At 36.7% G+C, this 120893-nt stretch overlaps 4 protein-coding genes across 7 annotated transcripts; 1 reads left to right on the top strand and 3 right to left on the bottom strand.

Annotated features, from left to right (window-relative positions):
- Positions 1-1706: 1706 nt before the first annotated feature.
- LOC113235281 (neprilysin-4-like) lies at positions 1707-88896 on the top strand. 2 transcript variants are annotated; one of them, XM_026470935.1, is made up of 17 exons: positions 1707-1919; positions 32284-32351; positions 66948-67090; positions 73806-74051; positions 74573-74775; positions 80135-80311; positions 80430-80537; positions 80617-80761; positions 80898-81112; positions 81836-82012; positions 82929-83032; positions 83806-83864; positions 85252-85300; positions 85373-85440; positions 85559-85692; positions 86710-86880; positions 88431-88896. In XM_026470935.1, the coding sequence occupies exons 1-17, from the start codon at positions 1908-1910 to the stop codon at positions 88605-88607; spliced, it is 2256 nt and encodes a 751-aa protein (XP_026326720.1). In that variant the 5' UTR covers positions 1707-1907; the 3' UTR covers positions 88608-88896. The 2 variants fall into 2 exon arrangements, with proteins under 2 accessions (XP_026326720.1, XP_026326721.1); XM_026470936.1 differs by lacking the exons at positions 1707-1919; positions 32284-32351 and adding an exon at positions 66343-66362.
- Positions 88897-89001: 105 nt separating this feature from the next.
- LOC113235276 (probable U3 small nucleolar RNA-associated protein 11) lies at positions 89002-94756 on the bottom strand. Its single transcript, XM_026470928.1, has 4 exons — positions 94313-94756; positions 93329-93454; positions 89643-89834; positions 89002-89217 (listed from the first exon to the last, which is right to left on the bottom strand). The coding sequence occupies exons 1-4, from the start codon at positions 94541-94543 to the stop codon at positions 89002-89004; spliced, it is 765 nt and encodes a 254-aa protein (XP_026326713.1). The 5' UTR covers positions 94544-94756.
- Positions 94757-97393: 2637 nt separating this feature from the next.
- On the bottom strand, positions 97394-102375 carry LOC113235487 (sodium channel protein Nach-like). 3 transcript variants are annotated; one of them, XM_026471192.1, is made up of 7 exons: positions 102250-102375; positions 102038-102143; positions 101455-101628; positions 100180-100300; positions 98546-98651; positions 98245-98351; positions 97394-97594 (listed from the first exon to the last, which is right to left on the bottom strand). In XM_026471192.1, the coding sequence occupies exons 1-7, from the start codon at positions 102366-102368 to the stop codon at positions 97407-97409; spliced, it is 921 nt and encodes a 306-aa protein (XP_026326977.1). In that variant the 5' UTR covers positions 102369-102375; the 3' UTR covers positions 97394-97406. The 3 variants fall into 3 exon arrangements, with proteins under 3 accessions (XP_026326977.1, XP_026326978.1, XP_026326976.1); XM_026471193.1 differs by having other exon boundaries at positions 97394-97551; positions 100168-100300; XM_026471191.1 differs by having other exon boundaries at positions 100168-100300.
- A 7-nt stretch (positions 102376-102382) lies between these two features.
- On the bottom strand, positions 102383-106104 carry LOC113235312. The gene is made up of 4 exons (XM_026470972.1): positions 105906-106104; positions 103459-103647; positions 102421-102540; positions 102383-102389 (listed from the first exon to the last, which is right to left on the bottom strand). The coding sequence occupies exons 1-4, from the start codon at positions 105998-106000 to the stop codon at positions 102383-102385; spliced, it is 411 nt and encodes a 136-aa protein (XP_026326757.1). The 5' UTR covers positions 106001-106104.
- Positions 106105-120893: the final 14789 nt, after the last annotated feature.

The raw sequence follows: 120893 nt of genomic DNA on the forward strand, positions 1-120893 counted from the left end.
ATCTTGGATTTAGAAATGAGTGCCATATTCGTAATGAGCATCCCCAAATACCTCGAAAAGGATACCCATATAGCATATTTTGAAAAATCGTGTCCGCCATCTTGGATTTACAAATAAGTGCTATATTCGTTTTTCATCGACAAAACCGAGCACATCTGTAGGCACCTGATCGACAATGTCGGGCAAATCTGTAGGCACCTTTAACTTAATGATGAGTTAAGCAAGATACAATTTCCCCACTTTTGAGGGAAAGGTTATTCCATGGCATCATTATTTGTATATTTGTGTGCGTGCCGACGAGCGTAGTTACAAGTTGCTTACGCCTACATGAATTTGGTTTTTGCCTCACTTGTGACAGTTCGTTTGATATGAAACTATCATTCTATGCGTTATCATTCTAAGGTATTTAATTAATAACTATTGTAACTATAGTGAAAAAATAGGGTGGTTTGCATTAATATTAGACATAACTGGTTGAAGACTGTACCACCTCAGTCAACTGTGACCATGGGACCTGTAAAGGGCCCGAAAAGTCGGTTTGTTTGAAAAAACAAATATACGCGATTTAAATCCGGAAAAATAGTTTCATTTCCTATATGTAACAATCGCGAAAACCTAAGAACTCGATAAATATCTACTTACTTAATATAATAACAGTACACCGTGTTGAAAATGTAAAAGTAAATTAAGTAACAAAATCGCGCTTCTAACATTAGTGTTTGAAGCGGTTTTGTCCAAGATACGCGTGGCGTGACTTTTTGTTAATGAAATCTTTGAATAGTATAGAATACAAATAATTCATTACTACGCCACAACACACATACACAGTAAAAAAGTTGAAAAAAGATAAAATTAAATTAAAACCAAAAAATTTAATAAAATAACAAAAAAAAAATTAAATAAAAATAAAATCATACACAACAACAAAGCCAATATTAATAAATTCAACTCAATAATAATTGAAGTGAATGTCATGTGTGTGCGGCTGTGGCGTATGTAAAGGATCCACACAGCTATTGTCACCGCTCGCGCCGAGAAAGGCTGTGCCGCTGATTTTCAGTGGACCCTAAAATGCTTTGCTATATGATCATGTTAAAAAATATATTATGGTTTGTCATTTCCAGAAATCTTTAGTTGCCCGAATAGGTCTATGCCTTGTCTATGTTATGTCTGTACCAATACATGCTTCAACAAGGTCTGCGTTCGGTAAGATTGATCTCTACCCTCTTCGTGAAAGTTCAACCACCTTTAAGATAATAATATCGTAATAAATTGCGCTTTTAACCAATAGTTGAATTCCTTATTGTTGCCTAGATTTGTTCTTTTTTCGCGTATCCTTGATACGATTTAGTTTTTTTGTAAGCATGAATTATACGCGTAAATATTAATTGTATGATAAACTTGGGTATAATGTTTACGTTGTCCATTCTGTGTAAGTATACTTAATTGTTGGATTGAGCTTACTTAGCTCTTTACTGAAATTAGGAAATCTTGCAGGGGGTCTGCAGCAGTAAGTAGTCGGTAACTAAGCTGAATTAGTGAAATTTCCTCAGCAGTGTCCGGAGCATACTAATCGGATTTCGACATCAGTTTCGTACTTCACCTTAGCTTACCTTCACCTTCATCTGTTGCTGCTACTGCCTTTTAGTTGTCGTCGCAGGCGGTCGTTGCACCGCTAGTTACGCGGGAAGCAAAACCGGCGAGCCGGCTGCAGCAGCGCCATTACCGCGCGCCGACACAACACGCATGCGCGGTTGCCTCGCGATTCCGCGCCAAATTTCGGATGACAATTTATATCCTTCGTAAATAAAAAAGCTTTTTCAAATAAAATTAATGTTACCAAATAGTTTTTTAAGTTAGTTGTGTTGTGCTTTATACTTTAAAAAAAGGAGTTTGGAAATAGCAAAATGAAGTACAAGGTAAGCATACTATTTTTAAATTTAACATATCCAATTTACATAGTTATAGTTAAAACTAAATTGGAGATAATTATTTATGTAATATTGTGAAAAATATATCTCTAATCATAAATCAACAAACAGCAAGTGTATTTATTTCGACATTCAAATACTTTCTGTATGTTCGTAGGTAATTGACGAATAATATTTTATTGTAGTAAACCTTAAATACCCACTTTCAATGAAAGCAAAATATTTTATCTAGCGTGTCATTTTAAACACCAATTTTAAATATTTTCATGTTCTTACACGGTATATTGAAGAAATAAAATTCATTATGTTATTTGAAAAAAATATTATTTATGAAAATTTCTGTGAAATCTCGTGTTTTATTCTGGAGCAGTTTAATTATAGGCGAATAATAAGACGAGCCTTGATGCTTCCGATCGTCAGTGTCGTCGGTCGCTGCAGCGAGTACGATAATCACGCAATTGCTGACTAGGATAACCTCCATGCAATATTTTGCGCTAAAAATGTTTATTGTCGATTTAAAAACACTGCTGTCGAGGCTGTATAATATATGATCGTAGCATGCGTATTTTTAATAAAAAAAACTCGATGTTCCTATTAAAATTTATATTTTATTTTACTATTAATTTGGTGTTTATAAACAATAAAAAAAATATAAAATTGTTAAACAAAAGTATCTTTTGTTAGTAACCATAACACATGGTATTATATAGTATAATAGAATGATGCCATGCTTGTTATTTCTTCGAAGACATAAAATTAGGTCAAAAACACGGCAACAAGATTCCATTGCTGAATGTAGGATTCCAGTAGAATGTCACGGTATACGGATACTAAAACCTACTTTTTTAAAAGATTTTATTTTTATTCATAATGTCAAATGTGAAGTAAGCATTTACAATCACTGTGCTACAACACGCATGTTTGAAAAGAATTAGAGACAGTTTTAGATTTTTACAAATTGGCACAATTAGCATCATTACGCGAGGTTTAACTATTTATATTGAGTCACGACAGAGATCGGCTTAGGTAGACTGTATTTACCTAAACTTGAAAGAAAAAAAACCACATGGAGTGGATAATACCTCCCTCTAAAATTCCGCAATTATTGAATTGTATTCTATATTTTTGATGTGTAATTAACAATTATTATTTTTCATAAGTTTTGAAATATTTTGTAATTCTTAGTTTGATTTTTTGCCTTTTATTCCGAGATTACAACCATGAAATCATTCCGGGCATTCTGAAGTAGGTATTATTTACTCTTTGTGTATCATATGAAGTTTAGGTATGTAATTTAGCAATTACATAATGCATTTTTTTTTAATAATATCGCATGCACTCAATGTAACCCCGCACAAGGGAAACCCTGTGCGGCGGGTGCCATGGACACATAGACAACCACAAATTACACCCAAACTCACGAGAGAAGTCAATGTAGGCCATACAAATATTTCTCCCGGCCCGGGAACCGAACCTGGGACATCTGCGTGGCAGTCCGGCATGGTAACCGTTTGGCCACGGAGGCAGTTAAAGTAAACGCATACAACCTATCTAATTAACAATACTTCGCTACCTTTTAACCTCCCATTAGTTCTGCTGCGTGAAACGGAAGACAGAGACATCTACGGAAGTACTGCATAGATTAGGTACACCTACTCTTTTTATTCTAAACATGAGAAAATGACAAGACTTTTATAATCATTTCGACACAGGCGTGAAGCGTTATGCTATTTTTTAAAATAGCTTTTAAATGAATAGTATTTTATCTGTAGAAGTGAACAAAATTAAATGTGGTTAACACATAAAAAAAACGTTTCACAAAGTTGAATGCCTAGTACACAAAATACAACAATTAATTAATTACCTATATACATATATGGCTCAGTACAACAAGTGTTAACTAAATAACTACCAACATGTCATTGTAAAAACCTATGCAATGCAAAAAAGTGCCTATCTCAGTCTATATCTTATAAGCCACAGACATACACTTTTTTTATTTATAATACCAAGTGACGGGGCAATCGTGCCCCTTTTGGTAAGTGATACGTTAGTGGTAGGCGATACGCCTATCCATAACAGTTGCAGTGCCACTCGGAGCTTTAAATCGCAGAGATCTTCGAGTCACTGCCACTGCACCCGTCACCCTGAGACATAAGTTGACAAGTGACATGTGCCCGTAATTTCACCAGCACCCTTACTCTTTCAAACCGGAACGCAGTAATGCTCAAATTACTGCTTGGCGGCAGAATTAGGTGAGGTAATACTTACTTACGTAATGTTTATTTATTTCCATAGCTGAGTGATGTTGGCGGGTTCGATTTCCAGTAGAATCAATTTGGAAAAACTTTTTTTGTTGGTTCTGACCTGTATTGTGGGTAATGCTCCAGAGTGAATTCCGTTACTCCTGTACTCACAGTACAGGGAATTCTCTGGTTTGAGACCAGTTAATTGGCATGGTTGTCTTCTTTCTTCTTCTTCTTAAAATGCCTCTCCACAATTGAAAGTTGGCCGTCAATATTGCAAGTTTGTCTCTGGTACAACAAGTAACTAAATAACTAACCATCCTGTAAATGGTTGCCTAGCACTTTATTACTATTTATTTTAAACAAATTTCACGTAATATTTGGTTAATAATAAACATGTACTAGTTACTATTATATGTTTCAGAATTAAATTACACAAAGAACGGATTGCTTACTTAAATTCAATGAAACTAATTTGTAGTTCGTCAAAATATTATTTTCACTTCTCATGCACTTAAAATTCGTATTTATGCTGGGTGTAGTCTGCATAAAACAGGATTTTATGCTCTAGTGCATAAAATAGGATTTTATGCTCTAGTACATAAAATAAAAAAACCATCACATTAAATATGTTTAATTGTTGTAATTTTACATTCAATTTTAATTAAATAATCGTTTATTTGTAATATTGCTATTTAATTTCCTCGCAATCGAAGTGAAAAGCAGAGTGAGAAACTCATTCATAAAACCCATTTTATGTATACTCGTCTCGGGTAAAATGACACGTTTTATGCACTTGTTGTACAATCTACTATTTTAATTCTCATGTGAATAATATCAAAATGCCAATAGATATAGGCATTATAATGATGCATAATAAATAATAATGCATGTGAAAAAAAAAACATTTTTATTTATTTACAAACCGTGAAGTATCACACGAGTAGTATCATAATGTACATAAAAAAGGAAGTCTAATTCTCACGGTGACAATACGAGCAAGGAAAGTCCACCTCCATCAGACAATGGCTGAAATATAAGGTATTGATATCACACGTCTTTGTTAATTATAACCGTATTTTATAATCAAACTCATATTACATTGATGCTCATTGTTTTATTAAAAACATTTTGCTGAAAAATTAATAGATACAAAAATTCCGGAGGGATATATCGTCAAAAAAGTTGTCATGCATAAAAAGACAAAAAACGTTATTCATTGAAATTGGGAAAGTTTTGCCATTAATTAACTAAATTTACTACGGCATGAGAAACTAAAACATAGGATTAATAAATATGCTGTGCTACAGTTGTATCACTAGCCATGGTAGAATTAGAATACAGTTAACTATTTTAACACTAAAACCTATGGTTTAAAGAAACTTGTATCAAATTTAGTTAGCTATTTAATCGATTTCTTTTTAAGGTGATACTTTTAAAATTGTGCCTACTTTTTAATCGGAACTTATTCCTTGTAATTAAGTAGGAAAATTGTAACTTGTGAAAAGAGTAGAAATTAAAATAAACTACTCCCACCCATACGTAATAAGGACACATTTACAAAATAACAACTTTTCAGGCGAGAGGGTTAAAGATTCAAGGAACAAAATCAGTGGATATGTTTTATTTATATAGGAGAGTTATAAAATTTCGTACATAATTTTTCATGTAATTCGTATTATTTTTTATGACGTTCATATGATTTCATGTGATAAAAGCACTTTGATTTAAGATCGATGTGGCTTTATTATACCAAGTACTATTATCCTGTTAATCGAATTTGAGTCTCGTAATAATTTTGAGCAAATGAAAAGATCATCAAGTTTTACCTAAATAAATATTTATACACGAAGCTTTTTGACAGAATTTTCAAGTCTTTGGTTAAGAGTAACCTACCTCAAATGTCTTTGGTTGATTCCGCATAACAGTAAAAGTGTTAAATCAACAACTTTGGAAAAAATATACAGTATAATTGAAGATAACATCTACAGATATGAAACACACGACACAGATATATAGAAAACACGATTCCTAAAAATTTTCACTATAGAAAAAAACATTTCTTTTTTTTAATAATATTTTTTTTTAATGTCGTACGGGAAAAATTTAAATTCGAGCTGAGGTAGTATCGACTCTTAATTTGTTAAATTTAAATATTGAAATATAAATTTTTTCGACCATTTTTTGTATTCAGGATATTTTATTAATATACTCGTGAACATAAAAAGGATTAAGTATTATAACAAAAGATAACAATGTTCATAATAAGGACGACTGGCGATATATACCAGAACGTGTAATCGAAATCAAAAGACGATTAAAGCAGTTCTTTTTTCAAATTAACTGTTAAGGTATATGTGGCTAACGATTCACACACACATTGTTATGATAATTTAATCTTTATTAACGTTCCTTTAATGATTTAATGATGTACGAGATAAAACAAATATTTTTAATTACTGATATTGTTAATGTAGCGATATCTGTAGCCTCTGGCAGCGACTTTCCAATACCCAAGCACCTAAAAATGAACAAATCGTTCCTTACAGCAGTCACGGTCATAAGTTATACATAACTTACGAATTTGACCAAAATTAATTACTTACGTCACAAGTTGTTTTTACTTGCTTAAAAAAAAGTCTTTTTCCGGCCACAAGTTAGTAGTTCTAACTAGCTAAGTTAGTTAGTAGTTCTAGCTCAGAACTACTTTTGTTCGGAAGAAGAAGATTCGTCGAACTTGTTAAAATGAGAAATAAACATTTACTAAATATATTGAATTCATATTCATTTTGTTTCGAGAATTGAAGTTTTTGTTACGTGCCTATTCAGAGCCCCAAGAAAATTTGTTAAAAATATTGTAGTTTTTTCCGATAGTCGTGTTCACTTTGATAAGAAATAAGTATGTAAATAAATTTCGATAAAAAGCCTTATTATAAATTTAACAATTGTTATATTGGGTTGCACTTTTTCCACGCTTTAGTGTTATAAAATAATCTGGATGATTGTGAGGAGGTTGTTTCGCGCTACTTATAGAAGCATAAAGCTCGAGATTCTATTCTCGACCATTCGTAACCGTAGAGTCAATACAATTCGTATAAACGAGTGACATTTTTAACTTTAAAAAATGTGACAATTATTATTCTATGCTTCTAAACACCGTTACATCTAAGACATGACAATTTCATTGTCATCGTATAAAAAAAAACAAAAGATCGATGACCTTACGAACAATGGATCGAAATACAGTTACGAGTGTACATAATATATGGTAACATACATAACCTACTTATTCATACATGACAAGATGGTCAAGATAAAATTTGTATGCATTGATTTTTTGCTGACATACTTTGTTAACAATGTATTAAAATGATTGTTGGATGAACTGTGAATGGATGATAAATATTCAAGATCTTTAATAACTGGTTCTCGTGCGAATTCATTAAATTGGAACATGACAGGAACATGAAAAAAGGTTGAATTATGATAACAGTACGACTATTTTTGTACGTATTTTACTGCACAGTTTGTGATTTTTTAATTTATAATATTCTTTTATCGTTAAGCTGTTTCTTAATTGTATTTTTCTGTCAGAAATAAATAATGAGTCGCATTTTGCCACTTTGGGTTAAATAGACTTTTGTCGTATGTAGGTACTTTATTGATATTCATTTTGTGGCTTCAAATGTAAACGATATCAAATGTCTCTCTTTTTGGACTTTTCTGCATCACTATGTAGAATAATCGAAAATATCAATAAAGCGAGTTCACTATACATTTCTTTTTCGAATGAATATCGAACATGCAATGTTGTTTTTGCCAACTAAGTCTCCTGTCTTTATTTAAAGTCCTATTGGCTACGAATAGGCTTGTGGTTTCGCTGCTGGCGTTAGATCAATACTCGTATTTTATAAAAGAATCCTATGTCCAAACAGTTTGGCGTCAGCTATAATATGGTGAACGACGCATTACTATAATGTGATTTCTTAATACTATATTGATTGTAGACTATATCTTGTCACAACATGTACGATTGTTCTCATCTTGTTACTAATTAATTATATTGCAGATGTTATTGTAACTGTAATTGGATATGTAACAATTTTGTACTTGTTAGGCAAGCATTGGATTCAACTACGTTTCAACTATGACATAAAACTGCGTCTGTGGCCGAACGGTTACCATGACGGACTGCCACGCAGAGGTCCCGGGTTCGATTCCCATGCTGGGAATAATATTTGTATGGTCTACATTTATTTCTTTCGAGAGTTTGGGTGTAATTTGTGGTTGTCTAAGTGTGAGTCCATGTCATCCGCGATAGCAGGGTTTCCCCTGTGCGGGGCTATGAGTGTGTGCGCGTAATTGTTATAATGCATTGAAATTCCTAATTAACTATATTACCTTTACTCTGATAAATTCAATGTTGCACCGTTACCCTTCGTTCACACGGCATTGTACGGCACGTTTTTTTGCAGAATAGATCTTACCGAATAAACAGTGGCGCATACATTAGTTATCGAACCGTTCACACGGTGTCTGTCCTACAAAATAACGCACATAGCTCTTATACGTTTAGCGAATACGCAACGGACTTGTCAAGCAAATCGAATGAACTTTAACGTATTCGATGTGCAGTGGCGCATAGTATTAATGCATCTCTTTTTCACAGCGCGAAGTTATACGTTTTTTATCGAATAGTCACCGAACAAGCGGCGTCTAGTATTGAAGTATCTTGTGGAAGGAGGGTACGCATAATTTTATTAATACAAAATGACCGACGAGTCTTCTGTGCACAACGATTTATTGATATCTTTAGTGGAATAAAGGCCCATTATTTTATCATCATTTCTCAGATTTTCGTACAATTTTTCAAATGTATTTGTATGCACTGCTTTTTAATTCGTTGGACGAATCCAATTCCTACTATTCTTCCGGCGACAAAGCCGTTGGCGTCTTCTATGCTAATATAAAAGTGCAACAAAGCGTGGATCCATCACAGATGTGTTCTCAGGGCGATTACTGTTTGAATACTGCGACTATCCGTCTTTTAAACGCATGAAAATATATCGTGTAAACACCCCGCTGTCTATCCGTTTATAATCGAATCAGTTACAAAAACGTGCAGGACAATATCGTGTGAACTGCTACTTTTCTGGTGAAAGGTTTAAAAAAGATTCTACGAGCGAAATTAGTCGATATCTTTTTATATTTAAATAGAAGAGTTACAAAATTTTACACATGCTCCTATACACATAATTTATTTCATATACTTGGTATTATTTCTATGACTTTCATATAACCACTTTTGACGTATGATCATTTGTAGCTTTATCGAGTTCTTGGGTTTTCGCGATTGTTAAATTATAGGAAATGAAAGTATTTTTGGTCACCGTTTTGTTTAATGACAAACCATCGTTGTGAAAATCAATGATCATCTCATTATAGAAAATATTTGGAAACTTATTTCTAAAACGGAATAATTGTTGTAAGTGTTGTGTATACATTGCCATTTCAAAGGTTGTTAACCAGCATAACTACGAATGATAATTGAATCACTGCGTTACAAAGGCTTCAACAAATGCCTATTGCATGGGCAGGGCGTGCTCGGTGCAAAGCAATCTGCAATAAAAGCTCGCGGCCTTGCATAACGGATGCGCGTGCGTGCGTTGCTTCTGGGAAGGGATTGTCATATGGCTATTTTTCAAATGTGAAAAATTTTAACTGCACCAAACGCATTCAATACTTTAAACTTCGTGGCTTTACTGCTGGCGGGAGTAATAAATTGAAAGTAGGTAAAGGGGCAAAATTGGTAAAATTGAAAAAAACTTGCATTAAAATATTTGTTTCTAGTTCACTTGAAATACAATGGGAAAATAATGCACTACATTTCAAGGATCTTATTAAAACTAAATTGTAAATTTATTTTGAAACTCCTATGCGTAGTTACCTCCACAAACTCAATTGAACACAATTTAAGAAATAACATTACTTAAATTTATCATAATACTTTGTTTAATTCGTTTTCTTTTTTATAAATATATCGTTCCGTGTCAAAAAGCAGTTTTAAACTGAATCACAACGCAAGTTTTGACAAAAAATTGTACACGATTATACCAGTATGCAACAAAACCTATCTAGGTAGTTTCTTTCCACAAGGCATCTTAAACTTACAAAGTCACATAATATTGCAATTATAATTAACGCCTAATTTATTTTTGTAAAAATACGCTATAACATTTTGCAACTCGCCCACGTCACACGCCAACATAAGTGAAGGGTGCGTATATTAAACTACATAGGTATATTGAAATACTGAGAGCATCTATTTAATTTTTCAATCATAAGTTTTGATTAGCAACTTTTTGCGTTAATTTTACATATAAGTACTAACCATGAAAACTAACCCTCAAAATGTATGCCAGATATAATGAACAGTTTGGACTTGAAACCAAATACTGTCGTAACTCATAATCGTGGAATTGAGAAAACAAGTTGTGAATATTATATGCTAGATGTGGATATAACTAGAATTCGCATGAAGCGTTTCGCTTCCACATTTATATGGCGAACAGCTATGGAGTGGAATTCCCTGCCACTGCTGACTTGTTCCCTAACATTATAACTTGGACGTTTTCAAGGCTAGAGTGAATAGGCATTATTTAGATGTGCATGCTCCATCGTCACTTTCCATCAGGCGAGATGGAAGTCATATGCGCACTTATTTTTATAATAAAAAAATACACCAAGTGGATCCTATTGCGAATAATGTAATTATTTTCATTTATGCATAATATTTGCTTATCCATTTATAAACGAGAATATATATTTATTGATTTCATTCAGCAATTTTTGAACTTTCAAATTGTGTTATCTCATTTCTACAATGTTGAGTTACAACAGTATTTGGTTGGGCGTACTTGGATGGACTTTTGAACCATCTTATTGTGAGTGCCGTAGAGTAGAATTATTAAATCATCAATGCAAATAGAGACGTGCCGTTGTTGTGCGTAATATACCACTAAAACCTACCATCATCGTAAATAACTGCGTTTGTAATAAAATAACGTAACTGATAACACTTTTCTTTATATAATTCTTTTATCATGTACACTTAAGTATAAAATTATTATTGTATTTTGCTTGACGTTCTTTCTTGCATTCCTAATTGCTTGGTCATGCTAGAACTTTTTCATGGCATTGTAAGTAAAGTAATTTTCCCTTATTATATTTAATAGGTACTCGTTCGGAAACATGTTCGTAATGCAATTGTTATAATGAAGTCATATTACGTGAAAATTAAAAGCACAATGAATTTCAATTATTTATTAGTGAAATTTATATAATGATTAAAAAGATAATTGATTCTAGAAACTTTTTAAATTTTCCAAGCTAACAATTGTAGTCTTCCAACTAGCTACCACATTATCTATTTTCATGTAGGTTCCTATAAGGTGATGGAGAGCATCGAGAAAAATAAATGCGAATTGGAAAAACTCTGAAGTAATTTCAAGTTAGTAGCAATAGAGCTCTTTGTGAAAGAGTTCGTACAGCCACCTTGTCTATTTTTGCCGCCAAACAATACTCACAATATGAGCATTACTGCGTTTCGGTTTTGAAGGGTATGGGTACTCGTGAATTACAGGCACATGAGACTTGTCAACTTATGTCTCAGGGTGACGGGCGCAATGGCAGTGCCTCTCAGATCTTTGCGATAGCTCGGAGCTGCACTGCAGCTGTTATGGACAGACGTGTCGCTTACCACCAACGCACGACTTGTTCGTCCCATCACTAGGCATCATAAAAAAAAATTGTGCTCTTCTTGTGTTTGGTATCATGATTATCTGATTGGAAACCTATACACATAAGACGAACATAAGAATTACTGGTAATTAATTTCTTAATCGATCCAAACAAAAGGTTATTTAACATTAAATCGCAAATCACCTATAAGGAACAAACGTTAGCAGAATCTGCAATCAAGCTATTATCAAGTAGTTATTTCCTTAACGGGTTAATCTGATTAATGAGTGTAATTAATACTGATGCTACTAACTGCGTGTTTAATACTGCTACCTATGTATAGTGCATTGTACATCCTTACTCATTATACACATTGTTTGTTTATATTTCGAGAATGCTTATTTTGCACTTGCGTATACTTAGTTATCATCCTCAAAATAATCTTTCATTGCATGAATAAATGTGTTATATACACACCTCAAAGAACATACCATAAACTCTTTAAATATAGTATATACGTATATTATATGTGTATATAATAAACAGTGCCACTAAAAGCTTAAACCACAAAGATCTGAGGAGTACTGCCACTACGCCGTCACACTGAGACATTAGTTGACAAGTCCCAAGTGCCTGTAATTTCATCAGCATTGTTGCCCTTCAAAACCGAAATACAAATGATGCTATATACAATAACCGAAACACATTACTGCTTGGCGGCAGAAATAGGTAAGGTGGCAGTACATCTCTGGACGAATTCATTCACAACAAGGAACTCTACTGCTACTTAATCATAGTTAAAAGGTTTATACACTCAGCTGTAATAATTTATTTGTGGGTGCTATAATTCTATGACAAACATGTTTTTTATGATCAATTTTTCAGAAAAAAATCTGATTAAATAGCAAATTTTACCTAAACATCTAAAAGGTCGTTTCACTAATAACCTTTTCCAATAAAAACTTTTAACACTGTTCTTCCACTATTCTTCAAGTTAGTCTAAACGTCTAAACTATAAAAAAAGACGAGCAAAACTTCATAATTTGAATTGAATAAAAATAGAACATTTTAATAAGCTACTGAAGTTCAAGGGAAGCAAAGACTAGCGCTTGAAGGAAAAGCATCCTCTATTAGTAGATACATTACCTAATTGTTTTCTTCTCTATCTAGACATAATGTGAAGTCATTGATCGACATAAACCTGACATCTAGTATTCGAGTATAGTATCGTGACATATTAAATAACATTTCAGGATACCACACTCGAATAATAATACTTAATGGTAATATTCTAGAACATTTAAGTAATAAAAACTAGAGAAGACTTGCCTGAAAATTACCCATCTATATCTGTGGTAGGTATGTCGAAATATACAATCTAAAAAATAAACCATGAAGAGTTCTGATGTTAGTAAGTATATCCTTTGACTTTTCCCACGCGATAATGAACATAACACTCGTCGTAGATGTCTGCCGATTAAGATGCGCAGGGAGATGTAAAAGTATTATGATACTATCAAATACAGTGAGTGGCTTGTGAGTTAACATGTGTTTTTGTTTTCATTTCAAATCAGTATAATTACAGACACCACTGTTTGTACCACAGGTGGAAGCTTCACTCTTTTTTTTTATCTTGGGGGTTAAGCTTCTCCATGTTGTTAATATTCTCAAGAGTTCCTATTACAAAAAATAAATTTATATTAAAGAATTATCAATACGCCAGTAGCAGTAAAGCTCCTTGTGAAAGAGTTCGTCCAGGTAAGTACTGCCACCTTACCTATTTCTGCCGCTAAGCAGTAATGTGAGCATTACTGCGCTTCGGTTTTGGAGGGTAAGGCTCAGCTCACTCTGGCGCAGAGTCGAAGCGTTGCGACGCGTCATGTTTTTCGCCTATAGCACATTCATCTCTATTTTCCCATCATTAAGGTACAAATTTGTGTTATGCAAATATGCATATTTTAATCTGTTAAATGTGAATGTTTAAAAGTATCTGAACTGGTTCATTGCGTTGTGATACGGGCGCGCTAATGCAAACGACGACGCGCGTCGCTATGCGTTGTAGTTGAAAAACAGGACGCGACGCGACTTCGACTCTGCGCCAGTGTGAGTTAAGTCTAAGGGTGCTGGTGAAATTATAGGCACATGAGATTTTACTAGTCTATAGCCTATAACGGACGGTGACGGGCACAATGGCAGTGCTCCTCAAATCTTTGCGATTCAAAGATCTGTGTGGCTCAGACTGCCAACTCTCGGAAATGTGTGAAGATCCCAACACGGATTAGGCAGCGTGGCGGATTGTGGCCCTTATCTGAGAGTAGACACATACCCAGCACTGGGACGTATAATTGGGTTGACGATGATGTTTCATTGCAACTGTTTTAAGGACAAGCGTGTCGGTGACCACTAAAAAAACGTGATAAGAAATTCTAAATACTTTACTTTTTTTTGGGATCCATAACTTGATTAATTTTCTAAACTCCCATTGAAAATTGAACCTTAAGTCATTTGTACTAGATTTTACATATTATATTTTATATATTGTAGGGAAATTTCATTGATTAATTTTCAATAAATTTAAAGATTAGTATTTTGAGAACTAACGAATCTCCATCAATTTATATACATACGAGCACCGACGCAAAAGAGTTCGTCTAATTATACATTACGCCGATATTTTTTTTAACTTTATTTATTTCTTTGAAAATAGGCATTAGCAACAAACAAGTAATACAATGTAGTACTCCATTAAAAGGGTCACTTTTTATTACCACAAATTAGATATCCTGGATATATTACTGTATCATCATCTTATTTAAGGGTCAGACTACATACATATGTACATACTGTAATGCGGAACCCTCCAAAAGAGTGAAAAGACTCGTAATCACAATTTATGCGTAATGAATGAATGTGTGAATGAAAATATTCTTTATTGCACATAAAATTACAATTAAAATACAATACAATAGCTTAAGTATAATAGTAGTAGTAGTAAGTCAATGTGCAACGGGCGGCCTTACTGCTATGTAACAATTTCTTCCAGGCAACCTTAGGATAGACATTTCGGATATGCAAATGGGGTGCAACCAAAGAATATCATCATAAGTACACTACATAATAAGTAATAATAAAAATATATACATATCCATAGATAGATATATTATATACATACAAATAACAATAATATTATTAATACATACATAACAATAAATACACAATAATATTAAATGCTTATATACTTTTAACAGAAAAAGAAAAATGAAGTACAAATGTAGGAAATAAATGAAAGGATATTAGAGGACAGACGAAATTTAGGAGTTGAGGAAGTGATCCTTGACACGTTGTTTGAACGAATCAAGAGAAGGGGATCGTCGAATCGATTTAGGGAGAGAATTCCACAATCTGATCGCAGAAATGGTAAAAGAGTTGGAATAAAAGTTAGAGGTATGAGAGGGCAGGTTAAGTAAGAGAGTATCAGAGGAGCGAAGGGGACGACAGAGTGTAGAAGAGTGGAAAGTAAAGCGATCTTTAAGATAAGAAGGCGTAAAGGGATAGAACAGAATTGAATAGAGAAGTGAAAGAATATGAAGAGCTCTACGCCGATGGATGGGCAGCCATTTAATTTGTGCGCGAAATTGGGAGACATGGTCAAATTTGCGTAGTCCGAAGATGAACCTAACACACATATTTTGAAGCCGTTCCAATTTATTGAGCAGAGTTACTGACAAATCTGGGTAGCAAACATCTGCATAGTTCAATATCGGGTGGAGAATGCTTTGGGCCAGAGTAATTTTGGTTTTAGTCGGCAAAAAGTTTTTAAGCCTTCTCAGAGAGAAATGCGCACCAAACACCTTCCTGCTAACCTCAGCAACTTGCGGCTTCCAAGTCAGACATTTATCAAAAATTACCCCCAAATTCGTGACTGTATCCAAATAAGGAATACAGACACCATCGAAAATACAGGGGGTAAGGAGTCTAGATTTAGACGAGAATTGAACCAAGTGCTACCTATAATAATTGATTGTGTTTTGGATGGATTAACTTTAAGGCCAAAGGACTGACTACATTGACGAATGGATTCAAGGTCCACATTGGTAGTATTAATGGCACGTAGTAAGTCTTGAATAGACGACTGGGTGTAAATCTGGAGGTCATCAGCATAAAGATGATAAGAAGAACTGAGGGATTGTGTGATAGAGTTAATAAACAAAGAAAATAAGAGAGGAGAAAGGACGCCACCTTGCGGGACTCCGGCGGAAATATCGCACCACGTAGAGAAAGAATTCTCATTGCGTACACACTACCGTCGTCCACAGAGGTAGCTTCCAAACCAATCAATAACTCCTGAAGATATGTTAAGAGTGCGCAATGCCTCCAATAATAGGTCAAAGTCTTAATTTTAATTTAATTAATGTGATTTTCAATGAAAGAATTCCCTAACAAGTCGGTATGCATACAAATTCCCAAACTTGCCTTCTTAACATATATATTGACGTTTTCATTTTCTCAAAACTTAAAAAATAAACTTTGTTATCGTCATTGGACATGAAACTTTTTAGAGATGCATCGGAATCGCGAATATTTGTTTTTTTCAAACATACCAACGTTTCAGGCTGTACAGAGATCGCGAAAACCTAAGGACTCTATTTTTTTTCAGTTTACATATAACCTAATAACACATACAATAATATAACCTATGTACATGGTTAGGTATGTAACAAACAAATATTCTATAAGTACTATGAGATCAATAATTATTACAAGAATGCATCTTCTGATCTCATCCTCGTACAATGTTAGTAAATAAATTGATTGTCAATAAGTAAATAAATAGTATATTTTAAATATCATATCGAGTGTGCCATAAGTTGTACAAATGTACTAAGTCTTGCAAACTAATATATTCCAAAAGTTACTTTTCGTGTGCATTTGTAAAGTTAAATTTTCGATATGGATTGTACCTAGATCGCAAGGGTCGTGATAAAAACGAGTAATTATTGTAGTAAATAAGTTAGTCAGTAATTATTATTATAACTTAGAAAATGTTTAAAAAAATGAAATTTATTAAACAGCGGCAGCGGTCCTGCTTTATACGGCACGTACTGTTGGCTGGTTTTTGAACCTGAGTCCTTGACTCCCGCCAACTGAGCCATTGCCGGGATATAGCCTTTCCCATTTAAAAATTTAAATTAAAAAATTCAATTTTTTTTTATAAAAAATAAGTGCGCATTTGACCTCCATCTCACCTGATGGAAAGTGATGGTGAGGTTGACGATGTAGCATGCACACCTAAATAATGCCTATTCTATCTCACCTTGAAAAGATCCAAGTTATAGCTTTCGGGGAACAAGTCCGCAGGCAGGGAATTCCACTATCTAGCCGCTCGCCATATAAATGTCGAAGCAAAACGCTTCGTGCGAATCCTGGGAATATTCACGACATAGGGGTGGAATCCCACCCCACTTCTAGTCCCCCGATGATGGAAAGGAGAATCAAATTATGCAATTCCATGGCACACTCTCCGTGATATATCCTGCAGAAGACCGATAAGCAGGCAACTTTACTTCGGTGTTGAAGTCTCTGCAGCTTCGCCTCTACTAATTTCGAGTCACTTAGAAGCCTCTTTTCACGCTTGTCTATTAAATCCAAGGTGGCCAGTTGGTATTTAGCAAAGCCATCCCATAAGTGGCAACAGTACTCCATACACGACCGGACTTGTGCTTGATACAGCCGAAACAACTGTCCCAGTGTGATGTAACGCCTCACCTTGGAAAGGATGGGAGAGTCTAAAATAGAACAATAACAAATACATGATATAGAAGACAAGCAAATAAAAAAATAAAAAACAATTTTTTTATGAACAGGTGGACTCGCATTCGTTCTTCTCGCAAAACATCATTGAAATATCTTGTTTCGAATCCGGCCGGATCGAAGGAATTTTTTCTAAGTGTTCGATCTTTGTATTAATAATTATAACAAACCAGTGGAGTAATTTCGCAAAAAAATATTGAATATCATGGTGGTAAAACATTTTGACATTTAATAAAAATTTAATTGTAGAATTATTTAAGATACATTATTTATAACCGCTTCTAACTATTTAAACTTTTGGTTAATGTACTCCTTAAAATATGAAATATATAAATTCTGAAGTTTACAATTGCTTTTGAAAATCTATAGGATTTCATATTTTATTTAAACTTCAGATAAAGGGCAGGCACATATAGTTTTTTTTTTGTACAAAGCAAGAGTTAACATCTAGCTACTATATCTACATAAAATTCATGTACCTTCTTACTTGCTCAGTCAGTTATGAAAATTTCTCCAATACCGCAAACTTGGTAAAATTTGTCCATTGAGCGAAGCGATGGTCTGCGCCCATTAACCAGCTTGAATCGCAGTCGCAAACAAGTTTTCCATTCTCAAATTCAAGCTAAAACTGGTAGTATGTACTAAATTGATACTTACGTGTAATACCGAAATACTGATAGTTAAATTTGCAAATGCTATACGAATTTAAAAATGGAGATGAGATGAGATCTACTTCCACTGAGATTGGAAGTAGGCTGTTCTAAAAACAAATTGCACCAATTTAACAAGCCATACAATCCGCGTGGTAGAATAAACAAGATGAATTTGCCACTCTCTAACCTTAGAATTTCCATTCAAACTACTCAATAAAACCAAGTTACATTTACAGTCGTCAAATGCGAATACTGGAAAATTTCGAACATATTGAGGCTGATTAAAGATGAATACAACTGCAAAGTTAAATATGTTGCATTCTGTTGGCGGAAGTTTATGCAACAGGCTCGTACTAAGTTGGCGACTCGACTATGGAGCGAAAGCGAACGTGCTTATTTTCAAATAAAATTGTGAGAGCTCTTCTTAGAGTATAGCACTGACACCACACAACCCCTTTAGCACGAATGGAGTCACAATATTCATGGGAACTATTTACATCTGAATGAAATTTTAGAGTTTCATTGTAGCAACGTAATAATCTATTGTCATCAAAATTGTAAGATCGTAATGTATCATATCGATTAATCACTAGAGAATGGCAAACTGCGACGTAAATAATAGATACAATAGATATAATATTATTGGATCCTCAAACATATATATTGATCTATTGTAAATGTGCACTTTTTTAGACAAACGATATTTTTTTTATGTTTGAGATAATATATATACATATATCAATTGTTTCATCTATATTGAGTATTTGATCTACGGATAAATTATAAACGAACTACATTTAAGGTAACACTATCATTATGTTTAAGCATACTAAATTAGTATTTGTTATTGAAAAATAACATTCGATCCTCTTTTTTATTATTGGTATTTTCTTTTAACGATTGATATCATTTATAACCAGTATATCTTTTGATATTCATCTTCGAATGAATATTGGTTGTTTCGTTGCGCCCTCCATTTAGTACGTTAGTTTAGGTCAACATTTGAAAAAGCAGAATCCAATTTGTTTGCGTTTCCGAACATGTTTTCAGCTCAAATTATATTATAATTAATATAATATTAGTATACAAATATAATCAACAATTACTTCGTTTTAAAAATAAGTATCTAAATTTTATTTTTAATGGTCATTTATCTTTAGTTTTGAGGCCCAACATAATACTATCAAAGTTAATTTATACAAATCAACCATTGTTTGCGTAGCTCAGGACAGATTTAAATATGCATTGGTTTCATTTATTTAATGTCTCAGAGAAAAAGGATCAATCATTCAAAAAGATGACCGTTTAGACTTAAATACATGCCAATAGATATTCCTTTGATGAGTTACAAAACAGTTATGACCATTAAATACATATTTCGATGGCCTCGGTGACCCTCGGTGGCTCGGATTTGAACTGAAGGCGCTGGGTGAGGAGGTCCCGGATTCGATTACCGGTAGAAACCCCTTGTAAATACCTCGTATCGTAGTGCCTCGGAGTGAATTTCTTTGCCCTGGTAGTACAATACAGGGAATTGCCAACTTTAAAACCAAGTAATTAGTATGATAGTCTGATTCATTTCATTATCGAGTTCTTAGGTTTTCGTGATTGTTACACATAGGAAATTGAAACTATTTTTCCGGATTTTAATCGCGTATGTTTGTTTTTTCAAACAATCCGACAGGTCACATAGTCACGGTTGACCTTTTAATTTCATTTTAATTTTAAGTTTAATTTTAAATTTTCGGAATGAATAAGAAAAAAGTAATATAAATGTTTTGAAAAGTTAATGCTTTTTTTCGTACGAATGAACCAATTTTGAAAACATTTATGCCACTCCTCCGCGACAATCTCTGACACATATTTTTCATACTCTTCGACAGCCTCTTCAGGTGATGAAAATCGTTGTACCGTGTAATTGGTTCTTGATTTTTGGAAATAAATAAAAGTCACAAGGTACCAGGTCGGAACTGTACGAAATGACTCATAAGGTCAACGTTGTTCACCTTCAAAAATTCATTTGTCTGTCTGGCCGTGTGAGAACTGACATTATCGTGGTCCAAGATGATACGGCGTTTACACAGTTATTTTTACGAAATTTGTCAATAACTTCCGGCAAACAAATGGTCGTGTACCAATCAATATATATATATATATATATATCATCAGTGGCCACGTGTCCAGTTTTATTAAAAAAAGAAGCAATCATCCGCTCAGAGGCACTTTGCACGCGCGCCACTTTGGTTGGTTTCGGCTCTTCTCGAAAGACCCACGCGCTCGATTGCTACTTTGTTTTGGGATCGTAACTATAAATCCATATTTCGTCACCTGTCACTATGCCCCACACCAAGTTTGACGCCCCTTCGTTGAATCCAGTAAGCATGGCATTGTACTAAGTGACGTGATCCGTTTTTTGAGCCTCAGTCAAATTGTGTGGGATCCACCGAAAGCACAGCTTTTTCACACCCAAATGTTTGTGTAGTATTCATTGTATTTGACTCATGCCTATGCCTAAAGATGCCCGAATCTCATGGTATGTCACATGCCTGTCTGTTTTGATCATACGGCGCACAGCATCGATGTTTTTGTTGTTCACAGCAGTGGACGGGCGACCATCACGAAATTCGTCACTGAGAAATCTCTCTCTCTCAATCTGAGAAAGTGACGAATTTCGTGTCAATACGCAACCGCGTTTGAATTCTGCAACCTAGCTATAAATAGTAGTCTTACATGGTGCTTCATCGCCAAAAGCAGTTTGAAATTGAAGCTCCGCTGTGCTGTTATATTACTCTTAAAGTCATAGAAATCATCAACGAAAATTTTCACGAGTTAAATCCATGGTAATGTAGACAACTAATTTTTAAAATGACGCCACAATGTAAAAACAAGTGACAGTCAGATAAAACAAACTGTATTCTACAGCCAAAGAGTTCCATTTTCAATTGTTGTAATTACGTTTTAAATATTGTTTATGTAAGTTGCCAGTTCCGGAAACTTATAGTGCGCCCTATGTATATTTGGTGGTGGGTATGGTGTGCTATTGTTTTGCTTGACGTGGTAATCCGTGTCCAAAACCTTACGCACATTATGAAATTGAAACTGAAACTTAAGTCGTTGGCCTAATGGACACTCTTCCTTTTACTAAAAGGCGGAACAGGCGGATTCCGTATTTAAAACGAGTACGTATATAAGGTTACATATAGAATATAATATGTAGAGATGACGACACCAATTACCAACTCACAACTTTCATGAATAAATATATTTAGTAGCAGAAGAGCTCCTTGTGAAACAGTTCGTCCAGGGAAGTACTGCCACATTACCTATTTCGGCCGCCAAGCAGTAATGTTAGCATTACTGTGTTCCGGGTTTGAAGGGTAAGGGTGCTGGTGAAATTACAGGCATATGGGACTTGTCAACTTATGTCTCAGGGTGACATGCGCAGTGGCAGTGCCCTCAGATCTTTGCGATTTAAAGCTCTGAGTGGCACTGCAACTGTTATGGACAGGCATGTAGCTTACGATTAGGCGCACGACTTGTTCGTTCCGTCACTTGATATAATAAAAAAAAATATACTGTAATAATGTAATGTAATATACATTGCAAAATAAAGCCACAAGGCGGGTTATAGTGCCATCTTCCACGGCAACTCTAAACGGGGAAAGTTCTATAACAACACAATGAAATCCAAATTACTATAATAGCTATCAAATACACGCACATTTTGATGATTTGTGGATCTGACTGAAGACTGGAGGGGAATAGACGACTGTGTTCTGGTAATTTGAATTTTGGGTAGCTATAGAATATAGATAAACCGTAGCCACTTGTTCATATCCATGGGCGATGGCACAATCATGATGCAAATTTCAATTACAAGACAACACTAAAAAGTTGTCAGTCAAGTTGAAGTAGAGTTGGTGCCGTAGGCACATGTACCTGTTTAGATAATATACAGTATACCTATGAGTACAATTTGCATCTATTAAGACAAATTTAATAACATGCACCATTTACGCTAATGTAAGTTATGTACCTGTTGTCTCAAACATAAACCCAAATATTTTTTTAGCTTAGATTTTATAGAAATGCCCTTTCAGTTGTGTTACTTACGCCAGTACTGTACAGTATCTATTACGGTTTGGAAAGGTCCATGTTCCTTAAATAAGTGGTAAAATATACCTACAAATCAATAAAAAAGGAATGCATCAGAAGAATAATCTGGCAACAATGTTAATAGCAGATTCTAAAATACTCTCTAGAAACCTAAACATTGAATCAAATTTCTTTTGGAGATGAACGAAAGGAACATGTTGCCAGCGTAATGCCTTCGTGATACATGTCCCCATTTGTGATTACGCGACACACTTGCCATGTTATGCTATGTTACAGTCGAAGATGCGATCAAATAGGCCTTTCGAATCAAGCGCCTGCGCCGACTGACGCTAGCGGTGAGTGGGAAAAAAGTAAAAGAATCCAAATATGTTCTCTAGTGAGGGTTCTATAATGGTATTAAAAGATTATTGTAAAATATAAAGCGAAGTTTTAAAAAATATGTCACCTAAATCTCCATCTAATTAATACTGTATAATATATTTCAAATGTTTCTCATTCAATCATGTAAGCGGGAATTACTTGAGTAGTATAAACTCAATTAATGGGATTGTTTAGAAAACCAGTTCGATTTTGGTTCATACGTCTTGATTGCAAGACGTTGTATATTACTTTGTTTCCCAATTAGTATGTTTTCCATTGCAATAGAAAATAAATAGCTGAGATTTGGATCTGCTATTATCAAGGGGACCCTATAAACTAGTAAGTAGGACAAAACAGAAGTTGGGTTGTAGGGTATGACATAACACAAATGCAACCACCAAATGTTGATATTGCACTCGTTTCGACATGATGCGTCTGTGGTAAGTTGACCAACAATGTACCAGTTGCGCTACAAAATGGCAGACCGAACGAAATTTGTGCTAAAAGAAACTACTCCCATTTTTTTTATTTCATGGAGTTATAAGTTTAAAGCCTGTGTCTGTGTACCGGTGCATCTGTCTGTCTGTGACATCGTAGCTCCCAAACGGCTGGACTGATCTTAAAGCGGTTTTTAAAGCTAATTTTATCGGGAAATTTCTTATGCTATGTTTGATGAACATCTGTTCAGCTGCTTGAAGACCAAAAACTCTTTTCAGTTATTATAGGCATCTGTCATAACATTAATATTTATTTTAATTTCATTAACCGATCGACTACAAATTTGATATACTATTGAAATCCGATGACTTTACAATATAATTTGAGGGCCTCCGTGGTCGAGTGGCTTGCACTTGAAAACCGGTTTCATGGTGCCGCCATCTCTGAGGTCCCGGGTTCGATCCCCGGCCGGGTCAGCGTAGAAACTAACTTTTCTATATTGTCTTGAGTCTGCGGGTCGTATTCTAGAACTCTACTCAATGCTCATGTCAGGATTTGAGTATGGTTTAAAGCATTCGAAATCATACTCAAGTCCCTACCATTAGGGTCGTATTTCCAGTGCTTGTGTTTTAATTGCAATCCTGACTTGAGCATTGAGTAGAGTTCTAGAATACGACCCTGAGTGTTTGTGGTACCGTCGTTGTTTCCGATTCCCATAACACAAGTACTATAGCTACATACCTTGTTATTTTTTTCTATGGTAGCATTGGTCTGATGCTGCAACCAGGACAATCTGCAGAATACAAAACTCCTCAACTACCTGCAGAAAAATAGTGTTTGTGCTCTTTAAATTTGTCTCGACTAGTATTTGAATTGAGTAGATATGACGACTGTTTGGAGTACTTTGTTTTACGTCGATGATTTTTAACCGACTTCAAAAAAGGAGAAGGTTCTCAATTCGACTGTAAGTTTTTTTATGTATGTTACTCGATAACTCCGGTATTTGTGAACCGATTTTCATGATTATTTTTTTGTTTTAAAGAGGGTACCTCCATAGTGGTCCCATTTAATTTTGAAGAATCATCCACCTCTAATAGTGGCTGTTCACACATGAAGATTCATTTTTATAAATAGCGCCTAAATTATATTCCTTCTCCTAAAGCATTTTTCTCTCTCAATTTGAGTAGTGACAACCGATTTTTATTATCTGCTGTGTCAAGTCCCGTATAGTGGCGAACTAGGATTTGCGCATTTTCCGGTAACCGATTTCAATAAAACTTGGTAATTATATGTAATTCCACTTACTTTTGAGGTCGGTTTTTTAATACTCTGTACTAAGATTATGTTATTCTCTTATTACATTTAAATTTAATTAGTTACTTATGAATAATATTTTTTCAACGCGGTCTGTTAGTTTAGGTTACCTGAAAATATACAGATGTATAATTAATGTGTACGCGTGCGCTTGTGTGGAGTTAATGTACTACTAAACTGCCCTGTGGCCGAACGGTTACCATGCCGGACTGCCACGCCGAGGTCCCAGACTCGATTCCCTGGCCGGGAGAAATATTTGTATGGCCCACATTTATTTCTCTCTTGAGTTTGGATGTAATTTGTGGTTGTCTATGTGTGAGTCCATGGCACCAGCGACACAGGGTTTCCCTAGTGGGAGCTATGTTGAGTGTGTGCGTTATTTTTATAAAGTCACAAGGACTATGACACAAAGCGAAACTTAAGTGGCATTTATTTAGGGTATGTTTATCGAAATTTTTATAGGGTTATGACTTGAAAACATATTGAATTAATATTAAATAGCTTCGTTTTGTGTTTGTTCTAAAAGCTGAATATTAATTTCGCTACTTTTGTGCATAATAATGCTCGTGACTGTACGTGCTTATCGAATTGCACGACAATGGTTTCGGGAGATGCTGTTTGTTTTCACAGTAATTAGTGAAATTTGTATTAGTTGTAACACCAGTTATATATAGTAGATATTAAGGTAGTCTGTTTCATCATCTTAAAATTATATAAGAGCAAGATTACTATTAATATTATACAAGTGCGATGTTTCCTAACACAGGCCCTAACAAGCCTGAATGGAAACATCTGCCCCTGTACTATTTAAAATGAACGAGTAAAACATTTTATTTATTTTATTTCAATTTATTTAATTTTATTATATTTTTACAGCTCATACACAAGTACTATTGTACTATGGATCTAATGGCTCCTAAATGATCTGTTTTTCTTTTTATTTGTTAACAATTACATTTATTGTTAGTTTTACTGCAATGTTACGTAAAAAAAATTTTTAGGCAGGTCTTCAATCTATTTAAATTTTCTTTTCTTTTTGCTCATTATTTGATTTTAGATCGTCATGGTTCAACTCGTCTGTTGTCACGAAGTAGGCAAGTTTTTGTTCATCTGTCATTTAAATTTTATTATCTATTGTACGGTTTAAATTTGTTTTAAGGAGTTAATTGGTTTAGGTTATTTTGCTGTGGAGTTTCCTAGATGAAAAAGTCAATATCGAGGTTTGCTAAAGTATGTTGATAATTTTTGTACGGAGGTGTAAATTATCACAAATATTCAGTATACTGAATTCTGTTTCATACTCAGTTCTTTTTCCTACAACAGAAGTTGTTGTAAGCATGTGCTTTTGAAATGTTACAGATAAATAAATTAAAAACAATCATTGTTTTTTATTTATTTATCTGTACATTTAATAACACAAAAAATGTAAATTGAAATTATTGCTAAACTTGCTTGGTTTCAAAAATCTTTTAGATGGTTTGTGTGAATGGAAAACGCATCGCAAATAAAATTAACTGACCACTTTTCTAAGCCAATGAGTGCTTTTATTAAATCGTTTTTGTATTTCTCAATATCCATGGGTTCGAATCTGAATGGGCTCCAGGTTCTCAGAATTTATGTGCGAAATATAATTTGAAATTTACCCTGGTTTTTCGGTTCGGTATATATACCGACATTGCAAGCTTTTGAGCTTTTTGTTTATCAAAACGCAGATTAAAAATTAAAGATATAAAACAGAAATACGATAGTATGATGCATCCTTTAACTCTTACACCAAGTTCGGTAGATTGTAATTTGGTGTTCTGTATTACATGAAAGATAATTGTCACTTCAAATCGTATAAGTAATTATAGTAATATTGGCATATAAATAATGTTGTGTGTATACCACTGGCAGTCCAAGTAAGAAGATATCTAGATTATAATTACCTGCTTAATTCTCGAGTAAAATGGATCGGTAGAGTTTTATTATCTACTCCTTTAAATCAACATGTGCAAAAGTGACTGCGATAGTAACCTGACGACAGCTCTTTACAAAATTTTTATGTTTACTTTCACTGTACTTCGAACCATTCTATTGGATTAATTATCCTTACTCAACATTTTGTAATTTGCAGTTATTGCAAACATTTTGTAACGAGGCAGTCCAATAGGTTTACTCATTACGCACATAATATTGCAACATTTACTTTTGAGGAGTTCTTAGCGTTACGTCTTAAACTTATGTATTTTTATGAACGAAGCTTGGATTCGAGGATTACGATGTGATAACATAAATATTGTCTAAAGATTACTTACAATAAAGTGCAAATAATTAATCGACAATATTTCATTATTTCAAATTGTCAACCCTGTCCATATACTGTGGTGTTACTATATCTTCTCTTGTTCAACCATAATAATGTTTTTTCAGTAAAAAATCGATTTTTGACTTTCGCTGTATTCGTTGCCGCATCCTCCTGTCCTGTGACAATTGAAGCGCAGATGGAAATTGTCGTCATAATATGAGCCCAAATACAAGGTAGCTGCTTTAATACACCGTGGAGGCATTCCTCTCATCAGTCTGACATTTTTAATAGTAGTAGAGCTCCTTGTGAAAGAGTTCGTCCAGGGAAGTACTGCCACTACAGACATTTTGTGACAGCCACGTTAAATATCCTGCCGCCAATCGATGGGTTTTAATGTGAGCTTTATCGCGTTCCGGTTTTGAAGGGTAAGGAGGCGGGTAAAATTACAGGCACATTGAGACATTCAACTTATGTCTCAGTTTAATGTGTGCTATTGCAGTGCCCCAGAGTGGCAAAATCCATTATCCAGATCAGCTCTAGGATATCCTTTCGGTATTTTATTTCGCAGGTCACCAAGTCAATATTTTATTGTCATTGGAATGACACATATGTGCCATGTTTTATTAAAATTTCCAATTATCCAGAGAAGCACTGCCATCTTACCTATTTCTGCCGCCAAGCAGTGATGTGGGCATTACTGAGATCCAATTTTGAAGAGTAAGAGTGCTGGTGAAATTACAGACACATGGGACTTGTCAACTTACGTCTCAGGTTAGGTGTCACTTACGTGACAGGTGTAGTGGCAGTGCCCCTCAGATCATTGCGATTTGAAGCTCTGAGTGACACTGCAACTGTTATGGACAGGCGTATAGCTTACCATCTGGCACACGACTTGTTCGTCGAAAAAAAAGGTACTATAAAAAAATCCCGCTTTCCAACCAAAAAGAACCATCGAAATCGGTTCGCAAATGTCGGAGTAATCGCATAACACACACACACACACACACAAAATACAATCGAATTGAGAACCCCCTTCTCTTTAGAAGTCTGTTCAAAACTCTAAATACCTACTTCTCGATCGCTAATAAACTATAGCCCGATTTCCTATCACTAATATTTTATTACACACATCATAGTGAGGAAGGCATCACAAAAAAGTGGATTTCCTTCGGATTTTTAGATTATATCTCGCGCATAATTACCAGATATGAAAGTAAGTTAACACTTGTAATTTACATTCCCGTAATATGAGTCGGAACAGTCGCGATAGGTAATTCATTTCAGCAATTACCTCAATATCGCATCCATTCGAAATGTAGTTTCCTTAAATGTAAATTACACCCGTTTGGTCAGATAATAATAGGGGTTAAAGTATGAAATTGCCGATTTGTACTGAAAATCTAAATTGTTTATTATTTAAATTTTTAACAAATTTATTTAATCAAAATAGTTGCCATTATTATCTATACATTGCTGCCATCTAATGGGAAGGTTATTAATGCCTTTGCGATAGAACTCCGACGATCTAGACTGCACAAACTGTGTGAAAGCATTTTGTACTGCCTCCTGGGAAGAAAACTTCTTGTCACGTAGATAATTGTCCAAATCACGAAAAAAATGGTAGTCCGTTGGAGCAAGGTCTGGTGAATACGGAGGATGACGAATGGTTTCTAACTGCAGTTCCTGAAGGGTCAAAATGGTTTCTCGTGCTGTGTGAGGTCTCGCGTTGTCGTGGAGCAATAATGGTGAAGATCGATTCATGAGTCGGGGCTGTTTTACTGCTAGTTTTGTCAACATGGTTCGGAGTTCGGCACAATAGACATCTGCCGTTATTGCTTGACCAGATCGGAGAAAACTATAGTGAATAACACCATGCAGAGACCACCAAACAGTTACCATTACCTTTTTATTGGTAAGTTTTGCTTTAGGACACTGTTTTGGCATTTGACCTGAGGGCAGGCATTGCATTTTTCTTTTCCGGTTATCATAAAGAATCCACTTATCATCACATGTTACAATTCGATCCAATATTCCTTCATTTCTGTACCGATTCAACAAGGCAACACAAGTTTCAACACGCGTTTCTTTCTGCAGATCAGTCAAATCATGAGGCACCCATTTTTCGTTTTTTTTTATTTTATTGATTTGACGCAAGTGAGTCAATATTGTGGGTAAGGTAACGTTAAACCATGCCGCTAATTCCTGGGTAGTTTGACTAGGATCGGCTTCCACTATCTCTCTTAATTCATCGTTATTCACCTGTGTGGGCGGTCTTCCTCGTGGCTCGTTCTTTAAATCGAAATTTCCATCACGAAAGCGTTTAAACCAAAATCGCACGGTGCGTTCATTAGTAGACCCCTCTCCAAACGCAGCATTGATATTGCGGGCTGTTTCTGCCGCGTTAGTTCCGCGTCGGAACTGGTATTCAAAAATCACTCGAATTTTCGCAGTCCATCTTTCTTGTCTAAATTGAATAACAAAAACAATTGAAAGTCGATATTCAAATGTTTCAAATTTAAAAAAAAAAATCACAGAAACCATTTGAAAAAAGTTTCATTCGAAAACCTCAAACCATGAAGATTCTATGAAAATTCAAAGAACCTATTGCAATAAAACGGCAATTTCATACTTTAACCCCTAATAATTTAGAGAGTAGATTATCATGTAAAAATCTTTTGAGATTTACTTCACTTAGTGCCTACTCTAGTATTTAGCTTTCGACACTATTTATAACAAATTAAATACATATGTTATTGTATATATTAAGAGTCGATACTACCTCAGCTCGAATTCATTTTTTTCCCGTACTGAATCGATTCTATTGCGCGAGTGGAGCTTCAGAGATACTGGCTTTATTTCAGAATTTATTTTTTTACAAACGAAATGAAAGCCAGTTGAAAAATGTAGGTATATCGTTTATTATACATAAGTGTTCTACTTATTTCATTCAATTGATATAAAAAAATCATTGGTATATGTAAAATACCTATTGAATAAGTACTGCGGTTTTCTTGCGAAATTGGTTTTTATTTTCTATCGTGAAAATTTTTAGGAATCGTGTTTTCACACCGTATAATAGTAATCAGTATATCTGTAGATGTATATCCTCAAATTTATACTATATCTTTTTTCCACAGTGATTGATTCGACACTAGTGTTATGCGGAATCGACTCTAAACTATTTTAAAGCATTTTTAGCTAACTACAAAGAGATATGAGGATCGTTGGGACTTGCTAAACTAAACTTATTGTTAATACAGCTAAATGATGAACCTGGAATGGAATTCCTTGCCTGCAAACTTCTTGTCGGAACTCTTTAACTTGGGCCTTTTCAAGGCGGGAGTGAATAGGCATTATTTAGGTGTGCATGGCTCATCATCGACCTCATCGTCACTTTCTATTGGGTGAAATATAGGTCAAATGCGCGCAAAATTTTTATCAAAAAAAAAACCATCAAGTCTCAAACAAAAAGTTCATAACTCCCTTTTTTCTGCCAAAAGTTAAAGGTAAGAGGTAACAAGGTCAAGAGTCAAAATTCAACTGTATACCGCCTACGATAAGAATTGTAAGTGCCGAGTTTGACGTGCTCTTGACTGTAAACTGCAAAGACTGCCGTTATTCCAATTACTACGTACAGTCAACAGCTCATCAAGCTATACGTACACTTTTGTTTGAATATCGCTTCCAGTGCAAAACGGAACAAGATCCTTAATATGTAGCGTTATGTGTTCCCATCTGTACCTGCTATAAAACTAGACTAAAGTATACTAAAAATAATAATAATAATAATAAAGTATAAAACCGCAGATTCCTGCGTCATTCAAAGAAAAATTGCACTTGCATATTTTCTTTCACAGGTGGTAATTTGCGTAGATACTGCAATATATTAATTTACGGTAAAAGTAAACAACAAAAGGTGCTTGTACCGTTGAAATTATGAAGTTACGTTGAATATAGCTTCCTCTTTCATGAAATTGACTCATCAATGGTCTACCAAAAAAAAAAACAACAACAATTTTGCATGTATTTACTTATGTATTTCTTAATGCGCGAAAATACAGTAAGTAAGTATACCTTTATATAAAAAATTATACCTTATGACTGTGGTGAGAAAAAGACATCAAAGATTCATGGTTGTATTCGTTACGTGACCTATCTTACGTGTATAAGGAGGAGGTATTACAATGAATCATGACTAGAATAAACAATATAGAACTGGATAACGGAACTACGTATCTACTCGTAACAACTTTATTATCGCATTATTACCTACTTTATTTATATTCCGCAAGTAAGGTAGGTTATTTCAGTGTTCGCATTTATTCGAGAAATACCAACATCTGATTGCATTATTACAATTTTAATAACGTAAGCTAGGAACATCTTCAAACTAAAATACCATATATATAATAATAAAATAAGGTAAATACCACTTGCAATTAGTAAAAAAACTTTAAAATTAGCAACATGATTTAACATCAAGTAAAAGGCAAAAATTACCAACAATTAATAACAACAGCAACAACCAAAAGTGTAAAATAAAAATGTATTCAAACATTGGGTTTACTACAAAAAATACACAAGTATAAAAGTATTTGCTGAATAAATTAACTAATTGTAACAAAAAAAGGGAAATAAAACATTCATATATTTTTTTAATTCATTGGGAGTCATTATAACGGAACGTATCCTGCTAGATGAGTCACTGTGAATATCAAGTCAGTCACTATGTTCATCTACCAATTTGCATAGTATTGAGATGGGAGAATACAATCCAAAAACAGTTTTTCGTAGCGTAGTTCGATGGAAAGAGAGGAGAGAGTTGCTTTATTCCGAGGGAATACTCCCATTAAATTTATTTAGTAACTTTATTTGTATACAATTATAACTTTCTTATTTTAAAAAAGTTTGCTTATCCTCTTTAGCTTTATTCGTCACAAATTTTGTTGAAATCGGATAACGGAAAGTAGGTAAAATCCAATAAACCCGATTCATCCCCTGCCATCTTTAGAGGCGAAAATATTTTCTTAAAATTAGAATAGGTCCACTACTGAAGTGAGCTTTCCAATAATAAAGAATCATCGAAATCGGTTTACAAATGTCGGATTAATCGCGTAACATACACAAAAAAAAAATACAGTCAAACTTCCTCCTTTTTTAAGTCAGTTAAAAAGTCAAGCTTATAATTCTTTAGGTTCGATAAGTTTTTATTATATGTATTTTTCATTTATTGCCCAAGAATCACTGCAAATAGTATTATCCACATCACTGCGCTATATCCAAATTGCTAACAGAAGGCCGACGTTTTGTAGACGAAGTAGACGTTATCCGATTAACTAAATAAAACGGTGAAACTGTTTGTAACGTTGTCGTTTCCTTGTTTTCAGGTCAAGGACATCGATTCAGAGAGCCAACACTCCGCCGGCATACCAGATAATAAACTCGAAGAGAAACTGTAAGTAATTAGGTTTATATTGACATTGACAATAAGTAGCAGACGAAAATAGTTTCCGACTTCCCTCAGTTCATAGGCGGTATTGATCAATTAAGATGTCTCTATTAGAGTTGCAATGAATATTCTGTTACCATTCGGTATTTGGCCTCTTCGACCGAGTTTTTGCTATTCAGCCAAATACCTAATATTTAATCACTATTAGGCCGAGTACCGAATACCTGAAAACAGAGGAAAGAAATAAAAAATAAACATATTATGCTGGAAGTTTATTGATGGTGAACACACATTTTTTTTAAGTTCGACAAAGCGCAATTTTTCGCTTATTAATCTAAGCGATCAAAGGAAATAAACAAAGATACTATTTTTGTAAGACATTAAAAAAAAGGTACTTAACAACTAGGAAAAAGGTTTCATTTCCTACGTGTAACAATCGCGAAAACCTAAGTACTGGAAAAGGTAACAATTCAAATGAAAACTAGTCCAGAATTAACGCCTTTAGCGAAGTGTAGTGACTGTCACCATTAAGAGAGCAGACTGCGCGATCTTTGCCATAAAAAGGTTTTGCGAGTCAATTTTTGTACGCATATACGTTAATCCGGCTGAATATTCGGCAGTTCGACCACGCTCCTGTCCGTACATTCGGTATTCGGCTAGAGGTCGAATGTACTATTCGTAGCAACATTAGCCTCCATATTTTATCTAATAACTAAACTAGCGCGATATATCCTGAATACTAATTTCAATTATATGTATGTATACATATGAATATATCTAGCAGAAAAGAGTAAAATTGATATTTCAGAAAAAAAATTGACTCTCATTGTTAAAACCACCGGTGGACCAAATATATTTTATTTTAATTACTATTGATACAAAGATCGAATATTAAGAAAAAATCCTCAGCATACGGTGTCTGACGCTCTCCTAAATGAGCTACAGAACGTACCAGCAGACCTTACGAATTTTTCTATGTGCTTGTTGCAGGTCTTTGTTTTTATATATATTTTATAAAAAAAATATACTTTTTTGTTTATATATATATTTTATTTGTTAACACGAGTACGGCGACCAACTGAAATATGCTTCTACTACTATTTGGAAATTTAGTAGGTACCATTTTTGTGGAATTGTGGAAATTTTATTGTTGAACTGAGTTTACAGGTGTCTTTAGCCATCCTGAAAAATATTTAACAATTTTGTGTAAAAATTGTCACGAGGTCACTAGTAACAATTATGTCATTGCAAAATCCAAAGTGTAGGCACTGGTTTTTCTATGGTTTTTCTATCATGAGTTTACGTTTTAATAGTATTGTAAAAATATTTGTACAGAATGTTTTGTGACTGCGGCGCGGGTAGTGCTCCACAATTTTCCATACCATGTCACTACCGACTATAAATCCTGTAAACTCAAAGATACTTGTGCTGAAAAGGTATAGGTGCGCTTGGGAAAAGTTGCACTTAAAAAGAAAAAACGTAAAGATACCATAGACGACGGTACCGGCAAAACGGCGTAGTTGTATTGCGATAAAATAATATACCCAACTACAACAAAACGTAATGCGCGGTTGTGACGACGCATTAGAAATGTATTACTATGTATGTGTATTATGTATGTATAATATGTAAATGTATTAATATGTAAATGTATAACTGCCTCTGTGGCCGAACGGTTACCATGCCGGACTGCCACGCAGAGGTCCCAGGTTCGATTCCCGGGCCGGGAGAAATATTTGTATGGCCTACATTTATTTCTCTCGTGAGTTTGGGTGTAATTTGTGGTTGTCTATGTGTGTCCATGGCACCCGCGACACAGGGTTTCCCTAGTGCGGGGCTATGTTGAGTGTGTGCGTTATTATTATATTATTACAGAGCTCACCCTTCTAATACAGTCCCTTGGCGACTGTAAACCATTGAAGATATGGTTTGGTATCGCAGAGATTTACTAGACGGGACTCTAGTTAAAAAACGAAAATAAAATACTTGTATGAAAAAATATTTTATTTTCGAATTATTATATTAACCTATTTTGTGAAGGAAAGTTGAATAATTTTTTTTCATCATTCTTGTTCATAAGTAGTAATATAATGTGCAGCTAAAGTAGGCGGTATTTTTAATATTTTTATCATGCGGGTCTAGGGTATGGTATGGTATGGTGTGGTATGGTATGGTATGGTGTGGTATGGTATAACGGGCCGTTGTCCGAAACTCGACGTCCAAGCACCTATTTTGCGTGTAGTGGGTGCAGGGTGCAGGGTTGTGCCACCCAAGATCATCCAAAAATCTTAGCACCCTTCTGGGTTTTTCAAAGACTTCTCAGAAGAAGGAGCGACCTCGGCACTCCAAGGTATTTTGCCCTGTTGTTGGCCACGCCGGAGCATTGCAGTAGGATGTGCGCGGCGGTTTCCTTACCCTCCACGCATGCTCTGCATAGAGGGCTGTCCGTGATACCAAGATTGAAAAGGTGTTTATTATGTGGACCATGACCCGTCAGAGCGGCAGTTAGAATGCGAAGCTCTTTCCTTTTGAGTTAAGAAATTTACGAGATAGACTGGCGTTAAGCAAGGGGAGTGCTTCCCTAGCCTGTCTGCAAACCGTATGGATTGTCAGGTGTTATTATGAATAGTTTTTGTACCTTTGTTTATAGTTGCTCTTGACCATTGGTAGGGACACTACATGTTCTGGTCCTATAGCGTCCATCTCCGATCCTCTTCTGGCCAGTTCATCTGCTACGTCATTGCCACGTAAGCCGCTGTATCCTTTTATACACTGTAGTGTTACACAGTAGTACGTACATACCTCCGTGAGTGCTTGGTGACATTCATGAATAAGTCCTGAAGTTATGTCATAGCTGCCCAGTGCTTGAAGTACTGACATGCTGTCGGAAAGTATACGAATTGAGTGGTTCTGTACTCTTCTAGCTATGATTGCTTCTGCTGCCAACTTGATACCCATACATTCAGTCTGGAATACTGTGTTATGGTTGCCAAGCGGTGTTGAAATCCTGATATTGAGGTCTTCTGAAAATGCCCCAGTACCTGTTCCTGCATTTGTTTTGAACCCGTCAGTAAAGATGCGAACCTCTTTGGGGCAGGTTCAGCATCGCCTCGAGGGCCGCAGTCGGAGTCGTCCTCATGTAGCCAGTCGTCGCCATGCATGCTAGATTTTGGAATTTGTCCAGAATGTCTGCTGCGGTTGTCAGTTTGGTTCGTGGCAACCATACTACCGCGCCGTAGCTGATTGTACGTCTTATCACCGCTTTGTAGAGCCATAGAGTTATTTTGGGTGAAAGTCCCCATTGCTTATCTATCATTCCATAACACCTCTAGAAGGTGATTGTAGCTTTCTTGATTTTGTTGTCCAAGTGCTTGTTCCAGTTTCGCTTGTTGTCAAGTGTTATTCCTAAATACTTGACTTCCGTCGATATTTTGGTTCTGTGCAGAAGAGCTTGGGTAGTAGGTAGTTGCCCAGTATTCTCTAGTTTGTAAACATGACTAGTTCTGTTTTTGTTGAGTTTATCGATACTGCACCAACTTTCCACAATTCGGAGTGCAGCTTGTGTGATATCGCAGAGTGTATTCTAAGTATTCTGTTAGGCTTTTACCTCTGCCATTTGCGAGTTCCATGCCCCACTGAGGATGGTGGGCATTGGAGTCCGTAGCCACGATGATGTGCTGACCGATGCGCTAGCAGTGGTTGATTAGCCGTACCATTTCCTGCGGTTGTGGCACATCAGCCTCAGCCACGTAGACAGAGGCGAGCACCACTTCAGGCAGGCCCGTGGCCGAGTCAGCAAGGAGCTTTATGGCACACAGGTCTCTGGAACAGAATTCTGTTAGTGGCTGTACATGTAAATTATTAAAGTAGTAGATGCATGTTCGTGGTTTATCAGAGCTAGTGGTATATAATAGCTTACCTTTCAGATGTGAGAGTCTATTTATTTGACCGCGGGCACTGATCCACGGTTCCTGGATCAGCGCCACGGCTGTATTGTTTACCTCCAACCACTTCCGGAGCTGAACCGTTGCGACCTGGCTGTGGTGGACGTTGTTCTGGACGACTTGCAGTTTATTGAGCGAGGGGGAGACCGTCATCACCAGACAGCAGCTCCATGTCATCGTCCTCGCTCAATCGGATGTCTCCCATCCCTAACACATACTCGTCGTCACTAATGGACACCGCTGGGCATTCGTCGGTGTCCACAGGGTAGGGGGTCGGGGAGAGTCCTTTTTCTTCACTGGCTATCGCCAGAGGAGGTAGAGGGCTTCGGGAAAACGTCCATTCGTCCCGTGTCCTGTATTGTTGACGCCATATTCTCTGATGGTGCGTCAGTGTAAAGGCCCCTTCTCGACCTGAATCTGAGGTAGACCGTGCCCAACTGAAAGGTGAAGCGCCGGCCATGCCCCAGGATAGTGGGGACCAGATCTTCGGGGAGGCTCACCACCACGAAGGGGCATACCTACGTTGCTCAATCGGCTTGTGGACTAGCCCACTTGTTCTGCCACTTGAGGATGCGACCGATTCGGCGTGCATCCTCTCATTTGTCGGGGATTAGTAGTCCACAGACCATCCTTCGGGGAGCCACCATCCCATTTTTCAATGAGAGGAGCTCCTCGGACGGCAGCCTGATGATGCTGACGGCGTCCTCTGGCCACTTTCCAGTGGCCTTATCGTGGCACCACAGTTTCAAGGCCCCATCGCTATAGACGGAATTTCCTCGAAACTGTGGGCCGACGTCATCCTCGCCACATTCCTCAGCTCCCTAAGCGAGGCGCTCATATATAGCATCCTGTATAGCATCGGCATCGGTGCCCCATATTAATCCGGTTTTGGCCGCGGTAGTAACCGCCATGAGTTCGGGGTTTCGGTGTATGATTTGGTCTGGGCGGTCCTTTCAACTTTCTGCCGCTTGTGCTCGCCTCTTGGAGAGATTGTCTCATCGAGTCGGGCACGTTTGGCATTGGTCGAGGACCTCTGCGCCTTGTGCGCCAGTTTACTCTTAGGTGGGAGGGAAACCCTTCCAGGGGGTTGCGAGTCTGGAGGCCTCACTTCTCCCCCTTCTGCTGGGTGTTGCTCGCGTTTTGAAGACGCTCGCGCTCTCGGAGTCGACCCCGTTTGTTCCCGGAGCTGGAGGTGGTCACTTGTCCTGGCCACTTTCCCCTTCCATGCGTATGGGTGCCGTGGTTTTGGGCTTGCGACTCACCAGAGTCTACCCTGCCTCAAGGGCTGTATGCGTTGGGTTCTGCGATGCAGAGCCGGGTGTCTCAGCGGGGACCACAGAGCATAAGGCTCGGGCCACTGCCGCTAGCGTTGTGCTAGCACCGGCATCGGTACGCGGTTGGCCTTGGGGTTTCCCCTTTGGCCTACCACTCACTGTAGGGCGCTGTTGTGTGTTTAAATGTGTGCTTGATGGGGCACTTTTGGGTTTCCCCTCCAGTACCACCAGTTTTGGGTGATTGATTAATTTTAGTTGATCTGCAGAGTCCATGTCACAGTATTCTTGTGTTCACTCTCCTGATTTCCCACCCACCACAGAGCACCACCGCATTTTTGGGGATGTCCCATTCGGAACACCACGATTATCAGGAGAGTATAGGTGCAGAGGTTAGGAGCTCACTGCGTGACATCAGGGGCTCAAAATGTGCGGCTGGCTGACCCGATCAAAGTCATCCAGGTGTTCCGCACATACTCACCCCGACAGCATTGCCGAGTCCATCCCCCCAGCACCTCGCCTGTGGCCCTCTGACGGGACACGTTGGGGTTTCCCTGTGTTGGCTAGTAACAGGGCTACCGTTTAGCAGGAAATCAGGGCCGAAGAGGGTGTATTGCTTGCCGGGGTCCCGACCTCGCTCGGGCTCAGCCCCCCAGGATTCCTTCATCCCTGCGTACGGCGTTCAACTGCGTAGGCATGAACGCAAGAGGGTGTAGATTAAAATCGCCCACCACTTGCCATGGTAAACCCCCATAAACGCAAGGCCGGGCCGTGTTGATCGCTTTGCGCCCTCACTGGTAACACTTAGTCTGAAGCTGAGAGTTGTCAGTGTTGGCCCCAGGGCTACATCCTTGGGCATTCTGTGACAACATGCCATCACAGTTTGCTCAAGAACTTCGCACGCGTGTAGGTGGAACAACTAACACACCCCGGCTCTAGGGTAGGTGGGTTTTTGTTTTAGTTCTGTTCTCCCGCTGCTCGCGCGCAGACCTCGTGCCTAATTCGCACCGAGACCCCAAATTGCATACATGCAATATATGCAATCGGCTTTAAATTCAATATTCTGGCTAATTGTATCTAATAAAGTTTTGCACAATAGTCTCGAAGTTGTATGTACCACGCAAGGGCAGTGAACCCGCCACCCGCTTCACCGAGCGATACGTAATCTTTCTCGATCGCTTATTTACCTATTTTATTCATTATGGTTATGTACTAGTATTGTTATAATCTACTATTTATTTACATTCATTAGAAAAGTTAACTGAAAAAAGTTTTTTGGTACTTACCAACCTTAGGTTACATGAAAGTATTGCCAAACCAAACGTTTCACATCATGCCTCAAGAATAGACACGCATTTGCACTTGATGAATTACCATGCAGGGTCTGCTGAACCTGGTAGCGGTCTTTTTTGCACTACTAACTCTTGTTTACATACCAAACCACGTGGCATTTCGTGATAGACTAGAATAGAATTATATGGGATGTCAGCGTGACGTAGACACAGTATGGGAAGCAAGGTCGACTGATCTACCAATCGCGCACTCGATACAACACTTCTCCGCCGTTGCTACGCACCGCCACATAATCAAATTTGTTTACCGCGTATTAAATAAAAACAAGGAATTTACGAATTTTTTTTCGATTTATTTTTTTAGTGATTTGGGTTCAGCTTCAGTATATCCGAAGCTGAAGAATGACCTCTGTAAATATGGCGAGAATGCAAATCAACATATTGTATAATTAATACATTTTTAATGTTATTAAATCTAATTTTCCATTTTTTTTATTTCTTCGCAAGTGTGATGCAAAATGTTGACACGGGCGGAACAGCCTTTGTAATTACAAACGTTCGAGACATTTAATTTAATTCATTTGAATGTCCCTCTGTTCGTAATTGCCTACTTACCGCTCTAATGATATAATACTATATCTAGGTCGTAGGAGTTGTCTTATTTCGCTGTATGCAGAACTAGTGGCCAACCTTTTCTAGGTGTAGTGGCACTACAAGAAGAAGAAGAATATACGTAATATATTATTTCACTCCACAATTAAAAAAAGTGGCTCCTAGCAACATTTTAATAGGTTTATTCTCCGGTCAATGGATTAAACAGATCAGGCGTGAAGTTGTATTGACACACTAAGCTCACCGAACAAGTTGGTTATTACGATTACGACATTCTTTAGTCGTTAAATTAAGTTGTTGCATCGAGGAACTTAGAGAAATATAATCTTTAGACAATTGCGTGTTTCAACAGTCAATGGTATTTCTATAATATTTTTAAAAAACTTTAAAAAAGAGGAGGTTCTCAATTCGACTGTACTTTTTTGTGTATGCTACGCGATTACTCCGACATTTGTGAACAGATCTCGATGATGTTGTCTATTATTAATTTATTTAAACGTTCCACTGCTGGCACGGGTCTTCTCTCAGGAGAGGGATTAGGCCACAGTCCGCCACGTTGGCGCTATGCGTGTTCGAGAACTGAATGGCATCAGCGGGACAAGGTTTCCCTAGTGCGTTGCCATGTAGAATGTGTGCGTTATTATTATTATTATTATTATTCACTTTCGCCTTGAAAAGGTCTAAGATTATAGCTTTTAGGGGACAAATATGTAGACAGGGATTTCCACGCCAATGCCGTACCCCATATAAATGTGCAAGCGTAACGCTTCGTGAGAAGCTTCGTAACGAATCTTGAATATATCCACAAAACGTAAGGGTGGAATCCCCAGTCTATGTCTAGTCCCCCATGGTAGAAAGAGTCCGTGATATATCCTGTAAAATACTTATAAACAGGCAACTTTACGGCGGTATTTAAGAATTGTATCTTGACCTCTACTAAATCCGAGTCACCGATAAGTCTCTTGATACATACTCAATGGAATCTAAGAAGCCCAGTCGGCACATCGAAAATCCATCCCATAGATTACAGCAGTACTCCACTCACGATCAGACTAGCGCTTAGTATAGTTGCAGCAACTGTCATGGTGTGAAGTAACACCTCACCTTAGAAAGGATACATTCATTATATTGATTCATTGTATCTGGCGAAGTTCAAACTGTACGACAGGTATGTTCCAAGTAGCTGGAGATGATCAGCTATCGGTAGGGATATGTCACGAAAAGGCGAAGTCAAGTGAAAGGGACTCCGTTTTGTGGAGAAAACACACCTTGCGGTTTGGTAGCGTTAAATTTGACAAGGTTGGCATCGCCCTAATCGGAGACTGCTTAAGTGCCAAATCTAAACGACTAACCATGGACTTTCGACAAGATTAACTCTTAAACTCGTTAACACAGTCTCTACTCCAACTCATTAATTACAACGGAACAATTTCCGTATCATAAAAAAAATACAGAATTACGGACTCCGCTGTAACTGCACTACTAAGCTCAGTTAGAAGTTAACCAGGTCATAATATTACCTAGTAATAGTTATACAACATCTTTTAATCCTGGTGTAATAAGTTACATGATAAGTCAGTTGAACACGTGAGCTGTTTTTTTTTATTTATGAATATTCAACGAGACAGATTGAACAAATAGTTTGAGGAAAAGCATAGATAAAAAAACATAGATAGGGTAGATACGCTGCTGGTACATAGATATCGTTGGGTAGACACGACAATGTCGTCACTGTAACTCACGAATGAATGACATAACATTATAAAATGTATACCTATATAATAATAATAATAATAACATACCTAAAAAAAGTTGCAAAAGATATGTTTTCGCTAAGAAATAATCCACTTATTAGAGCAAATTTTGTATGTAACTCTATAAGTATATAAACCATAATTGCGTGCAGTGAACACGTGAACGTTTTTTTGTGCTGTTTCCTACAGAGATAAGGTGCATGCAATAACTAGGACAGGCTGACTACTAATTCATGCATTTATCTAAGTGAATTGCCTGTAGGTTTCTCTTTGTATACTTCTTCCTTATATATTACAACATAAAATCTATGTTAAAACTTTATTCAAGAAAACAGTAATTAAAAAAAGATCATAAATTTACAGTCCAAAGATCAGGATTAGGCTTCGTCAATAGGTATTAATATACAAAAATTGGGATTTACTACAGCACACATGAACGTAGGCAGCATAGCCTCGCTGGATGGTAATGGACACCCGTTGAACCACCTTGGGTGTCTATTTCAGCCGCCAAGCAGCAATGTGAGCACTAGGTACTGCGTTCCGGTTTTATGAAAAAGTAAGGGAACTGGTGAATCTACAGATACATGGAACTTGTCAACTTTATATCTCAGGGTAGCGAGCACAGTGAGAGTGCCCGTAGATTTTTAGGATTTAAAGCTCTGAGTGGCACTGCAACTGTTATGAGTAGGCGTATCACATACAACCAGGCGCACGTTCGTGCTGTCACTTGCTATTATGAAATAAAATAACAAAGAAAAACCAACCACAACTCAGATGTTATATTAAGTAATATTAATACTTTTACATGGCTTTATTTTTGTTTTGTGTATTCCCAACTGCATAAAATATCAACCAAATTTGTATATATCGACAGAGATGTCGTGAGTGATGTGTCCAAGACTTGGTCTTCATTATTGTTTACTTGTGCGAGTTGTTAGAAAAACTCGCACGGTTAGAAGATGTTGACTCCCGCCTCTTCAGTACCTATAAGACCTGGACGTTGCAATACGTCCGAAACGTCGAGGTAATTAAAATATGTTTTATACATGATTAAGAGTCGTATTCCAGATCTCTACTCAATGCTCAAGTCAGGATTTGAGCAGACTTGAGTATGATTTCAAGCATTGGAATCATACTCAAATCCTGACTTGAGCCTTGAGTAGAGTTCTAGAATACGACCCTTAGAGTCGTATTCCAGAGCTGTACTCAATGCTCAAGTCAGGATTTGAGTATGATTCAAAGCACTACTAACTACTAAAAATCATACTCAAGTCCTCGCCATTAGGGCCGTATTAACAGTGCTTATGTTTCCAGTGCAATCCTGACTTGAGCATTGAGTAGAGTTCTAGAATACGACACTGAATCCCGAACTAAAAATCAAATAATATCGACTGAGAGACAAAAAACATAGAGAATCAGATGTTATTAGTAGGTGAAAGTAACGCTTATTTTATTGAAAAGGATAAGATACAAAAAAATTCGGTGGTCATCTATGGTCTCGAAAACTGGATGGGTCCAGCAATAATGAGATCTATTACCTTAGACATAATCGCAATAATAACGGCAGATGCACACGTTTTCTGCATAACGAAAATAAACACGTCTAGAATATAAAAAATATACATCCTGTTTTGCTAAATTGATAAAATTGTGTTAGTCGCTTTTTTTTACAGTCATATAAGTAGTAAATATATTACGCGATAAAACAAAAGCAATTCCACACAATTATCCTCACGTACAATAGGCATATAATATCTTTAAGCGCGGAAATCTGCAGGTATAATGAAATATATATAACATGAAGGTTTACTTTTTACTGACTTCAAAAAAGGAGGATGTTCTCAATTCGACTGTATTTTTTGTGTATGTTACGCGATTACTCCGACATTTGTGAACCGATTTCGTTGATTCTCTTTTGTTAGAAAGAAGGACCCATTCAAATTTAAAGTAAACATTCCATCTTTAATGTTGGCAAATTAGGAGATGAATCCGGTTTATTAAATTTCATCCACTTTCCGTTAAACGATTTTAATAAAACTTGACAAATGGATAATAATAATCATAACGCACACACTCAACATAGCCCCGTACTAGGGAAACCCTGTGTCGCGGGTGCCATGGACACCCATGTCGACAACCACAATTACACCCAAACTCACGAGAGAAATAAATGTAGGCCATACAAATATTTCTCCCGGCCCGGGAATCGAACCTGGAACCTCTGCGTGGCAGTCCGGCATGGTAACCGTTCGGCCACGGAGACAGATGTAATTCGACAAACTTTTGGGGTTGGTTTCTTATAAACAAATTATAATTGTAAAATTTATTTAATCCTTTGAAAACGGAACATATTATGCTGGATCTTCTTACCCTTCTCTTTGCAGTTGCAATAGATATAAATAATTGTAAAAATGCAGTGTTAACGAAGCAGTATTTTTATTATTTCTAAAATATACACAAGCCCTAGATATATCGATTTATTTAATGCTCGCGGAAAATTACTTGAACGACTGAGTGATGTGTGTTCTAAATATCATGGCATTGGCGGTCAGTTGAATAGTTTATGCCTGTGCAGTTGGATCATATAGATTAATTATTGCAATCTTCAATTATCAATCAATAATGTTAAGTAAGACTGCCCTGTCGTCATAAATGTGTCTCCTTTATAATAATAATAATGCACACACTCATAGCCCCGCACTAGGGAAACCCTGTATCACCTGAGTGCGATGGACACACATATAGACAACCACAAATTACACCCAAACTCAAGAGAGAAATAAATGTAGGCCACACAAATATTTCGCCCGGTCCTGGAATCGAACCCAGGACTTCTGCTTGGCCGACCAACATTGTAAACGTCTATAAAGCCTCCTTTTTTATAAAATGGCGATACAAGTTATATTACACGTATTCATTGTAGTGTGTTCAAAATTAAATGTTATACACGAATAAGGTCGCAAGTAAGGCGCTATAATGCATTTTATTTGTGAATAAGGATCTATGCATGGCCAACCACTAAACTATCATATACTTTTCATTATCGGAAATTTAGACCATACGGCAACGAATTAAGATTTAATTGTCAATGGGAAATAGTTAAAATGTATACATCTAGCTGTGGCCCACCGCACAATTAACATTTAGAGATAGTAGCTGCTGCCTAAGAGTGACGATTGTGCATTTCTGTATAGGACAAAGGTTAAATTGTCCCCGTTTCGAGTGTATGTACATATCGCAACGATTTATCTTAACTTATTGTTATGACCTCTTTTATTGCACAAGTAACTTTAGGTTACGCTATATTTTATTTTGAAAGGATAGTGAAGTTTTACTTTATTTTGTGGCGTTATATAAGTTGATAAATGTTCTAGAATAAAACGCTATATTTTAACACAATCTTCTGTACTTACTTAACCCTGCGTCGGTCGCAACTGTGCAAAAAATGCACTCCCAAAGTTTTTCGGTTGGCAATACTGTTTAAACACGGCGGGGAATTCCCTCATCTCAGTACCTTCCTCCCTCGCGGGGGGCTTTCGAACGCCTCACAGCAGTAGACGTCACACTTTCACTGCGAGCGGTGCTAGACGATAGTGCAAAAATTACACATTGCGACCGAACTCGTGACACTTTTTGAGGTAAGAATTTGAGCTTTTTTAACCTTGCATCCTTCTCTGTATGATACGTATAATCAGTTTATGTGGTCAGTTTATTGCATTTTTGAAAAATAATGTGTTTTATGAGGTGTGCATAATTTGCACATTGCGACCGAACTCGTTGTGGCGAAAATAATTTATTCAAATAATTTTTCATTTGATATTTTGTTTTAGATTTTCCGATAAAATGGCGAAGAGGAGACTCGATTTAAGCAACGACTCGGATATCGAGGAAATAAGAAACCTTTTGGCAGTCAAAGATGATGATGATCCGGCACAAACAGAAGATTTGGGCGAAGAAAGCGACGTTGCTTCGGAAGACGGAATTGAAGAGAACGAGGGTGACACGGTAACTGAACAGGAGTGTTCTGATAAATCTGAAGATGAAGAGGATTATGACACTGAAGAAGAAGGTGCTCCTTTTGTATTAGGGAAAGATAAGACGACCAAGTGGACCAGGAAGCCACCGAATATTGTCAAACGCAGGGGGCCTGAAAATATCATAACCCGCCTTCCTGGTGTCATACAGGCAGCCAGACAGGCCAGAACTCCAGTTGAGTGTTGGAGTAACTTGTTTAGTTACTCCGTACTTGAAATGCTTGTCAAACACACCAATAAATATATCGACAGTGTCAAAGATAAATTTTCTCGATCAAGGGACATTAGGGAAACTGATTTGATTGAAATCAAGGCGTTTCTTGGTTTATTGTATCTTGCAGGGGCTTTCAAAGGAAATCGTCAAAACTTGGAAGAGCTCTGGGGTCGTGAAAACGATGGCATTGAAAAATTTAGCCTCGTCATGAGCCTCCGACGCTTCAAAACCTTGATCAGGTGCCTTCGGTTTGACGATCGTGACACCAGAACTCAAAGGAAACAGTTTGACCGCCTCTGTCCAATCCGTGAATTATTTGAAATGTTTGTGGAGAATTGTCAGAAGAGCTATTGCTTGGGAGAGAACGTCACCATAGACGAAATGCTGCCAGGTTTCAGAGGACGCTGCCCTTTCCGGCAGTATATCCCTTCAAAACCGAACAAGTACGGGATCAAACTTTTCGCTCTTGTAGATTCAAAAATGACCTACACCTACAACCTGGAAGTTTATGCTGGCCTACAGCCTGAAGGGCCTTTCAGAATAAGCAATAAACCACCTGATGTGGTGAAACGAATGGTTCAGCCGTTACGAGGATCTGGGCGAAACATCACAGCCGACAACTGGTTTACCGACTTGCAGCTTGTTGATTGGCTCAAAAAGGAAAAGCTAACATATGTTGGCACTATAAGGAAGAACAAGAGACAGTTGCCTCCAACATTTGTGTCTGTTATAGGAAGGAAGCAGTACTCCAGCATGTTTGGGTTCAGTGACGGGAAAACTCTGGTCTCATACATTCCCAAAGAGCGAAAAAATGTAATGCTCATTTCTACACTTCATAATGACCACGCCCTTGATCCCTCATCTGGACAGTCAAACAAGCCTGAAATAATTACATACTACAACTCCACAAAAGGTGGAGTGGATACTGCAGATCAAATGTGCTCAACTTATGATGTATCCCGAAACAACAAGCGTTGGCCCATGGTAATATTTTACGCGATGATGAATGTAGCCGGAATCAACTCCCTCATCATCTATCTTGGCAATGAGCTTGAGCCAATGCGTAGGAGGGTATTCCTCAAAAAGTTGGCCCATGAGCTTACACTCCCAGAGCTGCAGAGAAGGAGCCAGAAAACGCTTGGAATTCCCAACAGCCTCCAGATCCGTCTCCGGAAGTTTAACCCCAACAAAGCATCTGCTGCTGATGCTGATGCGGATGCCCCGCTTCTAAAGAGGCGTAGATGTGAACCCTGTACACTTGAGGTGGGTTTTAGGAGGATGACTGTGTCGAGATGTGTGCGTTGCTCGAAGGCCATCTGTACTAAACACTCTAAACAGATCTGCGAAGAGTGCAAACTTGTTGTAGTCCAAACTTCTTCTGAGGTCCCCCAATCCAGCGATTCTGAGGATTAATTTGTGTAATAGGATGTCTAAAAAAAGACTTAGTGATTTTTAGTGCTTAATTTTAAGGTTAAGGCCACCATTTACTTTATATGCTGAAAGATCTTTGGTGGAGAGTAAAAAAACGGTTATGTTATACATACCGTGTTTATGTTGATTAAAAAACTTTTTTTTTCAATATTTAAGTTATTATCCCTTAGTCTAAATCCTAGTGAAGGTTGGGGTGGAGTGGGGTTGCAGAGATTTAAAGGAGAAGGGAGCTATGCCAATTTGAATTTATGTGCATATTTTCCACATTGCGACCGAACCAAGGTCCAAAAAGGTTGCGACTGACGTAGGGTTAATTGCAGCTCAAATCTGCGCCTGAAACCTAGTACCTAACGAGGTTGGTCAAACAGTCCAATAAAGATATAAACATAAATATGTAATATCGCTGTACATAATACTAATTCCAACCATGTTTCTACCGAATTGTAATTCCATTCTAACAGTGACAACCTTTATCAAAAATTTACATATAAGTAAACCATACATTATTGTCAGAATATGGTCGTGGTTCCGCCGAGACGACGGTGCTGGATAAGTTCTTGTTTTTATTATCTTCTTGGAGTACTGCTTCTTGTGATGGTTCTCCCCATGTTCTCCCCCTCTGAAAGTTAGTGACTGGACTAAACTTTCTTGTCACTGTTTTGATAAACTTGCCCAGGGAGAAAAGTCGAGACTCGGTGCGGTCTCGAAAAGCCCGTGAAAAACGAGATTAAAGATTATTTCAAAAGTAAGTTTCCATATTTACAGGCTAGGCATTTAGGCAATCAAAACATAATATTTTATCCGATTTTTTACAAATTCAATATTTTTAAGAAATATTTTCTGTTGTTTGTGATGTTTCGTTTTATAGTGGGCACGTAAGAAATAGAGGGCGCATAATATAGTTTCAGTTAGAGCGCCTGGTTTTATTAATATCGTTCTTCACAGATGGTATTAAGTTCCACTCTATAGTGTTGCCATGTCGATGTAATCAAAATAAAAAAACGACCGTTAATTTAAACGACCTTAGTCTCTTACACCAGACTTTTTACTACAAGTAATTCCTAAGTATTTTTTTATTTATGTAAATGTAACAGAAGAATTTCATGATTCTAATTACACAGCCGTTGAAAGTCTAACTATTCGCGTGAGATTTTTAGATTTGGTTATTGGTACGGAACGATGTGCACGGATTTTTAATTAGGCTTCTTTAGTACTACCACTGCAGGGCATCAATGGTACAGTAAAGATTAGAGATACAAGTTTAACTCCACAAAAAAGCATTTAAAAGACAAGACATTGCATTAGTCGAATATTAGTTGAAACTACGGATTAGGTAATCGATAAATTAATGTCTTTGTTGCAGGAGTTTAGTTTAGTTGCCCTCTTGCAACAGTCCTGTTCAGAGCCCCCAGTATTCAAGTTAGACATAGCAGTTTCATTGAAAATGGGTATCCGCACTGTTTTGTTCATTTTGGTCGACTATCTTGACTAAGTCGGTAAAACCGACAAATCCGAAGTTGACACTAGTTGTTCACAATCGTGTCAGGTATTCTTCAACGTCATCGTTTGAGCGATGGCGTAGCTAAAATGAGATAATATTATCTGATCAACGGATACATTCTTATCCCAACTTTACAGGACCATGTGTGTGTATATTATTTATTCGGTATATGTTGATGGCAAATAGAAACTGCAAAAGATTGCACCATTGTGAGATTCCCGCTTAAAGTTATTTGAATTACCTTTAATTCATTCGAAATATTACGTCCCATTATTTATAAATATATTGTATATTTGGTGGTGTGTGTAAAATATTTCCCAGAATTTTCCCCACTTAACAGTGTCGAACGCTTTACGAAAGTTCTAAAAGCAGATGTAGAGAGAATTGTTGATTTCTGTAATACAGTGTATACCTACTATTCAATATGTATTATATGCATATACTTACTGCACTCAACAATAAAGTGTGATTAATATCTTCCCATACGTAAGATAAGTTTTTGCTGTATCCACCTGATTAGGAAATGTCAAAGAACTCTTAATTTTATTCCTGACAATCAGTCAATTGTTCAGTCTGCATCTTTTGTGTCATGGCTCCTCCTCCGAATGACTATGCACTATAAACGTTTATCTACGTTATATGATAGGCAATGAACTTTAGACACAGGCTCTTTTTTCAATTGATTATTAATTGTTGGATACTTCAATTATGTCAACATGAAGAAACTTACAAGTATTTTTTTCTTTATAATTAAATTTGAAAGCTTGGCAACTTTCAAATTATATTCATATTCATTGCCTCATTTCAGTTATTTATTATCCAATCCAATCTAAAACGCTCCATTTTCCATGATCGGACGATTTTATACTAAAATCTGATATTATGCAGATAACACTCATGCTTCTAAGTGCTAGGTTCTTTACCGCCCACTTAGGCTATAAAAAAATTTCAACGCCCACCACCACAAAAAATAATTGAAATCACCTATTTTTTGTATTAACTTATCACATAAAATCACAGGGAAAAAATTACATAAGTATATATATATATAGTGTAGTTTATATAGTTTATATAATTCAGGTTTTTTCAAATGGGGTAGCACCGTTGGACGACATCAACGCCCCCAAATATTTTTTTGAGGCCTCTAAGACTCTTCAGCGCCCACTGGGGGAGGTAAGAACCACTCTGGGAAACTATGATCTCACGATTTAAGCTTCCCACTAAAACCTGTTTCCTGTTATTTGAAATACACTAGCACTTTTTTTCTGAATTAATCATTTAGTCGCTTATAATTTTATTTTTCTAGTCCATTTGCGTGCTGATGTGTGTGCTTAAAATCTTAAAATGTTTCACAAACTTGCTACGAACTATAGTTTATAGGGCTATGAAGTTATAAACGCATTCTGCTGTTGTGCCTCGTTGAGATTAACTGCATATAGGATCCGGTGAATAGTTAGTCTAGACTAAAATCGCTACATAATATTCCACTATGGGGTTTTCCATCACTACCTGTAAGAAAGCGCTTTTTTAAAACATTGTATTATTAATTACAATTCATATAAAATTTATGTATTTTAATACAAATAAAAGTAATATAAATTCGTAAAAATTAACTATTTAAGCACAACTTTAATTAACATTAATAACGGTATTCCCAAAGTTTATTCGCAAAAATTATTTTATTCTAAAAAACCTATCTCAAAAATTATACAAAACTCGCTTTCAAACATCTATGTATTTTATTGCAAGCGCAAATATACAAAACAATCTTTCTTTTGTAATTTGATTACGGTTATTCAATACGTTCCCAAAAGCACAAAAGGTGATCAATTAGCCGCGAGTGTGATTGAATTGGGCAACAGTACTTTGTGCCATTTCCCATTGAAGCTACGTCGGCAGCGCACGCGCTCAGCTTTGGCAATACCTATCGCGCGAAAAACAGATATACGAAGGTTTCTATAAGAAGTTTTTGGATAGTGGTGATATAAATTATACGTCGTAATCTACTGAGAATACTTTCTTAAGTCATGTTGGTCATAATTTGAATAAAGCCTTTAAATAAACTTGCAAACACGCAATGCAAATATTTCACTACCCAATGCTAGTGAAGATCTCTTCCGTAGGTTTCATTATAATCCACTCTTGAAAGGGATCACTCTAAGTAAAGACCCAAACCGCAAAGAAACCAAAACATATCAGCAAAAACAAATTGGCATCTTGACCACCTTGATGTCCCTATAGTTAGTGCTGTGGGCACTAGATGAGGAAATCCAGGTTAAATTCCCGATAGGACTAATTTGGGAAACTAACTTTTCTATTTAATTTTTCTAATTTGATTTGGAGGTCTGGCACTCTTTATTTTTATAATATCAAGTGACGGGGCGAACAAGTCATGCGTCTGATGATAGCCTCACGCCTGTACATAACAGTTGCAGTGCGACTCAGAGTTTTAAATCGCAAAGATCTGAGGGGCACTGCCACTGCGCCCGTCACCCTGAGACATTAGTTGACAAGTACCGTGTGCTTGTACTTTGACCAACACCCGTACCCTTCAAAACCGGAACATTGTAATGCTCACATTATCGCTTGGCCGCAGAAATGGGTAAGGCGGCAGTACTTTCCTGGATGAATCCCTCTTTCACAAGGAGCTCTACTGCTGATGAAAATGTAAATATATCCATTTATCAAAAAGACCTCAATATTATCGAAAAGTTATTATGAAAATCTCAAGATGATCAACTGTTTCTTGTTGGCTGTACCTAATGTTGTGTAAAATAGTGTTACTATGGGTGACGGCTGAGTTTCCACGAATCGTCAAAAAAACGTGTAAACTGCAATGCGCGTTCACTTTCAACTCGATTCATTGATAGTTCACAGTTGGATTTCATGAGCAATAAGCTCGATCACGTTGAATTATTGTGTGTAAAAATGTATGCTGTTGTATATGAAGCTGGTACTTATTACCTTGGTCATCAAAAGTAACAATTTTCATATGATTTCTTTAAATACGCGTTTAAACATGATACACTCTATGCATTCCAGAATATAGTTTTACAAAGACGCGCCGATGCGTTGGGTGTTTTATAGCTTGACAGTCAATAAAATTGTAATGTAGAGTACAATTTGTTGAGGAATTCGTTCATCACGGTTTTTCAGATTAAAAATCTCGTACTGTCTTGCGAAAAATATTAATAAATAAAATTACGAGTTTCTGAACCTGTATTTTTTTTTTAAACTACAACTTGCATAAAATTACTAGAAACAGACCCACTAAAACCCATAGAAATTAGTTTTCGTGTGCTGTGAACTTAGTATTTGATTAGTAGTTATTCAAAATAAACTCAAACTGAGTTAGCAAGGAGAACGTACGAAGAACTGTGAACCTTTTTATCGACACTCGACTGTCCTTAAATTTTTAAATAAATTGGCCGCCATTTTTATAACTATTAAAAATAACTCCTGTGTGTAGTTTAAACCCACACAAACACAAATATTATTAATTTGCCCCATTTTTAACAAAATACACATTTATAAAAAAATTACATAAATTCAGTGTATGGTGATGGTATCTATGATCGACATTTTAAGGGAAGTATGTCTTTAAATTTGATATAACTTTTTTGTTTTTGAACATATAGCAATGGTGATTAGTTTACTTGACAGATATAATTGTCAAGAAAGATTATGCTGTAGTACGTTTCATTAAAAAATCTATTATAATTATTACTAAAAAAAAACTAAACTAGAGTTTCTCTAAGTCTCCTGTAATGAACACCAAAAATCCACATTATGAAACGGGTACTACGATAGAAAGTTTTCTTTTAAATCTTAACAGAAATGAATTAAAAAAGGTCATGAGCAGTGGTGCTTGTTGCTCACTGGTGTCACCACCTTAATTAAAAACGCCAGAGACAAAACTTCATATACTATTTTATACCCTTGGTTTAATAAAGACACATGTGATCATATGTCAAAAGTGCTTTAATGACATGAAAGTCACAAAAAGAATACTATGAAACAAATGAGTAAATTTTATGACTCTCATATTTAAGCCTGTCCATAACAGTTGCTGTGCCACTCAGAGTTTTAAATCGCAAAGATCTGAGGGGCACTGCCACTGCGTTGTCACCCTGAGACATAAGTTGACAAGTCCCAACAAGTGCCTATAATTTCACCAGCACCCTTACCCTTCAAAACCGGAACACAGTAGTGCTGACATTACTGCTTGGTGGCAGAAGTAGGTAAGGTGGCAGTACTTCCTGGACTCTTTCACAATGAGCTCTACTGCTACTATAATTGTCTAATTTGAGACTATGTAATTGGTATGGTTGCCTGGCCTTTAATTTTTAATATGATTTATCAAGTTTTTAGGTTTTCGCGATTGTCTCACATTGGAAATGAATCTATTTTGTCCGGATGTAAATCACGTATATTTGTTTTCTATAAATAAATCAACAAGTTTCAGGCTCGAGACTAATGGAGATGATATTGGTAATCAAACTTTTTAATAACCAAATGTGTTATTATGATTATTTTTACCCTCTATCATTCTTCTTTAGTCTTTAATCACCCATTGCTGGGTGTAGGCCTCCTCGTTTGCACGCTACCCTATTCTATATAGGGCTATTAAGAACCAAGTTTTTCCGGTTACTACGATGTATCGTCCGCCTATCTAACCTTCTGACGACTGACGCTTCTGGTACTGGTTCTCGGTCGCTATACTTCCACACTCATCTGCTGCACCGGTCATCGGTTATGCGGTTTTTGTGACCCTCTCATCGACATTTTGTTTGCGCAATGATACGCCAGTTAGGTTAGAGCGATTCCGGATTTCTGTTTCTTTTTACTTCATCGTACAGAGAGCTACCCAACATGGCGCGTTCCAATGTTTCTTTGGGCTACCTATAACTTTTGGTATAGCTATGCGTCCAAAATGCGACGGTCCAAGACAATAAAATGAAAAATATTTTTTTGTCATGATAATAGGGCTATTAGCTTCCAAGTTTTTCTGGTTACTTTCATCAAGCCTCAATATTGCGAATAATTACAATATTCAAATTGAAAACAATTTTTTCTAGAAGATACTTAGGTATGCTGTAAAGGTAAATTATGATTAAACAATTTTTTTCAAACTATCGGGAAAATAAAAAGAAATCGTACCGTGTCAAGAAACCGGTAATAATTAGTAATAATCACTTAGTAAATAACCACGGAAGTCTTAGAAATCTTTATTATATAAGATCGTATTAAACAGTACACAAATGAGGTACCTGTATACCGCATTTCTGTACTGATAGTCTCTTTCACAGGTTTCCTTTATTTTTTTATCCGGTTTCATTCATTATTTCATGCGCTGGCTCTTATCTAGTATTCTGCGCCGTTTTATTTATTTAGGACGCATTAACAGTTCACAAACTATTTACGATACTTTAAGACTAAAACATTGTCATATAGTTTATTTATTAAATAAGTATAGTTAAATAAAATATTTAAAAAAATATTAGAAAAATGTTTGAAAAATGAAAATTTTGCAAAAAAAAAATTATTAAAAAATGTATGGGAACTCAGATGCTAAAAATTATTTTAAGCATTGGTGGAATATATTCAGCTCAGTGAACATTTTATTATCATTACTGCACAAAAAAACCAACGAAATTAAAAAGGTTTCTGAGTGCAGCATCTTCTAATCCAAACAATTCACTAGCAACCCACACTGAATTACCCTATTTATAGCACGGCAAAGCTATACCAAAGCATCTACTACGGTGTCAACTTTAAAATACCTTGACATGTATTCATAGGACGAAAGCCTCGTTTTGGGGCATAAATGTCTCAAGAACCCGCTTCTGAATAGACTCGATCCTATTTTTATGTTGACCGTGGTACGGAGATCAAACCACCGAACAATACTCCAACACACTGCGAATGAATGCATTAAATAATACAACCTGGATCAAGGTACGAATGGACGCACATACCTAGATCCCAGATCAGATATACACTGCTATTTCAACAAAATATAAGATTGCCTGTCATTGCGATATTTTGGTTTTTGCTGTTTATTTTTCACTGTACTTTGCTGTTTATTTTTCACAGTACATTGTTGTGTTTGGATGTATATAATACCATTCGTATTTATTAAAACAAATTTGACAAGCAAGCAAGAGGAAAGCTTTAATAGTTTCTCATGGGCATCATAGCCCTACGTGCCCTAAGAAGAAAAACGATGGCACTGGGCGACAGGACGGTGAAGCAACAAAAGATGGTTTCACCGAACTGGATTGTACACTGTACGTGTAAGGAATATTTTAAACTTTTACCATATCCGAACACATTATTGAGTTCTTTACCCTTTTTCGCTTGGGTCACTGACCAATTGTGTCGAAAAATGACTGTCTGAAATCGCGATAAGACCATAATATGTATTTTTATACTCTAACGATCTGAGTCATCTCAAATGGGTAGCATTCCAAAAGACATTGTCACGCGATATACCGTTCCGAGCATCAGCATTTGAAAACTAAACAATTTAGTCCTTACACTACATAGTTAAAACGCTTTTACAAAGCCTTTATAACGTGGAGGTTTTAAAATAATTAATTTCAGTATAATTGTATTAATAATTATGCAAAGCCAATACGAGAATGGGTTTTGCTCTATACTTTAGTAGCAGTAGAGCTCCTTGTGAAGTTCGTCCAGGTAAGTAGCGCCGCCTTACCTATTTCAGTCGTCGAGCAGTAATGTGAGCATTACTGCATACCGGTTTCGAAGGGTAAGGGTGCTGGTGAAATTGCAGACACGTGAGACTTGTCAACATATGTCTCAGAGTGACGGGTTCTCGAGGATAGCTCTCAGTGACTGCGTAACTGTTACGGACAGGCGTATCGTTTACCACTAGGGGCATGACTTGTTCGTACCGTCACTTAAGGTATCATAAAAAGAACTATCTTCTTTTAAGTTCAAGCGTTATTGAGTGTTAATATAATGACCATAATCATTAAAGAAATAATAATGTGTTTAAAATGCAGAGGTATTTTTCAGTGAAATATCATTTTCTTTTATTATTTAGTTCTATATTCTCGTTGATGTCTATTGTATGTTGATGTCTATTGTATTGCATGTTATAACGCGTCTTGCCCCGCGCCGCCGCGTCTCGTCGGCGTCGTCTTATGCTACAGTGTCAAATTTAATTACCTCTAACTTGATGGATTTATTACGATGCCATAAAACCAACATTAAAAAAAATTATAACAAGTTTTACAATATCTAACAATTGTAACTTTTTTATAATAAAAATTGCCGACCTCAAAAGTTTGTGGAATTACATCTGTTTGCCGAGTTTTATTGAAATCAATTACCGGAAAGTGCACGAAACCAGCTACCTTTAGAGGTGGAATATTTTCTTAATATTTGAATGGGACCAATATTGGGATTCCAACAAAAAAGTATCATCAAAATTGGTTCAGAAAAGCCGGAGTTATCGCGTAACATACATACAATAAAAAATATAGTCGAATTGAGAACCTCCTTCTATTTATGAAGTCGGTTAAACAAAGTCTCAATCTATAAGTGGAAATATCGGTAAAATAATGCGACACAGTAATCAAATCCGCCCTCCTTATCATCACTCACTAACGTAATCTGCAATCCCTCTAATTACTTTTTATAACTTGTTTAATTTCAGATTTACTGTTAAGCAAAGTTAGCGTAATCAACATTTTTCAAAGAAAAAAAAACATTAGGTACTAATATCTCGAAAGTTATCAAAATGCAAATGCATTAGTTACGATTAGGAGGGCAGAAAAATAATTAATTTAAATATTCCGAGTTCTGCACTATGGTCAAATGAACATTTTAAAACTTCTGTCATGGTACATTTGTCAAATTTACTGGCTTCCGCAGCGATCCCCTTGAACTAAGGTCACTGCATCTTCTTTATTATTCAACTAATTTGGAAGAAACTACAAATACAATACATTATTAAGCTACTGATTGTCTCCTTAATTTCGGCGGATAGTCACATTGTACTGACAATTTATTACTGTTTCGGGTGGTCCTTTTGTACGAGGTGATTTATTTATGAAAGGTAATTGTATACAGCGTCATATAGTATAAGTATAAATGCTATTCACAACAAAACTTTCATGAACACATCTTGAGAGGTCATTCGTATGGAAGCAGGTTCATTAAACTATTAAGCCAGATTGGCGACTTGCTTATTTTTTTTTTCTTTAGAGAAATTCTCCCAGAGTCGTTACACTTCTTTCAATTTTGTTTTTTTTATTTTTAAAAATTTTCTTTTTGAGATGTATGTGTATGATTTTTGTGTATTTTTTTTCTTATTGTTTATAAGTAGAATTTGCATATTTTATTCGATAGTCCCTTAATTTGTATGTACTTTTACTTTGCAAATGCTGTGCGTGGCTGTCACAGGAATGGAAATGTATTCCTAGTGTAATGTAAATTTAACCAACTTCACAGTTTGTATTCTATAGTTATACCATAAATAAATAAACTTGAGTACAAGAATACGAGGATATCGTAATAACAGAAGGAACATTTTTTTATGAGACCAATTGATGGGACGAACAAGGCGTGTGCCTGGTGGTAAGCGACTCGTCTGTCCATAGTAGTTGCAATGTCACCACAACTTTAAATCGCAAAGATTTGATTTGGGGCACTGCCACTGCGCCCATCACCCTAAGAGTCTGAGACTAAGTTTACAAATCCCATGTGCCTACAGGCACAAGGGATTTGTAAACTTATCAGTACCCTTACCTGTCAAAACCAGAACATAGTAACATTCACATTACCACTGGGTGGCAGAAATAGGTAAGGTGGCAATGCTTCCCTAGACGAACTCTTTCACAAGGCGCTAGCAGTAGAGTTCCTCCGTATCGTTCAAATCCACACATATTTTACAGACGGAAGCGAGAAAGCACTTTTAATGTTGAAATAACATATTCTCATTTATTTCCGATTGATTGTATATCGTAAATATCAACCATAAATAAAAAACAAAAGACAACACACATACAATGCTTTGTTTATAAAAGCTCTTCGTAAAAACCCTTTGTAAAAGGCGTCTATAGGAATCACAGTCATTTGTGTGCGACAAAGAAAGCCGCGCATACATTACTTATAACGTTGGCATTAACAATTATGTTAATCGGCGGCGCGACACAAAGAATGCTTATTTTTAGACGTCCTTCTGCAATAGCGTACACATCTCTATCGATAGGTATAATGTATGCACATTTCTATAGATGCGTTTTACCCATCGATAAAAATGTGCAGGAGATTACATAGGTCTGTATTTAGCTGTTGCGATATGCGCAGTAACATGGGCATTTTCAAGGTGAGAGTGCATACATAGTGGGCAAGCGTGATCCGTTCTTAACACTAATACAATTTGTAATAATACTTCTTATGGTAAAATTTATGAAGATTAAATTTGTATTCAGATACGACTTTGAACTTGGCCGGTGTAAAATTAGTTTTATTTTAATGAAGTGTTAGAGCTAGTTTGTTAATTATTAACTATATTACAATGTAACGTTTCCTTACAATTAAAATAAATTACCGAACGTCTACGTACGTCCTATTGACGCTAGATTTATATTAAGTTAATTATTTTTAGTAATAGTTCCCGCATACATGCTAAAGTACAAGTAGAAGGGAAAACCTGAATACAAGGGTTGTTTTCAACAATGCTTTAGTGTTTTTTAAACACCTGAAAATATATACCACGCCGATTTCACGTCAATCACGCCTCTGTCGACGATTATACGATCGACGCACATCTCTAATATCGACCATTATTAATATATTTTTCTGTGAGGTCACCGAACAAAAAAATCTGTTGCATAGAAAATGCTAAATTGACCATTGATGTAGGTCAATGGAATTGCTAGTATTTATTTGGTCTGTGGAATTGATATTATTTACCTGTAATGAACTTGAATAGTCCACATTTTAAAGTTCTTTTACAGACAGTAAAGTATCGAGTTCTTAGGTTTTCACAATTGTTCTATTATTTTATTTTCCATATGTCTAATATAAATATAAATTGTCACAAGAGTTACTTATATATCTTCTAGGGATTTATATCTTATAGAGGAGGTCTTCTGTTTAGCTATCCATGGCATATACTATATATTGGACGACATAATTGGAATTCTGACTTTGGAGGCTTCCGCTCTAAATATCGGAGTAGCATTGTACTGAACCATTCCCTTAAGCACGAGGGTCTCATTCAACCGACATTTCGTTCTCCGGCAATTTTGTCCTGGATAATAAGCTGAAATAATTTGTTAATATCGATAAAATCGAGACACGATAAGTACTAATTGATATGTGAATACATAAACAATAACCCGTTAGTCAACAGGAAAACAGGAAGTGAATGAATGAATTCACCTCTTATGAATACTAAATGCGAATTATGGAGTTTATTGGCACCTGTGTGTAGGAGTTGTCTTTATTTAGTTCCACCTTTTATTTTACTTGGAGAGATCCTCATGGATGACTCTCTGCGGAGGCAACAGCGATATATCTAATAGTGTCGTTTAACTAGATAGTTATTAATTACTGGATCGCAAAACTTTATCGATTTAAATTAATAGGTACCAATCGTTTATGGTAGCCAAAGTGTTAGCCAGCAGTGAAAATGGGTACGTTATATGTGCCTCAGACAAGATCACAGATTGGGTAGAAGGGTGCTCATATGAGAAGGGAGGCAACTGATGCGCTGATCTGAAGACCTAATCAAACTAAATGGCAGGGAAAGCACAAGACTGAAAGGACTGGCGTGCATTGGAAGAGACCTACACTGAGCATTCCGTGCATAGAGGTTGAAAATAAGAGGAAAATATCATCGTTTATGAGTTAAACCGTAAGAATGCCTCGAATATCATTGTGTCAATAACTTATAAATGAGTGGTTCCCACTACTTTCTTCCACAGGGGACATACGTAACACTATGTAGCCAGCACCCCATGCGTGAACTACACTTTCCATTTCGTATGAACGCGGCTATGGCACCACGGCGACAAAAATTGAATTGCCTATTACTGTTCGTCGTAGGTAACACAGATAATGCTCAATTGGAGGTGTTTTGAACGCTTTTCTTTCTCAAGGCTTATTGATAATATATTATCTAATTACATATGTTTCAATGAGAAAAATTGTAATTCTAATTCACATATTAAAAAACTTCGTATTAAAAAGTAGCTGTAGTAAAGAATAAAGTTAACAAAATACTGTTTTTTTTTAAATTGGGTAATTTTTTCTTATGACCGTCCACCTGGTGGGGATTGCAACGGTAATTTTTTTTCCTAAATTCCCACTAGCCGGTCATCCATAGAAGGTAGCCAAAAAACTAGAGTGCAAAATCCCCGTAACCTCCCTAAACAGTAACTTCCTGATATTAAGGAGCATTCACACTACAACGGTACTAGTATCCATCAGCCAGTAAGCAGGTTCATTGCCACTCGGAACTCGGCCGGTTGGCGGTCGTCGCCGCGTAATTTATACCACACACGTATCAGCTATTCCACCTGTAGTCGAAAACATAAGCGAAATGAACTTAAGGAAATCGCACAGCAGTCGATATCGAAAAAAAAGAAAATTGATTGATTTTAATGCTATTCTTTTCACAAAGGTTTATCCAACCTAATATTATAAATGCGAAAGTAACTCTGTATGTCTGTATGTCTGTCTGTTCTGTCTGTTATGTTTTCATGTCTAAGCCGCTAAACCAATTTTGAGGAATTTTGGTATAGAGATAGATGGACTCTAGGAGGAGGCTACTTTTGTCACAAAAATAAATCTCAAGGGGGTGAAATAGGAGATGAAGGTTTGTATGGAAAACCAATAAAACTATGAAAATTTATATATTAATTTAATACTACCTATACGTAGTATTCCAAGTACTAAACTTATTCTACGCAGACGAAGTCGCGGGCACCAGCTAGTTATAATGTATAATATAAACGAATGAAATATTATTGCGCGACTTAACACATTAATAACTTTAACACGTAATACTTTACTATTGTTTAGTGAATATCATTTCCTTAACATTGTTTGATTATAAATACATAAAGTTTCTCATCTATTGTTCGCAAGTTTCATTATGAATAACTTTGAATACACACTATCCAGTCTGTTCTACGCCTATATTTTGTGCCACGTTACGGCACGTGCTCTCAATCCTCGCTTCAATATAATCGGCCCCTAATAGGGATGCCACTTTCGCTGTTAATTGCGTATGGCTCTATGCATTCTGTTGAACTTTCATTTCAATATCCGGGCTTATGCGTTTTACCACTAAGTGCTAAGCAAAATCTTAAATGCAACACTTACTCATGGAGTGCGTTTTAGCGGTAAAAAATTGCAAAGAACCGGTCTGTTCAAGTCGTTTCACATAACCTTACGGGCATTTAAAATCTCAACTCACACTGTTTAGGTTTAAAATAATGAGGGGAAAGACTATAACAGAGAGGATTGTTGGAGCTACAGAGTCAAGTGCAGTGCTCTTACATGGAAGGGAGAGAAATAGTTTTATTATCGGATTGTTCGTCGCTTATCATGACTTAAAAGCCCAACCCCGACCTAGTTGTACTGTGTTTGTCCAAACCGTTACAACAATCGATGATAGAGCTACAGACAGACGAACAGTATAATTCGATTGTAATGTAAATGCTTCCAGTGAGTAGAGGCAGGTCAATAGATATAGAATATTACATGTTACTTGGAAACCCTGTATCAACTCATATGCGTATCAAAACGCTGTACAAGACTCTAATGTAGTATGTATCTGTTTGAAAGCTACAGAGAAAAAAAAATGTTATAGTCATTCTACTTTCGGCAGGGCAAATCTCATTAGAAAAAAGGATTATTACCAAAGTCTACGACGCATTGCAAGATGATTGGTTTTCGAACAATTTGAACCTTATTTGCACTGCAACATTCTTAGACCATTAAAGCAAGTAATAAGTGAGTTGTCTGCTGGTGAAATTACAGGCACATGATACTTGTCAACTTTTATCTGAGGGTTGTAATGCCCCTAAGAGTTTTACGATTTAAGAGTCTATACAACCTCAAATGATTTTGGTTGATTCCGCATAACAGTGAAAGTGTTGAATCAATCACTTTGGACAAAATATATAGAGTAAAATTGAGAAGATACTCTTATTACTTAATCTAATTACTATACGGTGTCAAAACACGATTCCTAAACATTTTCACGATAGAAAAAAACACAAACTTTACAAGAAAACCGCTGTATTCAATAGGTACTTTACATATTATACCAATGATTTTTTTAAATATCAACTGCACTAAATAGAACACGTATACTGTACGATATACATTTTTTATGGCTTTAATTTCCTTTGAAAAGAAATTAATTCTGAAATTAAGCCAATGTCCCTGCTGCTCGATCCAAGCAAAATGAACCGTATTAGTACGGGAAAATTTTGGATTCGAACTGAGATAGTATAGACTTTTAAAGCTTTTAGTGACACTGCAACTGTCATAGATAGGCGTGTCGTTTACTACCAGGCGCATGACTTGTTCGTCCCGTCTTGATATCATAAAAACATAAAAATCTGAACTCAATATAATTTGACAAGACTAAGTTGCATTTGAGCCAGGTGAAAGGCATTCAGTCAACAGTTTTTCAATTCTTCTCCATAAATTATCCCAATCCTAATCTCAAATGACGATCTATTTTTGAAATTTATTCTATCAAACACTTAATTTGTAACAACAATCGATCAAGCCGCTCCTGACAAATGCATTGAGCATTTGACTTTATACGTCGTTGGGTATTGGGCTAGGCCATGATATGACGAAATGCATTCAACAATGCACCGAGCATTGAATGTCATCATTACCAAGTTTCACGTAATAACAGCATTATTTTACTGTAATAGATACAACGCCGAGTTCGCGCCGAAAGCACTCGACCATTAAGTTTATAACAGAAAAATAAAGGAAGTAATTACAATACTATAAAAAAATTGGAGTATAAATACTATTTCTTCATCCAAACGAGAAAGTATTCAATTTATTAAGTAACCTTAATTAGTACAGAATTACATAGATTTTAGTACTTTTTTTTTCATTAAGTATGAAAAAACCCTTTATGAAATTTGTTGTTAATATTTTCGTCCCATACAATGAAATGATCCTTACATGAAACTGAGTTGAAAAGTACTATAAAAATTAATAAATTTTATTCATTTTTATGAACAACTTGCGCTTGATCCAATAATTCACTATGCCGAAAATTGTTTTCACAATTGATTCCTAAGACAGTTTTCTTGTATCTCCTCTAGTTTCGGATTTCCCCATACAGTCCCAGTTGAAAAAAAACACGTATATTTTGATTATGGTGTTCCAATGTGTGACGGGCAACAGCAAGGGATATGTAATTTGCATAGTTCTCAGATTATGAGTCATGGATCATTATTTTAACTTAAATTATTTATTTTTCCTTCTTTGTTTAATGTTTGTAAATTGCGTATTATGCGTGTTGAATAAAGCCGATTTTATTTTATTTATTTCTCCTTTTTAGATAACTAAGTATCATAGCTATGTTCCGTAATAAAAGTCTCATTAAGTATTTTTTTAATATATCATACGAATACCATACACAAGTCCAAGAATGCAAGACTCCTCTAAAGAGGAAGAACAACACAACAACAACTAAAAGTACGAAACAAAAACAATTATAGAAGATATACAATAATTACTTCAAACGCCTTACGTAAATTGTTACAATAGGTGTAAGTAAACATTTACCTCTTACGTTGTATCGCAACAGGAACATCGGCTGTAAGGATATCCTTACTTCTTTCTTTTGTTTTCACGCAACAAAAATTAAGTCACAGGTTTTTACCGATTGTCATACCTTCCGCTTTCCTTGGGTCTTCTGAAGATGCGTCATGGTTATTCCACTTCATCAAGATGTCAAACCGACAATTTAGGTTTCTAATACCTGCGATACACGGTCTGAATATATTAACCATTACAATGCACCGCATTTATACCCGTGTTTTTGTACAATCATTATGGTACGACATAAAGGAACCCTAAGAAAGACTAAAAAAATATTCTATGAACCACGAGAAAATAAGAAATAGTATGAGAATGTTTAATTTAAAAAAGAATGACTTCAGTCGTCTCTTTATTTCGATTAAACGTTCTGGTACAAATTGCCAGTGGTTCATGTGAACGTTGTTTTCATAATTCAACCTTTTTAGCGTTCCTCTAAATGTGCCCATGGCGTAGTTTGAAGATAAGGCGGAGTAATTATTATGTATCAAATTGTTACGCGGAATTACAATTATGCGCAAAATTATAAAGCCACATGTAGACTTCCTCGCCGTTCCTAGAAGATATGTACTTATTCGGAAATTATAATATAGCCACATGGTTGCTGTAGAATGAAATTAAGGGATCGATACAGTAAGTGGACCACAAGGAATCCTACAGCAGCTGCACTGGATGCTGATTTATAAGCTATGCTGGATTATTATCAAAATTCTCCCCCGAACGTTCCGTTGTAATAAAGTCAATACTCTTTTTGTGTACCTCATGTCCATCGCTACTGCTAAAAATCAATCAATAAGCTTACTTAGCGAATAAAAACACTGTGAGTGTGCATGATCTTGTGTGGTCTACGGTACAGTAAAGGTACCTTAACCAACTACATTGATAGCTATCTCTCGTTTTTAGGAACTTGTGACAATATTGCGGTTTTTAAGCGCATGCGCAAGCGGTGACTTCAGTCAGCCATGACATGATATCGCTTTTGGGAAATCGTCATTTTGTCATGTTGTACATTTTGAAATATTGGTGAAATAATAATTTTCCTATAATAATACGAAGAATAGTATACATAGAATATAATTTTAAGTAGTTATAAATTTATAATCTCAGTACAGAGTACTAAAGACACCGACCTCAAAAGTTCGTGGAATTACATCTATTTACCCACTTTTATTTCCCTAGTTTGCCACCCTAAATGTGGAATATTTTCTTCAAATTTAAATGGGACGACTACTGAAGTACCCTCTTCTCAACAAAAAAAGAATCATCAAAATCGGTTCACAAATACCGGAATTATCGCGCAACATACGTTAAAAAAACATACAGTCGAATTGAGAACCTCCTCCTTTTTTGAAGTCGGTTAAAAATACGAATGTATGAAGTCTTAATCAACAAACAATTCTGCTACCTCCGCGGCCGAACGGTTACCATCCTGGACTGCAACGCAGAGGTTCGGGAGAAATATTTAGATGGGCTACATTTTCATTTTCTTTCGTGAGTTAGGATGTAATTTGTGGTAGTCTATGTGTGAGTCCATGGCATTCGCGATACGGCTTTCCCTAGTGCGGGGCTGTGAGTTATTAATTAGAGAAAATTCTCTAATAGGCATGTGAAACCTAGTTCTAGTTTCTTACCAATTAATTTCTATGACATGGCAATCCACATCGTATCATACATAAATAAAAAGGTTGAACCAGTTTTTAAAGCGATAAGCTAATAGTAATTTTATTTAAGTCGACGTTTAGCAAAATTCATTACGGCACATTTTAAGAAACACGCCAAAAATTCAGTTCAAATTTCTCGTCAAAACGTATTTGATTACGTCAATATACAGTATAAAGGAAATACTCTAAGACGTAAATTAAGGCTGGGCAATCGATCAAAAGCTACCCTATCATAATCCTATTACTTCCTTTCTTTAGCTACAGTAATCGCAACTGTCGCATGCGCATGACGTAAACATTTCTCTAGAAAAGCGGTTCCGCGCAAGATATAAAAGCAATTGTTATGCGCATGCGCCGCGGGGAGCGGAAGTTTGATATCTGCATCAGGATGTAGGTCTGTGCGACTTTGTAGCTGTACTCAAATCGCTTTTGTTATTCTTGGCAAGGCTCTTGTGTTGTATGACATAAGCGGATAATGGCGCGTTTTACATTATATATCTCAACTCCGAAGAAGTATCATCATCACCAACCCATTTATACGTCCCACTGCTGGGTACGGATCTCCATTCCCAGTGGTCCCTACCGTCCCCCAATGGGCTCTGAAGAGTCCTAAGGGGGGGTGGTAGATGCCTCGGAAGCAGTTGGGAAGCGTTGATGCTGTTCAGAGGGTGCTACCGCATTTGAAAAAACCCTGAATAATCATTATAAACTATACTACGTAATATATATAATTTTTTTCCTTGACATTATTTGTATTAAGTTAATATAAAAAATACGCGATTTCGATTATTTTTTGTGGTGGTGGGCGTTGAAATTTTTTTTAACCTGCCTAAGTGGGCGGTGAGCCAAAATGTTTGGAGACCTATGGTTTAGGCTATAGTCCACCACTCTGACCCAATGCGGGTTAGAGCTTCGACGTGAAGGTTTCATCACAAAAAGCTCATGATAAATTTCGAATTAAATTTCGCACATAAGTTCCGAGAAACTCAGAGAGGTGCGAGCCCGGATTCAAATCCATGGCCTCTGCTCGATAGGCGGTAGGTTACGCGGTAGGCGGTAGGTCAAACCATAACTAACATAATTAACTATAACTAGCAGCTAGGTCATTGTTCTCTAGACGAGTTTGTGCCTTCACAATGCCATTAATCAGTTTCAGAACCTTTATCCAATATACAGTTTTTTTCCATTATTAGAATTGTTAATATCCAAAACATGAGACAGTCAAGTCGGCTAACAATAAATGTTGATAATGAATAACAAAGGATCCTACGCAACGATATCACACGAGCAAGTAATTAATTCATAACACTATGTCATAACTGTACATGATAAAAGTATACAAATGTGAAGGAAGCAATTTCCGATTACTATACCATAACGAACTGCCACGCGAGAATTACGCGATATTTTGTGGATTAGCAAATACTTAACACTGTTTGCATGAGTTGTGTGATATGCTGTAATAAACGATTATAGTTTTTATGATACCACGTAATTATTTAATGCGTAAAAAAATTTGTAAATTTTGTAATTTTTTTAATTTATGCAACGTTGACGGCTTAATTGAAAAGCCATTTTACACAAAGGTTTATTGAGCTATGGTGGTTTTGTCACATTCCCCCACCATTACATATTAAAGTTATTACATTATCTAACTAATGTTATAAATGCATTCGTTTTTAATGTTTGTTATACAGAACAACTTTGGACGATAGATGTTACATTTACACATAATACTATTTATAGATACGCGTCCTTATATGCAGCGAGGAACCAGGTGAAGCCTGAAAATTAGCAAATTGCTAAGGCTTTTACCTTTTCTTCGTAATGTTTTATGTTTTGTGTTGAAAAACAAAGTCTTTCTATTTTTAAAATCACTTAAATATTATATACGTAATAAAATTAAGTTCTCCACTTTCATTTCCACATTCATTTTAGTAGGAACAACTACACTTTCAAAAGTCATATTTCCTAACTGAAAATAATATCCAAGGGTAATAGCAATGCCAAACAATGTACTAATATTGAATATGTGTTCTTTCAGAGAGCGTACAGTACGATGTTCATCGGTGATGATTGGTGCGCTCGGGTTGTCATTAATCGCGTTGGCCATTTACACCACGGTGTTGGTTCTTACCGAGTACAGGAGCCCACGGCCCTGCATTAGCGAAGAGTGTGTTGGTACTGGTGAGTAGTGTTACCTTATTTTTGAAGAACTTAGTTGGTTCGGTTGTGCTAACCCTGTTAAGGTGGTTTTTGTGTTGATGCAAGGAGACGACGCGAGACGAAAATCGTACGAACCCCACAATCTCGCGATTGATATTAACAGCCATCGCGAGCTCCCGTGAGAAATCGTATTTCCATTGCAGAGTATAATTTACATTTACAAATATTTCAATGCTCGCCTCGCTCATCCTCGTCAATCCAGACCATTTCCACCGAAGATGAGAGAATTGAAATTTTGCCATACAAATTTTAATCCTCATCTCGCCTCGCCGGTGAAAAAGCATCTTTGTACGAGATGAGGGTGCCCAGATTTAATTTCCTATAGGATCGAAAAACAAATAATTTCGAATTGGTTTTGGTCTCGGACCGAATTTCGTGTCTAGTCTGCACTAGTGTAACTTATGCTTATTCAGAGAACAAAAGCTGCATTTTATGACTTACTATTCTTACGATACATGGTCATATAAAAGAGCCAAAATTACAAACAAGTTAGTTTACAAATTCCTTCGGTCCAGCTGAATTCGAACTAACGCCTTCAGCACACCCTGGCTGACGTTCTCCCAACTGTGCCTCTACCATGAGCTTATAGAGATAGTTGTCGCTAGTAATTTTGTAACATGTTCTAACGACAATTTTGTCTGGCAAATTGAACATCGCCCCTAGTGATCACGAGAAGAAGTAATATTTTGTATGCAAATATTTGGCGCTGTCGTTAGCAACATCTGTTACTGTGAACTCGTGGTAGAGGCACTGAACTACGTAACGAACCAACAAACCTTACGATTTTTTTTATGTAATTCTTGCAGATCTTTGGTTTTGGTTTTTAACGAGTTTTTTGTCGAATGACACTTCCATCGCCGCATACTTCGTGAGAATTATTTCACTGTGTATTTATTTATTGTCTATTTCATCTGTTATTTAAATCAGGCATTGGCATTTAAGCACTAAGACTTTGAATTTATATCTTTGCAATTTTGTTAACTTTTAAAACGATAAATGTAGAGCCACCAACTTATATAGATATTTTCATAAAAGCCATGTTCATAATATCCAACCGAATAAAAAATTATTGACGTTCTATGACATAAATTATTATTATCATCCTATTTTACGCAGCACACTGGAATACGCATTAGAAAAATGTATCACATGTCAATTATTAAGACCACGCAATATTATGCGCTATACGAATCATTGAACTGCGTAGACAGATCGTGATGTTTTTACTACCATGATAGTCATAATATATTTTTTATGAAAATATTCCACTAATTTATTATTGTTATTGATACAAAAATCGTACAAACACAAAGAAAAAGTCCTCCGATCCTATTGCGTCGAATGGAACGACGTTAAGCATGGATCAAATTGAGCACACATGTCTTCGTGTTGAATAATGCAAATTTAAAATGTGTAAGTTTTTATACGATTGCATAAGCTGTGATTGTTTCTGTATCAACTCGTATACTACTAGATTAGACAGGGATCTCTTCTTCAGGGAAGGTTTTCTTCGGTGATAGTCTTCTGTTAAATTTTAATAAGTTTCGAACTATACACACAGGTGCGTATTTTCATCTTTACGATGCTATGGTGAAGCACGTTCAGACGTAGATCTATTCTACTGGATGTTTAATTAACTCAGGAAAGTGAGTAATAATACGAGTGTTATGTCAAAAGAAATTAGATACTCTTTATATACATTTGTTTGATACTGGCAAGTTATACACCGCCGCAAACGCAGGTTATTTTCTAATAAATTTGAAAATGAAACACCTCTTAAATGGAATGATTTTTTATTTTATTTTTTATTTTTCGAAGTTAATCTGGTGGGAATTTGTTCACAACAGTGGAGCTCAGTCAACGTGATATTCGTGTTGTGATTTGTTATGACTACAAAAAAAACCGCAATTTTTTTTTTAACTTTAGTCACAATTTATGACGATTCTGCTTGTTCATGAGCTACAGTTTTCAAATGGTCTGCTGAAAGTAAAGTAAGATTTTTTTTTAAATAGTGACAATTTTTAAAATTTCAAAAAATGTGGAGGAAATATTGGAAAAATATTCAGAAAAATAATATTTTTTTCTACAACAACGTTCTCGTCACTCTGCACTCTGAGTTGGACGTAGTTAAACAAAAAGGATCCAATGCACATCCAGTTACTTTCGAGATAAGGCAATTTGAAGTTTAAAAGTGTTTCTCACTCTTGTTTTATTTTGAAAACTTATAATGTCATGTAACTTCAGTGATTTATGTTTAGATGTTGCATTTTTTTGGTGATCCAAGAGGTTGACTTTAGGAACCGTTTGGTACATATAACTCATTTTTTGATAATTTTGTGGATTGGATCCTTTTTGCTTAACTCCGTCCAGTTAATTAAAAGACAAAGACCGCCTAAGTTCCCTTCTTTACACATTTCATTACAAAACTTTACTAAATAATCAACATTTTGAAGAAATTTGAGTTGATAAAGCACGGTATTTAGGCAGTAATTGCATGTTACTCGTACTAGTATTTATATGGTCTGTGGAATGGACAATAAGGGTCCATTTTCATTTGCGAAGGTACTGCCATAGGATTGTTTGGGTGCCAACCATGAACTTCGTATAAAATATTTTAATACAAATCGTGATATATTTTATGACCTTAGTATCTCTCAGTGAGTGATGTGAACCGCGAGGATATGTAGGTGACCTTCCATACTAAATGTTGGCAACTTTTTGTTATAACCGTATTTTATGTCGAGAATGCTCGATCGACAGCGCCAGTGCGCCGCTGTAATTTCATAGGAGTCAGCATCGTCTCATGCTATGTGAAAGGAACTGTAACTGTTAATAGAATAGCGAAGTAGTACATTGTTTGTCGGGAGAGCAGTGCTGACTCACGCCTAAACATTAATACGTAATGGACGTGTTTTTAAATACGTTTAGCATGATGACCTGTATTCTCAGCTTTTTTAGGTTCTAAGTTTAAAATCATGTAAATGACGACTACACAATCTGGGAAAAATCAGTATAAGTTAATTTACGCACATTGTTCTGTGTTATTAATTGTTAACCGACGTAAAAAAAAATGGAGGTTCTCAATTCGACTGTATGTTTTTTTTTGTAAGTGTGTTACGCGATAACTCCGGTATTTGTGAACCGATTTTCATGATTCTTTTTGTTGGAAAGGGGGTACTTCCATAGTGGTCCCATTTCATTTTGAAGAAAATCATCCACCTCTAAGGGTGGCTGTTCACGCATGAGGAAACATTTTTATAAATAGCACCTAAATTTTACTTAAGGAGCAATTATTTTAATGGTTGTTTTTGCTATTTCTCCAACTCAAGGCATTTTTCTCTCAATATACTTTGAGTAGATAGAACCGATTTTTATTATCTTCAGTGTCAAGTCCTGTATAGTGGCGAATTTAAGGATATTTCAATAAAACTTAGCAAATAGACGTAATTCCACGTACTTTTGAGGTCGGTTTTTTTAGTAATTAATATTTAATTTTTTTATTAATAATCGCAGTACAGAGTACTGAGATTATTAACTTTAAAGTTATGTAAACTAATTTTTTTAAAACTGCTCGACCAATATTTATTTGACTGTTTCCGGGATGTGCAGGGATTCCCCTATAGTAAAAGTTGTACGTAATTTTTTCACTTTGGTTGTGGTTCGTTTAAAGTAGCTGAAAGAAAGTTCAATGAGATTAGAGCCCAATGGAATGGATACATAAAGCCGGGTACTCATTAGCGAGCTGTAACTGTGACGTGATAGATACAGTGACGAGGTTCTAGTGTGTAGAGTATTTCTAGCTAGATATTTCCACGAAGAAAACCCATATCTGCATGTGGTCTATTTAGGTGAGAACAAACCATACTAACCTTTCACCAGTCACATCCCAGGATGGTAGAATCAGTGCAAGTGAGTTGGACATTAAAGAAAAAGAAGAAGAAAAAATGCAGAGTTAATGTGGCTCTTTCAAAAAGCCTTTATTCATAATTTAGTTCTCATAAATTATTCCTTTTTTTCGTATATTTTAGAAGTCATAAATGTTCATATCCATATAATTGTCACAGGTTGATACCTATATGTTACAAACGGCAATAGAAAACATCACCTTGTAACAAAAATACAGTCATTCCCACTAGTGGAGCGTAATACGTAGGTTCAGTTACAAAAATAAAGATTACTCATGTGTATTTTTCCATTAATTTCCACATTGTATCAAAGCTATGTCGACAGCACAAATGGCGGCGCCATTAAGAAGACATAATTGCTTTAATTCAGCTGCGTATTTTCTAGAGCAAGCAGTTAGGTGGTTAACACGTGGATGCGAGGACCTACGCAGTTTTCGCGTTGAAATGTTACAATTGCATAAATTATTTCATCATTATTGGTATTTTGCTTACTTCACGTCTGTATGGAGCGATGGTAAACAAACAACACGCATTTAATTGTACCCTAATTATGGAATTTTTTATTTAACTTTTAAATATTTGAATGAGAATCTTGGGATGGTGTTTATAACTTATGTACCCAAAATCACGAATATTGAACTATAAAGGCTAATGATATTAAAATTATTAAAGATTACGTCGTACATTGAGTTTTAATGATATTCAATTTAATATAGATAATGGCTCATTTTGAATAAACAATGTCTTTTAAGCTTAGGTTTTAAAAGTTTTTTTTTGTACGTGCCACTTCATGCTTTTTAAAACACGGAAGAAGAAAAACAAATAATTTGCAAGATAAGACATTCTTAATATAATTTAAAAGTTAAGAAGACGAACAGGAAAATAACAATGATAATTTATAAAATAAAAATAGCCGTGCTGTCGGAGAATTTTAATCTACCATTACAAGTTTTAACTTTCACACTTGCCTTTTTCGGCATTTTTGATTAACTTTACACTTGGTAGTTTTTAAAATTCGTTTATGTGTAAATTAGGGACGTTTTTAAAATGGCTTTTGGAATTTTATAAGATACGTTCTTTTTTGCTTGTTGTTTTGAAGAATATTAATAAAATCAAGGCTACGATTGCTGGCGTTTATACTTAGAGGCATTTCTAATATACCCAAGAAACGTTTTGCAACAATGAGACACATAGAATAACTAGCATAAATAGCTCTTACAAATAATATCTAACTATATTTCCTGACTGTTTTTTACACTTCTCTCGGACTTTAGAGTGAGCGATCTGGTCTAATTCAATCGGTCAACTGAACGAGTTCGGTGTTCAAGTTCTTTTAGTTTCTCTATTTATCTTGCTCGGATCGGACATTAAACGAATGTTTCAAACTAACACTTTTATTCAAATGAACTTCGGACTCCTGGTACTATTAGGTCAATAGTATACTTTACTGTTTAAAAATACAATGGGAACGGTGTTATTTGATTAACCTGAATAATATAACTGCGTATTGAGTGTTATGCATTCCGTTCGCACCGTTTGTTCCTACTGAACTACAAGAAAGGTGAACTATTCAGATCGTCTCGCATCTGTGGCTCCGCAACGTAGAGTATCTGAAATGACCCGTGAACTATTAAAATCGCCCAAGAGGAACTAGTTCATTTCGGCCAGTGTTGGGAATTTATTTCTAACAGTTCGTTGTTTATAAACTACTCAAGCCTGCTGTATTTCTGTAGATGGTAACTAATAATAATAATAATGTAGTTATTGTAAAAAGGTCTTCCACGTCGAGGAAGAGCGGGACTAGACCGCCCCATCACACTGACTTCTAAATAATAGAAGACTTTTCAGTACTATGTACTTTTTAATAATATAATTTACGTAAGAGGTTTCTATGACTAATACAATGTGACTGATTTTGGAATTCTAACACCTAATTCAGTACGCATATTCACATGATTTCACTAAAATTTGACTCAAATATTATATTTTTAGTGAAAGTTAGACACGTGATTTTTTTGTCTGCATTGAAACCGCAGACATAACATACAATAAGATCTTGAGAGTTCCAAAATTATGACATAAATTTTTGTTAATGTTATTTGTTAGTAAATCTGAAAGCCAAGCTTATATATAAATCAAAGTATACCTTAATCTTAATGTACCACTCCAATTGCCTGGTCTTAAGCTAGGGAACTCCCTGTACAATGAGTACCTACTAGAGCAACGGAGTTCACTCTGGTGCACTTCCCAGAAAGCCCAAAGCAAAATCAATTTAGAAAAATTCATTTACCAAATTGGTCCAATCGGGAAACGAGGCCGGAACCTCTTCATCCAGCGCCCACAGTACAACCCGAGGTTACCGAGGTTCTCAAATTTTTAATATATTTTTTATTGTGTTAGATCATAGTTTCCCAAAATTTCCCAATTTTTTTTATCTTGCCTAAGTGGGCGATGGGTCAAAAAATTTGGGAACCTGTGTATTAACTTGTCTTACTGATAACCATAGTAAATATAAGGAATTCTCTAGGTTGAAACGTTGAAACCAAAATATTCATGCGATGGTTTAGTGTCCAACAAACCATTTCAATTATTTTTGAATACAATGAAATGCAACCAACGAAGCAAAGAGAATCAGGTCCCAGTAGACATGTGATTGAAGTTCTTGGAACGATCGGTCATCGTGACACGCAGACTCTACACCACTGTCGTGTAGTCCATGTCTGCCCACCTATTAGCATAATTTTTATTAATTATTATTACTATTCCAACAGCCAACAGAATACTTCAAGCCTTAAACAAAGAAGTGGACCCTTGCCAAGATTTCTACGAATTTGCCTGTGGCGGTTGGATCGAGAAGAATCCTGTACCTGACTGGGCGACATCCTGGGACCAGCTGGCAAGGCTCCGGGAACGCCTGGTGACAGATTTGAAAGACTTGTTGGAAGCTAAAGACGCTGAAGACCTGCCTCAGAGTGTGAGAAAAGCCAAGGTGTTGTACAGGACCTGCGTTGACATTGGTAATTAAATTTACAGTGTGAGAAGTTTGTGGAGATCCCGAAATTGTTTTGCTCATAGATACTCCGCCATAATACAAAGGTATTCTATAGACCGCAGGAAAACATGCTTTCTTACCTACTTTACGACTGCACATTAAACGGAAACAATAAAATGGAAATTTCTTACCCAAAATTACCAATGTAGTCATTGACTTACAAATAAATGGACGACGGATCTAATACAAAAACCACGAAAAAAATGTCCCAAGTCCTATTTAAGCGTAGTGACATGTAAAGGAATATGAAAAAGCTAAAACGTTGAATTTAAATTGTAATGTCATCGCAGTACTGTCTAATTTTGCTTGCTTCGCTGTCAGTCGAACAAACGAAGACTAAAGCGTGAATGACGCTCTGTATACGATTTTAACGCCCTATAAGTTCGGACATTTTTTAGCGCGGACCCGACGTCCATATAATTGTAAGTCAATGAATGTAGTAGTTCTTACCATGTCAAATATACACTACAAGTTTCTTAATTACAGACAAGTTAGAAGAGAAAGCGACCAAGCCCATACAAAATCTCCTGAAGAGACTAGGTCTTCCACCAAACCCCCCTGTCGAAGCCAGCGCCAATTTCTCCTGGGAAGACGTAGCTGGTCGTGGGAGACGTATGCTGGGGCTAAACGTGCTGCTCAGTGTCCAGGTTGCTGAGGATGTCAGGAATACTAGCAGAAATCGGGTTGTGGTAAGTCAAATCTGCCTTATTTTTAACGGACTTTAAAAAAAGGAGGAGGTTCTCAATTCGTCTGTATGTTTTTTTGTATGAATGTTACGCGATAACTCCGCCATTTGTGAACCAATTGGAAAGAAGGTACCTCAGATGTAGTCCCATTTAAATTTCAAAAAAATATTCCACCTCTAAGGGTGGCAAACTAGGGGATGAATGTCTTTTGAGGTCGGTTTTTTAACCGGAGGTTAGGTTATGTTAATACTAATATCTATTCAAATGTTATAGGGTTTATTTATAAACGTTGACCGATCAGATGCAGTGAAACCACTTCCTAGATTACAATACCTATCTACGTACCATGATTCTCAGTCGATACTACATAAAATTAGCATCACATAAAAACCATTACAAACTACAATCTTCATAAAACCACAAAAAGTTCACTACACGCCATTGAGGGGTTTTCAAATGCCTAAAAACATCAGCGATAATCAAATAACGATGACCTTGAAAGATAGCAAGTGCTTTGACTGTGACTGTTGTGCAAAGACTCGAAACTGTGTTTGAGGACCGAAATAAAAGCAAAATAATTTAGAACTGAGCGTAGGCAGACAAGTAACACGTTACTTATCCGACATACAAGGTGTTTATTATTTTTATTTATCGGTTACCTGATGACGTCATAATTTAGTCGGAGCTGGATATTTGCCTGTTCTTTTTCATCTTAGTATATATTTACGTCTTGTTCCCCGTAAAGTGGATGGGGGAATTAAATCAAACACACTATCCATATTAATCCCATTGGAAAAAATTTCGTCAAATTTTAAATAAAAAACTACTGTGAGACTCGGACATATTATTAATTAAACTAACGGATAACTCACGTATTTAAGTCGAATTGTTGCTTGACATGTTTCGAACCAGTCCGTGATCCTTAATCATGAGCTTCCGCGGCGGTTCACATTAAGGATGAAATGTCGATAAACAGGCTACTTTCCCTGGTGTTTGAAGCTTTACAGTTTGGCATTTACCCACCTGGGCCAAATTATAGATGATTTTGCATGATTCTCCACAGTTTTAATTCCTATTCAGATACACGCGGTATTTACTACCGCTGTGGGTACCGAAATCCGAGTGAGTGAGTATACGGTATTCTTACTTAAACGTTTAAACCTAAGCTGATATGGCTACCGTTATGGGTAGCTAAACTATCTTGATTTTCGCCGATCTAGACAATCACTTCTATGCCATCAGTGAATAAGACCACCTACAATCGTGCCTAATGTGTAATCTCAATCAATTTATCATTTGACTGCTTCGGCGTCAAGATCGCACATGAGTCCATTATGTCAACTAATCTTCACTTGCGAAACCAATTTCTCAAAGCAAGAGAACGGATACCGCCGATCAGAAGTATGTGGCCGTATCTGTTTTGCTCTGGCCGCTGAACTTCATACAAACAGGTACCCGGCGGGATACCGCGCAGTAATTTTCACTACCCACAGCAGTAGCGAATATCACTAATATCTGACTAGGCCTCCTGGTGGCCATATGATATTTAGTATTTATTCATATCAAAGGTGGAATCACAATTTCGTACAGACTAAAGTCCACTATATAAACACATTCATTTAATTTCTGTAAGCCATTGAATAAAACTGCGTATAATTACAGGCCATATTACTAACTTATAAGTACAATTTTTAAATAAATTCCAACCCTACTCAAAAGCCTCTTGGAAATTCGGTTTTGGTACCTCCTTACCTACCAGGGTAATTTGTGTAACTAAAACTTGCAAATTAATTCGATCAGTGACGCGTTTTTTGTGTTGTGCTGTGTAAAGATGTTCTTACTGTCCAGTTTATTAAGTGTGACTGAACGTATTTGAATATTGTTGCCTCTCGATTTGGATGTAAACGTTTCACAGTTGATTTAGATGATGAAACTACGATTTATTTATGTTACAAGCGACCTTGTCTCTTTGCTCTCGTCTTTTTATGAAAAAGGAAATGTTAAGAAAGTGCAATATCAGAAAAATAACATCAAAACGAATATTTATAAATCCCTGAAGGCATATCGATAATCTGGGGTTATTCATTACACTTTAAGTTTTTTTAACAGATCATTCTTGTGTTAAATAGAAAGGGGTCAAAAATAAATAAACTTAGATATGTTATACTTACGACAAGGGAGTCCATTAAGCCGGTCAGAAAACGATTTACGTCCATGTCGATACCACCTATGAACACTATGCCAGATTTTATTTTGTTTCTTCATTTCTTTCTTCACAAAATAAAATAAATATGGCTGTTTACATAAATAACAGATAATGAGCAAAAAATAACGTTGGCGTAGTTTCATTGGAGGTATCGATGCAATAAGAGCAAAAACCTACCTACCTTACCTTTCCCATCCACAGTCCTAGCGGAAGCGAAACCGCAAAGTATTTTTAGCTCTCATAAAGCTATTTCTGACTGACTAAAGCGTGAAACACACAGAAAGCGGGTGCGGGTCGGGTCGGGAGCACGGCGGGTCTAATACCTTGTATTTATATGGACGACAACACACTAGGGCGCGGGCGCGTGCGCCCGTTCCGTGCCCGCTCTCTATGTGTTTCACGCTTTATGCGATTCCGTGTCGATAAGTGTGGTGACTCCCTTAGACCAATTTCAAATTCTCCACAATATAATTAACGAAACCACCACCATATTTGACTACCAAACCGGTGCCACTGTTAAGAAATTACTTGCGAAGGTGCCACAAAATAACACATATACATAATAATAATATATACAACTTAGAACTACACCGATACAACATTTATTGTACCAATTGCGTAATAAACTTTGTGTCGATTGTGTAACGTACAAACTAGATAGGTACGAAGCAAAGAACTGCGTCTTCCGGAGAATTTCAGTCTCCGAAATTTCCGCAGCTACTGTATCGTTTCTTTACACAATTGACATTCATTGGGCTATGCAGTGGCGTAGCATGGCCCTGAGTAGACAGCAATGGGGGCGGCGACGAGCACGCCTAACACTAACTACTCAAAATGATTATTTTTACTAAAATTTAAAAATAAATACCACTATCGAGAAAACGATATCGTGAACAACACATAGGTGGCAACAGCAGGCGAACATAAAAATCAAGGGTAAGGGTGCTGGTGAAATTACAGGCACATGGGACTTGACAACTTATGTCTCAGGGTGACGGGCGTAGTGGTAGTGCCCATAAGATGGCACATGTCATCCCTCCCTCTTATGATATGGGCTCCTTCAAACGAGGCGTGAAGAGGCATATTGTAGGCAGGCAGGGTGGAGGTGGCAAGTGCAGTGAGGGTTTCATCGCTGCACTAGGTTCCTTCGCGTTTGAATACCACTTTCCACGTAACATCAGGTGGAGTGGAGTCATTTGCCTGTCATGTATAAAAAAAAAAGATTTTTGCAATTTAAAGCACTGAATGCCACTGCAACTGTTTTGGATAGGTGTGTCGCTTACCACCAGGCGCACGAGTTGCCCGTCACTTGGCATTGTAGAAAAAAAAAACAATTGAGCCGAGCCTGCTCGAACGAACTACACACATCAAAAGTGTCTAGGGATCAAGTGAATATTTTTGAAATAAAAATTATTTAAGCAATATTTACCAAATCCAGTCTTCCAGGACGACTTCTTACTTTAATTCTTATGTTTTATTTAACCGCTTACCCCTATATTTAATTAAAATAAACTAAAATTGCTGTTTTTGCAAATTGTGGGAAAAAACTCAAATTAACGGCGTCAATTAAATGACAAAAAAATGGCGAAAATGATGATTTTGCTAATTTTTATTGTAAAGATAAGAAAATTAATAATCTGTCTTTCCACCATTAACACGAATCACACAATTACAGCGATTTGGCATGCTTAAGATGAGTTCATCAAAATCACTTTGAGGAATGGCCGCCCATGTGTTTTGTAACAAGTCAAAATATTGTTGTAGAGTATGTACGGTATGCATACTCGGCACAGCTCTTCTTTGAAGCATATCCCATGCGTGCTCAATTGGATTGAGGTCTGGCGATTGAGCAGGCCACGGCAGAACGTTGATACGAGCTTCGGCAAGTATGCGTGTTACGACTCTAGCCGTGTGTGGACGTGCGTTGTCATGCATTAGTTGAAATGAATCACCCAACTGGCCTCGCAAAGGGATGATAACATCTGAAACAATCCTCTCTGCGTAAACTTGAGCATTGAGGTTACCCCTGATCCAAATGAGATCGGTTCTTCCGCCGATCCAAATACCGGCCCATATCATTATTGTTCCCCCACCATATGGATGAACTTCCTGACAATATCTCAAACGTTCATGACGTCCAGATGTTCTCCAAACTCGAGTACGTCTTGTATCCGGTCTCATACCGAAGCGGGATTCATCCGAAAAGCACACATAGCGTCAGTCTTCTTCCTCCCAGTTTCTGTGTTCGCGAGCCCATCGTAAACGGGTCCTGCGATTGCAGGGTGCAATAGGTGGAACTCCGAGCGGCCTTCGGGATCGCAGACCCACTTCACGTAAACGATTTCAGATTGTTTGATCGCTTATTAGCAAGCCTGAGGAGCTGTGGAGCCTCGTAACCAACATCATGGCGGTCATGGTACGATTCCGTCGAGCAGTATTTTGGATATACCGGTCCTGTCTGCGAGTCGTGATGCGAGATCGTCCTCCATGTCGCTCGGCCACGCTGCCCGTCATGCGATAGCGCGTCCAGAGGCGACTTATGAGGCTCTGTGTAGTGTTAAGAGTGAAAGCCACAGCACGTTGCCTGGAACCAGCTTCCAACATTCCGACGGCTCGCATCATCACTTCTCGGGTTAAATGATGTCGTCTCTCCATAATAATGTAAATTGTTTCGGTTCCGATGCAGATATTGTAATGATTTTGTCAAAATGCTATAACTCATTTTTATACAAAACCACATTGACAATCGATTTTCTTCTTATTATCGAATTTTAAACAATATTCCTTATTTAAATGTTAAAACTCACTAAAAAGTATCAATAGCGATACAAAAAAGTTAATATAATTAACCCTAATTGCAGCAATACTCTTAAACGTACTTGATCCCTAGACACTTTTGATGTGTGTACTTTTGTAATCGTAAAAATAGAGGGAAGAATTTAAGTTTGGCCCCGGGCGGCAGAAATCGATGCTACGCCACTGATGCTATGTACAATTTCGTTACAAACATTGGCTTTCATTCTGCTCCGCAATAATATAAAGTGAGCCTTAGAAAGATCTTTCCTAAATCTAACAATGCAAAGTGAACCTTAGAAAGTTCTTTCCTAAATCTACAGTCTATGTCTGTAAGTATAAAACGTCTGAAATCAATTTCAGATCGAACAAGTATCGCCCGGGTTCAGCGAGCGCTACCTACTGCAGCCCGAACAGTTCGCACATGAGCTTGAGCAGTACCACAAGTATATCAAACAGATGATTATCATCGCTGACCCCACCGCCAACGCGCAGAGCTTCGCTGACGACATCATCACCCTTAGCAAGAACCTCGCTAAGGTAAGTGTTCTTTAATTTCAACTTTTATTGTGTAACCTTGAGATTAAGTGCTTGAATGACAACAAATGCAGAGACATTAACGACCCCTCATCATCACAAAAAATATTCTTAATTGCAGATAATGACTCCGGTCGAAGTAAGACGTAGCGGAACCCATCTGTTTCACGAAGTCAGTGTTTCGCAGCTCATAACGGGGTCTGGAGGAGGTCCTGCTCAATGGAAAGAGGTAAATGACAAGATTAGATTTCTCCTTACTTACATTTTATTTTCATTTTATTTATGTATCAAAAATATTTTGGTTCCAGCATGATTGGGAGAAATACCTGACGCTGGTATTCGCAAACACGAGCGTAACCCTGCAGCCGCAAACAGACCGTGTCATCGTCATGGACCTGCCCTATCTACAGAAACTCGCAGTTCTTTTGTCCGATACGAAACCTATCTTGATCGGTGAGACCTTAGTGATTATTCAGTCTCCCTCGTTTTTTAGTATAGCCAAGGGTATAGCGTTCTTATTGCATCTGAAATCTAGATCATCGGCTAAATTTGAAACCTCATAACTCAAAAAACTGTGCTTTTGTTCTAGAACGATTCCTTTGGTGGAGCGTCTTCTCTACCGTGGCTCCCATGACTCTCAGTGCCTTCAGAGACTTGGGCTTTGAGTTCTCTAAAGCAGTGTTTGGTTTGCAACAACGGACTCCGAGATGGAAAAGTTGTACTGCCAACGTTAACGCAAATTTTGGAGTCGCCTTGAGCTATCTTTATGTCAAAAGACATTTCGACCAGACTTCTAGAAAAAAGGTGGGTTTCTCTTCTTAACCATCTTTAAAAAATCTTTTTAACAATCTTCAAAAAAGAAACAGGTTCTCAATTGGACTGTAAGTTTTTTTTTTGTATTTATGTTACGCGATAACTCCGCCATTTGTGAACCATTTTTTTGTTGGAAAGAGGGTACTTCCATAGTGATCCCATTTAATTTAAATGAAAATCATCCACCTCTAAGAGTGGCTTTTCACGCATGAAGACTCATTTTTATAAATAGCGCCTAAATTTTATTGTAAGGAGCAATTATTTTAATGGTTGATTTTGCTATTTTTCAATTCAAGGCATTTTTCTCTCGATACACTTTGAGTAGTGAGAACCGATTTTTATTATCTCCTGTGTCAATTCCCGTATAATGGCGAACTAGGGGATGAATCCAGGTTTGCGCACTTTCCGGTAACCGATTTCAATAAAATTTGGTAATTATATGTAATTCCACGTACTTTTGAGGTCGGTTTTTTAGTACTCTGACTGTACTGAGATTATTTATAAATAAGTAACTAGTTATAATTATTTAAACCCTAATACCAAAGTTATGACAATTCGATTTAAGGACTTCCGACTAATACAGTAAAGTTGATGTATTAAGTAACATGAAAATATTGGTCATCTAAGAAATACAAAAATGTCGCACATACCATTTTATACAGAATATCCTTGAAAATCTTACAAACCTGGTAAAATTCTATTAACTATCAACAGGCCATAGAAATGATTGAAGACGTCCGAGAGGCCTTCGCCGCGGCAGTCGATCAACTAGACTGGATGGATACCACCACTAGAGTCAAGACTCTTAACAAGCTTCGAGCCATCAGGAACTTTGTCGGCTTCCCCTCCTGGTTGTTGACACACGACCAGCTCGATAAGCATTATAAACACGTGAGTAATATTATGACGAAGAAAATAACAAACCATTCAAAAATTATGTCATATTCCTTTCTGACCTCCTCCTCCATACGTGCCGACAGAATCTACATATGAGGTAATACCTGCGTTCCGGTTTTGAAGGGTAAGGGTGCTGGTGAAATTACAGGGTCTTGTCAATTTATGTCTCAGAGTGACAGGCACCGTAGCAGTGCCCTCCAGATCTTTGTGTTTTGAAGCTCTGAGTGGCACTGCAACTTTGTGGACAGCCCCATATCTTTCTACATACGTTTTGTTTATAGTGTCCCTCCCTGTCAACCTCTTGGTTATACGGGAAGGGCACTATAACCTGTGCGTGCAAACCCGCACATTAACTTTCTCGGTCAGGTCCTGACCCCAGATCAGCCCAGTACGGACTTCATTCAGTTCGGTGCCTTTGGTGAGCCGCTCCGGGTGCACGTACAGCACCCTCCCTATTTCCAGATAGGTACCGGAGTCCGGAGCTGCAGTCACGCTCACTTCCCGTTGCACTCTGCGCAACTTACTGTTGCCACGGTTGTTATGGACAGCCCCATATCTTTGTCACTGCCTCTGTGGACGAACGGTTACCATGAACGACTGCCACGAAGAGGTCCCAGGTTCGATTCCCGGGCCGGGACAAATATTTGTATGGCCTACATTTATTTCTCTCGTGAGTTTGGGTGTAATTTGTGTGTGTCCATGGCACCGCGATACAGGTCTTCCCTAATGCGGGGTTATTTTGTGTGTGTGTAATTATTATTATTATTATTCTACATAAGTTTTGTTTCTATTGACCCTCCCTAAGGTTAGTGTTTAGGTGAGCCTGTTATGGACAGGCGTGTCGCTTATCACCAGGCCCACGACTCCTCTCATTACTTAATATCATAAAAAAAGACATTCCAACTTTCAGGCTGAAGTGGTGGAAGGAGATTTGTTCGAGACGTACTTGAAACTAACCGGGTCGGCTGTCAAGAAGTCTTTTGACACCTTGCGAGAACAACCAGATAGGAATCGGTAAGTTCTTAAGCCATCACCATCATTTCAGCCGAAAGACATCCACTGCTGTACATAGGCCTCCCCCAAAGAACGCCACAATGACCGGTTTTGTGCTGCTTGCATCCTGCGGATTTATCAAACCTTCACCAGATCATCGGTCCACCTTGTGGGTGGTCCCGAGTTCTTAGATAAAAGTACATAATTATTACATAAGATTCGGCAATTGAGTAATATTATATGAGCTAGTTAGATAGATAGATAAAACGTTTATTTGGATCTACAGACACACATACATAACAAAAAATATGTAATACAATAAAAAGAAAAAAACAGCAGCTGTGCTGTAGCAGTGACCTACGTGAAATACGACACCACTTTTAGCTACTATAGCAACACCTCTAAAGCATAGCACTACAGCCCAGGGCCGTAAAAACCAATAAAAAAATACCACTGCAGCAACACTTCTTTTCGACTGAAGGACGTTGACGATGGTACAAAATGTTTCGACCTGCTCGTTTAAAATGTATGAAACAGTTGAATTTAGATATTTATGTATACGTATACCTACGCATGTACTCAAACATTGCAATAAAGGCTCTATTATGTGTGACATATAGATAGTAAACTGATATACATATTAACAATCGAAATGCACAGATCTCCTTTATATTAGTTTATTCAGGACCAACTCTACAAGGAACAAACAACATAAATTGACTGAACAAAATGTTAAGAACTATATACAATCATGGACCAAAAAAGGTGGATGAAAAGTTTTTTTTTATTTCCAGATGGGTAGCCACAGCGACTACTGTAAACGCCTTCTATTCAGCTACATTAAATTCAGTCAGTAAGTATCGATTTCTTTATGGTCTTACGAAGGTGGTCAAATGACAGGCACATGAGACTTGTCAACTTATGTCTCAGAGTGACGGGCGCAGTGGCAGTCCTTAGGTCTTTCAGATTTAACGGCGCCTTCAAATTAGCAGCTTGTAGGCGCGACAGCCGCGCGTCTGTAACGCTTCAGTTAATTTTTGTTAACTAATAGTGACTGCAAAAGCGGCGTGTGCGTGTCACGACAGTGACGCTGCAAATGTTAAATTAAAAAATTAGCACTGGCGCAGCCGCATCGTCACAGTGACGCTACATAAGCGTATAATATGAAGAAGGCACCTTGAAGCTCTGAGTGGCACTGCAACTGGTATTGACAACACCAGGTGCACGATTTGTTCGTCCTGTCACTTAGTATTATAAAAAAAGCTATATATGTTGTTACTGATATATACTTATGAAAGAATTAGTAAATTCATTTATAGGAAATGAAACTATTTTTCCAGATTTAAATCGCGTGTATTTGTTTTTTCAAACAAACCAACGTTTCGGGCCCTTTACAGGTCCCACGATCACGGTTGACTGAGGTGGTACAGTCATCAACCAGTTATATCTAATATTGATGTAAAGCACCCGATTTTTTCAACATAGTTAAAAAGTTATTAATTAAATAGATACCTTATTTTAATTTTACAAAGAGGCATTCAAATTTACGCTACGTTATTTCACAAATTATTTTATTTTAACAATATAAATTTTTATTAAGTTACATTTATTATTAATTGATAATGGCAATTAGGATTATCCTAATTGCCATCCTAATTTATATTAAAACATATTAATTAGTACTGCAGTCTTATGTCTGTTTGGGATTTTTCATCAGAGGAAATACTGGATCCCAAACTGGTGGTACGGAGAAACCATCTTCCCTGTTGAAGTTTGGATGTTTTTTAATTTCAATGGCCTCTCGCAGCATCCTGGGTAGATAACGGACTTCCTTTGCAAGGACCTGGGGTTTGTCAAACTTCTTTGAATGTATAGGTTTATCCATGACATGCTCGCAGACTTCAGACTTGTTTCCGCGACGGTCTTTGACATTAGCTATATGTTCTTTGACGCGGGTACAAATACTTCGCTTCGTTTGCATTAATATTAGACATAACTGGTTGATGACTGTACCACCTCCGTCCACCGTGACCATGGGACCTGTAAAGGGCCCGAAACGTTGGTTTGTTTGAAAAAAAAAAACAAGTATATGCGATTTAAATCCGGAAAAATACTTTCACTTCCTGTGAGTAACAATCGCGAAAACGTAAGAACTCGATAAATTAATTTATTTTTTATATAAATATAGATAACTTCATTAACGGTAAGAATGGTTTTAATGTTGAATGTTTTCCTTTTAGCCTTCCCAGCTGGTATACTCCAGCCACCTTTCTACGGAAACGGAATTGAGTAAGCATTTTTTCTTGACTTGTTTTTGTGCTAATACTTAGATATGTTTTAAAAATTATTCGCATTTCACAGAGCAATCAACTACGGATCTATTGGTGCCATAATGGGTCATGAAGTCACCCACGGATTTGATGACCAAGGTAAGGAGGTTATTTAGATGTCATAAATACAGTTGGCAATTTCAATGGGAAGGGTGGTTAATTTTCGTTGACATAAGTGTATTTGTTAATAAGTATATCCTCTAAAAATCATGCTTAGGCCGCCGCTACGATGAAGAGGGCAACTTGAAGCAGTGGTGGTCTGCCGCGACACTGGAGCACTACCATGGCAAGGTCCAGTGCATCATCGACCAGTACAGCAAGTACCATATGCCGCAGCTACCCAACTACACCGTAAGTTATTTTTCACTGTTCAGCTGGCAACGCAACTCACGAATAAATATTTTTGCACCTTCTCTCATTTAATGTCTACTCTAGTCTGGTATGAAAAAATGCATTTGACATCTATAAGCAGCAAGATTTGTCACTGCGTGTGCTGTTTCCTGTCGGCAGGCCCATCTCTCTACTTAAGTTTTGACTATACAGTGACGTAATTCAGTCAGGTTCTGACCCCAGGTCAGCCCGTTTACACAGACTTCATCCGGTGCTCAAAAGGGTAGTGGCTTGGGTGAGCGACCCCGGGTGCACCTACCAACACCCTTTTGTCCTAATAAATACCGGAGCTGTTAGCACGCTCACCTCCCATTGTGAATTGCACAACTAACAGTTGCCACAGCTAAGGACGCGTTCCCATTACCTATGTCGTGAGGACAGATAGTCGTGCAGTTTAAAGTGTCGTGGCTTGTATATTTAAATGAAGTTGTTTACATAGAGAACAACACGACACGGCAACACTGTCGTTCACGACTGTTTTGACGTTACGACGACATACTGTCGTGACAACGGGAGGAGCTAGAATGACAGTCGTCAGACAATAAATAAAACGTCACCATAGAATTGTGACAAATAATCGCAGCTATAAACGATTCTATCGTGTAAACGACAAAGCGGCTGCCGTGAACCAATAAATTGTCGTCACGATCAGGTTCGACGAGTCATTCAATGATAAAATAAACGTCCACGATACAGTCACGATAGTGACGCTAGACGCTAACGATAGATAAAACGTTACGACATAATGGGAACGCGCTTAAGACGTTGAATCTAATCCGACTACCATCGTCCTGATTTTGATTCAAACCGGAATCGATCCAATCGGGTAGTCTCGAAATCAGATGGGTTTCTGAGCGAGAAGATGAATCTGATTCCTACTATATCCTTCTAATTTGTGAGTTACCTAAATCAACACCTAAGTCGACACGCTCGCTTGTTAACAATCGCCCATGAAAGTTTGGCGTTCATTGCTCGCAGGTGCACGGGTTCAACACGCAGGGCGAGAACATCGCCGACAACGGCGGGCTGCGCGCGGCGCTGAACGCGTACGCGCTGTTCGCGGGGCGCCACCCCGCCGCGCGCCGCGACGCGCTGCCCGGCCTGCCCACCTATAAGCCCGAGCAGCTCTTCTTCTTGGGCTTCGCACAGGTATGTTACCGTCTTTTGCTTCTACACTTCCATCTTTTTAACCGTCTTCAAAAAAAGTAGGAAGTTCTCAAGTCGACTTTTTACCTACCTACGTAAAGGATCGTATGTCAAAATTGCCAAGTTTACAGGGGAGCATTATAAAGTTCTGAATTCACTAGTTACTCACATAGAGATATCATCTAACCGATATCTACAATTTTATAATACTATATGTAAGTAACGAGTTTTGCCGAATAAAACTGAGAAATGCTAGTCACGTATTATGCTTATTTCAGTTAATTCAGAAGTTTAAAACGCTCCCCTGTAAACTTGGCAATTTCGACATACGATACTTTACGTAGGAGGAGTAGATTTGTGAACCGACTTTGATGATTCAACAAGCACATAGAAAAATTCGTTAGGTCCGCTGGTTTTTCCGTGTTTTAGTTGGCATAGCGTCCGGCACGGTTTGCTAGAAGACGTCGGTTCGAATCCAGCCGGATAGAAGGAATTTTTTCTAAGTTTTTCTATTAATAATTATAACAAACTAGTGGAGCAATTTCACGTAAAAAAGAATTGAATATCAATTCAATAACAAAAAATAAATAAAAATAAATTTGACGACTCTTTTTGTGTCGGAAAGAGGGTACCTCAACATTGGTCCCATTTAGATTTGAAAAAAATATTGCAATAAACTTGGCAAATAGATGTAATTCCACGAACTTTAGAGGTCGGTTTTTTTATTTATTTATTTTTACTTGAATTATTAAGGACGTGCCAATTACAGCAATTATATAAAGACACAGTATATAACAACTTCAAAATAATTACATAAGATTAAGAACCTTTCAAGAATCCTTTTCACAATAACGCAAACATTCTGACAATATTTCTGACCAGTCATCTGCAAACAAATCACATTCTATTTGTAATTTGTGGAAATAAATAAATTTTATTATTATTATTATTATAGGGTTGGGAGCAAGAAGAGAATTGGGCGCCGTTATAATGTAATGTCCAAAGGGTTATATTTAGCATAGATTATACTCGTAATAAAAATAATGTGCCAGACAACTACACCAATTGCCTGGTCTCAAACTAGGGAAAGCCCTGTAGTATGAGTACAAGAGCAACAGAATTCACTCCGGGGCACTACCCGGAACACCGAGACCCGTTCATTACCCCAAATTGGTGCTACCGGGAATCGAATCCGGAACCGTCGCACCAAGCGTCCGCAGTGCCAACCGTTGAACCGCTGACGTCGTCATTGATATGTAGCTGTACCATTTTATCGTCTTATGTATTTTCAAAAAGTCCATCATTAAACGGCTCATTTGACCTATTTTGAAATCTTCTATTTTAAAATTGTTCTATATTGTTATTATTGTTTTTTGTTCATAAGATTGCACAGTCACAACAGTTTTCTAAATGCTGTGTACAGTTATAATTGGAATGCAGACTTACTGTTTCTTTTTAAAATAATTTTGTTTGAAAATAATACTGTAATCTGTTTTCTGTAATTTGTACCATTACAATAAAAATAAAATAAATAAATAAAATTATATTTGCAGATATGGTGCGGCAACTCAACAATGGGGGCTTTAAAATCCAAAATAGTAGAAGGGGTGCATAGCCCGAACAAAATCAGAGTAATTGGGACCTTGAGCAACTCCAAGGAGTTTGCAGAAGCTTGGCAATGTCCAAAAGGATCACCCATGAACCCTGAACATAAGTGCATACTATGGTGATCGTCATGTGATGTTAGTTATAAGAGAACCAAAGACATTTATTCTCTAGGTTACCTACAAGTTACCGCCTTAGGTTTAAGATAATGCAAACATATTTTTATATCGACTTATAGTGATGCACTCAACGTTACGGGCTCGCATTTACACTATTTTATAATTGTTTTAATGATAGGCTATCTGTTTTAAGTATAGCAATGCAAATTTTTGTGCTGTGTTATGTAGAAATATTAAACGAAGTAAAGAGGAACGAACTCAAAAAATTGCTACAAATGGAAGCATAAAAAATGAACAAAACTTCCCCTTAACACCAGTGCATGACATTTAAAACAAAAATAACAAACTATTTATTATAAATTGTGAAATAAAAGTGAAAATACAATTTAACAGATAAGTTTTATTTCTTCCTAATAAATTGAAACTTGTACACTGGCGCAGAAATCTTGGTTCCCCTTTGTACTCTTTTGGGCTTCATGATTTTGGCAGATCTGTCTTGTAGGTGGCGCTTTATTTCCATTTTCTGTTGGATAACTGTCAGTTCTTTTTCTCTGTCTATCCTTGTAGCTATCTCCTTGTAGGTTTTGTTTTTCTTTTTCTTAATAGTTTCTAGAACCTAACCAGAATAAAGTTATTTTAAAGTATTTGAAATGTTACATTACTAAATTTGAAGTACTCAAAGATGAATAGTCTTTTGGAGTACAACATTCATGGCCTAATTCTACAAAAATGTATGGTTATACATGGGCAAACTGATTCAGCATCAGGTCAAAATAGCTTTAAGGAAGTGATTCTATCAAAATTATAATACAGATAGGGCTAAGTATTCTTTGAATAGATTTATATTTATATATGACCTTGTTAATAACTGAACTTTAATATATTCTGAAAAATCAACCCAAAACACTTGGTTCTCTTTCTTCTTCTATTCATTATATAAACCCAATGTTCTTTGTTTAAATTACATATTTTGAAAGATAAAAGAGTACAAAGTTTGACTTCCTAAGTACAAACGTTTACTTCATCAAGCAATACACAAACCTCATCATCAACCTCGGGCAGGTTGATCTTCTTAAGATCCGACATCCTGGGCCTGTTGGACTTCCTACCCAACAGTGAAAGATGCGTGTCCAGCCTCTTCACCAGGTCAAACTGTTTCTCCTCACCCTCATCTACGAAGAAGTTGTGTGTGTTTGGTGTAGAGTCTCCTATATTTGTCATGTGCAATTCGGACTGGAAACAAATAATGTACAAATGATGAAGTGACAATAACTAGTATATACAAGCAAATAAACAATAAACAATTTTTTTAATTTGTATTAGGTTTAGAAACTAAAAACAGTTTTTCTTTGAATTCTCATCTATAATCAGTACTCTTTTGTAAAACAGTATTCTAGTGTATAATCAGTACTGTTTTGCAAAAGAGTACTGATTATAGACTAGAATAATATAATTTAATTTACATTATTTTATGCAATATTAAGGAAACCCCTAAATATATTCTAATTTTTAGTTACTAGGTTATGTTACTTCAAAACTAAGAAACCCATCACACACACACTAGCGTCTTTTGAGCGTCAGCGCCTTGCCAGCGCACGCTCCGCCTGCATGGCGGCGACGCAACGCCAGCGCTGAGCGACTGCCGAACACTACCGAATGTCGGGTAAACGCCGTGCTGGCGTCGTGTCAGCGCAGCGCCAGCGCAACGGTTTTTGCGGAGAAGTACACACAAATGCACGACGCACTAGCGCTTCTCGCCGACTTCAGCTATAGTGTATAGCTACATACATACATGTATAGCTACAGTGTCACAACGGTAACAGACTTTAGAACTGTAGCTGTAATTTTCATTCATCAGGAAAGAAAACAACAGTAGATAACATTGACTTACAAATAAATGGACGACGGGTCTAATACAAAAACCACGAAAAAAATGTCCCAAGTCAACCTATTTAAACGTAGTGACATGTCATAGAATATGAAAAAGCTAAAACGTTGAATTTAAATTGTAATGTCATCGCAGTACTGTCTAATTTTGCTTGCTTCGCTGTCAGTCAAACAAACGAAGACTAGAGCGTGAATGACGCTCTGTATACGATTTTAACGCCCCATAAGTTCGGACATTTTTTAGCGCGGACCCGACGTCCATATAATTGTAAGTCAATGGTAGATAATGAAAAAAATAAGCTTTGTATAAATTAGGATGCTCAAAAACCACATACACCACCCACTTCTAGCCATTTTCCCATTGGGGCGGGCAAATATCGCAGCCTAGAATCCTGACTAGGGATGAAACGGATAGTGATTTGGTCGGATACCGGATATCCGGCGAGCACCTAGCCGGATAGCCAGATATCCGGCCGTCGAATATCACCCCCACTGCCGTAAACAAGGCCGGTTTACAACCCGCATGGCCGTGATTGATTGATTAGTGAATGATTGCACTTTCACATTGACGATTTGATTTGTTGTGGTCACTTGGTTTTTCTAAAAACGATTATTTTTTCGATAATACAATCAAATACATAACAGAAAAATTTTAACAGTGAAAAAAATCTCAAATTTTCACAACAAATTTCTCGACGTGGAGAAGGTAAAAAAGCAATTACATCATTCTTTGGATATATTAAAATTTCTAGTTGTTATAAATATAAGCCTAGCACTTGATACGCCCGTTATAATTTTTTATTCAATTTGATTTTATCAATTTGTTTGTTATCTAATTGATTCTAAGGCTTGATACCAGATTAACAAAAAACATTTTTAATCTACTTACACATTTCATTATTACATAGTACACATTGTATTTGAAGACGGTTCAAAATGATCGTGATCACGATCCTTTCATTTGGTCGTCTGGCAAAAACAAGTAGTACTTAAAATTTAACACAGCTTGCAAGAGTTTATAGTGAAAAACTGTCCACTGAAGCTGGTCTTGTTCATGAAACTAAAAAGAACCAATTTATACCACTTAATGCAGAACAACTGGTCTTCATTCACAATAATTTGGCTTTATTGAAATTTGCAGATAACGTTATTTAACTTTTAAATCAAATCAAATCATTTTATTCGTCATCTAGGTACAATAAAGTTGATAACATTTCTTTTATGATCGCCATGACGTACCATCAAGGCATACGAATTATACTATTATTATTAATTATACTTGTCTAATACTTCGAAATAATAATAACATAATAATAATCATTAATCACTGATTATAGGCTTTCACCTTCACAGGACAGTGAAAAACCAAGTCTTAAAATCTACAACAGTTAGGACATCAAAACAAAAGTAATTTAATTAAGATAATAATCAATGTAAATAAATCAATGTCATACAGTCACATTCATCTCAATAATAAATAATAAATAAATCAATGTGAAATTAATTAACAAAATTCCTTTACATACATATAAAATTATTTTTCAATTAAATACTCAAATAACGTGCGCTTAAATTCCGCGAAATTTTAATTTCGCCTTAACTGTAATGGCAATTTATTGTAGATTATTGGTGCCATTACAATTATACTCTTCTCAAATAGTGACGTTTTACAGTTGGTTAGGACGTCGTGCTCTTATAATTGGAAAAAGTTGAAGTTGTCGTTAAAATAAGGCTGTTTCATAGATATACAATGAAGGCAAGGGCAAAATTTTTGTTCTCGAAAATAGTTTCTGCAACTGTCTGTCTGTTTCAGTACACAGATTGCCCTTATGCACCTCTTTTAAGCTCGAAAAACTTATATTATCTTGCTACTATTACCCCAAAATTAGATACCATATCTGAGTGTAGCAGCTACATAGCTGTGGTAAAGTACACGTAAAGCATTTTTGTTTACCACTCTAGATAATTTCAAGAGAGTGTATGATTGTTTCAATAGCTTGTTACATATTATTTGAAGTTGTTCCTCCCATTGCATCAATCAATGTGAAGTCCAAGGAACTTCATAGTTCTTTCAGTTTCAAGTAACAAACATATTGTCAGTTTCTGTTTATCATATATATATATATCGCACCCTTAGTAATATAAGGGCACAATCCAAAAAAAGTAGATTTTTGGGAAATTTGGGAATTGATAGGGATTTAAATAATAAATGGGATCAAACTTAAATAACTGCATATTTCTGTTATATTTTTTGTACTATATGGCATAAGCATGTTATTTGAAAAAATAGGTGTAATGTAGGAATCCAGAATCTTAATACGCGATTTTCCAAAAATCTACTTTTTTTGGATTGTGCCCTTATATTACTAAGGGTGCGATATATATATATATATATATATATATAATATATATATATATATATAATATTATGTATATGTATATTATCCTACTTCTATCATATTTAATCAATAGATCAATTTATTTCGCATACTGATTATGAATTTTTCCCAGTTTTTAACATTTGGTGTCCGGCCGGATTATAAACTTTAACTGCCTCGGTGGCCGAACGGTTACCACGCCGGACTGCCACGCAGAGGTCCCAGGTTCGATTCCCGGGCCGGGAGAAATATTTGTATGACCTACATTTATTTCTCTCGTGAGTTTGGGTGTAATTTGTGGTTGTGTATGTCCATGGCACCCGCGACACAGGGTTTCCCTAGTGCGGGGCTATGTTGAGTGTGCGTTATTATAAAAAAAAAAAAAAAAAAAAAAATAGGTCTTTTATAAAAATATTTATACACACATAAAATATTTCTTAAATTGTTAGCTCTGACACTTACCTGAAGCCTGTTAATTCGCCTACTTTCAATAGTCCTTTTCATATTTATATATTTGATGTCCTGAGTTTGCATCAGCTTGATCTGATCAGGAGAATGCTCATCTTCTTTTTCCACTTCATGATGCACCTAATAAACATGAATAAACATTTTTGAAAGTGGCTGGAAATGAAGAAAACCTTTCGGAAAACCTTTATGCTGTCACATCTTCTACGTAGGTTGTCTGTAAATTGTTTTGAATTTGATTTAAGTTTTCGTGTTCTTTGTTGAAACTACTTACATAATGAGTCCTCATAATGACAAGTTGTGTTGTTTTTATTTTGTGCGAAAGAGTCCTGTCTTTAAAAGACAATAAAAATATATAAAGAAAGGTTATGTCTACTTTAGTAGGTACTAAGGTAGACATAACACACACACACACACACACAATAGGTAGGTTACCTACCTAGTGATGATCACAATATATCAGGTTGATAGTCGCAGTGATGAGGGGCAGCATAGTCCCCGAATTAAGCCACCCTAATAATAATAACAATATGTGTATATGGCCCACTTACACTTGGCCAGTCTAGTGAAATATGCGAAATTCACAACATCTATCTACATGTGAGCCAGTATTACAGTCAGTTTCTTCTAGGTTCATTACTAAACGGCAAGGCAATGGAAAGGCTCAGAGGACGCATGTCCACACAAGACCATTACATGAGCCAATTCAATGCATGCATGGCGGGGTACTAGTAGGCCCAAAAAATTAGAGATCGTTCTAATTTAATGGAATGTCTTTATCGCTGGTCTTGAGACACTCCATAATGGATTGTCTCCATTTACACAATGGCTTAGCATAATGGAATATGGATTGTCGATTGGCCCCATGTAAACGGTCTTTTATACTAGAAATATTATTTAACGAGGAGAATATGCAAGCAACACGAAATAAGAAAATTATTGTTAATTGTTTGGGTTTCCATGTAGAGGTTATTTTCTTACCCCATCTTTCACTCGAGAATTGATCATATGAAAGTAAAATTCATCAGGATTTTTGTCCAGCGTTCTCTTACGCAGCAACTTAAGTGTCTCGCCCTTCTCATGGTAATCTTCTGCACGTTTTTTGTAGTCTTTCTTCTTTTCCAGGAGCCCCAAGTGTTTCCTCGACTCAGGTTGATGTCTCTCCTTATGAGTCTTTTGATTGGCCTTCGCGGCCTTCCTCCACGACGACATTTTATTGAATTTTACTAATATTCTTGATTAAACATTAATAAAACTCCAAATATACACCACGTGTGTGTTATTATTATTATTTCCTAGACATGTGTAAGTAATGTGAGTAATATTACAAAGGTGATATCACGCGACAGGGTACTGTGATATCACGCATCACTTCGGAAAAATATGCATTACTCATAACATTACCCATTACATAGACCATGTCGGGGCGCTCTGATTTCCAGACTACTTTTTTTAAATATTAGTTTTTTTTAAATAATTTTGACTTGGATATAAGTCCTTTGAGCCATATCTTTGTTTAATTATGTTTCTGTAAATATGGTCACCAAAAAGAGGATAGGCTATTTGAGGCGGAGCGTGCTTGGATTGACTCTGGATTCCTTAAAATGGGCCGAAACGGGTATTTTAGTTCGAGATTCGTATAATTTCGCGTTTTAATCTTCGATTAGGGCACAATAGCACTATCCTATTCCACTTTAACTAGATTTTACAAAATAATTGAAAGTCAAAATAAAAACGACACCCTCCAAAAGGTCCAAAGCGAATTAATATTAGTTTGAATTTCCACATACAGTAACAGATGGGTATGTCACAATAGTATACAATGCTCAAGTCAGGACTTGAGCAGACTTGAGTATGATTTCAAGCACTGGAAATACGACCCTAATGGCAAGGACTTGAGTATGATTTTGAATGCTTTAAATCATACTCAAGTCCTTTCTTGAGCATTGAGTAGAATTCTGGAATACGACCCTTAAAGTTTTTATAGGTGTAGCGAAGTCGAATGAAAAAAATCGATTTAAATATCGAGATGATTTGTAACGAAGATTGAATTGATTTGGAGACAATTATTCAAGAACAAATATTATACAAAATGTAAAGATTCAATTATTGCGTTGTTAAGTTACTAAAAAACTACACAACAAATAAAAAAATGAATAACAAAACATCCAAACAAAAAGGTGGCAATAAAACATAATCAAGCATCGAAACGAAATTTGAACGATTACTCCAAAAACTTCACGCAACGTTCAAAACAAAAGAAACTTACCAGCATACAAGGAGTATTCACTCATACTGACGCGAGATATATGACTGCCGATTCAGTTTATCGATTTTATCGTGCAAATCTCTACCGATAAATATTCCATTTTACGCATCAAGTAATTGGGGTAAATTATTTTTATTTATAATGTTCTGTCTATGGTAATATATTGTAATTTTTACTTAAAATTACAACTGCAACAATTATTGTTTGTTTTTAGTACATTGTAACAAAACTTTCATTTTGAAACCGTTGAGAGATTAAACAAAAATAATATGCGTGTAATGTAAAAATTGGAAATGTGACAGTACCAGTGGCGCCACATTAGGCGATTTATCGCTATTTATGCTACTTCGAGGGGTCGCGCGGCTGATCGGCGACTCGTCGATATTTAGGCTGTGTTTGAAATAGGAAAAGGCAATTTTAGGGTACTTAATAAAATAATAATAATAATAATAACGCACACACTCAACATAGCCCCGCACTAGGGAAACCCTGTGTCGTGGGTGCTATGGACACACACATAGACAACCACAAATTACACCCAAACTCACGAGAGAAATAAATGTAGGCCATATAAATATTTCTCCCGACCCGGGAATCGAACCTGGGACCTCTGCGTGGCGGCATGGTAACCGTTCGGCCACAGAGGCAGTCAATGTCTGGGGAATTACAAATTTGGTTCGGGATTCTGTGGGGAGTTGTAAAATAACTCATTTGGGGGTTTTAACTTCTCAAAAGTCTGGCAACACTGGACAGTACCATCCTATGTGAAATTGACCATATACCATCGGAATTCCGTTTCGGAATTTCAAACTTGTCTCACACATAGGCTCAACTCACACTGCGGCAGAGTCGAAGCGTCGCGACGCGTCATGTTTTTCGTCTATAGCATATTCATCTATATTTTCCAATTATTAAGGTACAAATTTGTGTTTTGCAAATATGGAATCGAGGGTCGGAGCAAGACTTAAACTTAAAAAAATAACTTATATCTATTAAAGATCATAAAGGAACTTTAAAATTCTCAAAAAAACTCAAATATAAAAAAATCTATTTTCAACTTATAATATAAATATTAGATTTTTTTTTTATAGAACATAAAAAATATATTAAATAATGAAAAGCTTTGAAGTTCTCATTTAAAAAGTATCCTAATATCAGATTCCAATATTAGGCTCGCGTAGATATCCGATATTAATGGTCGTCTTCCAGAACTCTAATTACTGCTCTAGTCAGGACTTGAGTATGATTTCTAGTGCTTGAAATCATACTCAAGTTCTGACTTGAGCATTGAGTAGAGTTCTGGAATACGACCCTAAGATTTCATAAAACCAAAAAAATATTTATGCCTTTATTTGTATTAATAGATGCTAGACTTTATAAAACATAGCCTTTGTAATGATAATTTGTATTTACCCCGACGAAAACAACATTTTGTCCTAGAATAATATATTATTTTGTATTGGAAAAAAGTAATGTGGTCTCACTGTTCTGCCATTTTTCTAAACTAGCCGCTGATTTTTTTTTACAGTAGCGCCACTTTCTAGTTGGCTATTAAAATATGAAATAAAAAATAGATGGCATTACAAAAAAAAAAGATAGTACTAGTGTTGGGCAGTTTTCCGATACATTTCAAATAGTGGTTTGGTGACTTTATAACTGTAGTTGTGTTAATTGTCATGGAGTTGAATGCTTTGCCGAACATAGATTTCTAGACAAACGATAGAATGCAACAAGGAAAGATAATTCACTCAAAAACTTTACTTTAACACACTAATGTGACATTATACTAGATAAGATTAATACTACTTAGCATGTAGAATTATAACAGAGTTGTCCATTTTTAATGATCTTCGAATAGATAGAGGCAGTCTGACAATTAAAAAAAAGAATAGTTCCAGTGCGCTGAATAGGCCCACGCCTAGGAACATGCTGAAAACGCCACCCAACGATGCTAGAAAGGAAAATCAACATATTATACGACGCCACCAACGTACCTGTAACATTGCAAAACAAAAGGGGACTATTGTTGTCATGTTCCTCACTTTAGATCAATAATCATCATCACAATAAAATATATTCTAATTAAGGTTTACAATCTGGACATGTTCGAATTATACGGATATCTGGCAAATGTGTTATCATATGTCTCTGTTATTTATCATATCTTCTTTCACAATAAATTTTCTGATCGTCACACACTCAGCAGAGTTGGCTGTTTTAATTACCATCGGCTATCACCTTTATAACAATCATGATTAAATAATATAGATTATTATCATTCTTATCAATTATCAGTGACTCTAGAATAACCTCTACAATCTGAATACGATTGCTTTGCGTATTCGGATAATTCGAATATTTCAAATACGAGTAAGTACTGGAAAAATCTTAGTTTATTCAGATGATTATTTTATTGTGATAATTAGTTTACGAGACTGATAAAATATGAATATAGGTACCTACTACAAATCGTCGGGCCACTAAGGTTGTAAAATGTTTTAAAATTAATTATTTATTACAGGCCTTTCTTACTTTGATGACCATGGGAAGTATAAGGAATTCTCTAGTTTAATACCAAATATTAATGTAACGGTTAAATGTCAAAACATTAAATTCTTTATATATACAGTAAAATGCAACCAACAAAGCAAAGTGAACCAGGTTTCAGTGGACATGCGATTGAAGATCTTGGATTGACCAATCGTGACACGCAGACTCAGCACCACAGACGCCGAGTAGTTCACGTCCGCACTACAATATAAACATAACTCTATAATCTTAGAAGTCTATAATTATATTTTTCTAAAATATTCATAAATGTGAATGACTTGTAGCTAAAATTACGAGACTCAACATTACAAATATAATGTCTAGCGCCCGGACGGCAATTTGTTTTAATTTGTCACGATTATCCTTAGATTAAACTTTAGAGAAATGATACGCACAATAAGGAGTCAAAAGTATATTTCGTATCCCGTAACGCCAGTGCCCGCAACGCTATATTCGATGAAACGAATTTGCACGCAGGCTTGCAGTCGCACATGTCCTGGCCTGTAAATTATTCAAGTTGAAGCCGATTTAAAATAGAACTATTATCAGATCAGCGTAAACTACATTGCACCTTTACAATGAAAGTGACCCAATTAAAAAAATAATAAAATGAGTTTACACCGTAAAACAACTTTAAAAATCATTGTTCACAAGGTTGTTAATCTGAAACTGACCTATTAAAGGTCGAATAGCAATGATTCAATAAATGGAACTGTCTCATTTTGTTCTTTCAATTTCAAAATGCCACTCCCGCGTCAGAATATCAATGCCGCCACTCACACAAAAAGTGACGAGATAGCAATTAAGCCATTTTCGTTCCGTAAATCGTCATTAAAAAAATCATTAAATTTTTACAAACGCGAGTCCTTACTTTAAGGACTTTCTTTTACAATTAAAACGATAATTTAATCTTGATAAGGCCATAACGCGTTGTTTAGCTGGTTAAAATTAAGGAGATTTTATTCTTAATATGTACGTCAAATGATAACAAAAAAGCAAAGTTAAAAAGTGACCGGCGACTAGTTTTCGTAAATTCTATTTTTAAATTGTTAAATATTAAAATAATTGTAAAGCTGAATGTTTCATCATTATTTTATAAGACTCAAACTTTAGTACTTCAAGAGTACCTAATAAATGAAATATAATGAAAATGTCACAACTTTAAATCTTAATTGCGTATTATTCCCGGTAAGTAGAAATTTTGTATTGGGTCACTTTCACTGTAAAGGTGCGACATGTGTTATTTATACATATATAGTGCATCTTGAACACATCTAGGGCTGGGAGCCTAGGGTTTACAAAACGAACTTTGTCTTCGACTAAGCAAAAATGGCAAACCAAGCAAGCTTTTCTTAACGAAATTTGCCTCAATTTAAGCAAGAAATTTAGCTGAAGTCAAAGGTAGTTTTGTAAGTATCAGCCTATATACCGCCTGATTATTGCTTGTCACGTATTTGTAAGTAAGCGATTACACACCATAATATGATGACTCGCGCGATGACACGCGATAGCATGCTACAATGACAAGACAGAAGGTAGTGAGCCACCGCTACGTAATAAATGTGTGACCGTCGCAATATGGTCGCAATTTGCTATCATTTCATTAATATAAAAATTTATTATAATAATATTATGTACATTGGGAGAGTGTAAAAAACGTTTTTTTTGGCGCTTGTCATACTCTGTAGGGTACGGTACGTGGGCGGTGTTCATATTCAGATAGACTTGGTAGACTGAACATGCAGTTACCACTATTTATCTAGTTGAATATAATAAAATGTTTACTACACTAACATTTATGCATTTTATGGATAGGCTCCACTAGTTTGTTATTATTATTGATACAAAGATCGAGATCAACAAAGAAAAATCCTTCAATCTGAATAGACTCGAACCAGCGTCTGTTGCCACAACGGGGCGACCATTCTTACCAACTGAGATACAGATCGAGTCATCACGTTACGTCACGTTTTCTTCCATTCTTATATTAAATAGTATAAGAAGTAAAATTCGTTGCCTTGATGCGGACCTAGTTTGACAGTGGCATGACATGGCATTTGGGTAACACTGCAGGTAGGTAAGCCGTCATTTATGGACTGCTCCGTGTGCATAGGGTCGGAGCAGCCGCACACTTGTTCACGGCAGTTCATCTACAAACAACATTATATCATTAAAATTTATTTGTAACATGAATTGTTTATTGAAAACCAAATTCGCTCGCCTCGTGACAAAGAAAGGTATAACTGTTTTGACTGCTATTCAGGACGGCCAAAATATTTAGCTACAAAGCTTTTATTAAAAGTTGTAATTAAATACAAATCCATAAAAATGCAAAAACATTTATTAATTCTACGTAACCTACTTTGAGGCGTAACAAAAACAGTATCTATATTTCTAATTTATTACATAAGTACATTTCAATTCCACTGCGCTAAATTATAGCAAATAACAAGAAAACCGGGAATAAATTTCAAACGTTTTATGAAGGCGGCCGGTCATGCATCGGCACGGTGACCTCGCGCCCCACACCGCGGGAAGAGGGCCGTTCGAGCGCGCGCGAGATCGCCTGTGCGAGCCCACGAGATCCGCCTGTGATCCGCGATGTGTTGGTAAATCGGTGTTTGGCGATTATTCCTTATTTGACAGCGTTAATTTGAATGATTAGTATGAATCTATAAAGCGTATGTCCAATTCAAGTACTTATCCCGACCTGTTTTTGTTGAATGATAACACCCACTGGCGGTTTTTCTTGTGGTTCTTTTTGTTAAGTAAGTTATGTCCACTGCACAATATATAAGTGGCTGCAAAAATAGTTATGCTTTTCTTCACATGATATTTTCGAATGGCAGCTCAAACCCATTAGAGCTCTCGCCACACTCCAGACGCCACCCTGCGTGTCGGCCCAAGGACGCCTGAACTCGCCTGTGGGGCGAGCTTGCCTGTAAAAATCGGCGCGGCGCGGCTCTTGAAATCACGGACCGTGGAAACCCAGCATAATTAAACTTATATCTCGACCTCACTGTCCACGCCACGCCATACAAATTCGTAGAATTTAAACGATACGGAACATGGTCGTTATTTCACAGGAGTCAAATAGCAGTATTAGCAGTAGGTCAGTAGGCAATATTTAGTATGGCAAGGAATTCGGCGATGGCAACTTGCATTTTCGGATAAAATTTTCAGACGTTATGTATGGAGAAACCGGTGTTACTAAATTAGATTGTCCGACAAAAATAAAATATTATTGATACAGATAAGTTTTAGGTACTATATTTAGCACCGATTAACCAATTCCATTAGTTACCTGACATTTTGTCCTAGAATATCCCTGGTCAGCGACACAAGACCCTGTGACGAGTCTGTCCGCGTCTTTGTCCTGCACGGAAGTGAACTTTAGCTGTGCGATGTAGTAGCGGCCTCTGTCGATGGGGTGCGTTGACACGGCGCTGGCGTCTTCGCTGGAGTACTTCGAGAAGAACTATAGAATATATGTTTTAATGCACATTGCGGTGTTCTTTTAATGATGTTGGCTGTTTCCGCAGCTCACACGTAATGGGTTTGATTTCGTAAACAAAACTCTTTTTAAAAACAATAACAATTAGGCAGAGATTATCAGGTCGTTCGTGCATGGTTGCCTCAGTAATTCACATTTAACATGATTATGTACCCATGGCTATGGTTACAATAAATACTTTAACTTAACACTATGTCAGTAAATATCTGTTTCGATTAATATAGATACTTTCCCCTGCAGGGTGGGTCACCATTGTCTCATAAAGATAAGCCAAGCGTGTCAGAAAAGTTTCAGGTCTTATGATTTGTTCCAGATGTTTGTTAGAGGGTTTAACAATCTGCACACTTGCAAATAAATAATTACCTAAACTCACCTGGTAATAATAACTATCATTCCCATGGACGTTTTTCAACACCACATCTAATATCGTATTAAGCGATATTTTTGACCGTGACGTGGTTTTTGTTATTTCCGTGCCTCTGAAATAGCAGACACTCAATTAAATATTAAACAAGGTACACTTTACTGACCAATGTATTAATATTGAAAATAAATAGAACAGATATAAAGATAAGACAAACTTACGTTTTTGAGGACATAACACAACATGCCCCAGCCCAGGCGATGAGTTGTTTCTGAAACAGGTGACTACACGGCAGCATATTATCTTGTAGTCGACATCTCAACATTAGCTCATTGCACATTGGCGTGTGGGTCATTATTGCCTCCGAGAATGTCATATTGTGAGATATTAACAAATTTTCTAATATAAGCAAATTTCCTTTTGATGTAATTTTTTTTTCTAGTAATTTTTGTATTATAAATGCGACTAGGTCTGTATTGTTTGTTAACCACAATGCTGAAGTATTGGCGGTTCTGAAAAAGAAATGAAAGCGAAAAAATAGCTCTATTACCTATGTATGTAGCTCATACTTAGTATAGTGTAGAAGTCGCCATCCCCGGAGTACAAAATGATAATCGCAACAAAGTAATATTTCCGGAAAAATAAAAAACATGTTTTCATTGATAAGTTATTAAATACTGAACGTAGGTAGATTAATAGTTAGCTTTAAGGAAATAATATTTTTTGTGCATTCTAAATTATAAATGAAACAGCCGTAATTTAAGCCAAAATGGAGATATTTCAATAACAAATAAATAGTCAAAGTCAATCATCATGTCAGATTTATATTGTGGATCATTGACTTACAAATAAATGGACGACGGGTCTAATACAAAAACCACGAAAAAAATGTCCCAAGTCAACCTATTCGAAATTTAAATTGTAATGTCATCGCAGTATCGCGCTGTCAGTAGAACAAATGAAGACTAAAGCGGAGTGTCGCGCTCTGTATACGATTTTAGCGCCTTACAAGTGTGGACACTTTTTAGCGCGGACCCGACGTCCATATAATTGTAAGTCAATGTTGTGGATTATCATTTTATTCTCGTTGTGTATGACAATCAACTTTTGCTTTATTTTGCTTTATTATACGAACAGCCCGAACAGTTTGAAATGAGAATAAAATACTATTGTCATTTGTCATATTAAGAAACGTAACTCATTAAGTTTAATATTATCATATAACCTTATTCTTGTGCACTTGGGCATGGGTAGGGAATGTGTATTATTTTGTTATTCCGTAAGTAACTGCTTAAAAATCACGAAAATAAATTGAAAAGATGTATAAAGATCCTAAAGATCTTAAATATGATATAACACTAAAACTGTGATAATGGCAGTTATCTTTTTGTTCTCCGGGGATGGCGAGTAAGTATAATGTAACAACTTACAGACTTTGGGCGATAACATTAGCGGTAGTATGAGGAGTCAAGCAGATGCCAACCAAGGGCATTGGTTGAACTAGATCCTGAGCTTGGAGGGTAAGCAGAGCCGGCACTTGAAGAAAACGCGCCCACAAAACTGCGAACAGTGCGCCTGCGCAGCTTGCGCTTACGATGCACCACATGATCCAAACTATGCTGGGGTATTGCGTGAAAAATGTCAATTGAGTATGAAAAAACTCATCTACTTTTTTATATAATAGGGGTTTAAATATGAAATTGCCGATTTATTTTACTGGCCACTTTAAATTAAAATTAAACCTGTATGGTGTCCGATTTCAGAGTGAAACGTTTTTCACACGAAAAGTAAAACATGCTTAACTTAAAAAACATGATATTTGATTGTTCGACTTTCAATTGTTTTTACATTCAGCTTTTAACATGAAGACAGATACAGCGAAAATCTGAGTACCTAATTTTCGAATACGAATTTTCACATGGAGTTAACGTAGCAGAAACTGTCAATGCTGTATTTGGAGAGGATAGGGCATACGCAAATACGGCAAACGCCGGCAATACGGCAAATTACGACTTGAAGAAAGAACCACGAGGAAGACCAGTCACAAATGTAAATAACGTTGAATTGAAGGTAATGATCGAAGGCGATCCGTATCAAACTACCACGAAACGTCATGGTTTAATGTTAGCATACCCACAATATGACATATGGCGTTTGAATAATGACGACGGAACTCGCAGCAAAACAGCTTCACCGTTATTGCTCTATGATAAATTGATAACGCAACACCTCACACTGCTTGAGAAACAGTTTTACTACTACAAGACCTGCAGATATAAATTATCCATCATCCTACATATTCGTCGGACCTCGCCCCGACCGACTACCATTTTTTCCCGCAATTTGATTTTTTTTGTATGGAAATAAAATTCCCAGGAAGCAGTACAAAAATCCCTTCACACAGCTGTGGAGTCCAGGTCTCCAGAGTTCTATCGCAAAGGTTTAAATGACCTTCCGATTACATGGCAGAAATGTATAGACAACAAGGGAAAAAACTTTGATTAAACAAATATATTTAATCTTAAAAAAAATTGTTTTAATTTTTCAGTGCGAAACGGCAATTTCATACTTTAACCCCTAATACAAATAACAAAAGAAACACAGACATTTTTTATAGTTACAATTCTCTATCATTCTTCCGCATGGCTAATGTAAAGTAATAATACTAATAATAAATCTTGCAACGCACATTGTTTGTAAATATTAGAAAAACGCGCGTCCAATTTCTTATTTTTTTGCCCGTTTACGCTCGTATTACCTAAGTTACGCCACGAGCGGGCCAAAACGTATGATGATTATGTATGTATGGAAGATGGTGAGTCTTTTACGAGCCCAGATTTTATGAGGTGTAGAGCATCCCCCGTCTACCCGTCAAGGCTTGATGAATCCAAGTTTTCTCTGATATCTCCTCGTTCATTTGACGAAAATAAACGCTGTGTTTATTTTAAAGAAGCTCAAAGATATAACGAGTTAAAACTTAAGGTAAGTGTGCTTGACACTATAAAAAGAAATTTGCTGTATTCATAGGACAACTCAGGAACATGTTATAGTATAGCTGTTTACCTATACACTACACTCTATTACACTTTTAGCAATTATCAAGGTATTTCAGACGGGGTATGTGGACACTGGATATTTTTAAATTGCTAATGAATATGTAACTTACCATAAGTTGATGGTCATAATTACTTAAACATGATTTAATATGTTTAAATAATAACAGTAGGTACCTATTTTCAAGTTTATTAGGAAATTGAGACTACCACACAACTTCGCGGTATTTACAAAGGCGGCTACTGGGTCCAATAACATTTAAGATTTAAATTCAACTTAATGTAATTTGGGATATTCTTATCGCAAATAAATCCAAAAAAAATGAGGAAATAGGTCGGCCCCACAATCGAGTTGCTGTAACATTATCCAACCAACGTAGTACCTACTTGCTACGCGGCGGGGATTTGTGGAATAAAGTTTTATAAAGTATTAATATCCCCACCAGTGGGGATTTTTTGTAGGAATTTGTGGCAAAAACCATCACATCTTTGTGTAACTGCCGAATAGCGGAGTCATCCAATTTCAGAATTTTAGAAAAAACCATGAGACGTCTAAAATTGACAGCAATTATTTTTATCACCTACATATATTACTTCATAAGTAGAACTGAAATTATTTTCAGATATTATAGGACCTAAATTGTTTAGTATTATTATAGAAAATAACGTTTATAATATTCTATAAATAGTCCGTTCTAGTTTATTCTAAAAGAAATTCAAGTCGATCTCCGTAGTGTAATCATTCTATCTGAACGAATCATGCCAAGAAATATCTAAAAACTGAATGTCTTGTTGTAAATGTAGTGTAGACAGAGAACACTCACCGATCTATATAATATGGGGAGATTATATATTTGAAACCATGCAACGTAGTATTCTTCAAGAAATGCTGCAGGCATCGGCCGATAGCACTCTTCATTTCACTGTTTCCTATCACGTATTGACACTGTTAACGACAAAGATTCTTGAAGGGCGCATTATGTCTGCATTCACTGATTTTCTGATAGCATTCTACGGATTTGAGGGCGTGATAGACTAATGTACCTGCTATCGAATAATAACTTCTACTGTATAGGATGTTAAAAAAAGCACTATTTTAAGCGAGCTTGGTCTATAATAAAAATATAAAATACCTACATCTTCCACAATAATGTTATAACTTTTGACATCTCAAAGTGTTCCAAAAATATCGTTTTGGTTGAGACTGCGTCACGGCAGCAATTACGTTGATTAGAAGTGCTCTAAAAACCACGTGGGACCGAAGCTTCACATTGCGATAGTTGAGTGTCCATTTGTGCACCACTTGCGAAATTTTGATAGGCTGTTAACGGCTGCACAGCTGTGACGTGACCGCATCTCGACTATATAAGTTGAAATGAAATAGTTGAACTGAAATATTCTCATAATAAATTAAACTATTCTTTCGGATTTAAATCACGCACTTTCATATACTTGTTTTTTAATCAAACCAATTCTCAAGTCCTTTACAGGTCACGGCTGACTAGTATATTTAGTACCTAAGTTCATTTCCTATGTGTAACAATCGCGAAAACTTAAAAAGTCGATATATTTCCTCATATCTTTCTTTTCGCAAGTTACATAAAGTTGAATTTAAAGCTTAAATGTTAAAGTTGATTTGTTCTTGCCCCTGTATTATAACTTATGTAAGTATATATAATAACAATAAAATATCAAAAATTTACATACCCAGTCAGCAATTGTTTAATAAATTGTTTAATGTGTGACCTGAGGAAGGTGCGAGAAAGATGTGGGCCAAGAAAGACCGGGAGAGTTGGTGGGCTTAGGGGGTGGCTTATATGTAGCAGTGGAGTGTATAAGATCATTGTACTGCACTGTTACTTTTTATAACATCAAATACACTTGTAATGCTTTTAACTTGTCAGGGTCAAGTTTCATTAAAATAAAAACGATGTTTATTTTTGCCCCACAACCTGTGGGCAGGGGGCAGGATATCCACCTCATGGAGTCTTTGAGCGTTCTAAATCTCGCATCACCTTCGGCTAAGTACTTGTATATGAATCATCTTGTAATACATTTATAATACATTCTAATATAACACATACATTGTGAATGCGCTTGCTCTTGGTTATTGAAAAATTAGAATCATAGAAAAAATTTCAATAGCAATAACATTTTTTTAAATTTTTAAATAAAATTGTGATTCAAAGGAAAATAGACAGTATCTTTTTTAATCATCTGTATAGCCATAGTAGTAGCAACACGACAACATGTTCAAGTAACAACCATCATGGACATTCAGTTGGTAATTTCAGATTAGGATCTATAGTCCGAATGTATAGGAGCACGCAAAGTAGGCGAAGTTTCACACTCAAATAATCTTTTATTTCATATGTAAGGAAATTACCATTGAAATCGTCACATTGACTTAATTCTACCACTCATTCGTAACCCAGGTTTCCCTGAGAAGAATGAGTATAAACTCTAGGTGTTGCTCTTCACTAAACTGAACCCTCTAAATCTTCGGTGTGAAGTTCTGTTTCACTATAATTTTAAACCTCGTAAATGACGAATATCAACTGGAATATTATAGAAGCATACACTTTGCCCCATAAATGAATTTTTGACTTTGTGAAGACGATTGTTAAGAACAGTAAATTTTTTGTTAATTCCTCGTATTAATGTTTGTCACTATTTTTCCTTAACAAAAACTATATTCTTCTTAACATAAATTACATTTTCACAAATGTACTAAAACGCTGATGGAAGAATGTTAATTCCTACAAACTCACAGAACAATAGAATACAGTACTAGTGCTTAGTGAGCGTGTCACGTGTGCCAACAGCACGTGGAGTTTCATACACTTGAGGTCGCTTTCACTCTCGCTTTGTACGTTATGGTCGCGTCAATTACTTTGCGCAAAACTTCTGATTGTATTTAATTTGAATAAATGTTCAATTTTCTGTTTATCGTAATATATTTTTGTTACAAGAAATGAAAGTAAATCTTATACCGCTGCAATACGGTCGCTTCTCTTTTAAATAACTAAATAAACATCTCGAATTAGTTTTCGTTCAACTGTTGATCGCTAGATGGGAGAACATAGCTTGTAAATGCAATATAAATATTTTTTTTTCTCTTTTTCTCATAGATGGCGCTATGACTAAAAAGTCGTTGGAAAAACCAAATACAAAGATACGACGCAAGCACATAGAAAAATTCGTGAGATCCGCTGGTTCGTTCCGTGGCTTAGTTGGTATAGCGTCTGGTACGGTAAGCTAGAAGACGTCGGTTCGAATCCGGCCGGATCGAAGGAATTTTTTCTGAGTGTTCGATCTTTGTATTAATAATTATAACAAACTAGTGGAATAATTTCACAAATTTTTATTGAATATCAATTCAATAAAAATTTGAAATACAGTGAATAGCGACATCTCTCGCCAGGTCTGGTAACTGTAAATATACATATCTAACTGGGTAATAAAACTTTCATAGATTTCTCATAGATGGCGCTACGACTAAAAGTCGTTGAAAAAACCAAATACAAAGATACGATGCAAGCACATAGAAAAATTCGTGAGGTCCGCTGGTTCGTTCCGTGGTTTAGTTGGTATAGCGTCTGCCACGGTAAGCTAGAAGACGTCGGTTCGAATCCGGCCGGATCGAAGGAATTTCTTCTGAGTGTTCGATCTTTGTATTAATAATTATAACAATGCAATATAAAATCAAAACGTCATTACATGTAATCATTTTCTGGTAATGACCCACTACCTCCCGTGTTAAAAGATTCTAACTCTAACCGATCGAACCAACTAACTACTTGTTAATGACTTTTGTCCACAGCTAAAATAGCTCCATTATATACGTGTTTACTTTAAAAGCTATTGATAGAGACCATATGAGTTGAAACAAATGAAACGTCGTGATCTGTCAGATGATTGTTATCTACTGTAAAAAATGCAGGCTATTCATTTTACCACCCGCTAATTGCCTACATATCTAAAAACATTTTGATACGGAATCTCGAAAACATGTTCTAGGCGGACTAAAATGTTTATCAGATAAACCACATACCGTAAAATTAAATATGTAAAAATAAAATTTCATGAGAAAACGAGAAAAATAATTTTTATACTTCGTTGTTTTATGCGTAATAATACGTATGATAGATTTGTAATAATAAAGATTTTTTACCTAATGCTAATGGTAAAATAAATGCTAATGGTGTTTCAAAATGTATAGAAAATATACAATACAATGTACTTGTCTTGAAAACTTCTCATGTTGTCTTTTTGGTTAAAAACTAAGAGATTTAAAAAAGAATCTTGTTAATAACATTGTTTAACTCTATACTAATAACCACACCAACTTCCTGGTCTCAAACTAAGGATTTCCCCGTACTATGAGTTGATAGGTACTCATGAGAGACAAGAACCAATTTGGAGAAGTTCATTTCCGAAATTGGTCCCACCGGGAATCAAACTTGGGACCTCCGCATCCAGTGCCCACATAGTAAACCGTCACACTACCGAGGTCGTCAAAATTTATTTGGCCAAAAATTAAGTTTTGAGCCCATGTCATTTCTGAATCTGTACTAAGGTACCTGAGTCGAATATGGTCAGCCGATTAATATGGCCACATATCAATATCTCTAAAAATATGTAGCGTACAAAACCGAACGAACATGTAGTTCGGTTATGGGGTTCGCATAACAGCGACCTATACGCCGCCTTTCCCGCGCATACGCCATTCGCCCGAAAATGTCAAAGCCGAAGGACCGATCGCCATTAAAAAAATTTAATTAAGTTTTGTCGAATGTTTCTGTTTATATCGATTTTATGGTGTTTAATTTATCGTGATTTGCTGGTGTAGTAAAAGTAGATGACATTTGCGTGTGATTTTCTATGTTTTTTTTCCAATGTTTGTCTGGTTTTCAAAGTGTGAGTTAAACAAAAATAAAAGAAATGTCTGATAGTATGGCTAGCCACTGGCCGTATTACCCTGCACCTGATATTGGCCAAATTTACCTTATGGTTCCTGGAACTTAGCATATGTTGTTTTTAACAACTAGAGAGGGATGATATAAGTTTAAGGCTACAGTGTCTCTCTGCTTAAGTCTGAGGTAGTAAGGCATGGTCCGATTTCAGTGCAGTTCGATTGGTGTAAAAGCCATAGTTTTTGGCTGTTTGGTAAAAACTAGTGCAGATGTTTGTGTTGAATTTTTTATATTTGTTGTAGGTCATTGGTACAGTCAAGAGCACGTCAAGCTTTACACTTTGTACTTTAGACCGTTCTTATCGCAAGCGACATAGAGTTGAATTTAAGTCTTAAGTGTCAAGCTTGACGTGCTCTTGACCCTGTACAATTGCAAAGAGATTCAGGGTAACTGGACTGAGGACAATATGCAATTAGCGTATATTCTAATTCGTTAGGTATTGATTTAATTCATTTTCCATAAAAGTGTATGCTGAAATTATAGAATAGTAAATTGTTCCATACAGGGTGAAAAATATGGCCACTTTCATGGGCACATTAATAAAGGATACATGTTCATGTTAGTGTTGATTGATTCCATTATCATTCATAGAACCATAATATTTTGTTAAATTATAATGGAAAAGAGTAACATTTTCCATATAGTAAATATGGCCACTTGTACATTCAATATCAAATTTTACTACAAAAGTTATTCTCTAAAACGCACCGGCAAAGCGCGTTCTCGCGCCATGTTTTTTTCTCTCTGCTCGATCACAGGCGGCGAGACACGACCGGAGCCGAAGGAAGAGTTCCTCCCCTCCCTCACAGATGAAGTCACCATGCGTGGAGCAGCAAGGTGGGAGACTTCCCGCGTTCACCCTCCCTCTCCAAGCTATGTACATGAACATCCCGCATGTGGCTTGGCTACTGTTATAAGCGGTACCCGAGTACCTTGATCCTGGTCTGTCAGTCTAATTTATGTGGACGACCACGAGGGCGTCGAGGCTGTATCGGTACTGAAATAACGTCTGGTCTGTTCAAAAAGGGTGTCAAGTCAGCACTGTGAAACTTCCCTATATTAATTCCTGTATTCACATCCGTAACTTCAAAGGAAGTAGGTGAAACCATTTTGCTGATACGACAAGGGCCGTCCCGTTTAGGCATGAATTTTCGCGTAATACCCTTCGATGCACTGCTAAGTGCATATGATCGAACCAAGATTACACCACCGACCTTATATTCCGGTACTTGCCCAAGTTTATTATCAGCCAAATCTTTCTGTCTATCTTGTTCTTTTTCAACACGGTCTTTAATATCTTTAAAACTATCTAAAAACTTTCTCATGTAAGGTGTGAATTGGGGCAAATAGTTTTCTCTGTCTAGGACAGCACGTAAGTCAGTTCGAGTCTCAAGAGGAGTTCTCATTCCTGGGCAAACGTTAAACATACAGTACAGCCAGTGGTTGTGCAAACAGCACTGTTTATTGCGAACCTAATACATGGTAAGTATTTTGGCCACGATGTATGTTCGTTTTTGACAAGAATCGACAATTGTGTTTTTATGTCCCGGTTTTTCCGTTCGACGGGATTTGCCTGCAGATGATATAATGGAATAAGATTTTGTTTGATTCCAAGAACGAACATACACTGTTGCATAGCTACGGCAACAAATTGGACACCATTGTCCGAAACTACACGGGGTGGAAAACCATACCTCAAAAAATACTCATTGATAAGGACTGGAGCAATGGTTTCTGCAGATGCAATAAGAAGCGTATAGAGCTCCACCCAGCGAGTAGCGGCTTCTTCAACGACAAGTACCCAGGTCTCACCTTGTTCTCCTTTCGGAAGTGGGCCGAAGAGATCTACAGAAAGTACTTCTCCGCTCTGATGCATGATAGCTTTGGAGCTTTCTTCACATGTTGGACGACTCAACATGTCTGCTAGAGCATTAAGTATTCCTGGAGCATACTCGTACCTTTTGTCAAACGACTGAAGTTTAAGAGCCCATGTGATTAATCGTCCATTCGGCGACTTCAATGTAAGTAACCAGCGCAGCGGCTGATGATCCGACTTAACGATGATGGTGTGTCCGTCGATATAAGGGCGAAATTTACCCAGACAAACGCAAGAGCTTTCCTCTTGGTTGTCGAGTAATTTCGTTCAGCAAGCAGTAGCAAACGACTGGCATAACCTATAGGGTGTTCATCGTGACCGTCGCCTTGAAGCAGTGCAGCACCTAGAGCATAATTGCTGGCGTCAGTACGGATAACAAACGGCTTGTTATAGTCGGCCTGAATGAGCACAGGAGCAGAAGTTAGTTTTTGCTTAAGATTATTGAATGACTCACGTTGTTCTGTAGTCCACGTCACGAGCTTGGTTAGAGGTTGAGCTATTTCTGAAAAGTTAGGGATAAACTTAAGAAACCAAGAACACGTTCTTCGTTCTTAAATGATTTGAAGTGCTTTATGCTAAAACTACGTCGATTTTTGAAGAATCTGGCTTGATGCCATTAGCAGCGATGAACTGACCTCGATAGGTAACATTTTCTCGAGCGAAAGAACACTTTACCCTGTTAGCGCGAAGACCAAACGTTTGCAGACGATTAAAGACTTTCAGTAAATCTTCGAGATGTTTCTCGAAGCTTTCTGAGATAACACTAATATCGTCTAAATAACATAAAATGGTTACGTCTTGCAAGCTGACTCCGGAGCGAAAACGGTCCATCAAACTCTGAAATGACGACGGCGCATTTTTAAGTCCGAAAGCCACGCGCGTGAACCTATATTTTCCAAAGGGCGTGACGAATGCGGTTTTATCACGATCCTGTGGCGCAACTCTTACCTGCCAGTAACCTGATTTCAAATCGATAGTAGACATAAAACAATTTTGCTTACTTGATTGCAGCAACTCGTCGATAACAGGAATTGGGTAAGTGTCAGTTTTCGTTAAAGCGTTAAGCTTACCGTAATTTACGCAAAAACGGACCCCATTACCTTTTTTCGGGACGGGTACAGCTGGAGAACTCCACGCGGACTCGCACTCCTCTATAATACCATCCTGTAGCATTTTGTCCATTTCAGCTTTCATAATTTCTTTTTTTGCAGGTGGCGGTATGGCGGTGAAGAGACCGGTGGGTATAAGGCGGTATGGCGGTGAAGAGACCGGTGGATGAATACCTGTGTCAATGCGATGTTCTGCGAAAGGGGTTGGTGCTCCCCCTGCATTGAAAATATCTTGATTAGCGTTTAAGAGATCTGCTAACTTACCACGTTGGGTAGGGTGCAACATGAGACCTTCATCGTCGCGGAGCATGTCTATTGACGAGCACCTAACTTGATTATTCGACAACTCAAATTCTAAAGTTTATAACTTGTCCATAGCCAGTTTGTATTTTTTAATCTTCGGTTGAGTTGTATTTTCTTATATTTGTGCTATGAGCTAATTTTTTTAAATTCTAATTGATGGCACAATATGTCACTTTCATAACTTTGTCTATTTGTTAAGGTTTTGATTATGTACAATTACTAAATTCATGCAACAAATTTTGACGTTCTTTTCTGTGAAAGTAATATTTTTACAATATGATATTTTCTTTTGTTTATAATAAATTTATGAAATGTCTTAATTTTAACACACACATCGCAAGTGCGCTCGCGAGTCAGGGTTAAAAAACAATATTTATAAATTAATAAATAAAACTCTAATTGAAGAGACAATAGACCGCAGTTTGCTCTGCAGTGGGACAGTAACGGCTGCAAAATGAAAAAAATGTACATTATGTTTGTACTTAATCACCTGTATAGTCCTCACAGTAGTACCAACACGTGAACACGTTCAAGTGACAATCACCATTGGCAATCTGTTGGTAATTTTAGATTATAATCTATAGTAACGCATACACTCAACATAGCCCCGCACTAGGGAAACCCTGTGTCGCGGGTGCCATGGACATACACATAGACAACCACAAATTACACCAATACTCACGAAAAAAATAAATGAAGGCCATACAAATATTTCTCCCGACCCGGGAATCGAACCTAGGACCTCTGCGTGGCATGGTAACCTTTCGGCCACGGAGGCAGTTAGGAGACAGCAGGATCTATAACCGGATCGGAACGTATAGGAGTGCGGAAATTGGCGAATTTGATGCAATATCACCAGTGCTACACAACGAAATTCTGCAGCGTGATTTCGGCACTTCCATTTTCTTTCAACCAGATGTACTACACAAAAGACCAATTTAGTGTGATTTTTGAATGAAGAAATCAAAAGGCCACCGGCCACTGACATTACATTTTTCGCACCATTTGTGTAACAAGGCTACATCTGCAAAATGATAACTTTTCAAGAAAGAGGTTACAATATCCTACGAACGAAATCAGTCTAAAAAAATCTGTCCATTACTTTTTATGTTTAAATAGGACAGTTATAAAATTTCATGTATTTACAAAATTTGTTTCACAAGCTATAAAACTAGGCTTTCATGTACTTTTAGCACTTTGTTACAAGTTCATCCCAAAGCCAGACCACATACTACTTAAATAGCCAACACCAGTGTGTTAATATAATTAATTTATTCCATTAATTAAATTACCATTAATTAAAACCAGTGGGTTCAATATAATTAATACAGTATTAGATTATTAATAACTGTCAATTTATGTAATGATGAAATTGCTGTACTAATTACGTTCTTATAAATAATAGTTTTTAACGTGTGTGTGGATTGAGTGAGCATCCTCTGTAAAATGTTTAAAATGTGTGCGTCATTTAGTAAAAGTTCTAAAACAATTGTAGAAACCAATCTTTCTATTTGTAAAAAGATAAAACAAGAGAAAAATAACTTAATGTGTGCTCACTCAGTTCTCACAGAGAGCCAGTCAGATCTACAAAAGTATTAAATTTACATATATGTCAGAAGAATGCGGATGGTGAGAGGGTAGTAAAGGGGAGCCCTCACGGCTGCCCCTTTCTCGACGATTATTTTCCATAATAGAATTTTGAATAAAATGTAATTGTAAATTGTAAATAACTATTTATTTCTCATGAACTATTTACTAGCAGAAATAATAATTTATGACTATAATAACTAAGTTATCAAGCGTTCGTGTCTGCTGCGAGAATCGAACTGCCGCTTCGTCCGCAACGACTCGCTTATATAGGGGATTTTGCAGGTAGTAGGCTCATTAGGCAGGTGGGCAGGCAGGTAGAGGGGTATCGCACGTGCGATCACGCCACGTTGTTTTGTTGGCGCGCCGATACGGCCATTCTGCGTACACGTCGCCCCGACGTGCTATAAAAGAAAATATTTTTCCCACAGTTCACAGAGTTTATAACGGGTTCTAACGAAAGTCATGACTCGGTCCGATCCTGACCATAATATCCACAAAATGCTATTTAGAGCAAGAAACATTAACAGTACCATAAGTCTAGGAGGCCCCTGTCCTCAACTAGATGAATGGATGCAGTGTATGGAGGCCCCTGTCCTCTATCAATTTTTCGGTCTGGCAAAACTGTAAACTAGGAGGCCCCTGTCCTCTATCACTTACTCGGTCAAAACAATACATCGAACTTGGAGGTTTATGTCCTCGACTTTTGACAAAGCATAGCCAGAGTATTGTAAGGACAAAAACAAAATATTACCGTTATTGTGTAGAGTCGTTAGCGCTGATATTACTGTTGTCGATTGAACAGCCCTCACTGTTCCTTGTTACTCCTTCATTCGCCGATACGGTTTTTTGGTTTGTAATCAATCCTGGTTTTGGAGCGGGACGAAGTTGATCGTGTGCCACCTTTTTAGGTCTTCCGCGTCCAGTAATTTTTTTAACAAAGTAACGATCATGTGGTAGAATTTTCCATATTTGATATGCGTCTGGGTATTTGAGATCGAGGCCAATTTGTGTTCTTGGGTTCGTTCTAAATAGCACTATGTCTCCTTTCTGAAATCTTTTTACCTTCGCCTTTCCTTTGTCGAATCTTTGTTTGTTTGCATTGTTTTGAATTTCCACTCGTTTGAGCATGTAATCATCTAGCTGTTCTCGATTGACTGTTCCTTCGTTCTCATCTATCAAGGAAATAAGTTGAGGTGGAACAGCACATTGTCTTCCGGTTAAGGCTTTCAGTGGACTCACGTTAGTAGTTTTATTTTTTGAGCAGTTTATGGCCAATTGCAGAGAATCAAGGACCTTACGCCAATCGTTTGTTTCGAAGTTACGAATCATCGTCAAACCATTCTTTATTACTGCCATTACTCGCTCTACTTGTCCGTTTGATCGGCTGACACCTGGTACTATAAAGTGTTGGTGAATACCGTATTGCTTGCAGTATTCTTCGAATTCCGCTTTGAAGGCGGTATCTTGATCACTAATTATTTGCTTTGGTGCTCCAAACAGAGAAACGACCTTCTTTAATGCAACTAACATTGAGGCCGCTGATTTATTAGTTGCGTATGTTAGTAGAACGTACTTTGTGTAAGCGTCTATGACAACCACTACGTACTCATGTTTGTCGTTCCGTTTGGTTAGTCGTCCTGTCATATCGATATGGATGGTATGAAATGGGATCGGTTCTTTTGTAATTGGATACATTTGTACCTGTCTAGCGCCGGATGGTCCCTTGCTTGTTTTGCATATGACACAATTGTCAACAAATTGCCTAACTGTGGATGACATTTCCGGAAACCAGTACTCTTCTCGAATCTTGGCCAACGTCTTCTCCCATCCGAAATGTTTTAATGCGGTGTGGTAGGCATTGATTATACTCCATTGATAAGATTTTGGTACTACCTTTTTCCAAACATTGCAACCCGGCTCTGTGTTAATGTAGCGGCATTGTAGTGTAAAATCATGAAGTCGATAATCTTTTACTTCTTCTCCTCGGTCTATTTTCTTGATAATGGCGTGCAGATCGGGGTCGCGCCTTTGTTCAACTTTCAGCCACGATTCGGCGTTTTCTGCTAAGTTGATACAGGTCGTTGGGTTCCGACTGAAAAAATCTGCGTGTTTCATACGAGACCCCTGACGGTATTCAACTTCAAAGTCGAATTTTTGCAGATAAGCCCACCACCTATGAATTCTTGGAAGCAATTCATGCTTGTGCATTGAAGCTTTAATGGCGTTACAGTCCGTAACTATTTTGAATTTTCGGCCATACAGATAATGCCTAAAATGTTTTACAGCACGAATTATAGCGAGTGTTTCCAATTCGTAGGAGTGATAATGGCTTTCGGGGTGAGTCGTTCTGACACTCATGTAGGCAATCACGTGTTGTTGTTCCTTTTTTATTTGTATAAGGATAGCCCCTAGTCCCAAGCTACTCGCATCTGTATGCAATTCTATTGGCAAGCCTTCTTGGAATATCATTAAAACTGGTGCCGATGTCAATCGTGTTATTACGTCAAGCCTAGCATTTTCACATTCTGCCGTCCACGTGAAATTGGCATCTTTTTTTGTCAAATTGTAGAGAGGAATCATACGTTCGGAAAATGATGGTATAAAGCGCCTGAAATAGCTTGCCAATCCGCAGAACTGTCGAACTTCCTTTACTGTAACTGGTACTGCTGATTTTTGTAAAGCTTCCACTTTTTTGGGACTTGGTTTTACAGTACCATTGGATACAATATTCCCAAGGTATTCTACGGAACGTTTGAAGAAAGAACATTTCTTGGGGTTCACGGTGAATCCGGTTTTCTGGAGGGCACCAAGGACTTTATCAAGCATTTGTAATCCTTCAGTGAAAGTTTTACATTTGATCAAAACATCGTCCATATAAATCAATATGTCATTGAGAAATGGTCGTAGTGCAGCCATTATTGCCTTTTGAAAGACTGCTGGGGCATTCATTAAGCCAAAAGGCATTCGCACGTATTCAAATAAACCATCTGGCGTAATAAAAGCGGTTTTGGGTATAGCTTCCTTTTTGATGGGGATCTGATAGAATCCTTTTGCCATATCCAAGCAGATAAAATAAGTGGCATCTGACAATCTATCTATTTGGTCTGAAATGATTGGTAAGGGAAATTTGATAGGCACTGTATTACGATTAAGTTCCCTGTAGTCTGTACACATTCGGTCTTCACCATTCTTTTTTTTTACAAGAATGACTGGACTCGCAAAATCCGATGTACTTTCACGCACTATACCATGCTCGATAAGTTCCTCAACTATGGTCTTCAATTTTTGACGTTCTACTGGCGCCATTCTATAAGGTCTGCGTGAAACTGACTTATTTGGATCCCTCAATTGAATGTCTAGGGTGGCAGTCGTAACCTTTGTTTTTGGAATACCCACTGCGAAAACTCCTCTATTTTTCTCCAACAAGGCCTTCAATTGCGATATCTCGGTAGCGTCTTGCAAGTCGGTATCCAGTGTCTTGATAAAATCGTCACCAGGAATTGATGAGGCAACCGCTACAAGACTGGTTCTCATGACGGTAGCCCCTTGGTTACTGATACTAACAGTTAGTCCTGGCGTCTTTACTAAATTGGATCCTATTAAAAGCTCGCAAGGTACTTCATGGTCTTCGACGACATTAAAACTTATTTCAACGAAAATGTGATTAATTTTGCACGTAGTAGTAATACGTTGGTAAGACATGAGAGGCACGCCGGATCCCAAACCTCTCAGCATTAAAGTAAAGTCTTCTCTTTTACCTGGTATTGAAGTACTCAGAGACCTTCTTATAAGAGAGCAGTCTGCTCCACTGTCAAATAAGGCCACGTATTTGAGGTCTTGAATGGTTATATTCATAGGAGTTGATATAGTTGATAATTCACCAACTAAGTTTATTTTAGCTACTTCTTTATTTAATTTCTTAAAACAGTTAGATTCAATATGCCCGATTTTGTCACAGTAGTTGCATTTTGCCCTTGATCGTTCTCGACTGATGTCTGAATTATTAGTTGTAACTGTTTTAGTTAGTAACGATGTGGGTTCAATGTCTTTATTAGCAGTACAATACGCTTGGATGTGCCCAGTCTTCCCACAGTTGAAACATTTCAGTGTGTCCTCTCGGTTGATTCTTGTTCTGGCACGTTTTGCCGGTGGTTCTCCAAACCTACTGTCTCTGGGTTTTAACGTAGATACCACAGATATTAGTTCGGGTACAGTTGCACACTTGCTAGAGAGTAGGCGGAGTCGCAAATGATCATTATCGATACATCCTATAACTGCTTCTACAGCATCCCTTTCTTTGAGTCCATCCATAATTCGCTTCCATATATTCCATGCTTTTGTAACAGAATCTGCTGGGTCAGACCAGTCGAAACGGAAGTGGCGAAATTTCAGAACATCATTAGAGTAACGTGCTTCAGGTTCGAATGTTTGTATGAGGGCGCTACGCATATCGTCCCAAACAGGTGACTTTACGAGCCATGCGTCGCCGAGTGTTTTTGCTCGTCCTTGTAAAAGTCCTGCAATCTTTGTACAAATTTCGTAATCGGTTAGGTTCCAATGTTGCTTGGCGCGGTCGACGTGGTCACACCAATCTCGTATGGAAACATCGCCATCTGGATTATAGGGTGCAATGTAAATGTCACTCAACCTCGGCCTTTGTGATGGTGCCATAGCTTTTGCTAATATGCTAGTTAATGCCTCATTGTTTGCCTGGATATTCAGTTGCTGTTGGCGGGTGAGATTATCTAATATGCTGGCCAAGATTGACAAAGACTGGTTGGAATCAGTAGCATTCGGCGGCCGGCTACTAGTGTATGGGCCGGTGGGCGGTTGGTCACTTCTGATGTCAGAAGAATGCGGATGGTGAGAGGGTAGTAAAGGGGAGCCCTCACGGCTGCCCCTTTCTCGACGATTATTTTCCATAATAGAATTTTGAATAAAATGTAATTGTAAATTGTAAATAACTATTTATTTCTCATGAACTATTTACTAGCAGAAATAATAATTTATGACTATAATAACTAAGTTATCAAGCGTTCGTGTCTGCTGCGAGAATCGAACTGCCGCTTCGTCCGCAACGACTCGCTTATATAGGGGATTTTGCAGGTAGCAGGCTCATTAGGCAGGTGGGCAGGCAGGTAGAGGGGTATCGCACGTGCGATCACGCCACGTTGTTTTGTTGGCGCGCCGATATATAATATTAATGTACTAGTTTTTAGTAAAAGTTTAGTTAAGCTATCGTTTTTAATTACAGATCGATTAGTGCCTTTTTCAATTTTTTACAAATACTTTCTTATGCTCACTGAATCCGCACGTTTTTGGGAGGAACGATTTCCTAAGAGCCAAATAAGTGAATTAAATTTCGTTTATGTCTAAATTTAGTAAAAGTTGCATATGAATTTGTTAAATATAAAACAAGCCACTAATGTGAAACGTTTTTGAAGAATAATTATTCTTAAGTGCTCACTCGACGCTCCAATTTCTGAAAAGTAACAAAGTCAATATTTTTGGATTTGTAAGTATTACAGAGATTATAATTGGTAAAGTTTTAGTAGTAATTTACTCCAAATATCTGCCGTTTCAGATTTCGTTTTGATTATTTAATTAGAAAGATATTCTTTTTTATTATATGTATGAAAATGTATAATGCAATGTGACCACACGTTATGAAAATGCCAAAATGGACTTATAATTTAGGTACCTATGTATTAATATGAAGTGTTAATTATTGAGTATACTTACGTCATCATCAGTGTTGGGTGTTAATCAATTAAATTTCAATCAGAAATTCAAACGGATTAAAAAATCAATTCAAATGAAATCAATTGCAATTGATTTTAATTGCAATTAAATTAATTGCAATTAATTTTTTAGTTGTTCTAAGAAACAATTTAAACTAACAATTAAAACCGAAACTACCAAATAAAATAGGAGGTCGGTTAGGGGGCCGGTTGGGGG

This window comes from Hyposmocoma kahamanoa, unplaced genomic scaffold (assembly GCF_003589595.1).
Source record: "Hyposmocoma kahamanoa isolate Upper Pololo Valley unplaced genomic scaffold, ASM358959v1 87, whole genome shotgun sequence".
In the NCBI taxonomy this organism is placed as follows: domain Eukaryota; kingdom Metazoa; phylum Arthropoda; class Insecta; order Lepidoptera; family Cosmopterigidae; genus Hyposmocoma; species Hyposmocoma kahamanoa.

Coding starts and splice junctions, on each gene's coding strand:
- LOC113235281 (XM_026470935.1), top strand. Junction 74,776..80,134: donor CTAGCAGAAATCGGGTTGTG/GTAAGTCAAATC, acceptor AATCAATTTCAG/ATCGAACAAGTATCGCCCGG. Junction 85,301..85,372: donor TTCTACGGAAACGGAATTGA/GTAAGCATTTTT, acceptor CGCATTTCACAG/AGCAATCAACTACGGATCTA.
- LOC113235312 (XM_026470972.1), bottom strand. CDS start 106,000: ATGAAGAGTGCTATCGGCCGATGCCTGCAGCATTTCTTGAAGAATACT. Junction 103,648..105,905: donor TCCCCATATTATATAGATCG/GTGAGTGTTCTC, acceptor GCAATACCCCAG/CATAGTTTGGATCATGTGGT. Junction 102,541..103,458: donor AATGTTATCGCCCAAAGTCT/GTAAGTTGTTAC, acceptor TTTCTTTTTCAG/AACCGCCAATACTTCAGCAT.
- LOC113235487 (XM_026471191.1), bottom strand. CDS start 102,368: ATGTGCAATGAGCTAATGTTGAGATGTCGACTACAAGATAATATGCTG. Junction 100,301..101,454: donor ATTCTAGGACAAAATGTCAG/GTAACTAATGGA, acceptor TGTTGTTTGTAG/ATGAACTGCCGTGAACAAGT. Junction 98,652..100,167: donor CAAACTAGGTCCGCATCAAG/GCAACGAATTTT, acceptor AATAATTTACAG/GCCAGGACATGTGCGACTGC.
- LOC113235276 (XM_026470928.1), bottom strand. CDS start 94,543: ATGTCGTCGTGGAGGAAGGCCGCGAAGGCCAATCAAAAGACTCATAAG. Junction 93,455..94,312: donor ATTCTCGAGTGAAAGATGGG/GTAAGAAAATAA, acceptor CATGTTTATTAG/GTGCATCATGAAGTGGAAAA. Junction 89,218..89,642: donor TGCCCGAGGTTGATGATGAG/GTTTGTGTATTG, acceptor TATTCTGGTTAG/GTTCTAGAAACTATTAAGAA.